Source organism: Phodopus roborovskii, unplaced genomic scaffold, assembly GCF_943737965.1.
Source record: "Phodopus roborovskii unplaced genomic scaffold, PHOROB, whole genome shotgun sequence".
Lineage (NCBI taxonomy): Eukaryota > Metazoa > Chordata > Mammalia > Rodentia > Cricetidae > Phodopus > Phodopus roborovskii.
In genome coordinates, this window is record NW_026126448.1 from 7,281,511 (window position 1) to 7,397,405 (window position 115,895).

General features: G+C 45.0%; 5 protein-coding genes and 2 non-coding genes across 14 annotated transcripts; 4 read left to right on the forward strand and 3 right to left on the reverse strand.

The window, feature by feature from the left end:
* The first annotated feature begins 489 nt into the window (after positions 1 to 489).
* Eif2b3 (eukaryotic translation initiation factor 2B subunit gamma) lies at positions 490 to 63,811 on the forward strand. Of its 3 annotated transcripts, none has more exons than XM_051188551.1 (12): positions 490 to 619; positions 5,190 to 5,347; positions 10,003 to 10,148; positions 25,400 to 25,559; positions 29,866 to 29,977; positions 38,966 to 39,055; positions 46,163 to 46,290; positions 47,511 to 47,701; positions 50,343 to 50,420; positions 52,524 to 52,672; positions 62,772 to 62,875; positions 63,649 to 63,811. In XM_051188551.1, the coding sequence occupies exons 2-12, from the start codon at positions 5,200 to 5,202 to the stop codon at positions 63,699 to 63,701; spliced, it is 1,359 nt and encodes a 452-aa protein (XP_051044508.1). In that variant the 5' UTR covers positions 490 to 619; positions 5,190 to 5,199; the 3' UTR covers positions 63,702 to 63,811. The 3 variants fall into 3 exon arrangements, with proteins under 3 accessions (XP_051044508.1, XP_051044509.1, XP_051044510.1); XM_051188552.1 differs by having other exon boundaries at positions 561 to 671; XM_051188553.1 differs by lacking the exon at positions 490 to 619 and adding an exon at positions 764 to 912.
* LOC127225511 (U6 spliceosomal RNA) lies at positions 9,033 to 9,137 on the forward strand. Its single transcript, XR_007834797.1, has one exon. It is a non-coding gene; the product is annotated as a U6 spliceosomal RNA (small nuclear RNA).
* Positions 63,812 to 69,523: 5,712 nt separating the features above from the next.
* On the reverse strand, positions 69,524 to 69,686 carry LOC127225540 (U1 spliceosomal RNA). The gene has a single exon (XR_007834823.1). It is a non-coding gene; the product is annotated as a U1 spliceosomal RNA (small nuclear RNA).
* Positions 69,687 to 72,969: 3,283 nt separating this feature from the next.
* Ptch2 (patched 2) lies at positions 72,970 to 92,656 on the forward strand. Of its 3 annotated transcripts, none has more exons than XM_051188533.1 (22): positions 72,970 to 73,200; positions 73,568 to 73,760; positions 81,087 to 81,276; positions 81,380 to 81,449; positions 81,579 to 81,670; positions 82,217 to 82,412; positions 84,628 to 84,749; positions 84,886 to 85,033; positions 85,113 to 85,244; positions 85,330 to 85,485; positions 85,578 to 85,670; positions 86,026 to 86,151; positions 86,246 to 86,364; positions 86,472 to 86,820; positions 86,940 to 87,252; positions 87,344 to 87,486; positions 87,570 to 87,750; positions 87,885 to 88,165; positions 88,249 to 88,386; positions 91,336 to 91,478; positions 91,558 to 91,657; positions 91,898 to 92,656. In XM_051188533.1, exons 1-22 carry the CDS (start codon positions 73,129 to 73,131, stop codon positions 92,087 to 92,089), a joined length of 3,549 nt encoding a protein of 1,182 aa, XP_051044490.1. In that variant the 5' UTR covers positions 72,970 to 73,128; the 3' UTR covers positions 92,090 to 92,656. The 3 variants fall into 3 exon arrangements, with proteins under 3 accessions (XP_051044490.1, XP_051044493.1, XP_051044491.1); XM_051188534.1 differs by lacking the exon at positions 72,970 to 73,200 and adding an exon at positions 74,185 to 74,233 and having other exon boundaries at positions 73,627 to 73,760; XM_051188536.1 differs by lacking the exons at positions 91,558 to 91,657; positions 91,898 to 92,656 and having other exon boundaries at positions 88,058 to 88,165.
* Positions 92,657 to 97,908: 5,252 nt separating this feature from the next.
* Positions 97,909 to 103,586, reverse strand: Btbd19 (BTB domain containing 19). 3 transcript variants are annotated; one of them, XM_051188566.1, is made up of 8 exons: positions 103,199 to 103,581; positions 101,340 to 101,553; positions 101,159 to 101,212; positions 99,817 to 99,876; positions 99,008 to 99,076; positions 98,779 to 98,910; positions 98,587 to 98,712; positions 97,909 to 98,505 (listed from the first exon to the last, which is right to left on the reverse strand). In XM_051188566.1, the coding sequence occupies exons 1-8, from the start codon at positions 103,282 to 103,284 to the stop codon at positions 98,371 to 98,373; spliced, it is 876 nt and encodes a 291-aa protein (XP_051044523.1). In that variant the 5' UTR covers positions 103,285 to 103,581; the 3' UTR covers positions 97,909 to 98,370. The 3 variants fall into 3 exon arrangements, with proteins under 3 accessions (XP_051044523.1, XP_051044521.1, XP_051044522.1); XM_051188564.1 differs by having other exon boundaries at positions 97,909 to 98,712; positions 103,199 to 103,586; XM_051188565.1 differs by lacking the exon at positions 99,817 to 99,876 and having other exon boundaries at positions 97,909 to 98,712; positions 103,199 to 103,586.
* A 1,569-nt stretch (positions 103,587 to 105,155) lies between these two features.
* Positions 105,156 to 106,172, forward strand: Dynlt4 (dynein light chain Tctex-type 4). 2 transcript variants are annotated; one of them, XM_051188573.1, is made up of 2 exons: positions 105,156 to 105,187; positions 105,482 to 106,172. In XM_051188573.1, the coding sequence occupies exon 2, from the start codon at positions 105,493 to 105,495 to the stop codon at positions 106,150 to 106,152; it is 660 nt and encodes a 219-aa protein (XP_051044530.1). In that variant the 5' UTR covers positions 105,156 to 105,187; positions 105,482 to 105,492; the 3' UTR covers positions 106,153 to 106,172. The 2 variants fall into 2 exon arrangements, with proteins under 2 accessions (XP_051044530.1, XP_051044529.1); XM_051188572.1 differs by having other exon boundaries at positions 105,485 to 106,172.
* On the reverse strand, positions 106,166 to 111,081 carry Plk3 (polo like kinase 3). Its single transcript, XM_051188540.1, has 15 exons — positions 110,685 to 111,081; positions 110,476 to 110,583; positions 110,270 to 110,386; positions 109,992 to 110,121; positions 109,813 to 109,900; positions 108,997 to 109,092; positions 108,707 to 108,905; positions 108,472 to 108,598; positions 108,177 to 108,268; positions 107,840 to 107,933; positions 107,616 to 107,699; positions 107,358 to 107,520; positions 107,073 to 107,202; positions 106,795 to 106,908; positions 106,166 to 106,686 (listed from the first exon to the last, which is right to left on the reverse strand). The coding sequence occupies exons 1-15, from the start codon at positions 110,892 to 110,894 to the stop codon at positions 106,495 to 106,497; spliced, it is 1,944 nt and encodes a 647-aa protein (XP_051044497.1). The 5' UTR covers positions 110,895 to 111,081; the 3' UTR covers positions 106,166 to 106,494.
* Between the last annotated feature and the right edge of the window lie 4,814 nt (positions 111,082 to 115,895).

Here is a 115,895-nt window from a genome sequence, read left to right on the forward strand (position 1 = left end):
ATCTACCATGCATAAGGCCCTAGGTTCAAATCTAAGCACCACATTTTAAAAAAGGAAAAAAAAATAGTGAAAAAAAAAAACCCTTTGGCTGGGCGGTGGTGTCAGCATTTGTGAGGCAGAGGCAGGTGGCTCTCCGTGAGTTCGAGGCCAGCCTGAATTCCAGAATAGTCAGGGACACAAAGAAAAACCCTATCTAGGAAAACAAACAAACAAAAAACTAAACAGCCAAAACAAACAAACAAAAACACCACCCACTGACGAACCAACCAACATTTGCAGCACCTCGGGACAGGGCATACAGAATGGCAACTGCCAAACGGAAGAGACTAGAGGGAACACTCAGTGAGCACTCATCATTTATAAATGAACGAAGGGGCAGTGATACAGAAACCCCATACCATAGCTCGCGGGCAGCCGGGTCTCCAACCCACCCGGTACCGCCGGGAGCAGGGGCGTCTTTGCTCTCCGCCATCTATCAATCGGCGCTCGTCCCTCCTCCCTGAATCGGCCCAGCGCGTCACATCGAACTGCTCGGCCACCGCGCGCCTGCGCCATTGGCCTGTCAGGCAGAGGCGGCGTGGGGAGCGCTGGGAGCGGCCGCGGCGTGCCCGGAGCTGAGGTAAAGCCGGGGCTTGTACGGAGCCAGGCGGTGCACGAGCAGGCTGAGCAGGGTGAGCTGCGCGCGGGTGCTGGAGAGCCCGGTTCCTGTGAGGGAGGCGAGCTCGCCTAGCAGGGCCCGAGTGGGCAGACCGGGTACTGAGCCCCGAGATCGCCAGCGCGAGCCCCTGCTGGATCCGGCCATGGAGCCATGCGTCCCAGCCGGGAGACTGGAGAATCCAAGCCAACCACCTTGTGCAACAGATGGGAAAACTGAGTTTCGGGGAGGGAAGGTTCTGCTCGAAGTCACACCAAGTGAGCATCGCCCTTGGTGCCGTGCTGACCTTTTCCCCATCTTGTTTACTCATCCCACATTTATTTAGGCTCAGGACAGGGACTACGGGGGATACTATGAGGCCTCTACTCTCAGCGCTCAAAGGGTTGGCGGACCAGTTACGATGCAGTGGTCGATCTTACCATGTAGGACTGGAGAAAGCAACTTGTGCTATGTGGCAGGCATGATTGAGATGCTGTGAATGACTCCTGTAAAACTTGGAGGCTGTTGAGACTTATCGTCTTGATATCGGGAGTCATAATAACCGCCGGCCGGTTAGCTCAGTTGGTTAGAGCGTGGTGCTGATACCGGGAATCATGACAATAATATTGAGACTTTTGAGTCAGCTTTTTTTGAGTCACAATTATTCTTGTTTCCTAGGTTGCATGTTTTTTTAAACCCAGAGATTGAGAACAGGAACTCTAGATTCTAGCCACCTGTGTTCTACATTTCTACATGCCTTTTTTATTTTGTACACTTCAAGGAACTCACCTTTTTTTTTTTTTTTTTTTTTTTGTTCCTTCTTCTCAAGACAGCATTGTAGCAGTTCTGCTGTCCTGGAACTCTCTGTCCTGGAAGCCTCTGCTTCCCAAGATTAAAGGCTTGCGCCACAGTTTGTCCAAGGAACTAATTTTTTGTTTTGTTTTGGTTTTTTGAGACAGGGTTCCTCTGTATTACTTTGGAGCCTGTCCTAGAACTTGCTCTGTAGACCAGGCTGGCCTTGAACTCAGAGATCCGCCAGCCTCTGCCTCCTGAGTAGTGGGACTAAAGCTGTGGGCCACCAATGCCTGGTAGGAACTTACATGCCTGCAATGAAGCCTAGAAAGACTGATACAATCTGTACGTAGTATAGTAGAAACAACTAGTGAAAGACTCCACTGGGGTGGAGTCAGCAGTGGCTTCATACTACAAAGATGATTCCCGAGCTGAGTCTTAGAGTTTTACTAGTTGATTACTAGGCCCAGGAGAAAACCAGGAGGAAACAGGAATACAGAGAGCCTGCAGTTCAGTCTAAGGTAGTAGACAGGAGGGTCACTTGAACCCAGGTATCTGAGGCACACTTTTAATTGGGTAGTGGCACTAGATTCACAAGCATCAATATGGTGACCCCTGGAGGAATCTGGAGCCACCCTGTTGCATGTGCTGACCCAAAGTGGGGTCACATCTGGGAAAGGCCATCACACTCTAGTTGAAGCAGCATAGTAGCACCTATCTCTTTTAAAAAGGACTATAAGAGGCAGAAGAAATGACTCGGTGGTTTAAAATGCTGGCTGCTCTTCTAGAAGACCCAGGTTCAATTCCCAGCACCCAGATGGTGGTTCATAACCATCTGTAACTCCAGTTCCTGGTTATCTGGCTGCATATACTATATTCAGGCAAAACATGCACATAAATATAAAGTAATTTTCTAAGTGGATATATAGACCCAGAGTTTTAGGACAGTATGGTTCAGTTGATATAGTGGGTTTTCCATGATCTAGCCTCTGCCCAATAATATGAAACATGTATATAGTGCTTGTGATAGGATGGACATTACTTTGTATGTTTTATGTAGAATTATTGTTTTATACCTGTTCTAGGTATAAAAAAAAAATCTAAGACCTCAAACATACTAGACAAGTGAGTCCTCATTTAACTCAACAGCTTAATGAAATCAACCATAATTATCTCTTCTAAACAAACAAACAAGACCAAGACACAGAAATTAACTTATGCTAGTTCACATAGTTAATACTTGGTTGTGCTAGAATTCACACTTAGTCTGGTTCCAGCATCTATGGACATTACCCCCTATTCTAAGAAGCAAGGAGACTGAGAGTTTTGTTGAGCCCTTGGTCATATCACCTGTGATATGACTCAAGGCCTTTTGACTCTGAAGGATCTGTTCCTTTTTTCATAATATCAGATGTGATAGGAGTTCTGTAATGCCTAAGTACCAGTCTAAGGCAATATTTCTTGAAATTGAAATTATACCATAAAGTTGCTCAGAGCCTTTACTCTGTGGCGTAGGCATACTGAATATTAAATTCTGTGGTTTAAATATTCATGTGTGTAGTCTAGGACTGAATATTATTTTGATAAATGTAAATAAAACATTTGCCAATTTGATGTTAGATTTTTTTCCTGAACATTGTACTTCATACTTTTTTTATTTTACTTTTTATTGATTCTTTGTGGATTTCATATCATACATCCCTATCCAACTTATCTGTGTATTTTATATTTTTAATAAAATAATTGCATAATTGTAAGTCAAAAAATATCTTCAGGTGTTAATCAGTAGGGATTCATGCTATTTCAAGGTTGTTTTCTTACCTTTGTTTTTTTATTAAAAACATAGTTATTCTGTATAGCTCTGGCTGTCCTGGAACTTGCTCTGTAGACCGGGCTGGCCTTGAACTCAGAGATCCCCTTGCCTCTGCCTCCTGAGTGCTGGGGTTATCTTGACTTTGGAAAAAGGAGTTAACAGTTTGGATTGTTTCTCCAGGTATAAGTTCCATTGTAAGCCTTCATTTGTGTTTAGGGAGTTATCTTTATTACTGAGCTTATGAGAAGACTAGAGAAAATGACTGAATTACTGGGAGAAAGTATAAAGTTTACTTTATACTTTCAATGTCCAAGTGTTTTCAATGTCCAAGAAATAAGAGTTCATATGTTAGGAATCCACTTGGTAACTCTTAACTTCTTCACAACCATACCCATCTTTATTTTCCCATAAAGCAATGGACCTTCCTATTCTGTGATCCCTTAATAGAGTTCCTCATGTTGTGGTGACCCCCCAACCATAAATTATTTTTGCTGTTGTTTCATAACTGTAATTCAGCTACTATTATGAAATGCAATGTACATTTTTTGGAGATAGAGGGCTACCAAGGGGGTTGAGAACCACTGGTTGAGAGAAAGGATGCTATAAAAACCTTCCTGAGGCTGGGCAGTGGTGTCACACACCTTTAATCCCAGCATTCGGGAGGCAGAGGCAAGCAGATCTATGTGAGTTCAAGACCAGCTTGGTCTACAGAGTGAGTTCCAGGACAGGCTCCAAAGCTACACAGAGAAAGCCTGCCTTGAAAAACAAAAACCAACCTTCCTGTGTTTTCTTGGAAGACTTAGGTGTTCTCACTCTTCTTCGCTGTATCTTGCTTACAACCCTTTCATTGCACTATGGCAGTGTATTGTAATCTGCTGAATTTGTTGTCATCTTTTGGGGGGTTATAATTTTTTATGTGGGGAGATTATAATATAATTACATTGTTTTTCCATTTCCTTTATTCCCTCCAACTCTACCCTTTTGCCTGTCTTGCTCTCTTTAAATTCATGGCCTCTTTTTTCTTTAATTTTGTCTTGTTGTGTGTGTGTGTGTGTTAATATATAAATACAACCTGTTCAGTTCATATAATGTTACTTGTGTGTTTATGTTTTCAGGACTCACCATTTGATATGGAGTAACCAGTTGGTGTTCGCTGTTTCTCCTGTTCTTAATTACTTACAGCTTTTTGCTTAGGGTTGGGGCCTTGTGAGCTTTCCCTCTCAGATGGTAGCTTGTCTTTTGGTGTCCTCTTTGTTCGGGTCTTGTTAGGCAGCCATGTTGGTGACACTTCGTGGGTGTGACTCTCTGGCATATCTAGGAGACATGACCTTATAGCAAACTTGCTGTCCCTGTCTTTCTGCTCTGCCTTCCTTAACGGTCCCTGGTCCTTAGCTGCAGGGTTTTGTTGTAGGCATAGTTGTAGGGCTCCACAACCCTGTGTTTTGATTAGTTGTGGTTTTCTGTACTAGTTTGAGTCTTCTGTGAAGGGAAGTTTTCTTAATGAGGGGTGAGACTACAGTTCTCCAACTAGACCCTGGGAGAAGCTTTTCAGACAAGTTCTCACTATATAGTTTTGGATGACCCTATGTAGACCAGGCTGGCCTTGAACTCATGGAGATCTGCCTGCCAGTGCCTCCTGAATGCTGAAATTAAAGGCATACACCCCTACTGCTGTCACTTGAATTGTCTTAAACAACTCAAGTGCAAGGGTCAGATGTTTCTAATTTATATTACTCTACTAAGATTGGAACTAAGACTCGTGTTGGTTAGAGAAAATGAGAAAGATGACATTTGAACAGCCACTAAGGAGTGTTTCATACTGTGATAACTAAAACCGGAAGTGATGCCTCTGGTATAAGTGGGAACTACTCATGTAAATAAAAACAAAACTAGTACTGTCTGTCATTTGATTTGTGTCATATCTCTCTCCCCACCCCCCTGTGCTTGCAGTTTTATAAGAATGGAGTTTCAAGCTGTAGTTATGGCCGTTGGTGGGGGATCTCGGATGACGGACTTGACTTCCAGCATTCCCAAGCCTCTGCTTCCAGTTGGAAACAAACCTTTAATTTGGTACCCACTGAACCTGCTTGAGCGTGTTGGATTTGAAGGTGAGCTGTAGCAATGATGGATGCAGTCATAAAACTTTCAGTGTGTTTGATCCTAATAATTTGTCAGCATTATGAGTGAGCGAGGGTAGATGATAGCAGCCTAGGACTGAAAGTTTGCTGGAGACTGGATGCTTAAATTGGGGACCCAGGAGTACCCTTTTATTATATGGGGGGGATGAGAATATAGTGCTAAACATATTGCTGTTAAAGAGGGGGTTCTCCACAGTGATCCAAGATGGGCCCTTTAAGGATATCAGAAAGGCAAGATTTGGGATCTAAATGCCTGAATCTATGATGTGCTCAGTAGTATTTTAATCATGAGTACAGAAGACTGAAAAGATAGCTCAGGCAGTCACTGATTTTAGAACCTTCCTTAAAATCTGATAGGAAGAGTTTTTGTCCACTTTTCACTTGGGTCAGATTGGATGGGTGATGGTGCCATTAAATGAGACAGGGAACAGGTTTGAACAAAGATAATGAGTTTAGCTTTGGCCATATTGAGTTTGAGGTATCTTTTAAGTAGAATGAATCAAAATGCAACAAACCAGGGTGTCAGATCCTAGGGCCCAGATGTCTGCAAGAGGGTTCATTTAACTGTGAGGGTTGTACAGACTCATAAACATTTCTATGCAGTAGTCTAGGTAACATTAGTTTTAAGAGATTTATTTTAAAGAGTTTCTTTCTTGGGACCGGAGAAATGGCTCAGTGGTTAAGAACACTTGCTGCTCCTCCAGAGGAACCTAGTTCAGTTCCCAGTTCCCACATGGCAGCTCAGACCTCACAGCTCACAACAGATGGTCTATAACTTTAGCTTCAGGGAATCTGGCATTCTTTTCTGGCCTCTGGGGGCCACTGCATATGTATGCACACATGACACACATATGAAAATAAACAAGTGCTTTGTGTTATGTTTTAATATTTTTTAGGTTTATTTTATGAGTATGAATATTTTTGCCTGCGTGTATGTTTTGACCTCTGTGGCCACCAGGGATGCACCTTTTGTTATATATGTAATGATGACTGTGCATAAAATCCTTTCTTACTAAGGCTCAGTAAGAATTTGAGGGGTGCTGATGGCAGATGTCATTTTGTAAATAATGTTTTTCTTATTGGTTAATGAGTAAAGCACTGTTGGCCAATAGAGAAGCAAGATAGGTGGGACTAGGAGAGGTAGAGGATTCCGGGAAATGTATTAGAGTTGTGATATGATCTCAGGAAGAGAGGACTCGAGTCTGGCCTTCCCAGTAAGATAAGACCACATAGAAATACATATATTAGTGATTATAGGTTAATATTTAAGACAGAGCTAGCCAATAAAAAATGCTAGTAACCGGCCAATATAATTAATATAGTGTCTGTGTTATTTTGGGACTGACACAGCTCTGGGACCAGGCTGGCGGGAAAGTGCTCATAACAGGGTGCTTCCTAGATGTAGAATTATTTTGAAAAATTAATTAGTGGAGTGTTTTACCTACATGAATGTAAGTGCAACGTGTTTATACCTGTTGTTTGCAGAAGCCAGAAGAGAGCGCTGGGTGCTTTGGAACTAGAGTTACAGATGGTTGTGAGCCACCATGTGGGTGCTAGGAATTGAACCTGAGTACTCTACAAGAGCAGCAGGCAGTCTTAACTGCTGAGCTATCTCTCCAACCCCTAATCAATTAATTTATTTTTCATTTTTTATTTTTATTTATTATACTTTATGTGTGTGAATGGTTTGCCTGAATGTATGCATATGCACCACATACATACCTGTACCAGAAGAGGTCTGGAGAGAGGGTTGGATTCTCTGGAATTGACATTAAGGATGGTAGTGAATCACCATGAGAGTTCTGAGAACTGAACCCAGGTCCTCTGTAGGAGCAGCAAATGCTTTTTTTTTTTCCTTTTGGTTTTTCAAGAGAGGATGAGACAAGGTTTCTCTTTGTGTCCCTGGCTGTCCTGGAACTCACTCTGTAGACCAGACTGGCCTCAAACTCAGAGATTTGCCTGCCTCTGCCCCCCAAGTGCTGGGATTAGAGTCATGTGCCATTACCTGGCCGAACAGCTAGTTCTCTTAACAACTGAGCCATCTCTCCAGCTTCTAATTAATTATTACTATTTTTATCTGTATTTTCAAGACAAAGTCTCTCCACATAGCAGCTCTTTCTGACCTAGAAATTAATATAGACCAGGCTGGCCTCAAACTCAGAGATCCATCTGCCTTTGTCTCCCAAGCAATAGGATTAGAGGTTTTCAAATTTGTGTAGTGGAGGATGATCTTGGACCTCAGCCCTCCTACATGTACTTCCTGAGTTCTGGGATTATAGACATGTGCCCCCAAACTAAATTTTATGCAGTGCTGGGAATAGAATACATGATTTCATGCATATAGAAACCAGCTAAATTAAATCTCTAAGTGTAGAATTTTTAACATTTTGTATACATTTACCTAGTGTGTGTGAGTGTACCTCAGTATATGTATATATGCATACTGTGGCTCATATGGAGGTCAGAGGACAATTTTTTGAAGTCAGTAGTTCTCTCCTTCCACTATGTGGGCTCAGGTCATTGGGATCAAGGAAGTACCCTTACATCTCACCAACTCCTGCTCAGTCTTTCTCTAATAAACTGGTATCCTCAAGCCTGGTAGGTAAATGATTTATTATTGAGCCATATCTCCATCTCTGTTTTTTTCCTTTAAACAAACAAACAAACAAACCAAGAAGAGGCTCCCACTAAAGTTGCTAAAGCTATCCTTGAACTCATTTTGTAGTTAGGCAGATCTTGAATTTTTAATTTTCCTCCCTAGCTTCCCAAATAGTTAGGTTTACAGGCCCACACCACCACCTGGTAAAACTAAGGCTAACCTCAAAATCACTGTGTAAGGAGTAGGTTTTTCCGCCTGCTGCTGGTCTTGTACCGCCGCCGCGCCAGCCCCAATTAACACCCCGAGACTCTGTATTGGATATAATGCTGTTGGCCAGGTACTAGTTTCTTATCGGCTAACTCTGTCTTAATTATTAACCCATTTCTGTTAATCTATGTATTTTCACGTGGTCTCATCTTACCAGAGAGCTGGCTGGCGTCCTGCTCTCTCCAGACTCTCCATCCTGACTCCTCCCTACTACTTCCTCTTCCCTCCTTGTTTCCTAGTCCCTCCTCTCTTGCTTTCCTATTGGCCAACAGTGCTTTATTCATTAACCAGTATGAGAAACATATTTACAGAATGACATCTCCCATCAACTATGTATGCCAGGCTAAGTTCAAACTCGTAATCTCCTACCTCTGCCTACAGAGTGCTAAGATTACACATGTGCTCCACAGTACCTGCCAAACAGAATTAGCATCTGCTATACTCTGCTTCAGTCACACTTTTCTCTATTTTAGCACATGAGAGTGAGTGCACACAAACACATACACACACACTTTTTTTTAACATAACGATAAGGGGTAGAGGATAGATTTGGGAGTAGTTGGTAAATATAATCAAAATATATGCATATATGAAATTCTCAGAAATTAATAAAATAATTACATTAAATTTTTTAAGCAATTGGGTGTAGTGGAGCATGACTTTAGCCCCAGAAGAAGCAGGATCTGTGTGAGTTTGAGGCCAGCCTGGTCTACCAAGTGAGTTCCAGGACAGCCAGGGCCATTACACATAGAAACCCTGTCTGGAAAAACAAACAAAATTTAAAGTAATGCTCATTTCAGCAGAGCATATACTAAAATTAGAATGATACAGGGAAGATTAGCATTTAACCGGCACAAGGGTGTCAAGCAAATGTGTGAAGCTATCCACTTTTTGTCCTCCTTCCTGCCTTCCAGCCAGCACCCCTGGATGAGTAGGCTTGTAATGCTAACAGTTCCTTGTGAATTTGTTGTTAATGTTTCCCTGTGAAGCAAAGGCATTGGATGTGGGAGGTAAAGGAGCTCACTTCCTCCATAGCTATCACTGTCTGGTTTTCCTGTAACTCGGTAGGTTTTAGTCTCATGCCTTGCTGCAGAAAAAGAGGCAAAGGAGCCTCAAGACATTGCAACGACAGACCTCAGCCAAACTGGCTGGGTTCTTAGGAGTCATTTCTTTCCACTGGTACCTGTAAAGTTCCCCAACTGTAGGGAGGTGCCACCTCTGGACAAGTGCCACTGAGTCACAGCCCTCAAAGGGCCTGAAGTTTTTAACCCTGAAGACGAAGTTAACTGTTGGCCACTGCCAGGTCTGACTGGTGCTTTAAGGATATTAGTGTTGCATGTAGGAACTGCATTATTAACTCATCCAACCTGTGATTGGTGACATTTTCCTGTCATTTTAGGAGACTCAATATAGAATGGGAGGACAGAGGTAAAAAAAACTTGTACAGTTTTAAAATATCACAATTAAACATAAGCTGGTTTTCCATTTAAAACATAAAACACATTGGAAAGGCTCAGTAATATTATCAGGTATTATTTTTGACTTTGAATTTGTGAGACAAGTTCGCACTTAGTCCATGATGGTCTTGAACTTGACGAGGAAGGTCTTATGCCTGATCTTCTGTCTCTACCTCTGGAGTCCTGGTGTGCAAACTGCAGACATGTGCTACCTACCACAATAGAGCACATTTGACTGAATGATTGAAATTGTCTCGGTGAATGAATTTCTGCATTTGTCTGCTATTTCTTTCATCCTATAGAAGTCATTGTGATTACAACCAAAGATGTTCAAAAAGCACTCTGCACAGAATTCAAGATGAAAATGAAACCAGATATCGTATGCATTCCTGATGAGGCTGACATGGGAACTGCAGATTCTCTACGCCACATATATCCAAAACTTAAGGTAGAAAACTATTTCTTGATTTTTAGTTTTAGTGAAGATAAATAATATACTGTTTGGCAGTACTTTATTGTTTACAAAAAAACTTTTTTTTTTAGACAGGGTCTCACTATGTACCTAGAACTTGCAGTGTAGTTCAGGCTGGACAAAAACTCATAGAGATCTGCCTCTGTCTCTTGGGTTCTTGAATTAAAGTCATGTACCACCATACCTGCTCTTAGTTTTTAAAGACTTAAAAATATATTGTATTTTTTGTTTGTTTTGAGACAATTTCATATAGCCGAGGATGACCTTAAACTGATTCTTTTGCCTCTACTTCCCAAGTACTGGAATTACAGACGTGTATTAACAAACCTAGTTTAATATATCTTTATGTCTTGTTCATTATTGCCCATTTTAATCTTTAACTGATGGGTTTGATTACTAGTAAAGATTTAGAAGTTCAGTCAACACAGTCTGCTTTCTAAGTAGTAATATATCTGTTTTTCAGATACAGCCTCAGTTTGTAGCCCAGCCTGGAATGGAATTTTTAGATGATCTAATCCACCAGCTTTCCAACACCAGAATTCTCCATACTGAATATTTTAAGTGCAGTTTCCTTTAACCCCACCCCAGTCACACTCTGAGGTGCATGTACCTTCATCTCCATTTTACAGATAGGAAAAGTGTGTCTTGGAAGCTCGAATGGCCTGTAGGGAGGAAGAGAGTGTGCATTATGTGCCAGGATCTCAGCTGATGCATTGAGTAACCAAAGCATTGGAAATATTATGTCGTCTGGGTACAGCCAGGTGATCTGAGCGTACTGTAGTAGAGTGGGTTAGAATCCGAAAGAAGTCAGGTGTGAACCAGGCGCCCTCTAGAGGAGCATCAAGAAGTGCTGCCTGCATCGGCTTGTAGAGTTAGGAGGAAAGCTTCAGGAACTAACTTGACTCAGGAAAGCTTTACTTCTAATTGGGCTTTGCAGAAAGAGTGGGAGTTTGTGATGGTGGACATGTGAGGAGTGGGACTAGGATAGATAACTCCTGAAAAAACATGGAATTTTCTGAATAATCTGTATTTTAACAGTTGAGGAATTACTACAAAATTTAAATACCAGGGATTATTCTAAACCCATGTTATGTAAAGACCTCCCTCAGGATAATCTAAACATCTGAAACTTTCACTTTTATATGTTTTTATTTGTTGGAAATTTGCCAAGAGAATACATACCAGTTACATAACAATATATTTTCCCCAAGAAGATAGCCTAATTAAGGTTTGATTTCTTTTTCTCTTGGGGTTTTTTTTTTTGTTTGTTTGTTTGTTTTTGTTTTGTTTGATTTGGATTTTTTGTTTGTTTGTTTGTTTTGGTTTTTGAGACAGGGTTTCTCTGTATAGCTTTGGCTTCCCTGGAACTCACAGAGTGCTAGGATTAAAGATGTGTACTACCACTGTCAGTCTCTCTTCTTTCAAAACAGGGTCTTGCTATCTAGCCCTGGCTGACCTGAAACTCAATATAGAGACTAAGATGGCTTCAAATTTGTGGTGATCCTCCTGTCTCTGACACCCAAGTACTGGGATTTCAGGCATGTACACCTGGCAAGGTTTAATTTAAAAACAAAAGCTAAAAAGAAAAAACAACATTTTTCAGGGAGAAAGATGAGCAAGTGGAAAATGGGAAGGAATTGAAAGCAACAAAGGCCCGCATTGTAAAACAGCTAATTGTTCATACAAATGAAATGGGAGGAGGTGAGGTTAGAAAACAACAGAGACCTGTATTGTAATAACAGTTAATTATTCACACATCTCTACCTGGAACCTGCCTGAGCACTTCCGAGGATACTTAAATTTCATATAGTAAACAGTATATCTAAGAAAGTAATTTAATACCTGTTTTTAGAGACTGCCCTGAAGTAGAATTAGTTTATTAGCCAATATGATCACAAGCATATAAAGTTTATTTTCTGTAGGGTTAACCAGAACATTTGTTCTGAAGATCTCAAGAGAGAGCATTCATATCTAGTAGTATATCTAGATTTCTAATCCACACAGCCACCTGGAAAGATAGGCATCAGTTTGCTTTACTGTGGAGAAACTTGACCTTCTCTATTGAGAGAACTTAAATAACCTACTCCAAAGCGCATACCTGCCTGGGTGTTGATGCAAAGCTAGACTTTGTCTTTGAGAGTCTTTGGTTTGCTTTTGAGTTTTATCTTTTTGAGACAGATGTTTGCCATTAGCCCAGGCTGGCCTCTGACTGTCAAGCTTAGCCTTCTGAACGCAGTACCATACCTAGCCCTACCTCTGAGTTTTGTTACACACTTGTACCCATTGTGTTTACTTCCTGAAGTGTAAATTTCATTTAAAAATTAGCAGACTGAAGGTGGCACACTCCTTTAAACCCAGCACTTGGGAGGCAGAGGCAGGTGGATCTCTGAGTTCTGGTCAGAATAGCAGGGCTACTCAGAGAAACCCTGTCTTGGGAAGAAAAAAAAAATTAGCAGTCTCCTAGTAGTATCTAGTAGTACTCCTGTAGAATCCTTGACCTGCAAGTGAATAGCTCTTGTTTCTTCACATCTTCCTCTTCAATGAAGGGAAGTCTGGTCTTTCATTCCAGCTTGCTGTGTGGCTGAGGGAGACCTTGAATTCCTGATCCTTCTGTCCCTACCTCCCAAATGATAGAATTATAGGCATATGCTACCATACCCAGGTGGGGCTTGAGTATTATAGGAAGACTATCATCCTATGTCTGAGGACCTATGAATGAGAAACCTGCCAAAGTAGGAACGTAGTCTATGCTCAGCACATAAAAACTGTGTGACTCCTTGGACAGTAAACCAGATCTGCATTTAAACCTTTTGCCTTTCTGAGGTCATTGGTCATTAGTGCTGTTCTTGCTTGCCCTTTAGAAACCAAATTTGGTTATTCCATATGTAAATGCTCTAAGAGCAGGGTAGTGAGGTATATTTAAGGGGCCAAAGCAGACCAGATCTATACTAGAAGCCTATGTTTAACTTATGTTACAGGTCTCATTGCTGTAGCTGCAGGCAAATCTCATTTATCCTCTGCCTCAGTTTCATAACTCAGAGAGCAGGGATAATGATACCAGCATACTAGTTGTTAGAGGTCTAGTTATTTAAATCCTTTGATGTAGAAGAAGGACTATTGTTATATGTTTTATGAAATAGCAAACATGCTACAACAAAGGACAAATTATGATGAAATCCCCTGGAGACAGCTTATTAGAAAAATCGAATAAACACTATTTTTAGATGTATAAAAAAACTAAACGTTAAGTTATTTTCAGTTGAGTGTTTGATGTCCTTATCGAGTTACAAATCTCTGTCAGTCTTTCCTGGAACCTTTCATTTTGCCCAAGGTTTTGTTTTTGTCAGATTTCTATCTGTTTGGAAAAAGTAAGTGTAATTTGGCCAAGGGAGGATCTGAGAACTTGGTCCTGACTTGCCTAAAGACTTTTTGTAAGCGGTAACTTTCTTCTGATGAATGCTTTGGTGGGCTGCAGTATATCCCTGATGATTGCTTCTTTGCTACCGCTCTTAGTGAAAATCCCAGGTGTTACAAGAGAACAAGACTGGGGTTTTCAAAGCCTTTTTATTATTGTTGTTGTTGTAGTTCTTTTTTTCCTTCTCACTTTGAGAATGCTCAGTAGAGCTTTCCCTTGCTTGTACTAATCTCATAGATCCACAGCTTGAAATGTTTCCATCCCATTGTCTCTCTTGTTGCTGCTGGATAGAAATCTGGTCTGTAGGGTGGGGCTGCTTACAGCCTGTCTCTCATTTGGTAAGCCAGAAAACTTTAAAGCTTAGTTTTTAAGCTTAATTTCTTCGAGTATTTTCTTTTCCCATAGGGCGCCCTTTCATGGAACAAAGGGATGTAGGGTAGTAGGAACTGATATAAGCTAGGAATTTTGATAGAAAGCATAGGCTGTCATCATAAACTTCATTGGTGAGTAACAGCATCCTATTTGACTTAGACATCTGGAAGTGCCTGTTAAGATGACCTATCCTACTCTAAATTGTGAGATGGAATTATAGATGACTAATAGAATGTTTGGATAAAGTTAGTAAGCATTCTGTCACCATGACCAAGGAGTTCACTGTAGGAGCCTTCACCTATTCAGACTCTTAACTTAGGTTCATCACTTCCAAGGAGCCTTCCCTGAATCCCTACAACTGAGTTTAGTGTCCCTTTTATTTTTTAAAGGGAGATGAAAATTTTCGTATCAGAGGGCTAGGGAGGTAGCTCAGCCAGTAAAGTGCCTGCTGGGCAAGCATCAGACCTCAGGTTTAGATCCCTGACTCCCATGTAAGAAGCCAGGCACAGCAGAGAGCAACTGCAACCCCAGCCCTGGGGGGGCAGAGACAGGTGGACCCCTGGAACTCACGGCCAACTAACCTAACCATATCAATAGCACCAGGTACAATAAGGTTGATTGAGGAAGACACCTGGCATTGAGCCCTGGCCTGTACCTGCACTTACACCTACATACACCCATACATATGAGTATATCATACATACAGGGTGGGGTAGCATATTATCTCTATCTATTAGACTTTGTTTTTTGATACAGAGTCTCTCTATGTAGCCCTAGTATAGAAGATGTCACTGTGCTAACCTTGAAGTCACAGAGATTCATCTGTCTCTGCCTCCCAAATGCTGAGATTAAAGGTGTGGACCACCACCATGCCCCATGTTTTTGTTGTTGCTATTGTTTGTGTGTTTTTTATAAAAACAAAACAAATAGTAAATCTGCCATAAAAGAACAAGTTGAGGTAATAGTACCAGGTAAAGTGTAGCCTTTGGCTCCAAATGGAATCTGTATGGAATGGATCCCTAATAATACTTGATTACTCAGGCAGTTTCCAACAAGATGTTGAGAGATAGTTTTTAATGATCTAACTTGAGGAGTAATATTCTTTTAAATCATGGATTAACTGGCTGTGGATCTTTGTATGTAGTGATTTATTTGAGCCTCACCATGTATCCCATGCATGGATTTTTGTTTTTGAGACTGGGTTTTCCTGTGTAATACTGTCTGGCCTGGAACTCACAGAAATCTACCTGCCTCTGCCTCCCAAGTATTGGGATTAAAGGTATATATCACCATACCAGTTATATGTACCCTCCTACCCCTGTCTTCCCTGCTATTATGCTGTTTTGTTTTATTCTATTATTATTGTTATTATTTTGACTTTTGTTTTTCGAGACAGGGTTTCTCTGTGTAACAGCCCTGGCTGTCCTAGAATTCTCTTTGTAGACCAGGTTGGCTTCAAACTCACAGAGATCCATCTCAAGTGCTGGGATTAAAGGTGTGCGATAACACAGCCTGGCCACATTATGTATTTTTTAAGTAATTAATTAACATGTGTGTGTGTGTGTGTGTGTGTGTGTACGCGCGTGTGTGTGTGTGTGTGTGCGCGCGCACGCTCCTGTCTGTCTGTGTGTGCATGATAAATGTGTACAAGTGCCTTTGGAGGCCACAAGAGGGCATCAGATCCCCTGGAGTTGGAGTTACAGGCCATTAATGAGCCACCTGAAGTGAGTGCTAGGAACCAAACAAGTGCTTACAACCTTCCCCCCATCCCATTGATTCTTCAGATTGTTATTTTGATTTCTGTTTCTTCTTCTGCTGATTTGGGGTTTAGCTTATTCTCAGTTTCCTAACATCTTGAGGTACATCATGATGTTATTTGTTTAAGCTCTTTCTGGATTTTAGTGTGGTGGGCTTTTAATTTTTAAAACTGTATTTACTTGTTTATATGACAGCTGTGAGGGGTTATATGCCTGTCACAGCATGTATGTGGAGGTCAGAGACAACTCAGAGGAGTTAGTTCCTTTCTTCCATCATGTGGGTCTCAAAAACCTTAGTTTATCAGGCTCAGTGGCAACATCCTTACCTTCTAAACCACATTTATTTATTTGTTTGTTTATTATTTATAATACAGTATTCTGATATATATGCCTACACACCAGAAGAGGGCACTAAATCTCATTAGAGATGGTTGTGAGCCACCTTGTGGTTGCTGGGAATTGAATTTAGGACCTCTGTAAGAGCAGCCAGTGCTCTTAACCTCTGAGCCATCTCTCCAACCCTTCTAAGCCATCTTGCTGATCCTGTTTCTGTTTAAGTACTGATAACTATAAACTTAGAACTCTTTAGGTTTCCATAAACTTAGAAACTGGTTTCTCTAGCTATTGAGTGTATTTTTATGATCCAAATAAGTGGCAATAATTATTTCTAGTTTTTTGTGATTGTTTAAATTTGTTTTATGGCCTAAAAATATATTCTGCCACTGTTAGATGAAATATTTTGTAGATACCTTAAGTGCATTTGCTCTCTGATCCAGTTTAACTCGAAGGTTTTTTGTTGTTGTTGTTGATTATTTTCAATCTGGATGAGCTGTCTAGATGAATGTGGAATACTGAAGTTATCCTGTCTGTCCTTCATGTCCAGTGGTGTTTATTTTATAAAATTGATTCCACCGGTATATAATGTACACGTACTACTATGTAGTCATTAAAATCCTGATGGATTATTCTCTTTATTAATACACAGTGACCTGTTTGTACATGTGTGCTTATGTCTATTATTGCTTATGTCTATGTGTACATGCATGTATATTCACATGTTTGCATATGTGTCGGTACAAGTATGTGAAGATGTTTTGGTATTTATTTACTTTCAGGGCTTGAGATATATTCTGTATTTTCCTAGCTAATTATTATTGTTATTTTTTTGTTGTTGTTCTGTGTTTGTTGTTTTTTTCTTTATTTTACACAAGGTCTCACTCTGGAGATGAGGCTGGATTCAAACAGAGCTCTGTCTGTCTCTGCCTCTCAAGTGCTAGGATTAAAGATGTGTACCACTATGTCCAGCAAAGTATAAATTTTAGAACTGTGCCTATTGAACTCTCACTTTAAAGTTATTTATCTAACATATCAGCCTCCATCTCTGCCTGCAGGATAGCTGTATATGATTTCTTTCCCCCCCCCCTTTTTTTTTTAAACACCTATTTGAAGATGGCAGATTCTGCTGTATTGCTTTAGAGAACTGCCCTGTGAGTGGTCAGTCCCTACAAAGATCTTCTGAGTCAGGATGTGTGCTGTTTCAAAACATCTCAATTGGGTAGTTTAACCTGAGTGAAATTAAACAAGGAGAAAGAGGTAACAGAAGAACTAACATTTACTGTTACTTGTCTCCTAAACTAGGTTGAACACTGGAAAAACAAAAATTAAAGCTTATGGGATCTTAGGCTTGATTATGGAAGCTAATAGTATTATTTAAACCCGTCTTCATAGACTGTGAGTCATAACCTCATGTGAGGGCCACATAACTGAACATAGCGGTTATTAAAGAGTTGGCAGCAGTAAGGGATTTTTAGATGCATAATGATCAGATTTTAATTTCGAAGCAAATGAATAGCAAACTTCAAATGTTTCTGGTGGTACCTGCCATTGCACTGGCCAGTCGTACTCACCTTGGCTCTGAATGCACATCATGCTCACTTCACCATGCATGCTGTAGCGCCACACAAGACCAGTCTATATTATGAACTACAGTATTCTAGTTTTCTGCTCCTATAGAAACATAAATTACTTAATTAATATTGTCTTACTGCCAGGGCCTGAAAGAAGGTGCTTACAGACAAGCCTGACACCTTGAGTTTGATCCCTGAACCCATGTGGTGAGGAGAAAAACGACTCCCGCAAGTTTTACCTCCATATGCCCCACTCCACAATAAAATCAATAAAATAAGTAAATACAATTTAAAAAATCGGTCAACTCTGGAAATTTTTGAGGATGTTCTGAGTCCTATAATGTTAGATATTCAGGCAGGATTTAGTTGTTTACATGAAAATAAATATGCACATACATTCATTAGTATGCAAATTTGCATAAACAAATACACTTAGGAAGTGATGATAAATTCAACTTTTTATGCTTAAAGATAGCTATTTTATAGTACCTTTGAGCAAAGAATTAAATACAGGAAAATCAAGAGCACATACTGCTCTTCCAGAGGACCTGGATTCAATTCCCAGCACCCACATGGCAGCTTGCAGCCATCTGTAACTCTAATTCCAGGGAATCTGATGCACTCTTCAGCCCTCCATGGACACCTGGCACACACATGGTACATACGCGCTTACATACATGAAAGTAGTCCATCATAAACATAAAAGAAAATTTTTAAATAAATAAATATGGAAAAATTAGAAGTCTGTTTACAGACGTTAACTGAGATATATGGAGTCTGAGACTGCAAGTGTTTGTTGCTCTAGTTGTAGGATGTTTTTATGTATACACTCATTAAGGTAATTTTTTACTTTAAAAATGTTTAAAGACAGCTGAGCCTTGGTGGCACACGTCTTTAATCCCAGCACTCAGGAGGCAGAGGCAGGAGGATCTCTGTGAGTTCGAAGCCAGCCTAGCCTACAGAGCTAGTTCCAGGGCAGGCTCCAAAGCTACACAGAGAAACCCTATCTCAAAAAAACAAAAAACAAACAAACAAACAAACAAAAAGTTTAAAGACTAGGAAAAGATTCTGGGACCTGGACTAGTGCAGTGTGGTAGGAGTAAGGAGAAAAATCAGTGTTATGTTGGAAGTGGTGTCTGTGTGTCAGTCCTGGATGCCAGCAAGGTTTCTGACTTCTGGATAATAGTGACAATATGACTGAGCTGAGGGATACATGAAGAATATTTAGCCTAAGGATTATCACTTTTTTTTTTGAAACAAGGTCTTACCATGTAACCCTTAGTGGCCTCACAGAGCTCAGCCTGCATGTGCCTCCTGGGTGCTGGGATAGAAGGCCTATGCCACCACACCAACAGTCATTCCCTTGCATCTACCAACCCAGTCTCTGTGAAAATAAACTGGCAGTTGGCCTTTTGCTGTTGGGGGCTACAGACTGGAAATATTTTCCTAAGCATTTCAACCAAAACTAAACCAGTAAAGTCTCTATCACAGTTAACTGTGAAGCTGGGACTACAACTACTTTTGGAGACTGGATTGATTTGGACCATGTAGAAAATGTAAATTGATTGTTTCTAGTCACACCAATTAGCAATTCATTATTTCCAGATGGGCAGGGATAGAGTAGGGAGTGATGATTTGGATCATAGCCATTGTTTGGGAAGTGCTGGGTAGGTAAAAGCTTTGTATTTTACCAAGCCCTGACAGTTTTTCTTCTTCTGACTGGGGGCTGAGGGGTGGGACTATGCTTTTCTTTTTCCTTGGTGTAGGAAATCCTTTGCCAGATTATAATATTATTATACAGTATGCCGTGGAACAGCTACCAGGAAATGAAGCTATTCCAGGAGTTCTTCTCACCTCCCTCCTCCATCACCACCACTCAGGCGTGAATCCGGTTTTCTGTTTAACTTATGAGGGTTTTTTCCCAGTTTTACTCAGTGGTTTTGGCTTGACTGAAAATGTCCTTGTAATGAGATATTTCTGGGCTTTGCTGTGGCAGTGTAATTGAGTTTTCTGAGCTTAATTTGTTTGCTTTAGTCAATACTAACTGGCAGCAATTTGTAGTTTGAATTCCTGAGTGTCTTGAATTCTTCCTAAATACTAAAGAGATTCTTTCCCTTGGAGACCATGTATGTTGGTATACTGTCAACAAGGCACACATTTATTATCCTTCCAAACTGTGCTTTTAACCTTCACTGTTACCCTGGCTTCTTCAGGTGCAACCTTCCAATGTGAAGACTATTGGAATAGAGAGTATGTGGGTCTTTGAAGACTCAGTTTCTGCATAGGAGGCTGTTAGTGTTGGCCTAGGACTGACCCCTTGGCAGGGCAGTTGAAGGCTGGTGTGTTCAGATTAGTTGCAATCTGAGTCAGTTACCTCACAGTCTAAACAATCTGAGTTTAAATTAGTACTTTTTTAACTCATTAGTTTTTCCAATTTGTTTCTCTTTAAACTTTTTTCTTCTGGGATTTCCAGCTTTTGTTTGTTTCTTTTTTTGTTTTGTTTTATTTGTTGTTGTTGTCTGTTTGTTTGTTTTTCAAGACAGGGTTTCTCTGTATTGCTTTGAAGCCTGTCCTGGAACTCTCCCTGTAGACCAGGCTGCCCTAGAACTCACAGAGATTTGCCTGCCTCTGCCTCCACCTCCCTAGTGCTGGGATTAAAGGAGTTCCCACACCAACACCCGGCCTGGATTTCCAGCTTTTTTATGAAACAGCAAATCTCTCCTCTGGAAATGGTGAGACAGTTACTAGGAGGAGAATGTTTGGTTTGCTGTGAATCTTACCTGGTACATTGTCTGGGACAGTCATGAGGGGGTCGGTAAAACAGCTCTGTCTGTGTCCTGGGCCCTGCTTTTCAGACTGAGGCCTTTCTTATCCCAGACATTGAAGAGGGGTGGGGGTATTCCTTGTAATCCTTTGGGATTTTGTATTAATGCTGTATGACAAAACTTTTCCTAAAGAGACAACACAAACATCTCACCTCTGATAGGGCACCTGTAACAGACCAAAGTATGGACACCACCAAAGTCCAATTTAGTGAGCTAATGAGTTTTTTGTTTTTTGTTTTTTTGTTTTTTTTTTTTGGTCAACTCCTGATTTTACTTAGAATAATATGGGTAAGGGGTTACTTATAGGAGCAGAAATAATTCAAAGACAGCTGTATTGCCAAGGCCCACCCCAGCCTGGGTGACAACCTACAAAATCCAGGAAACCTGGAGCACACTGCTCAGCATGGAGATAGCTCAACAGGTTGGAGAGTGTCCTTTCCAAGTGACTGGTCTAAACCTCTTCCAGGCAGCTGGACTGGTTTCAGAGTTTTCTTTGCAGCCTTGTTTCTTAGACTCTTCATTGGAGCTCAGCTTTCTTTGTTGGAGAAGAACTCTCCGTTTTTTATTGTTTACTCTGGCAGGTGGTAGGGAGGGGCTTAGTGAATGTGTTCTGTTTGGTGAGGGGAGCACATCACACAGAGAGGACAATGATGACTGTTACACAACAGTTCAGTGGGGGTTGGGGAGAAGTCATCTAAAAGCAAAGAGAAATAAGCCTACAGGCCTGCTCACAATTATGCAAGACTTGCTTGTTTGGCATTCACAAGTGATGACAGAGTTAAACACTTTTGCAGATATTGAATAAGGTCAGCATTTATTTCCCAAGACAATTCAGAGTCATTTTAGTTTGAGGTACACTTAATTGGATTAATCATAAAACAGCCACCTTATAAAAGCAATCATCTTACTAAGGCAACCTAGAAAAAAAGTGATGTCCCTCCCCTCCATCAGCTGCCTTCATGATGATGAAGTGGTACAACTTCTGTGCTGTTGTACTAAAAATCATATGCTGTAGAAGTGGGATTCTACAGGCTTTTCCTCCTTGGCTTGTATGTATAGATGCTGTCTGATTTCTTTTGTGGGGGTGGAGGAATAGGGAGGCCGTTGTCCTGATCCACCTGCCTCTGCCTCCCAAGTTCTTGAATTATAGGCATATGCTACTACATCCAACAGAATTACTCACTTTGAGTAAATTTAATTCTCAACAAGGTAATACATAAACCAAAAATATTTCCTTTTTGAGATTAGTCTCACTATACAGCCCAATCTTACTTCTAACTTATAGCAGTCCTCTGCCCCTGGCTTCCAAGTAGTAGAATTGCAGACATATGCCACCATACCTCACTTAAAAATACTTGTGTTCATAATAATTTATTGATCTATTTTTTTTTCCTTGTTGATCTATCTACTCAGCTAAAACTTGACTATTTTAAGAGTGAATACCCACAGGCAGTGGTGATGCACATCTTTAATCCCTGCACTCAGGAGGCAGAGGCAGAAGGATCTCTGTGAGTTTGAGGCTAGCCTAATCTACAGAGCAAGTTCCAGGACAGCCTCCAAAGCTACACAGAGACACCCTGTCTCGGAGAAAAAAAAAGAAAGAAAGAAAGAAAGAATGAATGAATACGGTATAAACCAGGCCTGGTACACACACATCATCTCAGCACTTGGGTGATGAAGACAGGAGGATCAGAGTTTAAAGTTAACCTCAGCTACATGAGGAGTTCAAGGTCAACTTGGTCTAGAGACCCTGACTCAAGTGAATATTGTCAAATATTTAAAGAGAGTTACTTTCTCTTTTTCCCTTTCTTTGTTGTACTAGGTGACCCAGACTGACCTCTGAACTTGTGACCCTCGTGCACAGCCTTCTGAGCACTGGGATTACGGCATGCATCGCCACGCCTGGCTGTGGTCTCTCTTCATAAGCCTCGCTCCTCTCCCCTAGCATGCTTCCCACCATATGGGTGTATGTGTATTCACTTCTTTTTAAATTGTCTTTATTATTTTATGAGCATTTGTCTGCATGTATGTCCTTGTGAAAGTGTTGGATCCCCAGAAACTGAGGTTACAGACAGCTTCAAGCTGCCATGTGGGTGCTGGGAATTCAATCCGGGACCTCTGGAAGAGAAGCCAGTGCTCTTAACCACCGAGCCATCTCTCCAGCCCTATGTTCACTTTCTTTTCCTTACTGTAAAAATGCTCTGTTCTTTCAGCTGTTGTATTTTTTTTTTATTTTTTTAGCCCTTTTACCATCTTGATAACTTTGCACTTCCCACATTTTAGTTTTTACTTTTCTACTACTCTTAGAATATTATACTCTAGGGGGTTGGGAGAGGATTGACATGTAAAACAAGCTTGATTCAAATTTAAATTTAAAAAAAGGGGGGGGGAGAAGAATATAATAGTCTAGCCTTTATGTATTATAGGACAGCTCTCTTTTACTTCTTATCTGCAGTACTGGTGTTGAATCTATGGTCCTGTGCATGCTATGCAAGCATTCTATCACTGAACTGTGCTTCCAACCCTAAGACTGACCTAAGTTTATTTCAGACACTGGACTAGAATGCCCCTTAAGTTGGTCTTCAAACAAGCAAAGCTCTGTTTTTACAGCACTGTTCAATAATACAGATTTCTTAGTTACATAGATATTTCTACTTGTTAGCTCTTAAACAGTTATATAACAACTCAAATTTGTTTCTTCATGTATAAAGTGCTACTGACAGTAATTCTTATTGTGTAGGATTGTTTTGAAAGCAGAAATGATATATGCAAAATTCCTGGACAATAGTAAGCATTCATGAACATTAATTACTATTATTACTTCCTTTAAATTTATTTATTCTGTAGGTATAGATGTGTGCGTGCCAGTATGAATGACTACATGTCAAAGGACAACTTGTAGGAGTTGGTTTTCAACTCCTACTTTCTGGGTCCCAGAAATAGAACTCAGGTTATCAGGTTAGGTAGCAAGGCAACTGTCCCCACTGAGCCATCTTTTGGCCCTAGTTTTTTCTTTTCTTTTCTTTTCTTTTTTTTTTTTTTTTTTTTTGTTTTTTTGTTTTTTTGTTTTTTTGTTTTTCAAGACAGGGTTTCTCTGTATTTCTGTATTGCTTTGGGACCTATTCTGGAACTAGCTCTGTAGACCAGAACTGGCCTCCAACCTTATAGAGATCCACCTGCCTCTGCCTCCTGAGTGCTGGGATTAAAGGCAAGTGCCACCAACGCCTGGCAGCCCTATTTTCTTTTTTTGAAGCTGACCTCCAATTTGGTATGTAGCTAAGGATGACATTGATCTTTTGAGCTTTCTCCTCCACACCTAGATTTTACAGTGTTGAAAACTGAACCTATGGCTTTGTGCATGCTGAACAAGCACTCTACAATTGAGATATATTCCCCCATCAGTAGTTTTCATTCTAATTAATTCGAATTATTGGTATGGTAATCAGAAAATATTTTCAGACAGCAAGAAAGATGACTTATTGGCCACAAGTGAGAACAGAACTGTTCGTGCAGATGCCACAGGTCCAGGGCAGAGGGCCAGCAGACTTCTGGCTGTAAGGCAGGCAGTCAGGTCTCTCAGGTGCTCTCTGAGCAGATGGTGATGCTCCAGGTCCACTGAGACTTATTACTGTACCAGCGCCCCGCCCTACAGTCCCCTCACTTCTGCTCCTGCAGCCTTCGTGGATGCACAGACTAATTTACTTGCACCTCTGCCTCATCTTCTTTCTCTTGACCTTGAACTTTTCCCAGTCTTTGCTCTCATGGAAAGATGGTGCTAAGACTGAGAGACTCCATTTATTCATTTATTATGTTGTGTTTATTTTGGTAGTAGAAACTGAATGTAGAACTTTTTGTTGGTGTTTTTGTTTTTTTAAAAAGGGTTTCTTTGTATAGCCCTGGACATCCTGGAACTCTGAGATCTGCCTGCCTCTGCTTTCCAAGTGCTGGGTTAGAGGTATGTGCCACCACTACCCTGCTGAATGAAGTAAGTATACATGCTAAGCACTTCCATACCACTGAGCTACATCCCTAGGACCTCATTCATCATTTGTTAAATGCCTAGTGTATACTAGTCACAGATTAGTAGAAATGGGCTTCACTTTCCTTATCCATAAAAATAGAGGCCAATACCATTAATAATACTGTTTATATGATCTTGCTACAAGATTAAATGGGTTCTTGAATATTCTTCAGATTATGTTGGAATTATTAACTGCCTTGAATGTGAATTACCAAAGAATGAGGTATTATATAATCATAACACTTTAGCAGAATATCTTTGGTTTTTTATTTAGATTCTTTTTTTTTTTTTACGTTAGTGGTTTGCCTGGTGTGTGTGTGTGTGTGTGTGTGTGTGTGTGTGTTTTGAATGCCTGGTGTCCATGGAGGTCAAAAGAGGTATCAAATTCTTTCTAATACAGCCACAGTGGTACTAGTAACCAAACTCAGGTCCTCTGCAAGTGTAATAAGAGCTCTTAACTATTGAGCCATCTCTCCTGCCTCTGATTGTTTATAAAGATTTTTTTCCATCTTGTGGTAGTGGTGCACACCTTTAGTCCTAGAGCTTGTGAATTATTTCCAAAGTCATAAAAATAGACAGTGTAATAGTTTTCAGTTTTCACCTATCTTTAAAGATCTGGTACCAGGACTTTGTTATATAAAATTAAATAAAATAATAATAATAAAAAAAAAAAAAAAAAAAAAAAGATCTGGTACCAGAAGTGTCTCAGCACTGCCCAGTAAGGTTCACAAGGGGGCAGCAGAGATTTCAGATTCTAACCCAGCATAATTCCATTAGAATAACCCTATTTATTTTACAATTTTTTTTTCTGTTCAAACAAGATTTAAACATACTGTGTAGTTTGTGTATTTCTAAGTTGTGCTTGTTTTTAATGATTTATGTGAGCCATTTTTTGTGTGTGATGTTTACTTTCCTGTCTTCATTTGACAGACAGATTTGCTGGTCCTGAGCTGCGATCTGATAACAGATGTTGCTTTACATGAAGTTGTGGACCTGTTCAGAGCTTATGATGCATCACTTGCCATGTTAATGAGAAAAGGACAAGATAGTATAGAACCAGTTCCAGGTCAGAAGGGGAAAAAAAAACCAGGTAAGATTGATTAGAGTTGATTTTATAATTATTATTGTCGTTCATCCTTTCATATAAGAAACATTCATTGGAAACCAGCTATGCACTGTAGATACTGTGCTTGGGGTTCAAGACAGTCTCTGATACTTAAATGTTCATATCTACTAATTAAATCCTGTTATATACTTTTGTATATGGAAAGGAGAATACAAAACTGTTTATATTCTATTTAAGTCTCAGTCTCAGATAATTGACTACATGGGACCTGTCTCTCGATATTGGCTCCAGGACACATGGATGAACACACACATGCATGTCTATACACTATCACACTTCTATACTCATCCATGTATATAAAATGGTATAGTATTATGTATCACCTATGTGCATTTTGAGTATACTTTTTTAAAGACAGGGTCTAACTATAAGTTCTGCCCATCTTGCTACATAACCTTTGAGTGGACTAAAACTTGATATGGCTATGTAGACCACGCTGACCTTGAACTCACAGATCTGCCTGCCTTTGCCTCTTGAGAGCTGGGATTAAAGGCATGAGCCACCATGCCCGCTGTTTCCTGTATCTTACCTTTAGGAATTATCTGTTAATTTCCTACTCAGATGTAGGTCTATTTTACCACACCCCCTGCTCCTGCTTTTCAAACTCCATACAGTCTCCTAATGTGGCTATTGGAATCATATCATTAACTAGATATTTAATGATTATATTACTATAATTGAGTCTTACACATTTTTATTTCCTGTTCTTATTTTCCGAAATACGGTTTTGTTTTATTGCTTGTTTGTTTTCTTTTTATTTATTACTAATCCAACTGAAGCCCTAGTTGTATGAATGTCCTCTAACTATATTTTAGCATATTAGGTAATCTTTTAATTCAAATTTTCTTTTTTTTTTTTTTTTAATTGAGAGGATCTCACTAAATGGCAGTTTCATTGTAGCCTTAGTTGGCCTGGAACTCTCAATGTAGAACAGTCTGGACTCTTACAGAGATCCACCTGTCTGTGCCTCCCAAATGCTGAGATTAAAACTATTCACCTTTACTTAAAGCTAGTTACTGCCTCAAGTGGTGGCCCACATTTAATCTCAGCACTTGGAAAGCAGAAGCTAGTTGCTAAACCAGCCCAAGGATTGTAAAGAATTGAGAACTAACCATATCTCTGATGGTAAAAGCTGTACATTTGTGACCTTTCAAAATACACATTTTAGTCTTTGGTTTTGGTTTGGTTTGGTTTCAGTTTTCAAGACGTTTCTCTGTAGTCCTGACTGTCCTGGAACTCACTCTGTAGACCAGGCTTGCCTCAAACTTAGATCCTCTGACTCCCAAAAGCTGGGAATAAAGATTTGCACCACCCCCACCCTAGCTTAAATTTTTGTTTGTTTGGTTTTTGTTTTTTTCAAGGCAGGATCTCACTGTGTAACTCTAGCTATCCTGGAACTCACTTATAAGGCAAGATAGCTTTGAACTCACAGAGATCTGCCTCTGCCTCCCAGGTGCAGGAATTAAAGGCAGGTGCCTCTACACCTGACAACTTAAACTTATTTTTGTTTTTGTTGTTTGTTGTTTCAAGACAGGGTTTCTCTGTGTAGCCCTGGCCATCCTGGAATTTGATCTCTAGAACAGGCTGGCCTGGAACTCACCTGCCTCTGCCTCCTGAGTGCTGAGATTAAATGCATGTGCCACCACTGCCCGACAGCTTAAATATTTTAGTAGTTTGGTTAATAATACTACTATAAATTCTTTACATATATTAACTCATTTAATCTTCCTAATAAACCTATATATTTAAATGCTATTGATCCCATTTAACTAAAGAATAGAGAGGTTAATTATTGTAATTATATAAAGTAAGCAACCATGCTGAGATGCACACCCTAGTAGACTAGTTTAAGAAGCTCAGTTCTTAATTGTTACACTGTGCTACTTGTGTGTATACATGTCTTTGGATACATACACTTGCAAGGTGTCCCATGCCTGTAATCTCAGCATGCAGAGGCAAGGGGATATCTGTGGTCTAAAGATTGAATTCCAGGACAGCCAGGACTACACAGAAAAATCCTGTCTCAAAAAAAAGCAAAGCAAAACAAAACAGCTGGGCAGTTGTTGGTGGTGCATGACTTTGATCCCAGCACTCCTTAGAGGCTAGCCTGATCTACAGAGCTAGTTCCAGGACAGGCTCCAAAACAATACAGAGAAACCCTGTCTCAAAAAAAAAACAAAAAGCAAACAAACAAACAAAAAAATGATACATTGTATAGTTGCTAGTGTGAATATTTGTGTTTGTGCATGTGTGTGTTTTAAATATGTTCCTGTGTGTGGATACACCTTGCATTTGGCAGCCAGAGATCAATGTTAGATGCCTTCCACAATCACTCTCCACATTGCTTTTTTTAATTTTAAAGATTTATTTATTTATTATGTATACAGGTTTTGCCTGCTTGTATATCTGCACATCAGAAGAGAGCACCAAATCTTATTATAGATGGTTGTGAACCATGTGGTTGCTGGAAATTGAACTCAGCACCTCTGGAAGAGCAGCTAGTGCTCCTACCTGAACCATCTCTCCAGTCCCTTGTTTTTTGAGTTTTTTTGTTTGTTTGTTTGTTTGTTTTGTTTTTTAAATACAATCTTTTGTTGAACCTGAAGCTCTCTGATTCAGCTAAAGTAGCTTGCCAGCAAGCCCAGGCATTCTCCTGTTTCTGCCTCCCCAGCTATGGTGCTACAAGTGAATACCACATACCCAGCTTTCACAAGAATGCTAGGGATAGAACTTGGGTCCTCATGCTTGTGTAGCAAGAACTTCTCTCTCAGCCGTCTCCCTAGCCAAATAGCACATATTATGAAGTGTCCAACAATGAGCTAGATGTTATAGGAAATGCAAAACAGTAATACCTTTGAAGTATTTATATTGTGGTTGGGGAAAAGAAATAGACCATTGGAAGTAGCAATAAATTGGCAGCCATCAAACTCTTTGCCTAGTAAAGCATTTTTGTTAATGCATATTTTACAGTTCCATAGTAGATATGTAATTAATTTTGATTGACTATGGATAATGGTAAATAATAGTATTCCCACTTTCACAGTGAACAGACCTAGCTTCTTGTGACCTAGATTATTTGCAAAGAGAATTCCCTGCTATACTTTCTGTGATATGTTTTAGATAGATAAGTCATTTGCTTTTTTGATTGACTGTCCCCACTTTTTTTTCCTCTCTTTGATGCTCACACTTAAACCCAAGACTTCTTGCATGTTAGGCAAATGCTTCACCACTGAGTTACTCCAACCTCTTTCATTTCTTAGGCTGGCCTTTAGTTTAAAGTCTTTTTTGCTTTAGCCTCCCAGATACTAGTATTAGAGACACACACCACCTTGCTTATCTCTTAACTTTTTTGTTTTGTTTAGTCTTTTTGTTTGTTTTGGGTTTTGGCTTTTTTGAGACAGGGTCTATCTGTGGAGCCCTGGCTGTCCTGGAACTCACTCTGTAGACCAGGCTGGCCTTGAAATCGTAGAGATCACCTACCTCTGCCTCCCAAGTGCTGGGATTAAAGGCACACACCACTGCTTAGCTTTTTATTTTTGAAATAATTTCATGTTTATGGAGTGTTTTAAAATATAGTAGTTTACCAGAATAACACAGAGAACTTTACCTAGAGTTTTCCAATTTTTTAAAAAGATTTATTTATTTATTATGTATATAGTATTTTGTCTACATATATGCCAGAAGACCAGAAGAGGGCACCAGATCTTATTACAGATAGTTGTGAGCCACCATGTGGTTGCTGGGAATTGAACTCAGAACTTCTGGAAGAGTAGTCAGTGCTCCTAACCTGAGCCATCTCTCCAGCCTGATTTTCCAATTTTTAACATTTACTCCATCCTCTTCTCCTTTTATGTATATATTCATATTCAGAAAATATAATATGCATAAACAATATATGTAAAACTGTATTATTTGCAAACTACTTGAAAATAGGATGCTGCTGAGTCCCCTCTACTTTTAAATGTATATTTGTGAACCATTCCTCCTCCAGAAAACAGTCCCTTAAAATTGAAAGTTGCACTGGTACAATGCATTATTATCTTATTCAAAGTTTACCAGTTTACCTAATAATAATCCTTTAGAGCAATATAAATATATTTGACACTTTATGCTTTAAACTGTGTAGTATGGCATGATATTCATCATGACGCCCCTCATACCACAGTCCTATTTGACTCTAGAGCAGTATAAGTAGGTCCCCTATCCTCTGATTAGTCGTGCAAGGAAGAGAACTGGCTTGATTTGATTTTCTTTCTTTTATATGATTCAGTGGAGCAGCGTGACTTCATTGGAGTGGACAGCACAGGAAAAAGGCTGCTCTTTATGGCTAATGAAGCAGACTTGGATGAAGAGCTGGTCATTAAGGGATCCATCCTGCAGAAGTAAGCCCTAGGGATTGTCTTCTTGGCAGTTCTCCTTTTCTTGAAACCAAATAAAACCACCCACCATGGGAAAGAAGGAAGGAAAACTAGATAATACTGTGTGAAATTGAGAAAAGTATGTGAACACTCTCCCTAGAGACAGACAGGACACCAGCTTTTCTTCACGGCATGCACTTAGCATTCCCCAAGTCTTCTCTTACCAAGATAGAGCCAAGTCCTGCAGTGCAGTAGAGCATAGCATCTGGGGTGGGGGACTGACCTGCTGACAGCGTTAGAGATCCTCCTTTTTCAAATGTGCTGGAAAGCACATAGCATAATTCACCATCGGTGGTGGAAGTGTGACCACGTCAGTAGGAAACAAGTCTGTAGAGTTCACATCTGGAAAGTATGAAACTCTTATCTCACTAAGCTCAATTCCCTACTCTCCTTCTCCATAAGCCCCTGGAAGTCACAGCTCTACTTTATCTGTTCATTTGAGTAATTTATATATCTTCTATAAGTGAAATGCTATATTTTTTTGTGGTTGGCATTTTATTATGCATGATATCCTCAAAGTTCATCATGTTATATCCTATGGCAGAATCCTTTCTTTATTATCTATGAAATGTGTGTGAAGAACCATTCTTAAACATTTTTAACAGTTAAATAGTCTATCAAATTAACAAAGTATACAGAACTCCATAATCACATCATATCCTAGTATCTTGACTGTATTCCATCTACTCATTTGTTTTTTGTTTATTTTTATTTTTTATATGTATGGGTGTTTTACCTGCATGTATGTTTGTGTACTATGAGCATGCAGTGCCTATGGAGATTGTAAGTGCGCATCAAATTCCCTAGAACTGGTGTTAGCTACCAATGGTTATGAGCCACCCTGTGGGTGCTGGGAATAGAACCTGGGTCCTCTGCAAGAGCAGCAATTATTCTTAACCACTGAGCTCTCTCTCCAGCTCCTTACAGACCAGGATTACCCAACTAAAAACTTCTTGTTTTTGTTACCTTTGTTTTTATCTGGCTTTTTCCTCCCTAAGGGTGGCTGGTTCCTTTTGTTGGATTAATTAATTTTTTTTTTAACAGAAAAACAAATTCAGTAGCCAAAATCTGGTGATAGGATATGTTGTTTTTATTATAATCCTTTATTTTGGCTATGAATTCTATTTTAATTTTATTATTATTATTATTTTGTGTGTGTGTGTGTGTATGCCTTCATGTGGGTATGATGTGTGTGCTTTGCCATCTGTTGGATGGATTCTCTCCTTCTACCTTTATATGGTCTAGGGATGGAACTCAGGTGTTTAGGCTTTGAAAGCACTGAGCCCCTCTCCTGCCCTTTATGTAAATTCTGCATCTGTCACTTTCACAGCCTCCTTGTGCCTCTCTAGCATACTGTCTGAAGAGCAGCTGGCCAGTCATCTAGACCATAAAGAATGCCAGCTTTCCCCAGGAAGCAGGCAGGTGGACCTTTCAAGACCAGAATGGTTATCTACATAGTTTGTTCCAGGGTTAATAGAAATAATATGTAAGCTGACTCTTCAAACTCCAATAAAATAGCAATGAAGGGATTTTAGAAATGTATAAAGCCAGAAGGCTAAAGAAAATCAGTTGTTTCTCTAAGCCTTGGTTTCTCCAGCTGAATCTGGTTTAGTTATTCTTTAAAGAATTCCTGTTTTATGGCTGGGCAGTGGTGGCAGCTCTCTGGAGGCAGAGGCAGGTGAGGTCAAGGTCTATAGAGTGAGTTCCAGGACAGCCAGAGCTCCACAGAGAAATCCTGTCTTGGGGGAAATGGGGGAATTCTTGTTTTATTTCTGACAGCCATGTGTTTTTAATAGTTCAAAAGTGTAAGGCATTTGTGCCAAACACTTAATAAGAAAATCATGATGCTCTTCCCACACTGTTATGTGATTCACTTTTAAATTCTAGTCAAGAGGTCAAGGGTGGCTTTTTTGTTTTTTTCCTGGAAGGGTAATAAACATATAAAAACAAGCTTTTAAAGATATCTTTTAAAATGAAATAAAATGTTTACAAGTTCATCTTGGAAGGTTTAGGCATTTGTGTCTGGGGAGACAAGGACATTTGTCAAGACTTCAAAAAAAAAAAAAAAAAAAAAAGGCCAAATCTATTTTGGAACTAAAAATAATGAAAAATGGTTTAAACTTCATTTGTTTTATGTGTGGAAAGTCTTGAACTAACTTATCTAAATTAGTATCATCCCCGTTGATACATAACCAACCCTAATTCCTAAAATACTTCTCTCATTTTATGGTAAGGATAGGTAACATAGAAGGACTTGTTTCTAAGCCAAAAAAAAAAAGTCAGTTGTGGTGGTACCTTTAGTCCCAGCACTCTAGAGTCAGAGCCAGTGGATCTCTGAGTTCGGGGCTAACCTGGTCTACTTAGGATTGCAGGACAGCCAGGGTTAAGTGGAGAAACCCTGTCTCAAAAAAAAAAAAAAAGGCTAAAATCCAAAACACTGGACATTTGTTTTTAGTTTTCCATATTTTTTTTTCAGTTCTATAAAGAAACTTGGCTATGAGAACTCTTGGTCTTTAGAGATGACTATATGGGCTGCAGAGAGCAAGGGAAATCTTCCAGCCTTTTGCCTGTGTGTTGCCAACTCCGGTCTTCAGCAGTACAAATAAATACCTTTGCTTGCTTGTTTGCTTTCCTTTTTTTTTTTTTTTTATTTTGTTTTGTTTTGTTTTTTTTTTTGTTTTTGTTTTCATTTGTTTTTCAAGGCAGGGTTCTCTGTAGCTTTGGAGGCTGCCCTGTAATTCGCTTAATAGGCCAAGCTAGCCTTGAACTCACAGAGATCCACCTGTCTCTGCCTCCACAGCGCTGGGATTGAAGGCTTTGGATGGAAATTTCTATCCTGCCTAGTTCCACAGCCATTTAGTCCCAAATAAACACACAGAGGCTTATATTAATTATAAACTGTTTGACCAATGGCTCAGGCTTCTTATTGGGTAGCTCTCTCTTAATTATTAACCCATTTCTATTAATTTGTGTATCTCCACATGATCTTGGTTTACGGTGATACCTTGACCTCTTACTTCCTAGGCAGCTACATGGCATCTCTATGACTTCACCTACTACCTTTCTCTATCCCTGTTTGCATTTCCCACCTAGCTAAATCCTGCCTGTCCATTGGCCAAAACATCTGCCAATAAGAGAAACATATTCACAGCATATAGAAGGACATCCCCCAGCAAGTAGCAAGGAAGCTTATTGCTGCCGCCCCCACACCCATTGCCCTATAATATTCTTTTTTGCCTTGTAGTGCTGGGGGATAAACCTAGGGCTAGGCAAGCTCTCTACCACTGAACTGTATCCCTGGCCCAAGGCTCAACTTCTAGTTACCTTATACATCTGTTTTGTCAACTACTATATAGATTTTAAGTTTTTCAAGGGGACTATTTTGTGTTGGTATAAATTAGCACCATTATAAATCCATAGTTCTGATCTTAATTGAACCATCAAAACCATGATTCAGTTTTGCCAATCTCAGACCAGCCTTCCATTCTTCCCAGCAACTACTGCTGCTGCTCCTTCTCAGGGAAATCCCAGCATGTGATACACACTTCCTGGTTTCCCAGCATCTGCTCTTCAGGCATACTCCCCATCACTCAGACTTACCTTCAGTTCTGTCTCTGCTGTGTCTGTAATTCAGGGACAGCCTCCCTTCACTTAGGCCTTTTATTCCATGCTCCCTTGCTTTCCCACAACCTCTAGGCTTTTCAACCTTGTTCTGTATTGCCTTTCCTCCTTACAGCAATGAATGCATTGTTCTAGGATAAAGCACACATTCCTTAGACTTTAGTCATCTATCTCTCCTTACTCCTCTAGTCACTCTTCTAACAACTTCCCATACCCAACACTGCAACCCTGCCACACAGCTATGGAGAGCTGCTCAGAATTCTCTGACTTTCACTTTGCTTTTTATTATTATTATTATTATTATTATTATTATTATTTTATTTATTTAGTGTATGTGAATATATGTCTGTGCACATGAGTGCCTGAGGAGGTCAGAACAAGGCATTGGATCCCCTAGAGCTGGAGATAAATATAGTTTAAAAAATATCTAAAATATTAAAAAAAAAAATCCTACCACAGTACTAATTAAGATTTTCAAGGAGGCAAATGGCATGATCAAATTTGTCTTTGAAAAGACAAATTGAATTGTGTGGAAAACAGATTAGACTTATTAAAGAAGATGCAGAGAGCAGGTAAAAGTGAAAATGTAGTAATCATGTGAGAAATGATGGTAATGTGGACTAGAGTACTGACTCTGGAGGGAGGGGAGTGAATAAATTAGGATTTAGTGGGTAAAGCCTAAGAACACACAGGTGTCAGGAATGTCTCAGGCTGTGGTTTGAGCATTAGGATGAATGAGGAGGGACTGGGTTTGTGGCAGGTGATCCAAAGTTCAGTTGGGATTTACTGAATTGCAGGTAAAAATGCCAAGAGGGAGTTTTAATAGAGAACTAGGGCTCAGGGGACAGTGTGGTTTTGTTCAGTGTTTTGGTTTTGAAACAGAGTACAGTGAAATTTTGTAAATACTGATATACAGATATTACTGAGACATGAAAATGGATGAAATTACTTTGGAAGAGAGAATAGAGTTAGGCCCAGGCTTAAACTAGCTAAAGGATATTTTAAATTTTCTTATATTTATTAATCTTACATGAGTGTTTTGCTTACATGTATGTATGTGCACCAAGTGAGTTCTTGTTGGCTGCAGAGGTCTGAAGAAAGGAGAGGAATCCCCTGGACCTAGAGGTAGAAATCAAGGTATCATATGCATTTGCAGCAGTTAGGAGGTAGAGGCAGGAGAATCAGGAGTTCAAGGCCAGCCTCAATACTTAGTAAATTTGATGCCAGCCTAGGTTACATGAGATCCTGTGCTACAGTAGACACACACACCTAATATAATTTTATGCCTGGCACTCAAGAAGAATTTACCCAACCATTAAACCAAAAGTTGGGAGACTATCTGAATAAAATTGTCTTTGTTTTGAGTCAGGATCTCATTATGAAGACCAGGCTCACCTCAAACATAAATGTAGACAAAACACCCATACACATAAAATAAAAAAATTTAATTTTTATACATTATAGTGAACATAGATATATTAGTGACAATTAAGATATTTGTGCAAAAAGGTCAATAAGATAGCTCAGCACTTGCTACCAAGTGTGATGACCTGCATTTAATTCCCAGGCCCACATATTTGTGGTGATAGTTTGTTTGTGCTCTAACAAATAAAGCTTACCTGGAGATCAGAGGGTGGAGCTAGCCACTAGTTAACCATAGAGATCTGGAGGTCTGTACAGATAGGCGGGAAGTGATAAGGCAGGGCAGAGACGGGAGTTTGGTGCTTTCTTAGGCTAAGGAGTTGGTTTGCTCCTTTGTCTCTCTGATCTTTCAGCATTTATCCTTAAATTTGGCTTCATGTTTTTGCTATTAAGACCAATCAGAACACGTGCAACAATTGGCATCCATCATGACCCTGAGATTAATAAGAGTCTCTCTCATGCTCTACTGCTAGCCAGTCTAGGGTGGGTAAATCCTTTATTGTTTGGATCCCAGGTGCTTGCAGAATTTGAGTGGCAGCTGGAGGCTGTTGTAGAGAGGCTGCAATGGGAAAATCCCAAATTTGCCCAGAGGCTTAGGGGGAAAAGAAAAAAATCTAGCTGGCAGGGCAGTGACTCTGGCGGGAGTGCCATGTGCAGCTCTGGCCTGTGGCAGTGGCTACAAAGCCACAGGCTGGGTGTTTGGTTTTTTTTTTTTGTTTTGTTTTGTTTTGTTTTTTGTAATTTGTACCTTAAAGCTGGGTGCCAATTAATGCATAAGTTGTCCACTGACCTCTACACATATATAGCACATGTATACCACTTACACTCAAATAAATAAATATGTGCATGCATAAATGTAACAAATTATTTTATTAATTGAATGTGCGGGGTGGAGTGATAGATAACTCAGCAGTTAACTTTGCAGAGCACCTATATCCCCAGCACTCATGTGGTGACTTAAAAGTGTCTGTCACTCCAGTTCCAGGGGATCCAACTCTAGTCCTCTGGCTTCTGAGGACACTGCACACACATAATGCACAGATGTACATGTAAGCAAAACACACACATAAATTTTTAAATAAATAAAAATTTGATTTATTTTTCAAGACAGGGTTTCTCTGTGTAGCTCTAGCTGTCCTGAAACTCACTTTGTAGGCCAGCTGGCCTCAAACTCACAGAGATCCACCTGTTTCTGCTTTCTGGGTGTTGGGATTAATAGCATGTACCACCACCACTTGACTAAAATAAAGATTTTTTTTTTTTTTTTTTAAGAGTACATGGGGTTACAAAGATGGCTCATTGATTAGGAGTACCTGTTGCTCTTTCAGAGAACCCAGATTCTGTTCCCAGCATCCATGAGGTGGCTCACAACCGTCTGTAATTCCAGTTTCGGAGGATCCCCTTCCCTCCTCTGTCTTACAGGAGCACATGGTACACAAACAAACATGCAGGCAAAACAGCAAACACATTAAAAAGAAAAAAAAATCTTTGAAAAAAAAGGAATATATTCTTATGACACATTGAAAATTCCTGTCATAAAACTCTTCAACACAACAGGCAGTGGTGGTACACACCTTTAGAGGCAGGCGGATCTCAGTGAGTTATAGGTAAGCCTGGTCTACAAGCAAGTTCCAGGACTCAGAGAAACCCTGTCTCGAAAAACAAACAATAATAATAATTAATTAATTAATTAATTAAAGCTGCTCAACAAACTTTGGCTCACTTTTTCACCTAACTACTTGAAATCACAATAATTACTAAAAGCTGATGAAAGTTCAGACCATACAAGAGAGCTGGGTTAATCTTCATGGTAGTTTTAATGACAAAGATCATGTGTTGCATCCCAACTGACTAAACTAACTCAGAAAAAATAGAAAACCATAGTAAACATTATGACAGGTTTTGAAATCAAATTGATAACTAGAATTTCTCACCAAAAGCTGGAGATGTCTGAGTGGTTGAGTATGTACAGCTCTTAGAGATGCCTTGAGTTTGTTTCTAGCATCAAAAACAGGTAGCTCACTCCCCAAAATAACTCAAGCTCCAGGGGATCCGCATCCTCTTTTGGCCTCCTTGAACACCTGCATTCACATGTACATACCCATATATAGACGCCCACATGCATATGATTTAAAATAAAATCCTTAAGAAAGAAAAAAATCTCTCATCAAAGATGGCTCCTTCAGTGAATTTTACCCAACATTTAAAAAAATAAATGCAAGAGTCTGGAGAGATGGCTCAGTGGTTAAGATCACCAGCTGCCCTTGCAGAGGACCCAGATTCAGTTCCAAGCACCCACACAGCAGCTCACAACTGTCTGTTACTTCAGTTCCAGGAGATCTGATACCTTCACACCAATGCACATAAAATAAAGTTAAATAAATTTTTAAAAGTAAACTCAAACTCCGGGGTATAATGATGCATACCTTTAACCCCAGCACTTGGGAGATGATGTCAGGGGACCCGAAGTTCAAGACCAGTCTCAACTATATGGTCTGGGATACCCTGTCTCAAAAAGTGTGTGTGTGTGTGTGTGTTTGTATATCTAAATGTCCATGTGGTGGTGCATGTCCGTAATGTCAGTAGTAGGAAAGATGGGACACGAGGATTGCTTAAAATCGAAGCCAATGTGAGTAACATAGGTGTTATCTCAAAACAAAAACTGCAGATTAACAAAATTAATAATAAATAGAGCAGTTATAATACTGTACTATAATAAAAGTTATGTAAATCTTTCAAAAATATTCTATTATGCTTGTCATGGTGGCACATGACTTTAATCTCAGCACTCAGAAAGCAGAGGCAGGTGGATTTCTGTAAATTCTAAGGCCATCCTGGGTTATACAGTTGGTTCTAGACCTGCCAGGGTTACATACTGAGATCCTTGTCTCAAAGCAAAATAAAAGAAACAAAATTCCATTATGACTTCACTTTTTCTGTTGTTTTGTTTGGTTGTTTTTTGGTTTGGTTTGGTTTGGTTTTGGTTGTTTGGTTCCTTGTTTTGAGACAGGGTTTCTCTGAATAACAGTCCTGGCTGTCCTAGAACTCATTTGTAAACCAGACTGGCCTCAGTCTCAGATATCTACATGCCTCTGCTACCATCATCACCAGTAACTTCCCCCTCCCCCTCCTCAACCCCCACTCCATGATTTCATTTTTCAAAACAAAAAAAATTTAAAGTCAATGTTTCACTATGTAACCCTGGCTGTGTAGACCAGGCTGGCATTGGCCACACAGACTCCATCTGCCACTGCCCCTGAGTGCTAGGACTGAGGGCATATGCCACCGTGCTTGGCATACTTAAATAGTTTATGTCTTAGGCATATCCAATTTGCTAGCTTTGCTACCTTTGTACATTGGAGCCACTATAATGTAAAGGCTACTTGAACATAAGTCCTATGTGTTGCTAGGACAGAGGATAACTAAGATGGCTAATAAGTGACTACTGGACAGGTAGGTAGCATATGAAGTTTAGATAAACTGAACAAAACAATTATTTGTTTCTCAAGAGATGTGGGACCAGATTTCACCCATCTAAAATTTTTGATTCTTTGAGTTTTCCATTTAATATTATTAGATCATTAATAACTACAAATGTGGAGGATGAAACTGGCAGTGAGTGTACAATACTGCAATACCAGTCCTTCACATAGTCTTTCTGAAAATAGAGGGCACCAGGCATACATATGGTACACTTACAAAGATGGAAGCAAAAAATAAAATGAATAAGCATAAAAAACAAAATTTTTAGAACAAAAAAGCTAGTATCCATCTACCATGTTGCTCCCCAACTGGGGTGTAGGCATCATGGTTCTGAACCTCCCCACCTTTCCAGGACCCATTACCTGAAGATAGACTTACATCCATATTACCTGATTATGAGCCTGTTCTCCCCTGTTCTTCCTACAGGCACCCTAGAATACATTTCCATACAGGCCTCGTGGATGCCCATCTCTACTGCTTGAAAAAATACGTTGTGGATTTCTTAATGGAAAATAGGTAAGAGAAAGCCTACAGATTTTGAACATTCTCTCTTTCAGACTTTTTTATTATTATTATTATTATAAACCTACAGTTTTTAACAAGGTATAGTTTTTGTTTGTTATTGGTTTTGCTTTTGTTTATATGTATGTGTGTGAGTGTGTATGCATGACTGTTCTCAGAGGCCAGAGGCATCAGATCCTCTGGATGTGGACTCACAGGGTGTTGTTAGCTGTCTGACATTGCTACTGGGAACTAAATGCAGGTCTGCTGCAAGAACAGTAAACTCTGTTAACCCTGAGTTATGTCTCCAGCCCTTGTGTTTGGTTTTTGTCGTTTTTCAAGACAGGGTTTCTCTGTGTAGCTCTGGCTGAACTGGAACTCACTCTGTAGACCAGGCTGACCTCAAACTCAAAACTCAGAGATCCACCTGCCTCTGCCTCCCAAGTACTGGGATTAAAAGCATGTGCTGCCACCCCACACACACACTCCACCCCTCAGCTTTGCTTTTATTTTGAGATAGGGTCTCACTATGTAGCCCTGGAAAGCCTGGAACTGGCTATGAAGACCAGGCTGGCCTCAAACTCAAAGAAATCCACCTGTCTCTGCCTCTAGAGTGCTGGGATTAAAGGTGTGTGCCACCTTACCTAACCATAAGGTATAGTTTTTAACTAACAAACTACCTTGTGATTAAGTGCTAGAGCTAGAACTTAGGGCCTTGTGTATCCCACATAAATGCTTTACCCGAACTCTTTTGTTTTTGTTTTTGGTTTTTTGAGACAGGGTTTCTCTGTATTACTTTGGAGGCTGTCTTGGAACTAGCTCTGTAGACCAGGTGGCAAAGATCACAGTTGATTTTCATTTGTTTTAGGATTGAATTAAATTATCTACATATTGTTACTTTGCTTGTACCAAAGGTACTCTGTTTATATTTTGAGGATCTGCAAAGTAATAAATCATCAGAACTTTTTTATAAAAACTTTAAATAAGCTGAGTGTGGCATACCTGTAGTCCCAGAACTTGGCAGGTGGAGACAGGAGGATCAGGAATTCAGGGCCTTCCTTGACTACATATTGAGTAGAAATACAGCTGGATTTCTAAGAAGACTAGACAGGAAAAGAGTTTAATGATGCAATGCTTAAGAGGCTTAATTTCCCTTGATGACTTCTGGATAAGTCCCTGCCTGAACAGCTCTGGTGACTGAAAAGTGGGCACTCCAGCAGCCAAGTTCCCCCAGAGCAGCTTGACCAAAGAATCTTAGCTCAAATCAACTGAGTTGTACATAGCAGAACAGGCTCAGCAAAACCACAAGTTCAAACCTACGTGAGCTACACAACAAGTCCAAGACCAGCCTTAGCAACTTAGCCATACAATAATAAGTAAAAATAGGACTAGGAATATAAAGTGCTTCAGAGGTAGGGTACTTTTATAGTATCCCTGGGTCCAGTCCCCACTTGTACCAAAATACAAAAACAAACAAAAAACGATCTCTGTCTTTGGCAGATGGATCAGGATGTGCATGGAAATAAAGGAAAGAGGGAAAGAGAACTAGGCCCAGGGCCGGAGGGATAGCTGAGCTGTTAAAGGCTAGGCTCACAACTGTAAATATAAGAGAATTGGGCATGTGTGTGTCTGGTGCCCATGGAGGACAGAAGAGGGTGTCGAAGACTAGAGTTACAGATGGTTATGAGCTGCCATGTGGGTCTTGGGATCAAACCTTGGTCTTCTGGAAGAGCAGCCATTGTTCTTTTTTATTTTTATTTTTTTCAAGACAGAGTTTCCCTGTGTATCCTGTGTGTAGGCTGGAACTCACTTTATAGACCAGGCTGGCCTCGAACTCACAGACATCCACCTGCCTCTGCCTCCCAGAGTGCTAGGATTAAAAGTGTGTGCCACCACCACCCAGCTTGCAGTCAGTGTTCTTAAAAAGAAGAAGGAATGCTTTAGCCTTACCCTAGCTGCTGTAGCTCATTTGACTATTGTGAGTTTCTTGTTTGCACACTTTGAAAATGTAAAAACGAGATATGTGCTCTGAGGACAAGCCTGAAATTGGTGATGACTATGTCTGCTGGCCAGAAGGTCTGCCAGGTGGGACTTTCCTCTGCAGTCGGCTGTACCAGAGTGATCCATAGCCTTAGCCCAAACTGCCTCCCCTTTGCTAAATCTGTGGAAGAAACCCTTACTGTGTTCCCATCCCCATCTGCCCTTGTCTCTCAGAGTTGCCAGAATCAAAATACACAAAGTAAAAACTAGTAAATTTCAATATAAAGTATATTGAGCCAGGTATGGTGACTCATGCCTGTAATTTCAGCACTTGGGAGGTAGAGGCACGAGGATTGCAAATTCCAGGCCAGCCTAGGCTACAGGGCAACAAAACAACAATGTACAACATAACACTAAAAACTGAACATGGAGTTATAAATCCTGAAACAAATAGTCCACTCAGGTACAGTGGTACATCACTACAGTCTGAAGGTTCTTCAGAGTACTGTATCCAGCTGGTCAGGTGGTAGCCTTTATTTTAGGTCTAATGTCATTAGGTCCCACAATAGATCACAATAACCTTGCCTTGTACCAGTTCTTGGCACAGCTGTGAGCAACCTCTACGGCGAGGCCAACTGCACTATAAGGGAATGATCTGAAGTTGAGTGTCAGCAGAAGTGGCTGTGACCTGGCAGGACAGCTTCGCGTCAGTCAGTTACCTTGGGTGTCTGCTGATAGGACTATGTGCCAAGGCTTGTTTGCTTGCCTGTTGGAGTGACAGTTCTGTTTGATCCATGAAGGCTCTAAAAATCCTCCAGCTGTCTGTGCTTTGTCACTTCTTCAAAAGAACTGACTTGTTTTCCAGGGAAGGGACCAAGGAATATTTGCTATCCACATTGGTGTGGAGCATTGAAAACAGACACAAAAAAGCTAAGAGTAAGTGTTTCATTCTTGTATTCATATGGAAATTTTTAATCTCCATCAAAGGATCCAGAGAGAATTCCATTGAAATTCAATACAGGACTCTTAGCTTACACAAAAATGTTCAAAGATGTTTAATTTGATCCTTTAAAAATAACATAAGACCATGAACTATGTAGCTCCAGGGTTCATAATTTCCCTTACCTCCCTCAGCCTCTGCTTGTCTCTTGCCTTCGTCCTTATGGTGATTGTGGGTGGTCTGTGTCAGTGTGCTGAGCTTCTTTTAGTGGGGCCTCTGGTAAAGAGCGGGTACTAACATCAGCAGTGAGGGTTATGGTACTGTTCACCCCCCCCCATGCCTCATCTCTCAGAGTATAACTGATTAACCACTTCCACAATCTGTTCCCCTGCCTATTTGACCTGCTTTTTCTCCCTTTCCCTTTCTTCTACCCACTCCACTAATAACTCCCTTAGGTATTAGAAACAGTGTTTACCAAAGCCTAGTACCGCAACTGACATATAAAAGATACATGGCAAATACTAAACAAATTAATTAGTGATAGAAAAGCCTGTGCTAGTCTCTCACCCACCTCTTTTCATTCTCTTTGCTAAATAGATGTCAGCAGGTACTTGCCACCAAGCCTGAGTTCAGTCCTCAGAATCTACATGGTGGAAGGAAAGAACCTACTTCCAAAGGCTGCCCTCTAATTCCCATACACAAGTATGATAAGTACATACACACTCACACATGCAGGCACAGGAGGTGGGGGGGGTACATACACACACTGTAGCTAAGCAAACAAATACTGCTTTAAAAAAAGCACTATGTTAAAGATTCATTAGACAACCTATTGCCTTTTTTTCCCTTTTTACATTTATATATTTGTTGAAAGAGAGTGTGTGTGTCTGTGCCCTACTGAGGCCTGATATGCCCTGATATGGGTGTGGAAGTCTAAGAACGACTTGTAGGAGTTGATTCTCTCTACCATGTGAGTCCTGGGGATGGGATTCAAGCAGGCAGATGAGCCTCTCTGCAGCCCCTGACATACTGTGGTGCCATCAGAAAGCAGCTGCTTCCTGGGAACCAAAAAGGGCAAATGAAGAAGCACTCCAAAGCTCTGGAGTCGGCATTCTGTACATCTGTTAGCTCTGATCTTGTCCTCGGTGTCAGTCTAAGCCGGTCTAATTATATTAAAATAGGTTGAAATTAATTTTGTGGAAATTCTTTAACAGCCATTAGTAAGTACAACTGTTACAGTATTCGGAAGCCTGCTCTTCTGAGTAGATGGAATATAAAGTTCCTTAGGCACTACTTAGTGATAAGAATGAATTCTCAATTTCAGAGAGCCTAAGCTGCATGGTCCTGCCATTCAGAAAGCTGAGGCAGGAGGATTGGCCCCTAGTTCAAGACCAGCCTGGACAGTATTAGAACCTGTCTCAAAAATAAAAAGATCTAAGGGTATATATAATTCAATAGTCGAACGATTGCTTAGTATGTACAAAGTCCTGGGTTCAGTCCCCAGTATGAAATAAATAAATATCAGACATAGTGGCTTATGCTCACAATCTCAGCACTAAGGAGACTGAGGCAAGGGAATCCTAAGTTCTATGCCAGCCTGGGCTACTTGTAAGACTTTGTCTCACAACAGTATGTCCACAGAGCCAGCCATAACAGTAAATCCTGTAATTCTAGCCCTTATAAGGTAGAAGCAAGAGGATCAGGAATTCAAGGTTGTCCTTGGGTAGCCAGTTAAAGGCCAGCGTGAGCTATTAAGACTCTGTCTCCATATAACAAAAAAAAAAGAAAAGAAAAGAAAAAGAAAAACCATCTCCTCACCTGGACATAGGAGCACTTGCCTGTAGTATATCAGCCCAGAAGCTGAGCCAGAGGGACTGCTAGAAGGTGGAAGCCCACCTGGCTCTCCCAGTGGGACAGATAAGCCCATTTCAAAACACCAAAAAGAAGGGAGGTTACTTTGTTTCATTTTGTTTCTTTTTAAAACCTGATCAAAATTCTGGCCTGGAGTTCCTCAATGCCTATGTCAGTTGAAGATCACCTTAAATTGATGATGCTTCCACCTCTACTTCCCAAGTACTTGGATTATAGGCATACACTACCACCACCACCTGCTTATGAAAATCTAAACCCAGGGCCTGATGAATGCTAGGTGAGCAGTCTCCCAACTAAGCTACATTCTCAGCCTGTAAACTAATTTGGTTTTGTTTTTGTTTTTTGGGATAGGGTCTCTTTATTTGGCTTTTGTTCCTTTGTTTGCTTGCTCGGTTGGTTTGGTTTGGATTTTGGTTTTTGGTTTTTTTTAATTTTGCTTTATGGGGAAGTTTGCAAGGGCAGAGGGCAGAAGTGAGGGGATTAGAGATGAGTGGGATCAGGATGTAAAATGTGACTTCCACAAAGAATAAAATTTTTTTTAGAAAAAGAACTACTTAAAAGGCACTCTGGGGCTGGAGAGGTGGCTCAGCAGTTAAGAGCACTGGCAGCTCCTCAAGAGGACCCAAGCTCTGTTTTCAGCATCCACGTGGCAGCTCACAGCTGTCTGGAGCCACAGTTCCAGGGGGTCTTTTGCCCTCTTCTGTCTTCCACAGAAGGTGTGTACACAGTGCACAGACATATATGCAAGCAAAATATCCATGCAACATAAAACCAAAATAAATCTTTTTTATAAAATTGTAAAGACACTGTAATACCAAGAAAAGTATAAGAAATTCAGGACTAATCTAGACCAGGGATGTAATTTAGTGCTTGCTTAAGATGTGTAGGTTCAGCTGGGTGTTGATGGCACTCACCTATAATCCCAGTGCTCGGGAGGCAGAGGTATGAGGATCTCTGTGAGTTCGAGACCAGAACAGGCTCCAAATTTACATAGAAACCCTGTCTCAAAAAAAAAAAAAAAAAAAAAATGTGTAGGTCCTAAATTCACTCTTCAACCACAAAAATAAACAAAACAAAACAGAAAACTAAAAGGAAAAAGGAAGGAGGGAGAGAGGGACAGAAACAATGAGGCCTAAGTGGTAATGCATACCTGTAATCCCATTATGGAGACAGATGCAGAAGAATCATAATTTCTCGACTAGTTTGAAGCAGGACTATGCTACATGAGACTGTCTCAAAAACCCAGAAAGAGTCATGTGTCACTAGAAGGATGGCTCAGCAATTAAGAGCACATGCTACCCCTGCAGAAGACCCAGGTTCAGTTCCCATCACCCATATGGTGGCTCACAACCATTTATAACCCAGTTCCAGGGGATCCAATACCCTCTTTTGAACTCTGCCTGCATCAGTCACATGTGATAAGCATGCATATACAGGCAAAACACTCCTATACATGAAACAAATATTAAAAAAAAAAAAAAAAGGGTCGGGCATGATGTTGCATGCCTTCAATCTCAGCACTCAGGAAGCAAAAGCATGCAAATCTCTGAGTTCCTGGACAGCCAGAGCTACATAAAAAGACCCTGTTTCAAGAAAGGGGGGGAGGGAGGGAGGGTAATATTTGCTGGCAAGATTGCTCAGTGGTTAACAACACTTGCTGGTCTTCCTGAGGACCAGGGCTCAATTCTCAGCACCTCCATGGCAGCTCACAAACATCTGTAACTTCATTCCAAGGGATCTGATGCCCTTTCTTGGCCTCCACACACATGTATGCAGGCAAAACACTGGTACACATAAAGTAAATTAAAAATTTTTAAAAATGTTTTAAGATAGATGCAGCAATATATGTCTGTGATCCCAGCGATGAGGAAGCAGAAACAGAGATGCTCTGAAGCTCACTGGGCATTAAGCCTAGATAAATCAGTGAACTCCAGGTTAGTGAGAGATTCCTTCTCAACAAGCGAGGTGGAAAGTGGGAGACACCTGACATCAACCTCTGTATGCATGTGCACACATACATCATACACACACACAGAGTGGTCTGTTTTCTCCTGGGTGGTTGCCAATGAGGAATCAGAGCACCATGTTATATACTATACTGCCTACATACATGTATAAATATGTACATACATATACATACCATGTAGCTGGGACTTGGTGGAAGACTATTTTCTGGCTTGACCAAGAAGAGGGATTCTTATATTTTTCCCATTCCCATCTTAACCTTAAAAGGAAACCCAGATCTTTGGCTTTTCCTTGAGTACAAATAATGTCTGACCCAGAAGGATCCAGTGAGGTTTCTCATATTTGGCCACTCTCTTTCTTTCTAGGTCAATCACTTCTATCCGAAGTGAACTGATTCCATACCTAGTAAGAAAGCAGTTCTCCTCCACTTCCTCACAGCAGAGGCAGGAAGACAGAGAAGAGGATCTAAAGAAAAAGGAGCTGAAGTCTTTAGGTTGGTGTTCGGTCTGGTGCAGTGAGGCGGGCAGGGGCGTCCCAAGACAGCCAGTGGTTGTCTAGTTTACAGGTGCACTTGATTCAATAGTCAGTTCCTGTACTCTTCAGGGATAGGCTGATCAAGTATCCAGACCCACTGTTTGACTATGTTCCTCACTGCCCATCGGTCTGCAGATTCTCCTTGTGACCTCTCAGTTTCCTGGTTCTTTGGGTGTAGGCAGACCATCTGTCAATGAGCACAGGTGATGACAGCCAGAGGCCAACCAGACTGTCTCCATCATGGGATCTGGAAATGAAATGTCTTGTTTACCCTCAAATCCTTGTGTCCTTGCCCCATTTCTAAATTCACACTGGGTGATGACAGTGTGGCCTGATGGCTGTAGTCACAGACTTAACATCACAGCCCTGGCTCTGACATCTGTTAGCATCAGCTCTGTGACCTGAGGCAGATTACTCAGTCTTTTTACCACAAAATGCAAGGCCTTTAAGATTTGTTAGGCTATTCGGTGGTAGCACAGACCTTGGTTCCCAGCACTCTAGAGGCAGAGGCATACAGATCTCTGTGAGTTCAAGGACAGCCAAGGCTACACAGAGAAACCCTATCTCAAAAAAAAAAGAAAGGAAAGAAAGGAAACTAGAGTAGTGTTGTGACTCAGTGTGGTAACCTTCATATATTTATATCCTTTCATGATCTATAGAGGTCGTCATTTTACTTCTCTTAGTAATGCTTGATTATTATTTTTAGGCTTTTGCTTTGTTTGGGAGATTTGATTTATTGTTGTTGTTTTGAGATGGGGGCTCATTATGTAGATTTGGCTGGCCTGAACTCATAGAGATCACAATGCCAGCCAATCTTGTTTTCAGGACCTTTTCTTAAACATTAATATAGTGCTTACAATATTTTACAATGCTTAAAATTATTTCAAACATATAAGAAAATCCATTGCCTTTTTGACTTGGTCTTTTCAGTTGTGATGGGATTCCTCAGGGTCCAAGCTTACTGATAAGTTTCAAGGGAAGAAGGAAGAAGTATTAGCAATTTGACTGTGTCTCATCCAGGAGGCAGAGACAGAGCCAAAGGGATCTCTGTGAGTTCAAGGCCAGCCGGATCTGAGTTTCAGGCTGTCCAGCACTACATACACCTACATAAAAACCAACAATTGACTTAATCTGTCCCTGTGCCATCTTTCTTATTTACTCTGGATGTTTTCTCTGAAGATATTTACAGTTTTATAAAAAATGACAACACTCTGACCTTGGCTCCTTATGATGCCTGCTGGAACACCTTTCAAGGAGACAAGAGGGAAGATTTTTCTAGATCACAGGTGCGCTGCTATGTCCACATCATGAAAGAGGGTCTCTGCTCTCGAGTGAGCACACTGGGACTCTACATGGAAGCCAACAGGCAGGTGAGAAGATGGGCTAAAGGACTTCCTGCTTTTTGTCTTATGCCTTCATTGGGGACATGGTAACATTCACTGTCTTCACTCCAAAGCCTAGCAAGCTTGGAATGTGAGGGGAAAATCCAAAGACAGGAACTCAGTGGGTTCAAGGAAGGACTGAGATGTCCAGGAAGATGAGCTTTTGAGCTATGGACGCAGCAGCTCTCCTGTTTGGTTCAAAATGGACACTCATATAATAACTACTTCCTGGGTAAGCAGACAAAGCCAAGCATGATGATATAGTCCTGTAATACCAGTCCTCAGTGTGTAAGACATGCAAAATGGAGGCTAGCCTGGGCAAGTTCCAGGCTAACATGGTGGCTCACACCTGAAATCCCAGCACTTTGGAGGCAGCAACAGGAGGATTTTGAGTTAAAGGCCTGCTTGGGTAGTATAGCAAGACCTGTCTGGGGGTGAGGGGGAGGAGGAATAAAACAGATAAATATTGTTGTGTAATCACGTGGTTTGATGAATGATGAAGTAAGCTTCAGAGGAAGCGTCCTCAAAAAAGCAAAAGAACAGCTAGAAATGTAGCCCCATTAGTAACATACAAGAATCCCCGAGCTCAATCCCCAGTACTGCATAAACTGGTGTGATGCCTGTAATTCCAGCACCAGGAAACAGGCAAAAAGATCAGACCAAACTGGGCTACATGAAACCTGTAGCTTTCTTGCTTGTTATATTGTTTGTATTTTTTTTTTAAGGTAAGATGACTTTTAAAAAGACAAAAAAGAAAGACAGGAAGGAAGAAAGAAAATTGAGTAACCAGATGACTCAAGGAATTGTCTAAAACATGCTAGGAAGGGATCTTCTCAAAGATAAGCCAGGTCTTAGTGATGGTGTAGAGAAAGAAGGTTATGGGTATGGAGGGATCTTCATAGTCTTAGAAGCACAGGATGGGGCTGGAGAAATGGCACAGGTTAAGAAATGGCACCAGTTGCTCTTCCAGAGGTCCTGAGTTCAATTCCCAGCAACCATATGGAGGCTCATAACCATCTGTAATGAGATCTGGAGCCCTCTTCTGTCATGCAGATATATATGCAGACAGAACACTGTGTATTTAATAAAGAAATAAATCTTAAAAATGAAAAAAAAAAGCATGGGAGGAAAGAAAAATGAAACTAGGGAGAAGTGAAGCATTGAGGTAAAAGTAGGAAAAGTTAGTTGGAATGAGGTAATAAAAACTACTAAACAGGGCAGTGGTGGCACACACCTTTAGTCCCAGTCCCTGGAGGCAGATACAGGCAAATCTCTTTAGTTCAAAGGCAGGTGGTCTTCAGAGTGAGTTCCAAGACAGGCAGGACTACACAGAGAAACCCTGTCTCAGAAATAATAATAACAAAAAAAAAAAAAGACTAGCTACTGGCATTGTTCCTGGTAGAACTGTCACTGGGATATATAACTATATAACTGGGATGTAAGAATGACATTAAAAAATACTGTTGAAAACAGACTGAATCTTCAAGACTCTTCATAGGCAGGGTGGTGGCATTCAGGAGGTAGAGATAGGTGGATCTATATGAGACATTCAGAGACCCTGTCTCAGATAATAACAAAAAGACTCATACTAGATGGTGTGTAACCTCAGCCCCAATCCTTAAGCTGCCTTCGGTTTGGAATGATTATAAATCCAAGGAAATCCCAAACCAGAGAGCTATAAGAAAACACAGTGTTCCCCACTCTTACTCTGAACTAGACCTCAGTCTGGTCTAGAAGCAGGTCTAGGCTGAGCCTGGAAAGACATCCATCCTCTGGTGTGTGTCTGGCCTGTGCAGCAGATAGGCACACAGGGCCTTGACTGGAGGGCCATAGGGGAAAACGAGTGACACTGTACCCAGTGCTAACAAGACCTGTTCCCTACTAGCATGGCTAACACATACAGTGCTTTGTACAACTGACCTGTGTTCTCTATGCTGGAGAATCACAGATACATGTACTCTGTTCCTTCCAAGTAAGTTAATAGCCAAATCGCCTTGTACCTTTAACCTGCTTTTCATTTCTCATTCTTAGGCAAAAATAGTGTAAACTTATTTTTCTCATTTTCCTTGGAAGGAAGTGGACTCTTTCTCTTGGTTTGTTTGTTTGTTTGTTTGTTTAGTTAGTTAGTTGTTTGGTTGGTTGTTTGGTTGGTTGGTTGGTTGGTTGGTTTTTCAGGACAGAATTTCTCTGTAGGTTTACAGACTATCCTGTAACTCACAGAGGTCCACCTGCCTCTGCCTTCTGAGTGCTAGGACTAAAGGCGTGCACCACCACTGCCTGGCTTACATAGACTCTTGAGTCAGTCCTGACTATAGTATTTGTCTAACATTGTCTTCTCCCATGGTACATGTCCACAGTAGTCCAGGAGGACCCTCTAAGCAGGGTTCTTGGTATTCCATGTCCCATTTGACCTCCTTACCCATGAAATGTTAGAAGAATATCTGGGCTCAGTGAGGCCTCTTGGAAGCTGCTGTATATGCAGTCCTGTTGTGGAGAAGCATAGCAGCTTCTCTGCTCCCTTATCAGACACAACTGGCTGATAGCCTCGTCCCTGACAGGGTATTGGGCTCTACCTAGAGTGTTTTTTAGGTGTTTTCACATCTTTACAGTCCAAACTTCTTTCCTAAAGGTACCCAAATTGCTATCTGAGCTTTGTCCAGAGGAGTCAATGATCCACCCGTCAGCCCAGATTGCCAACAGACACCTGGTAAGTACTGGTATAAACAGGGCACAGGCAGGACCATCTGAGGGGCACTGGAACTTGTTGAGAATTTAAATTGGAACCCATCAACTCTAGACCCCATTAGCACAAGGTAAATCCCATCTCCATCTTGGTGGTGGTAGAGTCTCACTTAAAAAGGCTGGCAGAATAGCTCATTAGGTAAAACTATGTCCTACTAAACCTGACAGCCTGAATTCAATCCCTGGAATTCTCATGCTGGAAGGAAAGAAATGACTTTTTTAACAAGGTGTTCTCTGACTTCCATGCACATGTCATAGCATGTACACATGTGTACACATACACACAAATAAATCTAAAAGATTTCTTAGCAGATGTGGTACATCTATAATGTCAGCATTAGAGCAGCTTACGTGGGGAGATCATGAGTTCAAATCCTGCTATGCAATGCTAGCCTGACAAAGAGCAAGATCCTGTCTCTGGCTGTCATGTAACTTGCCATGTAGTGAAAAAGAGAGCTGGCATTATAGTTTAGTGGTAGAATGCTTGCTCAGCATATATGAATCTCTGGGTCCAATCTCCAGTATTGTACAAATATGAAGTACTCTAAAGCCAGATGTAGTGGCATTCAGGGGGCTGAAGCAGGAAGAACATGAGCTCTAGGCCAGCCTGCTATAGTAAATAGCTAGTTGGGTGCAAGTTTAGTGTTTCATAGTAAGAACTTGTCTCCAAAAGCAATAAAAAGGAGGAAGAGAGTCCAGCGGTGGTGGCAAATGTTTTCAATCCCAGTACTCAGGAGGCAGGGACAGTCAGATTTCTTTAGTTAAGGCCAGCCAGGACTACACAGAGAAACTATCTCAAGAAACCCCAAAAAGGTTGGGGGTGGGTGATGGAGGGCATGGTGCCACATGCCTTAATTCTAACCAGGTCTACATAGCATGTTCCAAGCTAGCTGGGGCTACATAGTAAGATCTTACCCCTTTCCCTTCCTCCCCCCACAAAAAAAAAAGAGAGAGAGAGAGAGAGAGAGAAAGAAAGAAAGAGAGGAAGAGACTTCCTGAGGCCCTGAATGGCACTGCATATCTAGAATCCAAGCAGTGGATGGAAGTCAGAGACAGGAAGATTGCAAGTTCCAAGCCAGCCTGGGCTATATCATAAGACCTGTCTCTAAAAAAGAGGACAAAGAGTTCCAGGTCAAGTGCTGACCCTATAAACAAGAGTCCGGGTGGTGGCAAACTTAGAACAACAGCTTTCAGTCTTTTTGTCCTTCTAATTTCCAGTTTGAACATTTACTCAAAAGAGGAAATCTAAATACTCTTTATGGTAGTGTACATGTATAAATTTATTTTTATTTTTGGGTTTTTGTTTTTTTAGCACTCTAGCTTGATTAGCCTCAAACTCAAGAAATCTGTGTGCCTCTGCCTCCCAAGTGCTGGAATTAAAGGTGTGGGCCACTATGCTTAATTTGTAATTTAATACTGGCAGACAACGGAGGCAGGGGGATAAGAAGTTGGAGGCCTGGGGAGGGTGTGTGGTGGTAGTGTATGCCTTTAATCCCAGTACTTAGAAAGCAGAGGCAGGTGGATCTCTGTGAGTTCCAGGCCAGCCTAGATTACAAAAGGAGTTCCAGGACAGGCTCCAAAGCTGCACAGACAAACACGGTCTAAAAAAACAAAAAGAAGTTGGAAGCCAACCTGAGCTAAGTATACAAATATGTGAGTGAGTGCATACATATGTCTGATTTGATGTTTTTTTTTTTTTTTTTTTTTTTTTTTTTTCTTGGAAGAAAAGGGCCCATGCTTCAGTGTTAGTTGGAGCTGGTGTTGGAAAAGATGTTTGATCTTTGGGTCTTGAGAAATAGTACTAGTCATCCCCCTATGTTGTATCTATGGAAAGATCCCATTAGATTCCAGCTCAAAAGATGAGGGGTTATTTATAGTTGGTAGAGATAGATGGATAAGGTTTCTTTCTTTCTGTGTCGCCCTGGCTGTCCTGGAGCTAGCTATGTAGACCAGGCTGGCTGGCCTCAAACTCACAGAGAATTCCCTGCTTCTGCCTCCAGAGTGCTGGGATTAAAGGTCTGTGCCACCACCTCCCGGCTTGGACAAGATTTCTATTTGCCTTTTTCAGGTTGAAGTTGACAGTCTCATTGGGCCAGATACACAAATTGGAGAGAAGTCATCTATTAAACGCTCAGTCATTGGCTCATCCTGTGTCATACAAGATAGAGTGGCTGTTACCAATTGCCTTCTCATGAACTCTGTCATCGTGGAAGAAGGGTATGTCTCCCTCTGTGCCCATGTGAGGCAAAGCTTCTGGTACCCCTAGGAGCTTTGTCAGACTCACCCAGCCCAGCAAAGGGTTCTCACATTGGGGACAGGAAGGGAAGAAAATTAGCACCTTTGAAGTTTGGTTTTGCTTCCATAATGAAGTGAACGTAAAACATCACTAGCACCCTCCCTCGGGTAAAACAGTGTACTCCTACGGGAAGCTGCCTTCTCTTCCTTGGGGTTCTGCTTCATGAAGATGACCCCAGTAGTGAGCCCTTTGCAGTGCTACAGTGACACCATGCCAGTGCCTAAGTGTCACTTCCCCTGCCTTCATGCCCCAGAGCTGCCTGGAGGCAGCGGCATGAGAGGAGTGGCCATAAAAGCCATACAGTACTTTGACAACAAGCTTTTCTGCAAATTTTGGCTTTAGCCCAGGCTGGTCTAGAACTTGCTATGTATCCCTGTCTGAAGCATCCTCTTTCAGTCCCCAGATGCTTCGATGATAGGCATCCAGTACCATTCCCAGCATGCCTAATCTTTTGACATTGTGATACAACATTGTCATCTACAAAGTTCACACTCAAAAACTACACCACTGGGGCTTGGGAAATGGCTTAGTAGCTGTGCCAGTGTGAGGACCTACATTTGATTCCTCAACACTTACATAAAAGCCAGGGATGGCCACATGTGCCTTTAATGCCAACATTGGGAAGGGATAGATGAATCCTGGGAAGGTAATAGCCAGCTTGCCTAGCTGGAACAGTACTTCCGGTTCAGAGAAAGACCTTGTGTCAAGGGAATAAGGCTGAGTGAGAGAGAACAGAAAAGTCCCCATAATCGTTAACACTTCCATGTTTGAAGTCGAAAGCTGGGGTCCAGAGGGATGGCCCTGTGGTTAAGAGCATTCATTGCCCTTCCAGAGGACCCATGTTTGGTTCTCAGCATCCACGTCTAGCAGTTCACAACAGTTCAGAAGAGTTAATGCCCTTCTCTGGTCTCTGCAGGCTCCACATACATGTGTGCATGTTTACACAGACATCCACATATATAAAAAATAAAGACTTAAAAAGTAAAAGTCTAGGGCTAGGGGTATAGTTGATTGAGTGCTTGTCCAGCATATATGCACAAGGCCCCTGGGTTTAATCCTAGCACCACATAAAATTGAGTATGAAGCAGGAGGATCAAGAATCAAAATCATCTTCAGCTACATAGGAACTCAAGACCAGCCTGGAATGCATGAGACTTAGCCTCAAAACAACAAAAGATAAACCTTTTGCTGAAACTATATTTAAGACAACTTAAAGAAGCATGGTTCCTCACCAACACAGTAACACACTCCTATAATCCTAGGACTTCAGGAGCCAGAGGTGAGGCAGGGGCAGGTAGAGCTCTGTGAATTTAGGACCAGTCTAATGTAATGGTGAGTTCTAGGTCAGCCAGGGGTACACACTGAAACTCTATCTCTTATGCTTTCTCTTTTTTTTTTTTTTTTTTTTTTTTTTTTTTTGAGACAGGGTTTCTCTGTGTACTCTTGACTGTCCTGAAACTCACTCTGTAGAACAGGCTGGCCTCAAACTCACAAATACCCGCCTGTATCTGTCACCTAAGTCATGGGATTAAAGGCTGCAAAAGCAAAATTTAAAAAAAAAAAAAAAAAATTTTTTTTTTTTAAATCACTGGGCTGGCTCATGATAGTAGCAGATTCTGAGCATTCAAAAGGCAGAGACAGGAGGATCCATAGTTAGAAGACAGCCTGGACTACATTGTGTCCAGAATGAGATGGGGGTGGGGGGAGACACAGCACTCCATTGGGCTGAATATGTGGGGTGGGGAGCTCTTTCGGTGTTTGTTTGTCTTGAAAGGGAACCAGCTGGCCTTGAATCCTAGCTTCAACTTTACTTCAGTTGCCCAAATAGTCCTGTGTCACCACACCCAACTCTTCACAAAACCCTGGAGAAAACTGGTACTTTTAGAGTTCAGACAGTGACTGACTGGGCAGGAAAGAATCTTAGTAAAAAAGTGCTTGCCCTTGGAGCAGGAGGACCTAAGTCTGATATACAGAGTTTAAGTTAAAAAGGGGAGGGCTAGAAAGATCATTTGGCAGTTAAGAGCACTGGTTACTTTTCCAGAGGGCCCCAGTTTGAATCCTAGTACCCACGTGACAGTAAGGCAGGTGGATCTCTGTGAGTTTAAAGTCAGCCTGTTTTAAATAGCAAGTTCCATGCCAGCCAAGGTTGCAAAGTTAAAAGCGTATCTCCAAAAAAAAAAAAAAAAAAAAAAAAAGGAAAGAAAGAAACGGTGGTGGTGCAGAGTTTAATTCCGGCACTCGGGAGGCAGAGGCAGCAGATCTCTGTAGTTCGAGGCCTGCCTGGTCTACAAGAGCTAGTTCCAGGACAGCCACCAAGGCAAGAGTATTAGAACAAGATAGTGCATATCTCTACTCTCAGCACTTTGAAGGCTGAAGCAGGAAAATCATTCCATTCATAACCAGTATAAGCTAAAAGGAAGATCCTGCCTCAAAAAAAAAAAAAAATATATATATATATATATATACATATGTATATATATATATTTGGACCACAAAGGACTAATGACCAGGAAGGCCATGAGGGATCACCCAATCCTGCTAATTAGCATCTGGTGATAAGATCACATATCTTTCATCCCATATGAATTTTTCTCCATTATTTTGGGGGTCATTTAGTTTTAATGATTACCTATGATAAACTTGAAAGGGATAATTAAAATTCAGAACTGAATTTTGATTGCCATTCTGTTATTATGTCTGGACTGAATGCCAAAGTGGTGCATACGTTTATTTAGAAGGAACTTTCTCATACTCCCAGTGAGCTTGTTTCTGCCCGCAGTTGTGGGCTCAAAGGTCTTGTGGACAGTGGGTTGGATACCTGCCCACGGTCCTCGGGGCTTAAGAGAAGTTACTAGGACCACCTTGGGGAAAGTGTAGGTAAGACCTTTCTGAGAAAATTCCTGCTTATTTTTCTCATCTTCTGCCACTTTCTATGACAGCTGAGAGTCAGGAATCAAAAGTTTAGTGTAGGGCTGGGCAGATGGCACAGTGGGTAAAATGCTTGCTGTGTAAGCTTGAAGACCTAAGTTTAGATCCTTCAAATCCATGTGGATAAGACCTGATAGCCCCTGTCTGTCTGTAATCCCAGAGCTTCCTCAACAAGACTCAAAGAACAGACAGAAATCCTCAGAATCTCATAAGCCAGCCGCCTGGCATCAACAAAGAGCCACAGAGACCATGTCTAAAAGGAAGATAGATGGCAAGGACCGGCATCCATGCTGCCCTCTGACTGCTGCTGCACAAACATGCCACACTCGTCTCGTACACATAAATGTACGCACGAGTAAATTGTATGGAGAAAAGGTAGAGGGGACTGGATAAATGTCATATACACAAAACAAACAAACAAACAAATAAAAATATAATAGTTTTAAAAGTTAGTCTTGCCAGGGCCAAAGAGATGGCTCAGTGGTTAAGAGCACTGGCTCCAGAGGTCCTGAGTTCAATTCCCAGCAATCATATGGTGGATCTGATGCCCTCTTCTGGCATACAGATGTACATGTAGAGAGAGCCATATATATAATATATGTATATATATTATATAAACATATATACTAAAAGCCAAAAAAATACAACTTAATCATCAAGGCTTTAATTTACTGTCTGTCTCCTTAGTCCCCTTCAACTACATCTGTATTGCCTCTTAATGCAAGGTGGATAACATCAAAGCAGTGTCCAATCCCATCTTCAGTATAAGCAATCTGGAAATCAGGATTTTTCCTGGGTTTTCTATACTATCTATAGTAACCAAATTAGCCCTCAAAACCAAACAAGCTATTCCTGTTTCTCATTCTCATTATTACCTTAAGCATAGCCTGCAAGCTCCCTCAGCTGATTGGCCCATACAATGAATCCTTGTTTTTCTATCCTTAACCCCCATTCTACCTGCTTTTCTTTTTGTGGTGATAGGGATTGAACCCAAGGCTTTACACATGCTACCAAGGGTTCTGCCACACAGCAGTATCCTTGTTTGTTTGTTTGGGGTCTAGTCTAATAAAGCCCAGGCTGACCTTGCACTTAGTGCATAGCATTGCAAATATGTACCCCAGTTCTTGATGTTTTGTTTTGGTGTGTGTGTGTTTACATTTGAATATAGGTACGCAAGGAATCATATTTCTCTGAAGCTGGAGTTACATACTGTTGTGAGCCACCTGGTGTGGGGCCTGGAAACAAACTGCAGTCCTCTGAAAGAGCAGCATATGCTTTTACTTGCTGAGCCATCTCTACTCTGGCTTGTTGTTTAATGATGTGTACAGCAAAAGTCCCTGCGGCTGGAGTTACAGGTGGTTTTGAACCATTCAGTTTTGATATTGGAAACCTAATTCAGGTCCTCTGCAATAGTAGTATGAACTTGTGGCCTCTGCATCATCTCATCAGCCCCTCATCTTCTCTTTACTTTTTTTTTTTTTTTTTTTTTTTTTTTTTTTTTTGAGGCAGTGTTTCTCTGTGTAGTCCTGGCTGTCCTGAAACTCAGTTTGTAGACCAATTTAGCCTCAAACTCAGAGATCTGCCTGACTCTGCCTCCCAAGTGCTGAGATCAAAGGCATGCACCACCATCGCTGTCCTTTACTTTTTATTTTAAGATAGATTCTGTCTAAGTTGCCCAAGCTGGCCCTGACTGGCTTAGTAGCCCAAATGATCTTTTAAAGAGATCTTCCTGCTTGAGTTTCCCAAGTAGCTGGGATTATAGGTCTGTGCTACCAGGCCCAGCTTCTAGTCTCCCTTATTCAGGACATTCCTAACTCTTTAATATTGCATTGTTTTTGTTTTGTTATAGACAAGGTCTCCATCTATAGCCCAAGCTAACCTACAACTCATTTTGGAGCTAAAGATGGCTTTGAACTCCTAATCCTCCTGCTTTCACCTCCCAAGTGCTGGAATTACAGTCATAAGACACCATGCTCACTTTAGAATGAACTTTCTTAAAATTAAGTGTGTTTGGCAAGCAGTCCTTCTTGGCTCTTTCAAAATCACTGCAGTGCTGGACATGAATCTCAGTGGCACAATACTTCCCCAGTGTGTGCAAGAGCCTGAGTTCAATTTCCAGCATCAGAAGGGAAAGAAGACAAGAAAGTCACCCTTTCAAAAAGGAAGAAGGAGGCATTCACCTTTAAGCTCAGTACTTGGGAGACAAGCAAGCAGATCTCTGTGAGTTCGAGGCCAGCCTAGTCTGCAGCATGAGTTCCAGAGCAGGTGCCACAGCTACAGAGAAACCCTGTCTCAAAAAAACAAAAAGGAAGGAAGGAGGGAGGGAGGGACATACAGACGGACAGACAGTTGAGACAAATGGTCAGAAAAAAGCTTTGAGTCTTCACAGGGACACTGAGCAGAAGCCTGAGGCTTTCCATCAATCAACCTCCTTTCCCCAGTAGTATCTACAGTCTCTACACGATAACTAATACATCTCACAAGTTATACATAAACTAGGGAAGATGATCTATAAAAGAGGCTCCTGAAGACCCTGATTAGAACTGCTAAACAATAGGAAAAGCAAGCCATGGGTTGTTGCAGAAATCTAACCTCAGTCATTTCAGCCACTTCCTTCCAGTGATGGTTCCCACCCACATCAGATTCCATTTAGTAGTCTTTAATTATGGCTTTGTCAACAAAGGAAGCAGCTCTCACTCAAAGGAATAAAGATGTAGTTTATTTTGGAGCCAAATATGACTGGCCATGGTCCTGGAACATAGATTTGGGTCTCCCCAAATAAACACGTTCCAATGAGGTTGCAATTCTGTGAACTTTCTATAGTAACAGAACAAAGAAAGGCATAAATTAAAACATGTTTCCATTATGTTAGTGGCTATGTTGGGTAGGCAGGTTACAGCAAGGCCGGGAGAACTCTGCATGGGCATTAATGCTGCCGGACAGCGTCCTTCCTTTGCTGGAAACTCGGGTTTGTTAAGTTAATACATTCCAAAGGTTTGTATCTGTTAGTCACAGGATGTCAGGTTCAACACAACAGTGGGCAAGAACTAAAGATAGCCTAAAATAACTTGTAATTAGCCTCTAGACCTGCAACATTCCAACCTCTCCACATCACTGAGGTTCTAATCAGTCAACCCCACAGCTTTTTGCAGGAATCCTCACTTACAGCTTCTTGTGTCCCACTGACTGTCCGTCCACCATGATTTTAGGATCTCAACTACTGATAGGAAGTGTGCATTGCTACTACCTGCAGACTTTGTTTTGGCTGAGTAGAGACCCGTCTGTCTCTGGAATTCGTGTGTATAAAGCATCCTGCGCCTTCCTTATTACCCTCTGTAGGGGATTTCCCAAAGGATATGGAGCTACTATAACTGCTGACTGTGATGCTTTGCAGTTTGGACAAGTTGCAAAGTTCTGGATTGTACCTTCTGGAACACCCACTGTATGTATTCCGAGACTGCCAAAAAGCAAACTAATACTTGTCCTATTCATACCACCCACAGAGATGCTTCAGCCTAGGATAGGCTTTAGCCCTCCCTAGGAATGGAGATAGAATAGATAGCCGGTTTCCTGTTTGACTCAGGTCTGCCATCTGAAGCAGTAAAGCTCTCTGAATGCTGACAGAGCACCGTGTGCTTTGGGTGCCCATTCGTGCTCAGGAGATCATCTGTAGACTGTTCTGGAGTTTGGCTCCAGGTCAAAATTCTAATTCCTTACATGAATGAGCTGCATCCCTAGACTTCTGAGTTGTATGAGAGACTGGCTGTTATGTAGCAGAATCCTGCCCAACATCCTTCCTGTGGCATCAGCATTTCTGTATGGGTATGGGCCATTCTCATTGAAGGTTCAACCTCAGCTGGGCAGCAGTGGTGCACACCTTTAATCCCAGCACTCGGGAGGCAGGGGCAGACACTCTGAGTTCCAGGACAGCCGGGGCCATTACAAAGAGAAACCCTGTCTCATAAAAAAAGAAAAGAATGTGTATCTAGTATCAGGCAGAACTGGATTTGAATATGTTGTTTAGCAGCTACATAGTTTAGAATAAATAATTTAAATTCTCTAAATCTGTTACTTCATCTGTAAAATTTATGTCATATAAAAATAGTATTCAGAGAATCACCTAGATTCTCTAAAATCACCTAGATGTTTTTTCTAAATATGTAAGGTTCTCCTCCTGGACCTACTAAAAAAATTGATGGAAGCCAAGACAAAAGATGTTCTTGTTTTATATGTTGTTCATAAAATATTTTTTTAAAGACAGGATTTTTCTGTGTAACAGCCCTGGCTATCTTGGAACTCGATTTGTAGACCAGGCTGGCTTCAAACTCACAGAGATCTGACTGCTTCTGCCTCCTAAGTGTTGGGATTAAAGTTGTGAACCACTGCACAGCAAAATAATTTTTTTTATTATTGTGTGTGCTGTGTGCATAGTGGGAACCAGGTTGGGGTGGGGCCATGTATCAGGACATATAGAGGTCAGAGGACAACTTTCTGAAACCAGCTCTCTCCTTTCACCTTTACATGGGTTCTGGGAATTGAACTCAGACCTCCAGGTTTGCAAAGCAAGTGCCTTTACACACTGAAGCATCTCGCTGACCCTGCCCAGATGATTTTTCAGATGAAACAGCTAGGTATTACTGTAATATGCAGTCTGTTTAGCATAGTACCTGGCATAGGTGTGTAATAAAATGTTTGTGATGATTTTCAAAAGGACCTTTCTGCTAGTCGTGGTGGGCATACCATTAATACCAGCATTTGGTGGATCTCTGGTCTACATAGTGAGTTCCAAGACAGCCAGGGCTTTGAAGAGAGACTCTGTCTCAAATTTTAAAAAATTAAAAGACTTTTTCCAGCTGTTAAGATTGCTCAGCTGGTAAGAGTGCTTGCTGTGCAAGCCTGAGGGCCTTCGTTCAGTCCCTAGAACCCACAGTGAAAGAAAAAAAAAAACAACTCTCAACACTTGCCATGGCACTATACACATCATACACACACACGTTAATAACAATTTCCTTAAAGACTGTTCTCCCACCTCACAGTCTTCAGGAGACACAGAGGTAGTGTCTGAATTCAGACAGCAAGAGCCAGCACTGCTTTTGAGAGTGTTTAGGGCCTGCAGCAGCTTCTGGCAGTGTGGAGTAAAGAGCAGTCTCTCACGGATGCAGTGCAGCGCTAAGGACTGAGCCAGGGATTTCCACATGCTAAGCAAGTGCTCTGCAACTCAGTAATACTGCCCAAACCACCCCCCTTTCCTCCTTTATTTTGATACAGGGCCTCACTAAGTTGCCCAGACAGGGCTTGATCTCACTCTATAGCCAAAGGCGGCCCTGAACTTGTAGTCTTTTGGTTTAGCCTCCTGAGTAGCTGAGATAACAAGCACAAGCTAATCCATCTTTGTGCTAGGGATGCATTTCAGTGGCAGAGTGCTTGCACCATGTATGAGGCCCTGAGTTCAATCCCCAGCACTGCCAACGTGTGTGTGTGTGTGTGTGTGTGTGTGTGTGTGTGTGTGTGTGTGTGTGTGTGTGTGAGAGAGAGAGAGAGAGAGAGAGAGAGAGAGAGAGAGAGAGCACCAGCAAGACAGCTTAGTAGGTAAGAGCTTCTGTCGTTAAGCCTGAGGACCTGCATGGTGGAAGAAGAGAACCGACTCCCTCAAATTGTCCTCTTATTCCACACAGCCCCTCCCAAACAAAGCTTAAAGAACAATAGTGAAGCTGGGCCAGGTAGTACATGCCTTTTAATCCCCGCACTCAAAAACAAAACAAAAACAGAAAACAATTAATTAAAATGTATGCACATACATCTTTCCTTTCCCATCTCTGAGGGAATATTATTTTGTTTAACTAGAGTCTGTGATAAGAGCTTTAGGAGACAGTTGTTTACATAGTTGATCATCTCCCCCAGGGTTTCTTTCTGTAGCCCTGTATGGCCTTGAACTCACAGATTCTCTTGCCTCTCCTAAGTGCTGGGATTAAAGGTATGGCTACTATGCCCAGCCAGGAAGATTCTTAATTTCTGAGCCCCAATGATATTTGTCATATGATCCTAGATAAGAAAGCTTAATAGGTGAACCTACAGACCATCCTCAGATTCCACCCTATACCAAGGAGAATTTGAACAGAAATTATACCCAAGATTCTGGGTACCGAGAGAATTAAAGTCAAGCTAGATGCCTGGCATAGTAGCATACCCCTTTAATCCCAGCACTGGGGAGGCAGAAGCATGTAGATTTCTGTGAGTTCCAGGCCACCCTGGTCTACATAGTGAGTTTCAGGACAGCCAGAGCTACATAGTTAGGGTTGGGGTTAGGGTTAGGTGTGTATGATTAAGATAGGAATGGCTGCATATGTCTGTAATCCCAGTACTTATGTGTCTGGGGAAGGAAGATCATGAGTTCCAGGCCAGCCTGGAACGCACAGCAAGACCTTGTCTCAAAATGAAAAGAACTTGGGCCAGCGAGATGGCTAGTGATTAAAGACACATTCCACCAAACATGACCAGAGTTCTATATCCAGAGAGAACCAACTCTCAAAAGCTAGCCTCTGACCCCTACATACACTGTGACACATGTATGACCCCCCACCCACAAATAATGTAATACATTTTAGAAAGTAATTTAGAAAGTAAAAAGAACTTTGCTTTTCACTTTTTTGCTTTGCTTTTTGCTTGTGTTTACATATACCCATAATCTCAGCACTTGGTAATTAGAGGCAGGGGGATCAAGAGTTCAGTATCATTTTTGGCTACATAGTGAGTTCAAGGCCAGCCTGGACTGTATAAGACCCTGTCTCAAAATGGGAGGCTGACACATTGTTCAGTGGTAAAGAGTTTGTCCAACAAGTTCAAAGCACTAGATCCATCCCCATTACAAAAAAAAAAAAAAGATGGTGAGAAGTCAAATAATTGTGAACATAGCCCCCTGTGAAATTCTCTAAAGCTATTATTCTGTCTCCAACACTAACTTGAGACATACAGTAACCCATAGGATTGATCAGCAGTTCTCAGCCAAAGAGAAAAGCCTGTGCTCCCAGACAGTGGCTTGCTGACGAAGCCCTGGGTACGCTAACGACTGCTGCATTGGCTCCTGTGTTACAGAAGCAGAATTGAGGGCAGCGTCATCTGCAACAACGTGGTGATTGAGAAAGGTGCGGACATCAAGGACTGTCTGATTGGAAGTGGTCAGAGGATTGAAGCCAAAGGTAAGCAACACCCCAAGTTAAGAGTCGTGGAAGCCTTGAACACCACAGGATAAGACATTTTAAGAGAGAGGCCATTCACATGTTATAATTCATATTGTTATATTTATGTTTTATTGTTAGTTGTTAGTCTCTGGGTCTGATTTGTAAATTTTATTATAGGTGTGTACTTATAGAAAAATGAGCTGAGAGTTGGCAGCAATGGTTAAGAGCACTGGCTGCCCTTCCAGAGGACCACAGTTTGGTTCCCAGCATCCCAGCATCATAACCCTCTGTAACTCTAGTCCAGGGGATCTGATGCCCTCTACTGACCTCTGTGGGCACCATGTATGCATGTGGCATACATACATACATACGTACATACATTCATACATGGAGGCAGGTAAAACATCCATACTCATAAAATAAATAACATTTTGTAAAGCATAGTGTACACCAGGCAGTGGTGTTCATGCCTTTGATCCCAGCACTCAGGAGACGGGCAGGCGGAGTGAGTACCAGGGCTACAGAGAAACTCTGTCATGGGGGGAGCATAATATATATAGGGTTGCTTGGGGAAACTCTATTCATCTTTTAATGATGTTTTAACCAAACTCCATAATCTTGGTATGTGAGTTTCCTCGAAGCCAGGCATACAGAGTCATCCTTATATAAGGAGATGCTCTTGCATAGACCCTTTTGAAAAGAATATTGTCCTCTCTAGAAGCAGCTGGATTTGAAATGGTAACTCTTGCTGCCAGTTCCATGAAAACCTTTTCTCTCTTTGTTTTCTGTAGCTAAACGAATGAACGAGGTGATTGTGGGAAGTGACCAGCTCATGGAGATCTGAGTCCTGAAAAGCCTGGCCCCTTCCTTTTGGCCCCAAAACTGTAGATGTTGGCTGGCCCACCTGTTTGACTCTGTATTTATTTTTCAATAAAGAAGAATTTCCAAACTGTAGGTGTAGCTCCGTAGCTTGCCTCCAATGCACAAGTCCCTAGGTTCAAGCCCTACACTGAAAACAAAAAGAAAGAAAGACTTCCAAAGGCAGGCATTAAAGTCCCAGGTTCCTGGCATATGGATTTCAGGTATAGTATAACAGTGTGTTTGGGGATTGTCTATTAAGTCTACTAAGAGCAAGAGAATGAAGGCAACACAATGGGCTAGGTCTTGTATGCCAAGATTCACAGACAGAAAGCAGCTGTCCAGCGGCTTCTTTGATGATTATTTCTTACTGGCCAACCAAGCTTAGTATGTGAAGTGTCTTCTGTGTGAGGCTGAGCATGGTAACACATACCTGTAACCCTAGCACTAAAGGTGGAGGCAGGATGATCAAGAATTAAAAGGCGGTCAGGCGGCGGTGATGCACGTCTTTAATCCCAGCACTGAGGAAGCAGAGGCAGGCAGATCTTTGTGAGTTCAAAGCCTGATCTACAAAAATGAGTTCCAGAACAGCCAAGAAACCTTGCCTCGAAAAAAAAAAAAAAAAAAAAAAAAAAAGAGTTAAAAGCCATCCTCAGGTGACTTTGAGGCCAGCCTAGACCAACCTACATAATTCACTCTCTCAAAAAAGAACTAGAATAAGGCTAGCAAGAAGGGTTAGCCAGTAAAGACCCATGGCACTCATAGCTGGTAACCTCAGTTCCTCCTTGGAACCCACATAAAGTTATATACACACATGTACACACAATAATAATAAATAGTGTTTTGTTTGTTTTTGTTTTTTCTGAGATAGGATTTCTCTGTATAACCCTGACTGTAATGGAACTCACTCTGTAGACTAGGCTGGCCTGGAATTCACAGAATAGTTTTTTAAAAGATACTTTTAAAAGTCCTGACCCTAATCAGGCTTTCTAGATACTTAGCTCAGCAGTTAGCCAGCTCTGAATATTCAGTGCCAGCTCTGAATATTAGCCCAGGACTTACTATTTTCTGTTCTGGTAGCTACCATACAGATATCTAGCACATGCTACCTCCCTGTCCCTCACCCAGTCATTCACTGAGTCTCTACCCCTTTTCCCTCAACTCAACTCTTAACCCTTAGGGCAGTGGTTCTCAACCTTCCTAATTCTGTGGCCCTTTAATACAGTTCTTCATGTTACAGTGACCCCAACCATAAAATTATTTCATTGCTACTTCATAACTAATTTTGCTACTGTGATGAATTGTAATGTAAATATCTGTTACGAAATGCCTGTGGAAGGTCATTGACCCACCCCATCACAGGGGTTTGAGACCCACAGGTGGAGAGCCACTGCCTTCAAGGCTTTTAGAGCAAGCTAAAGGAAGCCCATGGCTAGTGAACAGCCTTTCCCCACAGGATTTCATGGAGACAAAAGCTATGATCTAAAATGGTGTTCTGCGCCAAACCTACTCCATCTCTACCACACCCTTAGTGATGCCCACTCAGCCCGGCAAGGAAGAGCCAATAACTAGTGTTACAGTTTGAGAGTCGCCCTGACTTTTCTCCAGCTGCGTCCTTTTTGTCTTAATTATGTAGGTGCCCATGCTTCAGGTAATTGTGTTCACAGCCCTCTGGAGTCCTCCCCTTCCAGTTCACACCCCCAGCTCCCAAACATAAGGAACCTGCTCTTGTTCCTCCTTGCACTGCTCTCACAGCCTCCAGGTGTTAGAAGAAGATAAAAGTGACTCCTGGGGTAAGATTTCACCTCCTAGAATTATCAAAGTAAAAGTTTCTCTTGATGTCCTCACTGTGGGTGGCAGTAATTACAATAAAGAATAGTTTGAAATACTGGTTTCTACGTTGCTTCAAACATTTCCAGGCTCTCGCGTTCCCTTGAGTAACCTTGCCCTATCGTACGTTGGTCTCATTGAACTTGTGAGAGAGATGAGCATGCCTACCCGGGAGGAGCCCCACCCCCCCAACCCCCCCATCCACCCACCCCCACCCCCACCCCCGCCAGTCTTGGGAGCCTTGACTCTCCGTTCCTCCCAGTGCTTAGGATAGGGCTCCTGGAAGCTTGCCTTCACAGACATGGTCTAGCAGAAGTGATTGAACCCATGGGAGAGAAGGAGACATAAAGAACTGTGATAGTGTCCAAGATGGTTCCTATAGAACTAGAATTAAATGTTTGGGTTCTTTGCCAGGTATGGTGGCACAATCCTGTAATCCCAGCACTCAGGAGGAGGAGGCAGGAAGATCATGACTATCTTCAGCTATACAGGAAGTTTGAGGCCAGCCTGAGCTGCATGAAACACTGTCTCAAAGAAAAAGTATTTTTTTTTTTTAATTAAAAAAAAAACAAAGGCTAGGCTGACACTGTGAGTTCAAAGCCAGCCTAGTCTTCACAGTTACAGGAAAACCAGGCTACATAGTGAGACCCTGTCTTGAAAAGCCAATAAAGTAACAATAAATAATAATGATGTTGATGATGATGATAAAGGTTGATGTCAAGTAGTACATCATCCTAGGCTGAGTGGAAAAAGACTTTTTTGTGGGGGGTGGGGAGACTATTTTGTGTGATAGTTTTTGGTTCTAGCCAGATCACTGCCTCTCCTAACCTGAGTATCTCCATCTCCAAAACAAAAATTAGGATGAGTTAATTTTTTTTTTTAAAGATTTTATTTTGAGCCCAGTGGTGGTGATTTACACCTTTAATCCTAGCAGAGATAGGCTGTTCTAATACAACCAGAACTATTACACAGAGAAAACCTGTCTTGAAAAACAATGTAAAGATTTCATTTTGGGCTGGGCATTCAGTTGCTTGTTGAGAGCACTGCTGTTCTTCCAAAGGACCCAGGTTCAATTCCACTCACATGGTGACTCACAACTGTGTAATTCCATTTCCAGGGGATCTGAAACCTTAGGATATGCAAGTGACACAAAGATAGATAAAATGTCCACACACGTAAAATTAAATATTTCTTTAAAAGATTTTATTTGAATCCCAGCACTTGGGAGGCAGAGGCAGGTGGATCTCTGAGTTAGAGGACAGCCTGGTCCACAGAGGGAATTCCAACATAACCAAGGCTACATAGTGAAACTCTCTCAAAAAAAAATTTATTTTTATTTCTTATGTCTGTATGTGCTGTGTGTGTGTTCATGGGCCTGCAGAAACCAGAAGAGGCTATAGGACCCCCTGGACCTAGAGTTACAGGCAATGCTTATTTTGGGGTTCTCTGGAAGAGCAGTGAGCACTCTTACCCACTGAACCATCTCCAACTCCCAGATTGAGTGCTTTTTTTGTTTTGTTTTGTTTTTGTTTCCCAGACAGGGATTCTCTGTGTAACCTGGTTCTGGCACTTGCTCTGTAGACCAGGTTGGCCTCAGACTCACAGAGATCCACCTGCCTCTGCCTCCCGAGTGCTGGGATCAAAGGTGTTCGCCACCACCTCCTGGCAGGGTGAGTGCTTTCTAAAGGCCCTTCCTATCTTCGGGTTAGTTCTTTTCTTAGCGCTCCTGGCTACGGATTCTAGGTCCCAATCAGAAGTCTCAGACCTCGAAGGGGGTGAAGCTAGGGTAGCTGTGGTGGGAAAGGGAGATGGCAGCAGAGAGGAGATGCCTCAACGGTTGCAGACCCCTGTGCTCCTTTGCATCCTTCCCTGCTATACCCTCAGAGCCCCTCACTGAGGGAAATCTCTCCTGCCTTCCCAGAGTCTGTTAACTGCATGCACCCAGGAAAGGAGCTGAAGAGTATCTGCCCCAGGTCTGAATCCCAGCTGAGAGCAGCTTCCAGCTCAGGGTGCTGTGCCATTGTCCTGGCAGCTCCTAGATGTCAGAAGGCGTTGTTGTTCTCTGTGCTCTGTCTGTCTACCAGTAGGCAGAAGCCATTTTTATTTCCCTTTGGTAGCTGCAGATGGGTAATGTCTGCAACGTAGCAACAATTGGAATGTCCACTGGCCTGCCAGCCAGGAAGGTGGTGCTGGTAGAAGTCTGCCCTGCTCTTCCCGGGAATGTTTGATAAAGGAAGCAAAGGAAGAGAGGATGTATTTTTGTTTTTGTTTTTCAAGACAGGTTTTCTCTGTAGGTTTTGGAGACTGTCCTAGAACTGTCTTTGAAGACCAGGCTGGCCTCCAACTCACAGATATCTGCCTTAGTGCTGGGATTAAAGGCGTGCGCTACCACTGCCCAGCTGGATGAGGGCAACTTTTAAGGAGGCCTTTGAGAAAGTGCTAACATAAATCAAGCCTAGCTTGGTGGTGCATACCTTTAATCCCAGCACTCAGGTGGCAGAGGCAGGTAGACCTTTGTGAGTTCAAGGCCAGATTGCTCTACATAGTTTCAAAACAGCCAGAGCTACACAGACCCTATCAAAAACAAAAAGAAAACAGAAAAAGCACCTTTGCAAGCTTCCCATCCAGAAAACTTAAGGGCTGCTTCTGCAGGAACCATCTCTTAACACTTCTTTTCAGCCTGCTGACAAAGGCTCTTAAATTGAAGCCAACATTGTCCTCCCTACAAGTTCCTTCCCAAACTGAGATTTGCAGGAAGCACCTTTGTTTATCTACAGCCATCCCTACCCTTAAGGAGGGAGGTACGTAAGCCAGACCTTTATACTTTTATAGGCTGTTTTTTTTTTTTTGTTTGTTTGTTTTTTTGTTTTGTTTTTTTTTTTTTTTTTTTTTTTTTTTTTTTTTGAGACAGGATTTCTCTGTATTGCTTTGGAGCCTGTCCTGAAACTCCCTCTGTGGACCAGGCTGCCAGGCTGGCCTTGAACTCACAGATATCCTCCTGCCTCTGCCTCCTGAGTGCTGGGATTAAAGGCATGTGCCATCACCAACTGGCTATAGGTTGCTTTCTTAGTAGTTGCTCGTGTGATGGGTGCCATATCCCAGTACTTAGAAGCTGAAGTGGGAAGATCACTTGAGCCCAGGAGGTTGGGTAACATACAAAGACCCCCTTCTCAGCAGAAACAGAAACAAGACACTAAATAGTTAACTATGTCCATGGGAAGGCCCACCCAGATAGAAGGTCTAGAAAGCTCCTGATGGAGCTGACCCTGAGGGAAAGGGACATTGTATTGGAGGCCAGGATGACCTGGCCTAGACTCCAACCACATGGAAAACAAGTTGCCTTTGGCACCGAAAGCCTCTCTTCCCTGTGCCCCACTGGAGAGCTATTCTCTGATCTCCAGTTGCAGCCTCTGGCACCAGAATTGATAGCTGCTATTGATCTGAAGCTGCCTGATGGGAAGATACACACATAGCAAGCTTGGCATCTAAGTCTAATCAGCCACCTATTTTCCCTCCACATCATGGTCATTGCCTCTACCTGGCCCAGATAACAAGCAAGCAAAAATTATGGTAAGAAGTCTTGGAAAATACATAAAAAGAAGATCTGCCCTACATCGTATTAATCCTCCCCTGAAATCATAGCGCTCACTTTCTCCCATGTGCCTATGTGTGTGTGTGCACGCGAGTGTTTTTTGTTTTGTTCTTTTTGTTTATTTTGGGTTTTTTTTTTTTTTGAGACAGGGTTTCTTTGTGTAGCCCTAGCTGTCCTAGAACTCACTCGGTAGACCAGGTTGGCTGGAACTCAGCAATCTGCCTGCTTCTGCGTCCTGAGTGCTGGGATTAAAGACATGTGCCACCATGCCTGGCTAGCCTTCTTTACCTTACTATCTTATTTCTGCTAATTATGCTAATTATCTAGTGCCTGGCTCTAGTTCTTCTAAAAGGAAAAAAAAAAAAAAAAAAACCACTTTTTTTCTTTGGGGGAGATTGAGAACATAGTCCCCAACTACCACAAAATATGCGGTCAAGTTTCCCACATATGGGGAAATGGCAGGGGCCAGCACATCTGAGCATAATAGATAAGCCTCGTCCTGAGAAAACCACCTTCGTGATCATGGTATTTCCCCTGCCAGGTAAGTACACTAGTTCTTGCCCCAAACCCAGGAAGTAATTTTGTTGAGCTAAAGAAAAGCCATGTTAGGGGTTGGGAAAATGGATAAGAGCATGAACTGCCCTTGCAGAAAACCCAAGTTCAGTTTTGAACACCCAAACCTAACTGTAACTCCAGCTCCAGGAGAATATGATACCTCTGGTCTCCACAGGCACCTGCATTCATGTGTACATACCCACATACAAACACACATTTGGTCATTTTGAGCAACAACCCTAGCTTGGGAAGACTAGAAAGGATAGATGAGTTTCTTATACTCTTGTTGAATTGATTAGCAGGAGGTTTTCTCAGTGGATAAACTCTTTGCGAAGCATCCATAGAAAGCCCCAGTGTGGTTACACCTATAACCAACCTTATCTGCACAGTGAGTGGTGTGTGTCAAAATCCCAAGCCAGATGTCATGATGCCTGCCTAAAGTCCCAATATTTGGGAGGCTGAGACAGGAGGATCAGAGCTTAAGACATATCTCAGCTACATATGGTCATCTTTATTAAAAAAAAAAAAATGCTAGGTCTTTGATACAGCAATTGATAGCAGCCATCAGCTGGTAAAGAAAGCACAATCTCGGCTGAGGTGATTACATACCTGTCTCTATGGAACTCTAGCTTGCAGGACCTGATAACATGAAAAATCTCAAGAAGTGTCAGATCTGTCCCAGCATTATAATGCCACCCTGTGCTTATTCTAGTCGATTCCTGTCTTTATAGCCCCAAGATCCATGTTGGAGTCCACAAAGCCCATGTGAGAGCTGTTTCTATTTCCACAGAGGACTTCCTGCAATGACTGGGGGGAAGCACTATGCACACAGGCTACAGGCTTCCTGTCTTTTTTTTTTTTTTTAAAGATTTATTTAGTATGTATACCATGTTCTGCCTGCATGTATGAAAAGGGCATCAGAACACATTACAGATGGTTGTGAGCCACCATGTCATTGCTGGAAATTGAACTCAGGACCTCTGGAAGAGCAGCCAGCCAGTGCTCTTAACCTCTGAGCCATCCCTGCAGCCCCTTTTTAAAATATTTACCTTATGTATATGTGCCTGAGTGTCTGTATGCTTATCATGTGTATGAAGTTGTCCTCAGGGGCCAGAAGGTTCTCCTGGAGTTACATGCAGTTGTGAACTCCACTGTGGGTGCTGGAAGCTAAAATTAGGTCCTCTACAAAAGCAAAAGGTGATCTTAACTGCTAAGAGCTCTCTCCAGCCCAGGCTTCCTTTCATATCCAGGTGCCACTCAGCCACAGGATATCAGTGTTGTAGACAGATGCACTAATCCCTCCTTAGGATCCCACCCCTCAACCCGTCTTCCTTTCCCTAAGACTAACGCCTAGAGCTGATGTCAAATCACACAAGTTCTCAAAAAGTTTGGCAATGTGTAACAAGACCAAAAACATATTCATGCTTTTTGACCCAAACAACCCCATTTCTGGGAATCTGTCCTAAGGACATTCTGCAAATGACTGATGGGATGCCTGTGCAGTAACATGAAATATTTATGATATAATGATTAAGAGGTCTGGAAGAATTGAGCAAGAGGCTAGCCAGATGTGTTAGCGGTATCAGAATAATAGATTTATTGTGGTCTTCCTTTTTCCCAAATTTTGTTTTGTTTGTTTTCTGAGACAGTCTCTCTAGGTAGCCCTGGCTGTCCCAGAACTCTTTGTGTAGACCATGTTGGGACCTGGAACTCATAAGAGATCCACCTGCCTTTGCCTCCTGAGGATGAGATTAAGGATGTGTGTCACCATGCCCAGCTTCTTCCCCACACTTTCCATGACATAGCAAGAGTTTATCAGTCAGGAACAAACAGAAACAGTGTGATCAGATGGGAAAACTAGAAGTTTAACAGACAAGCTCCTCTCATCACCTGTCACTTACACCTGGTCTCTTCAATTCTTAGGGAAGCACTCAACATTATTGAGCACCACTTACTTTCTAGCAGGGGAAACAGGCTTTCAATTGCTGTACATGAGTTAAGTCATCACAAATACAATAATAGGACAGGCTGGACAATGCAGGCCTGTATAATTCCTGAATTTGAGAGTAGAGGCAAGAAGATCAGGAGTTCAAGGCCAACTTAGCTATCTGAGACCCTGTCTCAAAAAACATTTTAAAATAAATCCTTAAAAATATAGGCCAGGCCGGGCGGTGGTGGCGCATGCCTTTAATCCCAGCAATTGGGAGGCAGAGGCAGGCGGATCTCTGTGAATTTGAAACCAGCCTGGTCTACAAGAGCTAGTTCCAGGACAGCCTCCAAAGCCACAGAAGGACCCTGTCTCGAAAAACCAAAATAAATAAATAAATAAATAATGTAGGTGGGCAGTGGTGACACACATGTCTTTAATCCCAACACTCAAGAAGCAGAGGCAGGTAGGTCTCTGGGAGTTTGACAACAGCCAGAGCTGTAACACAGGAAAACCCTGTCTTGAAAAACAACAACAAAAAAAATAGCACACAGATAAATAAACAGTGTTAATAAGAAGCAGGAAGAGAAAATAAATTACCCACCAAGAGCAAAAGGGAATCAAAGAACTACTCTTCCACAAGTTTGGACTATTTGACTCAAGTTCAGGTTTGAAGTTTATCTGCCAAGACATGGCAGGGTTAGGAAATTACTGAGGGCAGTTAGGGACTGGAAGGCAAGTGAGTGGGTGTGAGGCACTTATGAGAGAAGCTGTAGTTATAGTTGTTTGATGCAGGATCCTGGGCTTTGGAGCAATCATGAGATTTGCATTTTAGAGCAATGACTCTGGCCTACATGGAGAGAATGGAAAGGAGGTCTTCGGGGTTGCTCTGGGTCAGGAAGAAAGGGTGGCCCTAAAGGGACCAGCAGACTCTCTTTCTCAACATCCTGACTTACACTTGGCCAGCGACGAGAGCCTCCAGGATCGCCCTCCCTTCTCCTCCCCTTGGGCCCCGCGGGCGGGCAGGCGAGCAGGGGAGGCGAGGCAAGGGGTGGCCCTGCCTGGGTGGTCTCCTGCCCCGCCCCCTGCGGCGCCGTTACCTAGCAACGGATCCGGCAGCCGGGCTGCGGGTAATTTGCAGCCCCCTCAGCCAATAGGAGGGCGTCACCCCGGCCCGCTCCTTTTTCTGAGGCTCCTGCTGCTTCCCGAGATCAGCAGTCGCCACCTCGAGCTGTGAGGTGCTTCGTAGCAGCCAGTTCCACACGCGGAGCCCACTTTGGACCACGGCCCCACAGATCCAGAGGGACTTAGCGCCGCGGGCCTGCACCACCCCGCACCGCTGCTCCGGGCTACTCCTGTGCATCTGCACCCGCGTCTCACTCACGACCGCAGGTTCGCGGCCCCTAGGAATCCCCAGGCGAAGCCAGACCGCACAAGGGGCCGAGCTAGCCTATGGCCGCGCTCAGATAACGCAGGTTGGGGGCGCTCGCGCCCCCCATCCTCATCAGCATGGTTCGGCCGCTGTCCCTTGGAGAGCTGCCTCCGAACTACACACCTCCGGCTCGGTCCGCTGCACCTCAGGTGAGTAGAAGAGAAGCTAGAAGAAGCTGGGCTTGTGTCTGTCACTTGAACGTCTGCAGGGTGTGTGATGTTTATAGGGCAGGTGTTACTGGATCTGTCTGAAGACACAAGCTAGCAAGTGATATTAGTTTATCTCCTATCATCCGGTCATTGAAAACAGTACCTCTGTGGGTTCGCCCCACATCCTCGGGTGTGGAGATGGCCACAGCGAAAGAGAGCGTTAACTCTTTAATTTGAAGCCTCTATCTGTAGCTGCTTCCTGCCCTGCATCCAGAAGTCAGGAAACCAGGACATGACAGAGAGAGAAAAGAGAAGGATTCTGCACTGTTACCCTGACACCTGGCTGACCCTTCTCTTTCTATCCCAGATCCTAGCTGGGAGCCTGCAGGCTCCTGTCTGGCTTCGTACTTACTTCCAAGGCCTACTCTTCTCCCTGGGGTGCAGGGTCCAGAGACACTGTGGCAAAGTGCTCTTCCTGGGACTGGTGGCCTTTGGGGCTCTGGCACTGGGTCTCCGAGTCGCCGTTATTGAGACAGACCCAGAACAGCTCTGGGTAGAAGGTGAGTTACCAGCACTGGTCATAGCTGCTTTGCTATGTGGCACCCAAGACAGAGGTCAGGATGAGAAGCTGGCCACTGAGCCCGGGGTAGACCTGGTCAAGGATCTGAGAGATCTCCCGATCAGTGTATCTGGGCATGTTAGAGAATGATTAGCTTTCCCCCAATCTCCCTCAGTGCTGTGAATGGAGCCCCGGGGCATTGTGCATGCTAGTCAAGTCTCTAGTTCAAGCTGTACCCTCAGCCTCACACTCTACTTCTCTAATCTGAAAATGGACACCTCTAGATGGTAGCATCCTATTAGTAATCTTATAGAATATGTATCTTTGATTATGTGTGTGTTTATTTAGCGTTTATAGCTAACCTGCTTTCTTTTTGTTGTTATTGTTTGGTTAGTTTTTTGTTTGTTTTGTTGTTTTTGAGACAGGGTTTCTCTGTGGGGCCCTGCCTGTCCTGGAAGTCAGTCTGTAGACCAGGTAGGACTCAAACTCAGAGATCCACCTCCCTCTGCCTCCCCAGTGCTGGGAATAAAGGCGTGTGCCACCACCACCCAATGAGCCTTTTTAAAAAATTGTACATCAGAGTTTAACAAATGGAACAAGACTCATTTTTCAGTAGCCAAGGAAAGTAAAATGTGTGCTGGGATAAGTTCCATACAAAACAAAGTAGAGTGTACTCATATTGTATAAGAGAAAGCAGGGAGAGACCAGGAAACTGGAAGTTAGCACTATGATTCTAGATACTCAAGGGGTTGAGGCAAGAGAATTGCCTTCAGTCTAGGAATTAAGCAATAGCCTGTCTCAGAGGACAGCCAGAAGGAAGATCACTGGGGATGTAGCTGGTGGCAAAGTGTTGTCTAGAATGCCTAAGGCCCTAACACGGAAGAGGGTGAAGCCAGAGGAAAAAGAAAAGTTAGTTCTGGAAGGATAGGAACCCTTAATCAAACCATTTGACTGGGCTTCTGGGTAGAAATCTCAGGCACCTGGGTCCCTGTTGCCAAGTAGTGCAGAAGTAGCCTAGACTGCACTTTGAGGCAATAGTCAGAGTCAGATGAGATCAAACCCCCCACTTCCTAATGAAGCATTAAGCAATTAATAATTTCATCATGCCTCTATTCTCTCTTGATGCCTGGTTTCATATGTGGTTATGACCCAGTCTTCTCTGTTCTTCCCTGGGAAATCAGCATTTGTGGCCTCCGCAGACCTCCCCCAGCCCTGGCCCATACCCAAGGCAGGTCCCAGGTCGCAGTCTCACACCCTTGAGTTATTGCAAATGCTGGCAAGCCCTAGGATACAGAGCAGATGTTTCTTGGAGCCTTACTGCATCTTGGGCTCCCACACCCCATCTCCACCCTCCCCCCAGCCCTCTGCAGGCTCCTAAGCATTCACACTCTTAAGACAGCCCTAGGGTCCACAGCAGATGTTTCTTCCTGCCTGCCAGCCTGCCCCCAGCACTAGGACACACATGTGCATACACGCATATATGCGTGCGCCCACACAAACCACTGCTGCTTGGGTGGTCCCAAATGACTTGAATATCCTGCCACAATAAAGTGAGCCCCTCTTCCATGCCCTTCCCTTCCTCTTTCTACATTCCCCAGACTGTCCCCAATTAAACACTGCTTGAACATCCGAACTTGCTCATCGCCCTCCCGCCCTCCATCAAAGGAGGGGCTTGTCACTGCCAGGTTTCTGCTGTTGTTATGGGGAAGGTTCTATAAGAGAATGTAGCTGATTCCTAGGCTTTTTGGGATATGCCCAGGTAACCTTGACCTTGGGATATTCCTGCTGTAGACTCCTTTGTGTTGAGATTAGTAGGATCCCTGTCTAAAAGCAGTGACCATGACATGATCTTTTCTCTGTAGCTCTGTAGTCGAATCTCCTCATTTAATGCCCTTCCCAATGAAGAGCTGGTCAAATTGAGAGCCAAAGAGACTTTTTGTTTCTGGTTTTGCTAGGATGGAAAGTAGAAGGAGCACCTCCGTTAGCAGAGTTTCAGACAGAGGTCAAGGCCCTCCTTGCTGTGAAATGTGACTGTTTGCCTTTGCCTTTCCTGAAGTGTGGGTGGTTTTAAGGTGGGGGCTAAGGATCAAACACCATTACCTTGGACAACTTAAAAGTAAGGGCTCAGAAGCAGATAGTTATGGGGCTGGGAAGACGGCTTAGTGAGCGAAGTGATTCCCGAGAACCTGAGTTTGGATCCCAGCATCCATGTCAAAACCAGACATGGCGGTGCACATCTGTAACCCCAGCACTGCCTGAGTGCCATGGCAGATTCTGGGCTTGCCAGCTAGTCTCACTGAAACCATGAGCTCCAGGCTCTGGCAGAAACCTTGTCTCAAAAAACAAGGTGGAGGGACTGGAGAGATGTCTTGGTAGCTGAGTGTTTACTGTGCATTCTCGAGGACCAGGGTTCAGATCCCAGCACCCATGTAACAAACAAAGTGTCACACTCATACCCGTTACCCTCAGTGTCAGTGGGATGATTTGCTGGCTTCAGGCCTAGCCAAGAAAACACAAAACCCAGCTTCGAGGAGACAAAGAGCCCCTCCTGGTCCTCTTCTGCCTTCTTCATGTGGACACAGGCATGCACACCTGCACACGCATGTAGGTAGTTCTGTAAACACGGATGAAAGTGTAAACCACAAGCCTGATACGGAGCAGGGGGCCCTTTGATGTGAAGGCAGGGGATGATCACCACCTGCTGTCGGGGCCAGCAGCAGCTCAAAGCTAAGTCCCCAGGAGCTGTCTCAGTTCTCATCATCTGTGTCTCTCACAACTAACCCGTCCTTTCCACCCTTGTGATGGTGCCATAGTTAAGACCTGTTCAAGCTTCTGCAAAACACTGCTAATTACATCATTAGGAGTCCTTGTAGCCACTTGAAAGAGAAAGAAGGGGGTCCAGAGAACAGGAAGGAAGAAGGCTGAGGTTTTGTTCTTGTAACGGGAGATTTGGCAATGGAGAATTCCAGGTGATTAGTCTGGCAGACAAAGGGCATCAGCCAGGATCCAGGTTCTTTCTTTCCCCTCTGTCTCCAGCATATGAGACTTGTCCTCAAGCTTACCCCAAGAAGCTGTTGCTCCTGGACATGGTAGCACATAGTTACAATCACAGAACTGGGGAGAAGCAGGAGAATCAGTAGTTCAAGGCTAGCCTCTGCTACATAGTGAATTCAAGGCCAGTCTGGGCCAAATGGTGAGGAAGAGGATGGTGGTGGTCGTAGAGGAGGAGGAAGAGGAGGAAAAGACAAGGAAACTAAAGTTATATCTGGACATGGTGGCTTATGTCCTAGAAGCAGAGGAAGGAGAATGTTGAGAGTTCTAGGCCAGCCAAGGATACATAAGCAGACTCTGTCTCCTGCAGGCCAGGCTAGCCATGAACAACTTCACACTGAGGGATCGATAACCTTGATTCTCTTGCCTTTGTGCCTTCCTGAGTGCTGAGATTACAGATGTATGCCACCACACTGCCTTATATGTGGTACTGGGGATCAAAGCTTGGCAAGCCGAACAGGCTCCCTAACCCTGCATCTATCTCTCTCTCTCTCTCTCTTTAAATATTTTTTTTAATTTGTTTACTTATTTTTATTACATATACAGTGTTCTGTTTGCGTATTTGCCTGCATGCCAGAAGAGGGCACCAGATTGCATATGATAGATAGTTGTGAGCCACTATGTGGGTGCCAGGAATTGAACTCAGGACCTCTGGAAGAGCAGTCAGTGCTCTTAACCTCTGAGCCGTCTCTCAGCCCCCCTGCATCTCTTTTTAAAGTGATGAAGACTGGGCCTGTTTTCACAGACTGATACTCTCAGTTACTTGGTAGGCTGAGATAGTTTGAGGACTTCCTGGGCTACAGAGTAAGTTCAAGTCCAGTCTCGACAGTTTATTGAAATGATGTCTCACAGTTAAAGTACTAGGACTGGGGAGGTGGCTGGGTGGGCAAAGTGAGCACATGGACCTGACTTCCAATTCCCAACACCTTTGCGAAGGTCGTGGAGCACACATCTGTAACTCCAGCGCTGGAGTGAGCAGAGAAGACACAAGTAGATCACAGTGATAGAAGACACCACATATTAACCTCTAGCCTTCACACACTCATGCACAGGCATATACACACACAGGCACATGCACACTCACAATGAAAAGCACCTTTTAAAAGGATGGAGACTGTAGCGGTAGGATGCTTACCTAGCATGTATAGCCAGCCTGTGTTCAATACTAAGTGCATAAATTAATAGATGAGTAGGGAGATAAATGGAATATAGATGGATGGATGGGTGGATGGATGGATAGAAAGAATAAAGTGAAAAAATCTGAAAAAAAAAAAAAGAAAGAAAAAAATTTGAGAAGCCTCCCAGCCAATTTGCTGTCTGTTCTACTTGTTGAGAATATATTACTGGTGAATCCTTCAGTTATCAAAACCCAATGTGATTCTGTGATTGGGCCCATGAAAATGTGTTTCTGCTCTGCGATGCTAGAGAGGAATCGAGACGTCCTTAGTCAGTGGCCTTTCTGAGGATGGCCAGTAAAATCAGTCAGCTAGCAAAGAGGCTAAGAAAATGAATCAGCCTTGTCTTCTAATCTGCCTCCACATCGGCCCTTGTGGTACAGAAATCTGGCCAGGTCAGTCCCTGTCCCCGCTTGGGGCCTCCCTGTCCTTGCTTCCTACCGGATTCTGCAGAGACGACTCCTCTGTGAGCCTGTGCATACTCTAGGCGCTCTGCTGTCTGAGTCAGTCACTTCTTCAGCGTTGCTGACTCGTCCCTGGTTCGCTCTCATGTGTACATGGGTGTTTGTCTACATGTATGGCAGTGCACCACATACTTGTCAAGTGCCTGCAGAGGCCAGAAAGTCTCAGATCCCCTGGAGCTGGAGTTACAGGCAGCTGTAGGCTGCCACGTAGGTACTGGGAATTGAACCCAGCTCCTCTGAAAGAACAGCCAGTGCTCTTAACTGCTAAGCCAACTCCCTAGCCCACTGGCTCTCTCTTAAAACTCCAAACCTTTAGTAGTGCATAGCACTGGATCCTGAACCCCTTTCCTAATTCCACGGCCCCCTCTTAGACTTGTTACATAATGAAAACATCAGGTTATTATTCAGGGCTCTGTTCAGAACCTGCTCATTCCCGTCCCCATCACAAGACTTGAGTCCCTGCAATAGCTCTTAGGCCCTTACAAGCAAAACTTTTGGACTAGTGCTTTAGAGCATTAATACTGAAGTAACACACCGAATTACACTCCATGGTGGACCTCTATAATCCAGCAATGCTGTCAATTTTTAATTTTTGTTAATTTAGTAGATAGCAATTCATTGCTGCTTTATTATTCAAACAGGATCTCACACAGTAGTTCAGGTTGCTCTTAAACTCACAGCAATCCTACCTCAGCTACTCAAGCACCAGCCTCGGCTACATAGAAAATGTGAGGCCAGCCTGGATTACACGAGGCCCCATCGCACAAAAACAAAAGGAGTGGCAGGGTGCAGAGATGAGGGTTAGCTTATCTAGCTCTCAGAGGGCCCTGATCAACTCCCAGCACTGCATATAAGCAGGCCTGTTTATCTCTACGGGAGGCAGGAAGATTATTCCCAGTCATGCTCAACTACATAGCAAGCTCAGGGCCAGCCTGGCAAGAGGAGCCCTTCTCTCCAAAAACAATAAAAGAGTAGTAGAGACTGTAGCTTAGGACAGAGCACTTTTCCCACGTGCTGTTACCTAGAGGTAGAGTGTACACTGGTTAACCAGTTATCTCTTTTTGTAAAGGAACCAGCTTAGAAGATAACATTCATTTCTCTGCTCTCCTGCTTTTTCCCAGGTGTCCACAGTCTTTTCTCTCCTTTAGTTTCCCCTCCTTTGTCTGTCATGTCATTTCCCTCCCAGAAACTACTGGCTACAATTCCCTCTCTGTTGCTCTGGTGTGTGGGCCATTTCCTAGGTCTTTTGTGTGCCTTTATTCTAATACTGCCAAGATGGGCACTACCTGCCTTTTTGTTTGCTTGCTTGCTTGCTTGCTTGCTTGGTTTTTGAGACGGGGGCTCACTGTGTAGCCAGGCTATTGTAAGCCCATGAAATACATCAGTCCTCCTGCCTCAGCTTTTGAAGTACTGGAGTTACAGGAGTGAGCCACACTCAGCCTCGCTTTAAGATGAATAAATTAGGCTAGAGAGGCTTTGTGGTTAAGAACACACTGGCTACTCTTACAGGAGACCCAGCATTGATTCCCAGCCTCCATGTGGCGGCTCAAACCATCTGTAACTCCAGTTCCAGAGGCTCTGACCTCAGAGGGTCTCAGAAATGCACCTGATGTGCATGCATACATTCAAACAAAACATTTGTACACAATCTGTAACTCCAGTTCCAGAGGCTCTGTGCATGCATACATTCAAACAAAACATTTGTACACATAAAACAAATAATAAACCTAAAAAAAATCTTTTTAATATTTTAAAATAAATAAATGAAGGTGAGAATCGAGGCTCAGAGAGAGTAACATGTCAAGACACAGAGTATCAGACACAGGCCCTGAGAGCCTTGCCGCCTCCCATGTGCAGTATTTTCCCTCTGCCCTGATATCTGCCGTCAGCCTTGTGAGCTGGTGTTTGTCTTTCTCTGTCCCTATTTTATCCTGAGGATTCTTTAGTCTTGTTGGTGTATTTTAAGTTGTCCGTGTTTCTTTTCCCTCTTCAGGCATGGGGGCCAGGGCCCATCTTGTCCTGGTGACCCTGAAGGGTGACTCTCCCCCTTGCCCATGGGCTAAGGGCCCATCGTTACCGGGTGTGGCCATCACTGCCCTGTGTACCTGACTGGAAGCAGCCTCTAGACCAGACTTTTAGTCAACCATCCCCAGAGGGCCCTGTGGTCCCTCCATGCCCTGCCCAGCTAAGCAGAGTGGGATGAGGGTGCCTTACCTTGATGTTCCTATAACCCTGCAAGCTCGGTTCACACTGACATTTTCCTTCTGGAGCTGGGATTGAACCCAGGGCCCCACACATCCTGTGCAGACCCTGCACGGTTGAGTGACACCTATTCAAAATTTCAAGCCTTTGCATTGAGCCCCAGCCAGTGTGGGTCGTGCTTAAGCTGTAGACCTGCAGCCATAGAGTCCTGCAGCTATGGCTTTCTCCACTTGCCAAAGAACTGCAGGCTAAGAAGGGCAGGAGATGCTGGGGACAGGGCTGTCACCCTGGGGCCGTGATAAGGCCACCAAGGAGAAAGCAGAAGCTCTTCCACAACATTTCCTGACCTGGGGGCCCTCAGAGATTGGGTCCCCATTTTTCAGAGCGCTGCTCTACCTGGGCCCTTCCCCAAGCCTTTACTCTTTGCTCTGACAGTTGACAGCCAGGTGAGCCAGGAGCTGCATTACACCAAAGAGAAGCTGGGGGAGGAGGCTGCATACACCTCTCAGATGTTGATTCAGACCGCAAGCCAAGAGGGGGGAAATGTCCTCACCCCCGAGGCACTGGGCCTTCACCTCCAGGCAGCCCTCACAGCCAGCAAAGTGCAAGTGTCTCTTTATGGGAAGTAAGTCTGGTCGAGGCCCTGGGTGGCTGGGCACAACTGATGCTGTGGGAGTTCTAGAATGGGGTCCCTCTTCGACTGATGACCTGTGCACTGGCCATTGCAGGTCCTGGGATTTGAACAAAATCTGCTACAAGTCAGGAGTTCCACTTATTGAGAATGGAATGATTGAACGGGTACGTACCCGGGCTGTTCCCAGTGCCCGGCAGAGGCACCGTGGGAAGGAAGGCTCAGAGACTCCGCTGGGGGTGGGTGTTGGGAGGATGGATTGGGGGTATCCTAGTGACCTGGGGTGTCCTTGACAGATGATTGAGAAGCTGTTTCCGTGCGTGATCCTCACCCCGCTTGACTGCTTCTGGGAGGGAGCCAAACTCCAAGGGGGCTCTGCCTACTTGCCGTAAGTGCCCCAGCCGCCCCTGGAGCCCTAGTTCATCTCCAGACTCTGTCGGAGAGGAGAGGTGTGGGGTATGAATGAAAAAGGGTAGTGAAAGCCTTGCCAAGGACAGCCTGGGCTTCACCTGTCTCTCCTCACCTCTGAAGGGGAGGAGGGCCGTCTGCTTTAGACAGAACACACAAATCCTCAGCCAAAGATCTCTAGAGACTTTCCTGATCGCAGTAGCTGGCTGTCAGCTATATTGTTGCTTGGATTTAGAAGAAAGACTGTTGTTAGATGCAGGTGTGGATTAGAACCAGGGTCATCTTAGTGTAGATGAGTGAGGATTTTCTGGACCTGTCCACATATCAAGCACACATATCCTAGGGTCTGTCTTAGCCCCTTTTGTGTCCAAAGCTCGTGCAGCAGCCTGGTAGCCAAGGCAAGCCGAGCCTTGCACATTCTCCTCTTGGAAGAGGTCCTTGGAGTGGAGCAGGGGTCCGCAGCAGCAGTCTGCTGCAATGCTGCAGGCATTGACTTCTGACCTTCATTAACCACGGGCTTCCCCAGGGGCCGTCCTGATATCCAGTGGACCAACCTGGATCCCCAGCAGCTGCTAGAGGAGCTCGGCCCCTTCGCCTCTCTGGAGGGTTTCCGGGAGCTGCTAGAAAAAGCACAGGTGGGCCAGGCCTATGTGGGGCGACCCTGTCTGGACCCCGATGACCAGCACTGCCCACCTAGTGCCCCCAACCATCGCAGCAGGCAGGTGGGTTCCTGAACAGGTCTGCCAGCAAACGACAGTTTCCTGTCCTCATGAGCTTGCTCACACACAACTGTCCATTCACTTCTTAAGAACCCTCGAGTAGCGCAAGAATCACTTCTCCTTTCTTCTGTTATATGTAGGTGTTTGTGCCTGAACGAGGGTAGTGAGTGCATGTGAGTGTAGGTACCCAAGGAGACCAAAAGTGTTGGGTTCTGTGGAGCTGGAGTTACAGACAGTTGTGAGTGGGCATGGGCACTGGGAACCAGACTGGTCCCTTGGAGGAGCAGCCAGTGCTCTCGCCCTCTGAGTCATCTCTCCAGCCCCTTCTCCTTTTCACTCTGTTCTTTCATCTTTGTTGTTGTGTGGTTTGTTGGTTGTTTTGTTTTGTTGCAGGGTGGGGGGCATGTAGGATGTAAGACAGGGTCTCACTATACAACCCTGGCTGGCCTGGAACCTACTGTATAGAGACCAACCTGCCTCTGCCTCCCAAGTACTAGGATTAAAGCCTAAGGGGTCCATATGCATATATGGGGTGCCTGTGGAAGCCAGAAGAGGGTGTCAGATTCCCGGGAGCAGGAGTTGTAGGTGGGTGTGAGATGTTGGGTGTGGCTGCTGCAAACAACCCTGATACTCTAGAAAGGCAGGGGGCGCTCACAGCCTGCTGAGCCCCCTTCTCTCCAGCCCATTTTTTGCAGTGGGGTCTTTCTATACAGGCCTCAGTGGCCTAAAATTTGCAGTGTAGATCAAGTCAGCCACAGATTTTCAGCAGTCCTCCTGTGTCTGCCTCTCAAATGCCAAGATACTAGGGGTTCTACCATTGTACCCAGCTTTGTCTGTTTTGAAACAGGGTTCCCTGTTGGCCTCCAGTTCACTGGGTAGTTTAGGGTGTCCTTGAACTCTTGACCCTCCAACCCGACCTTCCAAGTGCCAGGGTTGCAGGTGTGTGTCACTGCACCTGAGCTCTTCCTCTACCATCTATCTCTTCTTGTTGGATTTTTTTCCCCCAGATTAAGCCTCTCTCTGCAGCCAGGCTGCCTCAAACTCACAGTGGACCTCACTCCTCTGCCTCTTAAGTGCTGGGGTTACAACCATGGCCACCATTAGGAGCTGCCTTTCCTTTTCTAAACTCAGGGCTATACCTTATCAAAATAGACTCTACAGAGCCAAGCAGGGTGACACACACCTTTAAGGGTCCCAGAACTCCGGAGGCAGAGGCAGGTGGATCTCTTGAGTCAAGGGACTTGAACTACAGCGTTCCAGACTATCCCAAAAATACTGCTACTAATAACAGAGAAAGACTGTACAAGGAAACCAAGAGCAAGAACATAGCTCAGTTGGTAGAGGGCTTGCCTAGCATGCATGAAGCACTGGTTTCAATCCCCAGCACCACATAAAACTCACAAAAGTGGGCGTGATGGCTCATGCCTGCAACCCTCCGCACTCCAGAGGTAGAAACAGAGGGATCCAAAGCTTAAGGTCATGCTGGATACATACTGAGTTTAAGGCCAACCTGGGCAACAAAAGATGCCAGAAAAAGCTAACTATGAATATCAGCCCTCATCTCCCAAGGGTCTGTGTATCCTTGGTGGTCAGTCTACTTTCAGAGCCCTCTATGGTTATGCCTACTCCTTCCAGCAACCCGTTCTCCAGGCCTTTGATTTCTCCTGTGGCCTCCAGAGAACACTCGCTGTAGGCTCATGCAGTGAGAAGAGTCGGGCCCACTGAGTTCTGTCTCAGGCATGGGTTCTAGAGGTACAAGCCCAGGCTCTTCATACACACACACACACCCTGACTGCTGGGTTTACAGATGTATATCACCATGCTGGGCTGGATCACCCCACGACCTCTCTTTTTGTATGTGGTAGTAGTAATGGTGATCAACTCCAGAGCCCCGTGCATGCTAGCTAGACAAGTGCTCTAACCCTGACTGTTATCCCCGGCCACCTAGAGCTCTAAGTACTTCAAGGCCCTCTCAGGGCTGAGATGGCTGAGCTTAGGTAAAGGCACTTGTCACCAAGCCTGATGACCCGAGTTTGATTCCCAGGACCCACATGATGGAAAGAGAGAGAGAAATAATTCTCAGAAGCTATCCTCTGACCTCCACATACATGCCATGACATGCTTGCATGTTCTCTCTCTTTCTCTTTCTCACACACACATAAATAATATAATTTTAAAAATTCTAAAGACTTATAAACCTCTTTCTATTCCCCTCTAGGCTCCCAATGTGGCTCAAGAGCTAAGTGGGGGCTGCCATGGCTTCTCCCACAAGTTCATGCACTGGCAAGAAGAACTGTTGCTGGGAGGCACAGCCAGAGATCTTCAAGGACAGCTGCTGAGGTCGGGCCTCCCCTGGGACTTGGTGAGGGGACTGGGAAGCCACACTGTAATGCTAGGCAGCTCTGGAAAAATCACCCCACAAACCCACACTGGATATTTCGGCAAGCTCTGACTCCCCCCCTGTACCCCCCACCAGGGCAGAGGCCTTGCAGAGCACCTTCCTGCTGATGAGCCCCCGTCAGCTGTATGAGCACTTCCGGGGCGACTACCAGACACATGACATCGGCTGGAGTGAGGAACAGGCCAGCACAGTGCTGCAGAGCTGGCAGCGGCGCTTTGTGCAGGTGAGTACCGGCACACGAGGAGGCGTTCTCTGAGGCCACGCCTTCCTCCTGTCCCCTCACACTTACCCTGTGTCTCCAGCTAGCCCAGGAGGCTCTGCCTGCCAATGCATCCCAGAAGATCCATGCCTTCTCCTCCACCAGCCTGGATGACATCCTGCACGAGTTCTCTGAAGTCAGTGCCGCCCGTGTGGTAGGAGGCTATCTGCTCATGGTGGGTCCTGCGTCTAGCGATGCCTCGCCTCCAGCAAGTCTCCACCCTGGGAATCCCTGCCTGACACTGTGTCCTCTCCCCACAGCTGGCCTATGCCTGTGTGACAATGCTGCGGTGGGACTGTGCCCAGTCCCAGGGTGCCGTAGGTCTTGCTGGGGTGTTGCTGGTGGCTCTGGCAGTGGCCTCAGGCCTTGGACTTTGTGCCCTGCTTGGCATCACTTTCAATGCTGCTACTACTCAGGTAGGCCAGGACTGGGGGGGCAGCCTTTGGGGGGCCATCTCCAAGCTACACGGTTCCTTCAGATGATTGGTTTCCCCCCTCTGCACCTTCAGGTCCTGCCCTTTTTGGCCCTGGGCATCGGCGTGGATGACATATTCCTGCTGGCACATGCCTTCACAAAGGCCCCACCCAACACCCCTCTCCCAGTAAGGACACATCCAGCAGCCTGGGTCCATATGAAGTTCATCAAAGTGGTTAAGAGCTTCTTGGTTTGAGTAATCTTGTCTGATTGGCCCATTGACCCTTTTGTGCATTCTTCTCCCCATATGGAATGGGAGTAACAGTGGCAGGGCTCGTGTCCTGAGGGTTGGCATAGGATCGGGGATGGAATTCTAGACTGGTGCCTAGGATAGCACATGTCCATTCACAGTACCTGGCAAATGTTGACTTCTGTGGCAGCAGAGTTCCGTTTCTGCCTGGTTTCTGAACCTCCCCTACGCTGTTGGAGTCCCACAGTCCTCCTCTGTGACCTGAGAGTATGTCCCTGCTCTGTCCTGGCAGGAGCGGATGGGTGAGTGTTTGAGGCGCACGGGCACCAGTGTCGCACTCACATCCATCAACAACATGGTTGCTTTCTTCATGGCTGTCCTGGTTCCCATTCCTGCGCTGCGGGCTTTCTCCCTACAGGTGAGGCCTCGTGAATGGGCAGGTGGGATGGGGTGGACATGGAGCTCGGAGCATGCTTCATCCATCGGGCCTTCATCCCTTCCTGTCTCCCCAGGCAGCCATAGTGGTTGGCTGCAACTTTGCAGCGGTGATGCTCGTCTTCCCAGCCATCCTCAGTCTCGACCTGCGCCGACGCCACCGCCAGCGCCTAGATGTTCTCTGCTGCTTTTCTAGGTGCTGTCCCTGCGTACCCACTCTTTTTCTTCCTCAACCTCATCCTAGCCTGTCCCCTCCCCTGCATCTCAACATAGGACTCATCTGCTTCTCTCTGACCCTTCCAGCCCCTGCTCTGCTCAGGTCATTCAGATCCTGCCCCAGGAGCTAGGGGACAGAAGAGTACCAGTGGGCGTTGCCCACCTGACTGCCACGGTGCAAGCTTTTACCCACTGTGAAACCAGCAGCCAGCATGTAGTTACCATTTTGCCTCCTCAAACCCACCTGATGTCCCCATCTTCCGACCCACTGAGCTCTGAACTCTGCAGTCCTGTAGGGTCCACACGGGACCTTTTAGGCCAGGAGGAGGGGACAAGGCCAAAGGCAGCCTGCGAGCCCCTGCTCTGTGCCCAGTGGACACTTGCCCATTTTGCTCGGTATCAGTTTGCTCCGTTACTGCTCCAGACACAAACCAAGGTTAGCCCAGGTCAGGTGGGCAGAAGGGAGACCCAGCATGCCTGTCTCCAAGCAGGGCAGAGGGCTGGAGGACAGCCCTGGGCCTGCTGCTTAGTTCCCCCGTTCTCCGTTTCCCACAGGCCCTGGTGCTGGTGTCCTTTGGGGCACTTTTGGGCCTGAGCCTCTATGGAGCCACCTTGGTACAAGATGGGCTGGCCCTGACAGATGTGGTACCTCGGGGCACCAAGGAGCATGCCTTCCTGAGTGCCCAGCTCAAGTACTTCTCCCTGTATGAGGTGGCCCTGGTGACACAGGGTGGCTTTGACTACGCCCACTCCCAGCGTGCCCTCTTTGATCTGCACCAGCGCTTCAGCACCCTCAAGTCTGTGTTGCCCCCACCCGCCACCCAGGCACCCCGCACCTGGCTGCACTACTACCGCAGCTGGCTACAAGGTAAGAGGCCAAGAGACCAACATACAGGAGTGCTACAGAGCCAAGTCCTTAGGGCTGCTGGCCGATCCTGGCCCATCCTGTATGCCTCCAGGTATACAGGCTGCATTTGACCAGGACTGGGCTTCGGGACGCATTACCCGCTACTCTTACCGCAATGGCTCTGAAGATGGCGCCCTGGCCTACAAACTGCTCATCCAAACCGGGAACTCCCAGGAGCCTCTGGATTTCAACCAGGTAAGGAGCGGACTAACTGGTCAAGAGGCACTGGAGGTCCTAGACCTCAGAGCTCAGGCCCTTTGCCCTCTCTGCCTTCACAGCTGACCACAAGGAAACTGGTGGACGAGGAGGGACTAATTCCACCAGAACTCTTCTACATGGGGCTAACTGTGTGGGTGAGCAGTGACCCCCTGGGCCTAGCAGCCTCTCAGGCCAACTTCTACCCCCCACCTCCTGAATGGCTGCACGACAAATACGATACCACTGGGGAGAACCTTCGCAGTGAGTCCTGGGGGAGCTCACCTAGAACCTGGTCCTCAGCCACACAGGCCCTGACCCCCCACCCCCACCCCCCACCCCCGCCACTGTTGCTCGCGTCCCATCACCCTCCCTCTGTTCCTCTGTCCTCTCCACAGTCCCAGCAGCCCAGCCCTTGGAGTTTGCCCAGTTCCCCTTTCTGTTGCATGGGCTCCAGAAGACTGCAGACTTTGTAGAAGCCATCCAAGGGGCCCGGGCGGCATGCATGGAGGCGGGCCAGGCAGGAGTGCATGCCTATCCCAGTGGCTCCCCCTTCCTCTTCTGGGAGCAGTATCTGGGTCTACGGCGCTGCTTCCTGTTAGCGGTCTGCATCTTGCTGGTGTGCACCTTCCTTGTCTGTGCGCTGCTGCTCCTCAATCCATGGACAGCTGGCCTCATAGTGAGTATTTGCAGGGTGGAGAGACCCCAGCAGCACCAACATTCCTCCTGCCAGGAGCCCCGGGTAAACCCTGCCCTCTACAGGTGCTGGTCCTGGCGATGATGACTGTGGAGCTCTTTGGTATCATGGGATTCCTGGGCATCAAGCTGAGTGCCATCCCTGTGGTGATCCTTGTGGCCTCTATAGGCATTGGTGTTGAATTCACAGTTCACGTGGCTCTGGTAAGTGTAGGCCCTTCGAGGAAAGGTCAGCTGCTCAGTATTTAGCGTAAATGGTGTGTGTAGGAAGGAACTATTTAAATGTTGAAACTGGGAGTGGTGGTTGCGCCTTTGATCCCAGTGCTCAGGAGGCAGAAGTGAGCAGATCTCTATGAATTGGAGGCCAGCCTTATCTATGAATTGACAGGCCAGCCAAGGTTACATAACAAGAATCTCCAACAAAAAGAATCAGGAGGGCCAGAGGCAGGCATAATGGGACATACTTGTAATTCCATCATTTGGTAGAGAGAAGCAGCAAGATAGTTCAGGGTCAGCCTCAGCTGCAGCGTGAGTCTGAGGCCAAAGTAGTTCCAAGAAGAGTGAGAGGAGAGGAGGAGGGGGAGGAGGAAGGGGCTGGGGAGCATGGTGGCTCAAACATGACATCCCAAATTCCACCTACTCCAAGACTCAAGAATTCAAGGCCGCTGGGTGTGGTTGTTGTTTTTCCTTCTGGAGACAGGGTTTCTCTGTGTATCCCTGGCTGTTCTGGAACTCATTCTGTACACCAGGCTGGCCTCAAACTCAGATCCACCTGCCACTGCCTCCCAAGTGCTGGGATTAAAGGCTTGCAGTTTTTGTTGCTGCTTTTTTAGACAAGGCTTCATGTAGCCTAGGCTGACCTCAAACAGAGGATGACTTTGAACTCCTAATCCTCCTGCATCCAGTTATTACAGGTGTGAGAAACCATGTGGAGCCCAGTTCTTGCGTCAAGTGCTGACTGCTATACTACTTACATCCTTTTTTTCTTTTTTTTTTTTTTTTTTTTTGTATGTATAGGGGTGTTTTGCCCACATGTATATATGCCGTGTGCATGCCTGGTATTCACAAAGCTCAGAAGAGGATATTGGATTCCCCGGAATTGAAGTAACAGATGGTTGTGAGCCTCCATGTGGATGCTAGGAATGGAACCCAGGTCCTCTGCAAGAGTAGTAGTTGCTGTCAATCTAAGCCATCTCTCCAGCCTTAACAATTATATCTTAATTAGTCTAGATGGTCAGTAAATAAGTAAACTATAAGGTCCATAGCTATAGCGAGAAAGAAAGAGGCCTGTTTGGAATGGCATAAGACAGAATGGATGGTGGGAAGATGGGCAGTCTCATGTAATTTAGGCTGACCTCCTCCTGCCTTTGTGGCTGGGGATGACCTTGAACTACTGCTCCTCCTGCCTCTGCCTCCTCCGTGTTTGGGTTCACCACTATGCCTGGCTTCTTTTCTTTTCAGACTTTAGATCAAACTCATACACCTCAGGCAGGTGCTCTGCCATCAGGCCACGTCCTCGTCCCTGGGAACCAACAATTCCTTTAAATAGTTTTACTATAAAGGGGAGCAGAAATTGTGTGGCTAGCGGTGTGTGTATGAAGGAGGGACTCTACTGAAACAAATGTGTTAGAGCCAAAGAGGGTCCAGCTTCACATGCCCAGGCCATCCAAAGCACCAGCACACCAATTAGTCTCCACAAATGGCATTATTCTCCCATCCCCACAGCCCCATAATAACAGGTTATAAGAAAAATGTATTGGCCCATTGTAAGAGTACATGTCTGTAATCCAGGCAAGCACTCAGGAGTCAAGACAGGAGGATCACCACAATTCTAAGGGCAGCCTGGTCTACACAGTGACCTGCAAGACCTTGTCTAAAGCAAACAAGTAAATAATAAAACAAAACAAGCATAGTGGCATACACCTATAATCCGGTCCTTGGTCGGTAGAGGCAGGAGGATGAGTTCATCCACAGCTATGTAACAAGTTTGAGGCCAGCCTGGGCTATGTAGCAAGTCAGAAACTAGTCCAGGCTACATGGACTCATGTCTCAAACAAATACTAAAAGGTAGTAGCTATACTTCTGTAGTTGAATGCTCACTGGATAGGATAAGGGCATGAGTTGGATATTCCCCAGCACTGATTGGGGGCGGGGGGGGGGGCCAGTGTGCAAAACAATACAAAGAAAGAGTTTTAAACGTTACCCAGAGGGGCTGGAGAGATGGCTCCACAGTAGAAAACATTTGGCTGCTCTTGCGGAGGACCCAGATTAATTCCCAGCACCCACTTGGCTGCTCACAAAACATCTGTACTTCCTCTCAAGGGACCCAAAACTCCCTTCTGGCAGACAAATCTGTGTGATTGCAAGACCAGCCTGGCCTATATAGTGAGTTCCAGAACAGCCAGGGCTACATAGTGAGACCCTATCTCAAAAACAAACAAAAAAGCTACCCTGAGAAGTACATCACCTTGTTTGTTGTCCATCCTCCTGGGCCAGGAGTTGACACATTTTATTTTCTTTTTTTAGACAAGGTCTCACTGTTTAGCGCTGGCTGTCCTGGAACTATCTTCATAGACCAGGCTGGCCTTGAAGTCACAGACATCAACTGCCTCTGCCTCCCGAGTGCTGGGATTAAAGGCATGCTCCATCACCGCTCGGCAACACACAATTTTTATTACGTATATTTAATTTTGAGAGAAGGGGTGACAGGACAATTGCAGTAGCTAGTTCTCTCCTCCAGTTTGTAGGTCCTGGCAATTAAATTCAAATCATCAGGCTTGGCAGCCATCTTACTGGCCCCACGCACACTTGTTTGTAAAAGGCCAGGGAGTAAGCATTTCATACTCCACAAGCTACGTTCTTATCCTCATAGCACAAAAGCTGCCATGGGCAGCAGTGCGTTAAAGGAATAAGTAGTATGGCTTTGGCAAAACTGACCAAACACCATTGATACCTATCTGGACATTGCCCTTTGTGACCAGACACATCATCTCTAGCATCAACAATGCTTCCAGACCATTCCCATGAAGTTACTTCACCTAGCCTTCTGTAGGGGAAAGCCTGGGTGCGCCCTGGAATGGCTAAGAGCCACTGGGAACATTGGATGGGCTGGCTGTGATTGGCAGAAGAAGAACTCCAGGGCTCTCTCCCCAGGGCTTCCTGACCACCCAGGGGAGCCGGAACCTACGGGCTGCTCGTGCTCTAGAACAAACATTTGCCCCTGTGACCGATGGGGCTGTCTCTACATTGCTGGGTCTGCTCATGCTTGCTGGTTCCAACTTTGACTTCATCATAAGGTATAGAAGGGTTCTGAAAGAGGGGACTACCCACCCTGGCCTCAAGGCCTGGCCACTGACCCTCCTCCCTCTCTCCCAGGTACTTCTTTGTGGTTCTCACAGTGCTAACACTTTTGGGTCTGCTCCATGGACTCCTGTTGCTGCCTGTACTGCTCTCCATCCTGGGCCCCCCACCACAGGTGACCAAACTCTCTCTCTGTCCTCACCCCAAGGGACAGGGTGGTAAAGCAAGGGAAGGGACACGCCCAATACCAAACGCCCTCAGGCTTCAGTGGAACCAGCCTTAGCCTTTTAGGACCCAGTGTAGAGGGGCTCCCCAGCCTTACGGTCTTGTATTATGAGCGCTGACAGGAGCCCAGCTTGCCAACAGTAGTGGTGATCTTCAAGAAGGGGCTCACTGGGGCTGGGGTCTCTTCCAGGTGGTACAGGTATACAAGGAGAGCCCACAGGTCCTCAGCCCTGCAGCTCCCCAGGCAGGTGGACTCAGGTGGGGCATGCCCCCCACCCTGCCCCAGAGTTTTGCCAGAGTGACTACCTCCATGACTGTGGCCCTCCACCCACCACCACTACCTGGAGCCTACGTCCACCCAGCCTCTGATGAGCCCACGTAGTCCCTCACTGCTGATGGCTATAGCAACCTCAGCTCTAGAGGAGCAGGTCTAGCCAATGTGTGAAAGAGCATCTGAATCAAAGACACCCCATAGGACCACAGGAACTCACTGGGAAGCGATGGGTGGGGTGTGAAATGCATGATGGACCCCTAGAAGGCCCTATGCTGCTGTCTGCATCTCCTCCCCTGACTCAGTCACCCCAAGCTTACCTGATACCCAAAGAGGACAGCTACTGCTTGTGTGAGTACATCCTAGCACAGCAGACTCTTGGGAACTCATGTCTGTATCCAGGTTGGGGTCAAAGGCTGCATTCTGGCTACAGTGCGGCCCTGACCCCTTCAGCCCCCACACTGTCACCTCAGCAGACCAAGCCTGAGGGCCCTTAGCACAGCCTCCCAGTCCTGGCCCTTACTGCTTGGTGACGCCTAAGGCGGCCTTCTGTACCTCTTCCCATCTCCTACCACATAAATTATTTATATGAAGATGTTTATTTTTGTATATAGATGCTGCTGAAAGTTTTATTTTTAAAGAGTAAAATATATTCTATACAAACTCATTTCAAATGACTACGGAGCTCTTTGCTTTTTCGATGACTCGTGAAAGTTAGCTATCAGAGGTGGCTTGCATAGTGTCAGGGCGAGAAATCCTGGGCTTGTCTAGATCTGGGCAAAGCCTGGAAGCATGATATGGTGGCACACCCTTAATCCTAGCACTCAGGAAGGTTCAAGCCAAGGCTCCCAAAAGTGCCCAGGCCCTTGTGAAGGCCCCCTAGGAAAGGCTTCTCCAATGTGCCCATGTGAAGACAGCTGACAAGTGTGACACACTGACACAGTATTTGCAGATGATCAGTGCCCTGTGCTGTTTTTTTTTTTTTTAATTAAAATTGAGGCTTTTAAATTGAGGTTAATTAAAAATGAGGTTTTTAAAAAGTGCTTAGCATCAAAAATGATGCAAACCTTAGTGTCCGCCTGGCATTCCAGTCCTCGACTCTCCAGATTTAGCCTGCAGCTTCCTGCTCCTTCAGCATGTCAGGAAGGGGCAAATCCAAGAAACAGGTCAACATGGTGAATGGAAGGTCAGCAAAGTGGCCGTGGAGGAAGGACTCGACCTAGGGAGTTATTTTAGGATGTTTGTGAGTGAGAGGAAAGAACCCTAACCCAGAGCAACCTCCATGGCGGGACTGCTGTGCACCCACAGCATTGTCTGGCAGGTAGAAAGTTGTAGTTAGCTAACCATGTGGGAGATTGTCCTTAGGATGCCCAAGTCAGTGCCCAAGTCAGTGACAGCACCATTCAAGTTGCTGGTGGTGGAGAGGTGGCCAGCCCTGTTGTACAGAGGCCTTGAAGAGCCCGAACACAGCCTGTGCTACAGTCAAGAGTCTCACCCAAATGGATGTCAGGGTCTTTCCTCACCCTTCCCCAGTTATCCTGATGGACAGACAGACACCCTGGGTTCCTGCCACCACTCACCCAGGCACCCTGCCTTCTCACATCTCACCCATACAAAGGCCAGAAAACCATGGTCCAATCAAACATTACGAACAGAACACATTGCAGCTGAACCAATACTAAAACACCTTAAAAGAATTAAAGTGAGCCAGATGATGGTGGCACATGCTTTTAATCCCAGCACTCAGGAGGTAGAAACAGGTGAATCTTTTTGAGTTCTAGGCCAGCCTGGTCTACAGATCGAAGTTCCAGGAAAGCCAGAGCTACACAGAGAAACCCTGCCTGGAACAGCCCCCCCCCCAAAAAAAAGAAAGAATTAAGGTTAGCTGCCATATTGATGAAGACCTGTGATCCCAGCACTTAAGTGGTATTGTATGATCAGAGGTCATCCTCTGCCACATAGGGTTTGAAGTTAGCCTGGGCTACATGAAACACTGTCCTTGTATATTACTTTATTACAATTTATTTGGTGTATAGGTTGGTAGTTGGGTGTGTATGTGCTATGTTTCTAGGTCAGAGTTCAAGCCCAGCCTGTTCTATAAAGCAAGTTCAGGACAGCCAGAGCTACACAGAAAAATCCTGTCTTGAAAAAAACCAAACCAAAACAGCGACAAAACACACATACACACCAAAAAAACATAAAGCCAGCAGTGTCTGCACACACTGCTGGGGATATTAGGTAGCCCGGCAAACACAAAGCAGAACTACTAACAGGCTTTTCAGAGGCTGGCAGAGTTCTAGCCCTTTGGTTGGTTGGAAACTAAGAATTTGTACATTTCAAAAGATTTACCTAATGGCTACAAAGATGTGATGTCATGTAACAGAGGACAATAAATGACTATTGTGGGGGCCAAAGATGTCCCAAGAGAACTTGGCTCTAGACATAGCATTCCAACCTGGGCACATCATTGAGGTTCCAATCCCTTAGTCAGCCTTGCAAAAGGGGTGCTTCCTTTTAGGCTCATTGTTCACAGCTGTGTTGAAAGCTTTTAGCTGATTGCATGATCAGTCCTGTCCTGAAGAATGAGGGAGTCACTGAACGGAGCCAGTCAGAGTTGAACCACCCGAGGGGCAGTCAGTCTTGGCCACTGACCTCATCCAGCCTGAGGTAAGAAGTCCCACACTGCTTGTAGGTTGAGCTCACCCTGTGAAGCACCAAGTCCTATTCCACCCACTGGCTTAGCACCTTCCACGGCTCCCCATGCCGTAAATCAAGCCTAATCCCATCCCAGCCTCCACTAGGGCTAGCCTCCACTGCCAGACACGGGCTCTTTAAAACACTCCACTTTCTGGACAGGAATAAACCAGTGCTATTTGTAGCACCACAACTTTGAACTTGTCACTCCCTCTGCCTAGGTTCTTCCTCAGCCTCCCTTGTCCTAACCCCAAGTCAACCTTCAAAAGGAACTGGATGTTCCTGAATGTGGCAGCTTCCAGTGTTAACCTCAGCCCTTTTGAAGCTGAGGCTGGAGAATTGCTGTAAGTTTGAGACCAGCCTAAGCTGCTGAGTGAGACACTGTTCTAAAACAAAACAAGATAACCTAGAGACACACATGGTAACATACATCTCTGATTCCAGTACTAGGGAGACAGAGACAGGTGGCTCTCTGTGAGTTCAAGGCCAGCCTGGTCTATGTAGTGAGTTCTAGGACAGCAAGGACTATATAGAAGTCTCCAAAAAATAAATAAATAAATAAATAAATAAAATTAGATAAGCTGAATGACAATTGCCAGAGGGGTGGTGACATGCTCCTGTATGGCCCTGTTACTGAGTGCTGAGCTGGGCTGGTTAGTCTGAAACTGGGGGAGAGTGGCCTGGAATCCACAAGCTTCCTCTTGGTCGGTTCTGCCTACCCATGTTCCTATAGCTGGTTTGTCAAAACCAGTCTGAGGTCTTTTAATTTGCATACCCATGGTACATAGAGAGAAGTTACACAGTGCCTGAGTTCCAGCCCTGAGTGATGCGGAAGGTGCAGTGTGGATATGGGGTCACAAAGGTCTGTGGAAAGAAAACTCACTTTAGGAATGCATTTAGCCATTGCTGCAGGGGACCCCAGCTGCAAGGAACTGAAATACATTTCCTATACCCAGGGCATTTTAATTTTCTCCATATTTACATTTTAGCCAGTTGACCACCATATGCTCGGAACAACTTGAATGAGGCTTCCAAAAAGACAATGCCATGCACAGAGGCACCATAGTTTTCCCTGTTCCCTGAAGCAAGTTTTGCATAGGCCTTCATCTTCTCGGGAAATTCCCAAAGTTCACATAAGGGGAACAAAAAGTATCCTGTAGGTCAAAGTATGGATTAGGCCAGGTGCTAGCTCTCTGGAGCTAGGCCAGGTGCCAATCAGTGGGTGCTTAGGGCTAGTTGCTACCACTTTAACACCAGGCCAACAGGATACTGATACACTTGAGGACGTTTTTCCATGATTGTAGGATTGTTGAGAACATGAATGTATAGAAACTACAGTCATCTAACCTACACCATGCAGCTGAGGCACAGAACCTCTGGGAGGCTGGAAGCAAAAGGACACACCCATCCTCTGGTTTTTCTTCGTATCACTGGCCTTTTTCACCTTTCATACAAACATTTCCATAAAGGGGAACAATTTTGAGTCAACCCTTTTTCTTTCAGATTTATCGTATTTTTTATTATATCTATGCATGTTGGGGTGGTATGTATATGTGGTATTCAGACACCCGTGAAGACTAGAGACATCAGACTCCCTGGAGCTTGAGTTAGAGGTGGTTGTGAGCTACTTGAGCTGAGTACTAGGAACTGAACTCTGGTCCTTTCCAAGAGCAGCTGAGCCCTCTCTGGAGCATTACAAGATTCTCATTCTATACTCCAGGTATGTAGAATGTAGGCAAAGCTGTCCTTGAACCTAGAGGTATCTGCTCCCCAGTGCTAGGATTACAGACATGAGCCACTACACCCAGCTCCTAATCAGGGGGCATGGTGTCCATGTCTGTAATTAATTCTATCACTTGAGAAACTGAGGCAGGAGGGTCATTATGAGCTCCTTTGGTTTTGTTTTTGGAGACTACATTTTGCTATATTGCCCAAGCAGGCTAGTCTCATTCCTGCTTCAGCTTTCTTAGTGCTTAAGTCACAGGCCACCACAAGTAGTTTGATTTTTATTTATAGGTAACTCTGAGTGTCCTGAAACTCATGTAGACCGGGCTGGCCTCAAACTCAGAGATAGCCTGCTTCTGCCTCCTGAGTGCTGGGAGTAAAGGTGTGCACCTCCATGCCCAGTTTATTTTGCTTTTTAAAACAGGTCTCACCATGTAACTAACCTCGGCTGGCCTCAAACTGCTGATCCTCCTATGTCCACTTCCTGAGTACTAACATTTACAGGCCTAGTCCGCCATGGTGTTTGCCTCCTGAACACATATCGAGAGACAGCATTGTTAGCCTGCATGAAAGGTGGAGTAGACTGATGGTTTCCAGCGATTGGAATGAGTTCCAAGCTCCTGGAAACAGTTTAGAAAGCCATTCTCATCACAGCACGGTAGCAAAGCTAATGGGAGCATAGGCTTAGCTTAGTACATGGCCTCCAAAATTGTGTAAAATAAAGTAACCAAAAGCAAGAGAATTAATTAGTCGTACAAGCCGCGAATTACTTTCATTGAATACCCACTGGGTAGCCCGGTAGCCACCTGTTCAATATTGATAGAGAATACAAATAACTATCTTTAATCCATAAGATATATACGTATGTATGCATACACACACACACACACACACACACACACACACACAGTTTTGTTCTTGTTTTTGTTTGTTTTTTGAGACAGGGTTTCTCTGTGGTTTTGGAGGCTGTTCTGGAACTAGCTCTTGTAGACCAGGGTGTTTCGAACTCACAGAGATCGGCCTGTCTCTGCCTCCCCAGTGCTGGGACTAAAGGAGTATGCCACCACCACCGGGCAAGCAATGTATTTTTCTATGTCAGAATTATAATTTTATTTCCTTTTCAACTGTCCACTATCCTTCATTTTTAAATCTTGCTTTACAACTTCTTTAAAATTATTTGCTGGAAACCAGACAGTGGTGGTTTTTCTTGGGGAAAAAAATAATATAAAATATATATAGTTCCAGCTACACACACACACACACACACCACACACACACACACACACACACACACACACACACACACACACCAAAAAGTTAATTCTGGAATTCCCAAACTCAAGAGTTAAGAACTGCTAATTATCTAGGAACTTTAGTAGCTGGTCCTGGAATGAATGTATCACAACGATGGGACTATCACAAGGGTGCATTGTGCACTGAGGGAAAAGGAGTTTGGGAGCACTGGCTGGGGGTAAGGGCAGAAAAGACCCCAAAAGTGTCAGAAGGTAGGCTGCACACTAAACCAACTCGAAAGTATTATTAGAATGGAGACAGGGCATAAGGTAGGCAAGAATGAGATCCCGGTATGAGAAGGTCGAAAACACACTGATCCTGGAGCCAGGAAGCTGATTTGTTGTTAAAGAGGATAAGCTAAATAGATAACAGAGTCATCAGAACAGTGGGGCACGGAGGCGTGACCGGCAGCAGGATGCTGTGTGAGCACACAGAACAAAGGACACCTCACTTCCGGCCTCGGGGCGTCGCCCGAGCTCACGGTACAGCCCCAATTTCGGGTCCACTACCCCGCCCCTACTTCTACGCGGAGGCTTTAGGTTTTGCTCCAGACCGGGAACGATCCTTCCAGCATCTGGCTCGCTAGGTTTGCCGGGAGCGGAAGCCCGACTCGAACGCAGAGCACCTCGGGAGCTGTAGTTTGGGGTGAGATCAAATGCCTCCTAAGTTGCAGAAGTAGGTCATCTGAAATGAAGGTCCAGAAAACGGTGGTGATCCCGAGGCAGGGTTCCCCTTCGCCGTCGGCACGGTGCGCCCCGGGCTGCATCTCCTCTCCGTAGGGCGTGGCACTTCCACGCCTCCACAATTTGCTCCACCTGTAGAAGAAAGCTGGTCACCAGGCAGTCTGAAGTCCCTGGCAAGGGCCCGGGCTCCTCATCCCCACGTGGCGTCCGCACCGGGATGAACGGCTCCCGTCGGTTCTGCTCTTCCAGAGCGCTCAGCTCTGCCGGAGCCAGCAAGGGTAGTCTCAGCTCTCGAACCACTGGAGCTGCCACCTCGGCCACCGGTCGCTCCAACACCGCCTGTGGAATCGGACCTTGAGCCCCTTGGAGCGGCTTCGCCCTCCGCCTCCCCCAGATCCCACTCACGGCGCCCACGCGCGCCCAGCTTCGGGCTGCCTTGACCAGTTCGGCCTCATCCACGCAGAGCTTGTCACTGCGTAACACGGGCAGCAGCGCAGCGGAGGACAACTCCAGGAAGCCACGTGTGCGGAGCGCCTCCTGTGGATCGGTGTATCGATCAGGGCAGAGAAGAGTGGCGTTGGGGGTGGGGGCAGTGGGACACAGGCTACAAAAGTATAATGTTGGGGAGCTGTACCTGGCTGTGAGCCTCTATGAAGGCTATGCACCGCTCCTGCAGCAGCCCCAGGCCAAAGGTTACAGCAACCTGAGAGCAGAGTGAAGGAGGTCAGTCTAGAGACTGGAGAGGCTGTGTAACCCAGCTCTACACACTAAGGACTGCCACAAGCCTGAGCGCAATCCAATGGGGAGGCTGACAGCACACGCATTGTCTCATGAAACTGACCTTGGGAAAGCACAGTGGCCCATGAACACACAAGCAGGTATTAAAGGACACCATGTTCAGGTCCAAGCTTGGCTTCTAAACTCTACATCCTACCTTTCTCCTATCCCTGCTTAGAGCTATTTCCCACTCTTGGGTTTTGTTTTGGGGTTTGTATTTTTTTTTTTTTTCTAATACAGGGTTCCCTTTGTAGGCCTGGCTGGCCTTGAACTCAGACCCATCAGCCTCTGCCTCTCAAGTGCTGGGATTAAAGCCATGTACCACTACAATCTCCCTGGCTCCATTTCCCACTCTTAATAGCAGACCACTATGTAGCCCTGGCTGGCCTTGAACTCAGATCCGAATGTCTCTGCTTCCTGAATACTGGGATTAAAGGCATGTACTGCCTTTCCCAGCCCTTTGACTCTTCCTCCTACGGATGACGTTCCTGATGTACTCCACACCCCCACAGATTTGGGCATAGAGTTTATCTCCTAAGCATCCTTGAGCACACATGCCCTCATATTCCTTAGCAGATGTAGCCAGTCAAGGCTTCTGCCATGTGGAGATGCCAGGACCACATTCTAAAAGTCAGATTCCTCCCAGGGCTGCCCAGCCATACCTACCTGTAGGGCCTCACAAACCAACTCCACATCCAGCACCTTTACCACAAACTCCAGGCATAACTGGGGACAGAAATGAAAGTGAATTGTGTGGTGGTATCCCTCCTTCCAAGACCTCAGGTAGGCTTGGAACAATGAGTCACCCAGGCTCCCAGCAGCCCCAGAGCCATCTTGACCTCCCCAGATTTGGGAAACGGAAAAGACCCATCCAAACCCTCTAGCTTCCCCCTCCCATTCTACCTTCCTGTACTTGTTCCCCTCCTTGACTCAATGACACTTCTATTTTTTAACAGAAACTTAAATTTTATGCTTGACATCTCTCTTCTAGAAAAGCACTGGGTTGTGCCAGCTGTCTCAGAGCCACCCACCTCTCTTGGACTGCCATTTCTGTCTTGGCCACACCCTCTTGACTTTGATCCTAATCTGACAGGCCTTTCCTTTTTCCTTTTCTCTCAATCCCTTTTTCCCTTAGCCCCCTTGTCCAAAACTTGTAAGTGAATCTCCACCACCCTTGCATTATATGGACTCTGGGGGAGAGGGAGTTGCTATGTAGCCTTGGCTGGCATTAGAACTCAGTCTGTAGACCAAATTGGCCATGAGCTTGGATTATCCTCCCCTACTCTGCCTACTGAGTGCTGGAAATACAGATACATATACATGGATAGTGCTAGAAGTTGAATCCCGGGCCTATAACATGCTAGGCAAGTGTTCTACCACTGAACTATACTCCCAGCCTAAAGCACAAATTATCGAAGCACCTGCATGAACCAGCTTCCTGGTACCCTCCCAATTCACCCCACAATCATGTTCCCAATCCAACCACACTTCTTACCTAAGCAGCTCCTTGATTGCCCTGTGACTATAATGCCATCTTCCCACTCTCCTGAACAAAACCCTACTTGTTCTTCCAGTTCTAACACAAAAGTTCCCTTCTCCAGGAATCTCTATACACCAGCAGTCTGCCTATCACACTTAGACCTCTACTTTTTAAGTTTAGCTCTTTGAAACTAAGTCTCACTCTGTAGCCCAGGCTAGCCTTAACTCTCTAGGTAATTCAGGCTGGCCTTAATATGCTATCCTCCCCAGCCTTCTGGGAATACTAGCCTGAAGCACCATGGCCCATGAATGTTAAGAGTCTTCATATGTCTCTCCAATTACAGAACCAAAGCCAATTTACCCTTGTACTGCAGAACCAGCCATAAATGCTACTGCTGTTTACTCAGCACACACTGAGCATGTGCAGATCCTGAATACATACTTCTGTCTGCGTGAGAAGGTCAGATTATGTGAAGGAGGCTATGAACTGAAAGCAAGGGAAACAAGATGGCCTGCCTGAGACACTTACCTCCCGAAGTTCCTCTAGTCCATATTCCACAGCGGCTGTCAGCACCTCCAGCACCTGCACAGGGGGTGGTGGTTGAGGGAGCAGAAGGGAGTTTCCCCTGCCCTTCAACCCACAGCATAACGTGCAGACTCCTGCCTCTTGCAGCCTCTCTCCTACCCTGACCCCTGCTTGGTAAGCTCACAGAGTAGCGGTGCAGCTTGACACTGTTGGTATACAGGAACTCCAGCACAGCTAAGAAGGCTTCGGCTGGCACAGTGCTTAGCACCACAGGACTAGGTTCCCCAAGGCCCGGCTCTGTGCCCAAGAGTCTCTGGAAGAAGTTGCATCTACAGGCCAACAAACACCGGTGGGCAAACACCTCTTGCCGTTCTTGACCAACCACAAAGCAAACATCGCTGCGGAAGAGAGGACAGAGAGCCAGAGAAAGGAATCTTGAATCACATTATACTTTTTGGCTTTGCCTCTGCCACACTGGGGCTTACCTTCTTTTTATGTAAGGTCAAAACCCAAGTCTGGGAGACACAGGCCTAAACTCTAGTCTCAGTTCTACCCTGTGACTTTCTATCTTTGATTTTCAGACTCCTCAGTTGAGACCACAAGTCTCAGAGGAGTTGACTCTGCTTGGTCAAAGAGGGGATGTTCCTATTTAGGCATCTGTACTAGCCTGTGCTTGGAGTTCTGACAGGATATACCCCCAGCTGCAGCCACCCAGAGCACCACCTGTGCACAGTCACTGTGTTCCCTTTTAAAAGGGCCCACTTCCCATCATCCTCTCCCCACCCTTTCCTCTCTGCCTCTTTCTCCTACTGCTCCTGTCTCTAGAGGCTGGTCCCCCTCCCCTTTCTCCTTTTTCCAATCCTTCCCCCTTAATAAAAAAAAAAAAAAAAACCCTCTGCTTTCTTTCTGTTGCATGGTGTCTTTCTCTCTTGAGCCACTTTTTTTTGTTTTGTTTCAGATTCTGAAACAGGGTTTGCCTGCCTCTGCCTCCCGAGTGCTGGGATTGAAGGCGTGTGCCACCGGTGTGTGCCACCACTGCCTGTCAAGCCACTTTTCTTAATTACAACAGGGGATACCAGGGTTCATGCAAGCAAGATTGCTCTCTCCCCAGTCTGAGTCTTGGGGGAAAGGAAACTCCTTGTGGTACTGCTTCCACGAGATGCCAACTCAGCGTCTTTGCTCTTCCTCCCGTAGGAGGGTGTGAGGATGTGGGGAGCACAGCACATTGACTGCAAACAGACATGGCAGTGATACACCCTCATGAGGTGAGACCACATTTTCCATCTTCATGATCACTTCCTGCCTCAGTCTCTGAAGCTCTGCATAAGGTAGAGGGAGGCAGGCAGCAGAGAGCTTCAGCCTCCAACGCCTTCTACTCCCCGGCTCAAGGCCTAACGGTCCACTCTTACAGCCAGACTGTGACACTCTGCCCTCAAAGGAGTTATGACGGTCGCTAACCCTGAGGGAGCAGGCAGCCTCAGACAGTGGGGATGGGAAGTGGCATTCTGTGTCCCATGACCAGCCCTGCCCCCAGTAAACTCTATTCCTGGTTTCAGACAGCACTAGCCTCTTGGGCAAGCAGTGGGAGGTCAGCAACCTTGAACTACTTCCTGTCTGGGTCTCTGACCTAATCCTTTGTGCCCCGTTCCTCTCATGGATCCCTGGAGTCCTCTGCTCCAGTCCCTTCAAGGAGAAGTCCCATCACTTAGTTGAATATCCACGGGAGTGAGCCAAGTCAAACCCACTTTCCAGGGCTGACAGGGTTAAGGATTCCTTCATCCATCCAGAGAAGGAAGGAACAACTTTGCCTGAGTTCACACAGCTGCCCTTCTCTATCCCCCAATGCCCTCACTTCTGACTCAGGATAGCATGGACACAGGCCAGTAGACACACTTGCTACTCGACTTCCTCATAGACTGAGTGCACCCGGGAGGCCAAGTGCTCTTCCTGGCCTCTTCACCCTTAGCCTCCTCAAATGTACAGACTCATGAGAGCCAGCTAGGGAAAACCCACCAAGGGGAGGGGGGGAGGGCACTGTCTCACCTGTACCGGGGATTGTTCACAAGGTTCCGGAGTGCTGTGGAAAAGGGTATACTTTGCCCATGCACAACCAGTCCTGGGCTCTCCATTTGTGGGATGAGCAACAGAACAAAGTGGGGAATGGCCTAGCAGGCCCAGCCAGGCCAAGAGCTGGTGAGGCAAGGGAGGCCTGAGAGGAAGAACAGAAGCTGTCGAGGCTGTTAGTGAGGAGCTGAGGTTTCAGAAGAGGCCCAGGGCCCTGAAGGAGGCCTGAGGTTCAGTAAAGGGCTGCAGGTACAGAGAGGACCCAAAGAAGCTGAGGCTGGAAAGGCCTATGATCCCAGAGAAGCTGGTGGTGGATGAGGCCCAGGTTGGGAGCCTGCCCAGACAGCGGCTGGGTGGGAAGCCTGTGGGTTTCCATAGAAACTGGAGCTGAGCCTGGGGAGGCCCCGCCCATCTCCCTATCGGCCCAGGAAAAAATTTCATCTAGAAGAGCTCTGAGAAGAGTTCAGGGGTCCTCATGCTGGCTCCTGCCTACACTTGGTTCAGAGTTCAAGACCTCTGCCTGCCCTCCTAATCTCTTCCCTACAGGTTCAGTTTAGAACCGGGAGAGCCAAGCCTGAGACATCACCTCATCAGGGAAAATTCTCACCCCTAAGTATGGTTCCCAGAGCTCAGACTTAGTTTACCTGGGGGGTAGGGGAGCAGCCCCATGCCTCCCAGAGTAGGAGGGGTGAGGTGTCAGTTCCACAAGCAGCACACAGCCCCTGGCATCCCTGAGAAGCAACCAGCCCTAGAGGCATTTTGTACTAGATACTGGGGCGCGAAGGCAGTATGGCCAGGGGGCACAAGTCCCAGGGCCCCTGAGTGGGTCAGCAGAAGTCAAGAGACTGGATGGACTTAGATTCACCATTGAGTCATACTATGCTAGGCCTGGGTCTTTCCCACTGAGGCCAAAGGCCTCCCCTCCTCAGCACACAGCTCTGAAGTAAGGAAGTCATCCAAGCCCCACCCTAGTGCTGCCCTGAAGCGGAAATGTTTGTCCTTGTTGAGGCTGATGGGAGAATGTAAAACCATGACGTACTCTTTCCTGTGAGGCCAGATACTGGATTCCTAAGAAGCCACCCCCGTAGTCTAAGGCCCCTGGAACTTGTTCACAAACGGCCAGATCCAATGACTGGACACTTCATAAGAAACTGGCTTGAAAGCAAGCACATTTCTGAGGAGCGCACCCCTCTACACCCCTGCCCCTCACCTGTGATGCTCTAGAACTTCAAGCCCCTGTGGGACCCCTTCCCCCAACTCAGGGCACCCTCCTTCCCCTCAGCAGGTGCTCATAGCAGTAACACTAAGATTTATTCGGGAGTTTGGCTGGAGGGAGGAGTTCTGGGAGGAAAGGGTATGCTTGCCACAGCAGCCCCATGGTAACTGCACAACACAAGCCTTCCCCACCCACAGGCCAGTCAGGCCAGCTCAGTAAAGACTGTGAGACCAGCAGAGCTTGGAGGCCAAAGGCTGCAGGTGAGTCAGGTGCCTGAGGGAGTTTCAGGAGAAGAGGGCATGCATCCCACAGATGATTCTGATGGGGTGAGAGACCTAAGGAAGAGGATAGATGTTGCTACCCTTGTTGCCTGTAGCAGGTCAAGGGGGGGGGGGGAGGGTATAAGTCACACCCTACTTAGAGCAGGGAAGATGATTAAGTCCTATACTTCTGAGGCTAGAGAGATCTATGGGAGTGACGGAGTTGGGTCTGTCCCTTCTGGCTATGGATTGAAGAGACCCAGAAACCAGCTTCATGTCCCCATCTTGCTGACGAAATCAAGTGTGTGGGGGGGGTTGGATTTACCGATCACCCAGTCACCCTCTACAGTGACCAAGGGAAAAGAACTCTGGGTAGAGGTTCTATGATCATAAACTAAGCAACCCCTTCCCTTGCTTATATCTCTAACAATACTAATCTCCCCTAAGCAGTCCATGCACTCCCAATTTGATCTACTTGTTCCAAAGATACAGGTAAACGGATATGGAAGAGGTAGACATGGCCATATATGCCTATAGGTTACTAGGGAGGCTCTGAGTATTGCACATTCTGTAGTCCCATCACTCAGGAATTGTAGGTAGGAGGATGGAGTTCAAAGCCAGCCTCAGTTACAGAGTTGGAGGCCATGTGAGACTGTCTCAAACATACACAGAAAGAAGAAAGAGAAACAAAGAAAGAAAATCTCAACTTCACTGGCTGAGGCTGAGTGTAGGGAGTGTAGGGAGATCTTAGCCAGTGAGGGCCACTCCTCAGTGTGGATCTTCCAGCAGGCACGTCCATGGCTGGCAAGACTCTGCTATCTGGACGCCAGGAAGAAGAGACTACCAAAGACCTGGCTCTGAAATTACCACCAGGGAAGTCTGGAGGTCATCTGCCCAGCATTGATGAGACCCGACCTATTGGCCCAGGCCCAGCCTCCCGTCGTGGCTCCTTGCTGAGTCTACACCCATCCTTCTCGCGCCGCAACTCACTGGCAGGACCCCTAGTAGGTCCTGGAGGTCGACGACCATCCCTGGGCCCAATGCCCCCTTTAGGTTCACGAGTTAGCTTTTCTGGGCTACCCCTGGTGCCTGCCCGTAGGATGGCACCCTCATACCGCACAGAACCTGCGCCAGGGGAGCACTGGGAAGCAGCAAGCGCCCAGTGTGTCCTGGAGGCAACACTGCACTCAGGGCTGAGCAACGTGAGCTACTCAGGTAGCGAGGCTGGGAAACTGGCACAGGCGCTGTGTGAACAGATACGCACGCGTGTGCGGGACCTCTGCCTACCCCGCTACAAACTGGTATGCAATGTGGTGCTAGGGCCACGCGAGAGACAGGGCGTGCACGTGGTCAGCCGCGCACTCTGGGATGCAGTGCACGATGGACTGGCCTCTGCCACCTTCACGAACACGTCACTGTTTGCCGTAGCTACTGTCCACGCGGTCTACTGGGAATGATAAGACCCTCAAGTTCTGAAAAACGGTTTATTATCCCAGGAGGAGGCCCTCCTGGGGCTCACATCCCAATAAATAAATGTCTGTTAATAAATAAAAGTGGTCCATAAATAATGCCCCCTAGCTGGGAGCTAAGGCTCAGGCTATCTCAGGGAGAAAGGGGAAGAGACAGGGAGGGCAGGCCATCCCCAACTGTAGTAAAGCTGGTCCCTGACTGCCTGGGGGATTCAGCCCAGAGCCCCCAGTGAGGCACCAAAGGGACAGGAAGGGCCACAAAGGCAAGGGCCAGAGCCTTTCAGGCAAAGGCCTGGGGTCTGGATCACAGCCTGCGCTGCAGGTTGGAACCTAAGCAGGACTCCGATCCCTGAGCAGGCGCAGCGCATAGCGCAGTCGCTGGCGCAGGTCTGGGGAGCAGCCCAGCTGCCGGAGGTGGGAAGCGAGGTAAGTACAAGCACTGCGATTTCGGGCCACAAAAGTCACAAGGAGAGGCTCCCAGCCACTGAGGATCAGCTTTGTGTGGTCCCCATAGAAGTTCACCTGTGAACAGAAAGTAACAGTGTTCAGGGCTGGGACACCAGACCCATATACCTTCCCAGAACCCTGGGCCTACTGGACCTTCCCTCCAACTGCAGGATGGGCTCTTACCTGCACAGTGCCATCACTAAACAGCATGAGTAGGGCCTGATCAGTCTTGACCCACTGCAACAACAAGGGCGGGGCAGGCACCTCTACCTCTTCCACACTGGGCAGATCTCCACCCTGAAAGAACGGGCAGGCCAGGTCACTAGACTGGCATGGGCTGGGTCTCTTCCTATGGCTGTCTCCTGCCCCTACAGGATCTGCCACTACCAGCAGTGGGGAAGCAGAAGGCATCACGATGCATTAGTCCCTAAAGCCCCCCCCCCCCACTGCAGTCCACACACCTTCATGAGATGCTGCTCCATGTAGGAGGCGAAATACCGAAGGATGCCCAGCTGAGGCCGCAGAGCACGGGGTACAGAACCCACAGAGAAGGAGAAGCGCTTCGTGCTGGTGGGGTTGTAGTGCACCATCCTGAAAGTGGGCGTGTAGAGAGAGAGGAACCTGCAGTTTTCGTTCCTCCCCTTTGGACTCGAAACCCCAGACCCCTGAACACAGAAACACACACCAAAGTGCAACCCTGCTTGGTGCAATAGCCTAAATACAAAGCACCCCAGAATAGCACTTACTTCCTATTGGCTGACAGGGCCATGTGTGTGCCATCGTTGAAGAGCACGGCTACACGGCGGCTGGACAGCTGATACCCAAAGCCAAACTTGTTGGAGTAGTCAACCCACTTGCTGACCCACACCAGAGGCTCTGGCTGCGCCAGCGGAGCAGGGTTCTCTTCCGCTGTTACAGGAGAGGAGGGAGTGAAGACATTCCCCTGGCCTCCAGGTCAAAAAGAACTTGGCAAAATATTCACATGTACCAGAGCCCAGTCTTACCTGGGGGCATGAAGGCCACACAGTTCCTCAGTGCACAGAGGGCAGACTCTACCACTGTGGCCACAGTCAAACCTTCTTCAAATCCTGAGGGGACAGAGGGCACTGACATTTAGCCAACAAACAGCCTCCCTGGGCCCAGGTCATGTTCCTAGGCCTACTACTTCCTTCTGGCCCGTGGTGTCCACCCAGTGACTTCCAGCACCTCTCATCTTCTGGCTCCTCACCATCTCCACTGCTTGCCAGTGTCCCACGGGGTGAGCTGTCCTCAGCAGCTGTCTCTACCAAGCTGACAGGGGCCAGACCTGAAGCTGCTGGAGCCTGGATGGTTGGGTAGACAGGGAGTGAGATCAGGCCCCAGAATCCAAACCCTTGAAAGTCCAATGGCCCAGCCCTGTCCCTAATGGCTCTCAGGGCACCCCAGGTCACCCTCAGCTGGCTAATGAGACACAGCCAATTAGGCCACCACGAGGTTGGATGCTTCATCAGCCTTTTATGTTGGGCTTCCCTCAGCTGCTAGGGTTAGGGTGAGTCAGGGGAATAATGCTCACGTGAGCACCTCACCTCAGGCCTGACATCTGGATGACCGATGGATGTGCGCATCAGGCCGCTCACCAAGCAGGAGACGTTATCCCGTTCCTCAGAATGGTTCTTATCTGGTGGCGAGGGAGAATAGAGCCCTCAGTATCCTGCCTGACCACATTTCCTAAAGTGTTCATACAAGCTGGGCTTCCCAACTGTCTAGACAACACATGTTCTCCCCAAGAGTCTACAGGGTACTCCCCGACTCAAACAAATGTAACAAGCCACTACAACATTCTGCTGCTCTATACCCTCAGCCCATTGACACCTGACTCACTCTTGTTCTTTTTCCTGCCAAACAGGCTCTTGGTAACTTTGGCAAACAGACTCCTCGCAGGGTTGGGGGGTGTGAGATCTGGGGCTGTCACACAAGCACTGACTGGGAGCCGATCGGGGGTGTAGCCCTGAGGAAGAGAGTCATGCAAACAGAGAAGTGAGACCCTAAGAGTCCTGTTCCCATTTATGCTTTCAGGACATGCACACAGAACCGGGGTATCTGGAGAACCACAGACCTTCGTAAAGAAGTCATAGCGCAGGATCTGTTCAATAGAGGGGCGGTCCCGGGGTGAAGCCCGAAGGATGGCAGCCAGCAGCTGACGGGCAGGCAGTGAGAGGCTGGCAGGCAGCGTGTAATGAACCTGCTTGATGCAGCGGTATGTTTCCTTCAGGTCAGCTGTCTCAAATGGGGGGCTCCCACATAGGAGTGTGTACCTGTGCCCAGGAATGGAGGGTCAGGATTCAAGTGGTGGGAACACCCCATCCATGCATCTGCCACCTGTCTGCCAATGACCCTGGCACTCACATGACACAACCAAGTGACCACACATCTGCCTCGGGGCCATGGCCTTGTCTCAGCAGCACTTCTGGAGCCACATAGTTGGGAGTGCCACAGATGGTCCTGAAAGAGGGCAGGGCGGAGAGGGGAAGGCTCAGACCCAGCCCAACCCCCGCCCCCATTCCTGCCCTGCTGTGAGTTCAGACAAAGCAGCTGCCTGTCACCAAAGGCCAGAGAGCTCCTGCTTGTCTTGGGACAATGGATGCTGAGAATGGCAGCTGAGTCCAGTCTAGTCCAGCTGCTCAGCTGCTCTGCAGGACAAGAGGAGGCCCTGACCCCATCACAGCCCACTCTCCCAAGGTCAATACAGAGGGTCCATGACTGATCCCTTCCCCCACTCCCTTCTGTCAAGTACACATTAGGCTGTCACCTCCCAGGGTCTGTGCTGCACACCAGCTGTCATATCCTCCATAAACACTCACCTGCCTACCACACACACTATCTGTGTTACACACAACACACCCTGTCACGGGGGGTCTTCTTAGACACTCAGGGTATCATGTCCCGCCATTCCCACACCCTGTCTTATATGCTCACTGCCTGGCCTGTTTTCCCTTCCAAAAGTCCTTAGACTCCCATCTATGTCAGGGACTCAAGGCAGCTGCCCCTCTGTGCCCACATTCCTCAGATTGTCCTAGGTTGCCACCTTTACCTTTACATACAGGCAGCCCATCACCCCATCCCTATTTATCCCAAGCACATATCAGGTCATCTTCCTTTCCACATGCACACTGTACATCATCGATGTCACATACAGACCACGGCCATCATCCCCTCACTCACTTTTTTCTCTGCTCAGGAGGCTCTAACCGAGCTGCCAGCCCAAAATCCCCCACCTTCAGTTCCATGTTGTCAGTGATGAAAAAATTTCCTAGACAGTGGCAGAGAGAAGTGTCAGATTCTTCACTCCCTCTCTTCCCTCCCCAGATTCCCACCCTTCCAACCAGACCCAGGAATCTCACCCAGCTTGAGGTCTCTGTGCAGGATACCCCTCTGGTGCAAGTACTTGAGGCCAGAAAGGATCTGGCGCAGGTAGTATCGAACCTCTGGCTCCAACAGGGTGTGCCGGGCTTTCCAGATGTGGGCCAGGGACTGCAGAAAGACAGTTTCAGTCCCTGCTTGCCTTCCCAGACCCGCCCTCCATCTGTGCTTGCTAAGGATGACAGGAACCCAGCTTTGGATATTGAGAATCGCTTCCTTTCCCACCCCTGTTCCCGATGAATCCCCCTCTATTCCAGACCTTTCGGCTACAGAGCTCCAAGAAAATGTATATGTTGTCAGCATCCTCGAAATGGTGCGAAAAGCGAACGATATGGCGGTGCTGTAGGTCTCGGTGCAACTCGATCTCGTTTAGGATCTGCGACGAGAGCGCGAGATCATCATCTTTCCAGGGTTCCCACGCCACCACCCCCTCCCTACCCCTTGGTCCTCAGGGCCTGGACCCACCTTCTCGCGCTGATGCGGCTTGGCGACGCGGCTCTGCGGGATGATTTTGACCGCGTAGGCTACACCGGTCTCGGTGTCAGTGGCTTCATAGCAGCGGGCAAAGCCCCCCTAGGAGGAGGAGGATGTGTGGGTCTGCGAGCTCCTGGGAGGCAGGGTCGGGCCCGGAGGGGAACCTCCGTCAGCGCCACCCCAAAGCCCCCGTGACCTACCTTGCCCAACAAGCGGCCCTTGATGTAGGTACGGCCGCTGCACGGATCGGTGATAAGGCGACCCGGGTCCGGCGCCCGTGGCCCGGCCAGCACCTCAGGCTCCGACCGCGGTGAGGCACTAGCAGGCGGCCCCGGTCCAGCGGGGGGCGCGGGCAGGGCGGCCGCACGCGGGAAGGGGCGCGGGGACAAGAAGCCGGCGGCGGGCTCCATGCGGGCGGCGCGGCGTAGCGCCCGCCCGAGCAGGCTCTCGGTTCCGCCCGGCCCCGGCTGCGCGTGGCGCCGCCTGGTTTCTCTACTCTGCGATCACGCCCGAGGGAGCCCGGCGTTTTTATCAATGAACGCCTGCCCCCTCCCGGGTGTCTCGTCATCCCGAGCTCCGCCCTTTTCCTGGCAGACAGGCTTGGAGAAGCCCCGCCCTCTGATCGGCTCACGTCACTAGAAAGTCCCCCCCCTCCGTCCGGCCACGCCTCCTGCTCTTGCCTTAAAGGAGCGGTGGTAGTGTTTATCGTCCCAGCAGGTGCGAGGCTGCTCCTCTGTTTTTCTCCCTGCTACCCCGTCCACGTGGTGACCGTGTGCTTTCTTTCTTCATCCTCCCGGGTATACGCCGAAGTCGGAATGGAGGCCAGGTGTCCGGAGGCCTCTTCTGAGCAACAAGGATCAGCGTTCCAGCTGGGAGAGGAAAGGCAGGGGTGGCGCAAACTTTCCTCGGTGCACGTCACCAACGCGGGCGGTCTCCTGTGAGCGTCTCATGCTCTGGGACACAGCCCACAGTTGTAGCCTAGTGCTGCCCTCTTTGGGCGCTATGGAACAGCACGTTTCGGAGCCAGATTTACCTGGTCTGGGACTGTACAATGGGTTTGTGGAACAGAGCCCTGTATTCATGGTTTTTTGTTTTCAAGGTTTCTCTTTGTAACCCTGTCTGTCTGTCTGTCTGTCTGACATAGAGCTCTGTAACTCTATGTCTACACAGAGCTGTCTGTCTGTGTCTGTCAGTCCTGGAACTCACTCCGTAGACCAAGCTGGCCTCGAATTTAGAGATCCACCAGCCTCTGCCTCCAGAGTGCTGGGATTAAAGGCTTCACCGTAGAATCGTAATCCCTCTGACGTTGGTGGGCTTTGTTTTCGCTCTGAGCTATCCATTCAGGCCTCAGTTTTACCGAAAGCATCTGGTAACTGACAGGCACTGCCTCCACTAAGAATGATCAGAGCTACAGCCCTACTTTAGTTTACATGAATCTGCTTTATGGAAGCAGTACACAAACAAAGTAATTACAGGCTGTGAAAAATGCTAAGAAGGAAGTAAACAAAAGAGCAACCAAGAGTTTGCTTTACAAAGACTAATCAGAAGAGCCAACAAGTATACACACCCAATGCCTGCCACCTACCTGAATTTATCTCTCAGATGTAAGCCTGCACTCCATCTTCCCCCAGACCCTGATCTACCTTGTTGGGATTATTACTATACTGTGCCGCCCTCCCAGCCTTTGATTTGTCTCCATTTCATTCTGCCTGCATGTATGGTCAGACATCTCACCCAATCTTTATCAGGCCCACAAGGACTGTGTGTGTGTGTGTGTGTGTGTGTGTGTGTGTGTGTTTTGAGACGGGCTTCTCTGTGTAGTAGCTATGGTTGTCTTGGCACTAACTCTGTAGACCAGGCTAGTCTCAAACTCACAGAGATCCTCCTGTCTTTACCTCCAGGGTATATCACATGAATGCTGGGATTAAAGGCATGCAACACTATGCCAGGCCACAAGGACCTTCTTAAAGCTTGCCTTCATGGCCCCCCAAAACAGAGGTCCCAAATAGCCTAAGACCAGGAGAAATATCAGTAACTTAATGAGACGATGGGGTAAAGGGTGGGCAGGAATGTCTGCGGTGTCCCACTCAGCAATTTCCTGGTGGGGAGAAGGTAGTGGTCAGGCCAGAAAGGACAAAACTTCAGCTTCAAACGACAGATTCAAAGGCTGGTCTGAGGACCAAGGCTAGAGGATCAAGAGTTCATGGTTGTCCTAGTTAGAGTCAACTGTCAACTTGACAGCCCAGTGAGTGTCATCCTAGAGAGTCTCACTGAGGAACTGCACAGACCAGATTGACCTTTGGCCAAGTATGTGAGGAATTATCTTGATAGATGATTGGGATGGGATGGCCAAGCCCACTATGTGTGGGTAGGTAGATGGGCTATATAAGAAAGCTAACAGAGCCAGGTGGTGGTAACTCACCCCTTTAATCCAAGCACTCAGGAGACAGAGGCAGGCAAATTTCTGTGAATTCCAGACAAGCCTGGTCTACAGAGCAAGTTCCAGGACAGCCAAGGCTACTACCCAAAGAAACCCTGTCTCAAAAAGTAAACACAAAAAATAAAAGCTAGCAGAGAGGTCTGGAGCAATGGTTCAGCAATTAGGAGCATGGAACACTCTTTCAAAGGACCTAAGTTCAGTCCCCAGCACCCACACTGGGTGACTCACAACCCACTGTTGAATTTGAGCTCCCGGGGAATTCAGCATCTCTAGCCTCCTTGGTTGGGTTTCTTGCATACTCACTCACATACATACATGTATAATTGAAAGAAAGAAAGAAAGAAAGAAAGAAAGAAAGAAAGAAAGAAAGAAAGGAAGGAAGGAAGGAAGAAAGAGAAAGAAAGAGGAAGGAAGGAGGGAGAGAGGGAAGAAGGAAGGAAGGAAGGGAGAGAGAAACGGGGGAAGGAAGAAATGAGGGAAGGAAGGAAGCTAACAGAGCAAAAGGGAACAAGTCAGTAAGCAGCATTCATTTCATCCCTTCATGGTTTCTGCTTTAGTTCCTGCTTCAGCTTCTGCCATGGCTTCCCTCCATGAATGACTGTAACCTGTAAAATGGAATAAACCCTTGCCTTCCCAAGTTCCTTTGGCCATCACAGCAACAGAAAACTGACTGGAACAAAGGTCATCCTTGGCCAAAAACATAGTGAATTTGAGACTAACCTAGAATAATTGAAAAATAAAATCTTGTCTTAAAAACATATTTAATATTGCTTATTTTATTTTTTAGTGCTGTGGATTGACCCCAGGGCTTTGTTCATGGGAGACAAGTGTTACTAGGCTGTACCCCCAGCTTGATGTTATAGCTCTATATTTGGAAAATAAGTTAAGAGGTCTGTGAATTAGTTTGCTAGAGATGCCATAAGAAAATAAACAAAACAAGAAAAAACTATTTTCGTGACTTTAAAAATTGGAGGTTTTCTAGGCAGTGGTGGCTCAGGCCTTTTATCCCAGCACTCGGGAGGCAGAGAAAGTTGAATCTCTGAGTTCAAGGCTAGTGTGGTCTACAGAACTAATTCCAGAACAGAGCCAGGGCTACAAAGAGAAACCCTTCTCCAAAAACAAAAACAAACAAAAGTTGGAGGTTCATGATCAAAGTGTAAGCAGGAGTGATTTCTTCTTCTCCTCCTCCTCCTTCAACTTTCCTTTTTGTTTGTTTTTCAAGACAGAGTTTCTCTGTGTAGCCCTGGTTGTCCTCTCTGTGTAACAGCCCTGGCTGTCCTAGAATTTACTTTGTAGACCAGGCTGGCCTCAAACTCACAGAGATCTGCCTGTCTCTGCCTTGCATGAGTGCTGGGATTAAAGGTATATGCCACCACTGCCCATTAATATTTTCATAAATTATTCTTAAAAATTCTGCCTCTGTCTCTTATGTGTGTGTGTGTGAAAATGCAGATGCCAAGCCAGACGTTGGAGGCACACACCTTTAATCTTAGCACTAAAGAGGCAGAGGCAGACGGATCTTAGTGAGTTCAAGGCCAGCCAGGACCGTCACACGGAAAAATCCTGTCTCAGAAAAAAAAAGAAAAAAGAAAAAAAGAAAGAAAAGAAAAGAAAATGCAGGTGCAAAAAAGAAGACAGAATTTAAGGCTCAGAGGTCAAGAGCACTGACTACTCTTCAGGAAAACCTGGGTTCAAGTCTTAGCATCCACATGGCAGCTTATAACTGTCTGTAACTTCAGCTCCAAGGGATCTGACACCCTCACACAGACATGCATGCACACATGCATGCAGGCAAAACACAAATGAATATAAAAAAGTAAGACAGAATTTAAAATTATATTTTGTGTGTGTGCATAAATGTTTATGTTGGGTGAGTAAATATGGAGCAGGAATTGGTTCTGTTAATCCCAAAAATGGGAGGAGAAAGACTACCGACCCAAAGCATCATGGTTAAATTAATTCAAACAAGCTATTCATTAAAGCAAGCTTTTTTTTTTGTTCATGGACTGCTTCCCTGTGGGTTCAAGGGTTCAAGAGGTCAGTCAGCCTTGGATGTAAGGAAGGCATGGTGTTACTTTATCTCCTTTGTTCTCCTCCTACTCATTCAGGGAACCCCCAACATTCTCAGGGAACCCCTTTTTTCCTTTCCGCACACTAGAGCCCTTAAGATGGCCATGTGCCAGTATGCCATCACAGTCTTTGCCCTGTGCAGAGGCCGTTCTACCTTGTCCTTCTGAATGATAAGATCTCCTTTGGGCTGAGATGTCTGGTGTCTGATGTGTTCTGTACCATTTCCAGGGCCACTTCAGTCATGGCATAAGCCAAGTGTGATGCCACAGGCCTGTAATTCTATCACCTAAGAGATAGAGGTTGGAGGATCAGGAATTCAAGGCCATTCTCAGCTTCATAGCAAGTTCCAAGGCAGCCTGGGCTATACTAGGCCATCACTAGACAAAAGAAATAATAATAATAATAATAATAATAATAAATACAAGCCCTAACAAGTTCAGAGTAACTGAACATTGCAAGGGCCAGACCTGAAAAAGCTTTGCAAAATGTGTGTGTGTGTGTGTATGTGTGTGTATGTGTCTTGGTTACTTAGAGGAAGCCAAATTTGAATTTGAGAAAGCAGTTATTTGGAGTCTGAAAACATAGCCAGGATCAAGAAATGGGTTTTGGGAAATGCGGAGGGGCAGAATAGCCTTAATGGGTTTCTGGGAGAGGGAACTGGTGCTGTGGTCCCATGATGGTCCCTGGCCCTCCTTTCCAGTAGGAGGGCCAAGTATTGATGCTAAGCTTAAGGCTGCTCTTTCCAAGCCTGAGACTTGAGCTCAGGCTATGTGACTCATTTTTGCTACAGAAGACAAGGGCCCTTGATTGAATTCTAAGAGTAAAATACGGGTTACCAGTCTTGCATGGCAAGCCTCTTCACCCACTGAGCTACCTAACCATCTCCTACATTTTGTTTTTC

Bases quoted from the DNA above. Each gene is read 5' to 3' on its own strand.
- Eif2b3 (XM_051188551.1), top strand. From the start codon at position 5,200: ATGGAGTTTCAAGCTGTAGTTATGGCCGTTGGTGGGGGATCTCGGATG. The intron at 10,149-25,399 runs GTAGAAAACTAT...TTCATTTGACAG, and splicing joins ACATATATCCAAAACTTAAG to ACAGATTTGCTGGTCCTGAG. The intron at 25,560-29,865 runs GTAAGATTGATT...TATATGATTCAG, and splicing joins GAAGGGGAAAAAAAAACCAG to TGGAGCAGCGTGACTTCATT.
- Ptch2 (XM_051188533.1), top strand. From the start codon at position 73,129: ATGGTTCGGCCGCTGTCCCTTGGAGAGCTGCCTCCGAACTACACACCT. The intron at 85,034-85,112 runs GTGAGTACCGGC...CTGTGTCTCCAG, and splicing joins GGCAGCGGCGCTTTGTGCAG to CTAGCCCAGGAGGCTCTGCC. The intron at 86,365-86,471 runs GTGCTGTCCCTG...TGACCCTTCCAG, and splicing joins GTTCTCTGCTGCTTTTCTAG to CCCCTGCTCTGCTCAGGTCA.
- Btbd19 (XM_051188564.1), bottom strand. From the start codon at position 103,284: ATGGAGAGCCCAGGACTGGTTGTGCATGGGCAAAGTATACCCTTTTCC. The intron at 101,554-103,198 runs GTGAGACAGTGC...TCTCTTCCGCAG, and splicing joins GTGAACAATCCCCGGTACAG to CGATGTTTGCTTTGTGGTTG. The intron at 99,077-99,816 runs GTAGGTATGGCT...CTCTGCTCTCAG, and splicing joins TGGTTTGTGAGGCCCTACAG to GTTGCTGTAACCTTTGGCCT.
- Dynlt4 (XM_051188573.1), top strand. From the start codon at position 105,493: ATGGCTGGCAAGACTCTGCTATCTGGACGCCAGGAAGAAGAGACTACC.
- Plk3 (XM_051188540.1), bottom strand. From the start codon at position 110,894: ATGGAGCCCGCCGCCGGCTTCTTGTCCCCGCGCCCCTTCCCGCGTGCG. The intron at 109,901-109,991 runs GTGAGATTCCTG...GCCACTGTCTAG, and splicing joins GCACAGAGACCTCAAGCTGG to GAAATTTTTTCATCACTGAC. The intron at 109,093-109,812 runs GTGAGTGAGGGG...GCCCTCTTTCAG, and splicing joins CCTCCTGAGCAGAGAAAAAA to GACCATCTGTGGCACTCCCA.